The sequence below is a fragment of the Pinus tabuliformis genome, chromosome 6 (genome assembly GCF_031772625.1).
Source record: "Pinus tabuliformis cultivar Carrire ecotype Pingquan chromosome 6, CPIR1, whole genome shotgun sequence".
In the NCBI taxonomy this organism is placed as follows: domain Eukaryota; kingdom Viridiplantae; phylum Streptophyta; class Pinopsida; order Pinales; family Pinaceae; genus Pinus; species Pinus tabuliformis.
Genome location: NC_142292.1, coordinates 1,094,982,761 through 1,095,126,939, shown reverse-complemented (window position 1 = coordinate 1,095,126,939; position 144,179 = coordinate 1,094,982,761). Strand labels below are relative to the sequence as shown.

At 39.8% G+C, this 144,179-nt stretch overlaps 1 protein-coding gene across 1 annotated transcript; it reads left to right on the top strand.

Moving 5' to 3' along the window:
* Window positions 1–28,043: 28,043 nt before the first annotated feature.
* LOC149262733 (U-box domain-containing protein 24-like) lies at window positions 28,044–141,928 on the top strand. The gene is made up of 3 exons (XM_089425121.1): window positions 28,044–29,559; window positions 62,510–62,801; window positions 139,902–141,928. The coding sequence occupies exons 1-3, from the start codon at window positions 28,351–28,353 to the stop codon at window positions 141,425–141,427; spliced, it is 3,027 nt and encodes a 1,008-aa protein (XP_089281247.1). The 5' UTR covers window positions 28,044–28,350; the 3' UTR covers window positions 141,428–141,928.
* The last annotated feature ends 2,251 nt before the right edge of the window (window positions 141,929–144,179 follow it).

The window sequence follows — 144,179 nt, the reverse complement described above, 5'->3', positions numbered from 1 at the left end:
AGGGCCAGTGGGTTCTCTTCAATTGAAAAATCGATAAATTGCGAGCTATCCATATAGCCCAGCATATCAGTAAAGGGAGGTTTTTGGCTTTGCCAGAATGATCAGTGCACCAGGAAGACCATGCCTCCTGAAGGGATGCCCCGCGCCAAGGATTCAGATGAGGAATATGAGAGGTAATGTCTTGCCAGATATGTGAGGTCACGGTGCAAGAGAGGAAAAGGTGCTCCGTTGTTTCTTCAGCATTTAAACAGAGGTGACAACGATATGGCCCGTGGAAAGATCGCTTGATGAGGTTGGAACCAGTCGGGACTTTGTCAAAAATGATATTCCACATTAAGAGTCTAGTCCGTGGAGCAGCCTTTAACTTCCAGATCGACTTCCATGCACTGTGAATATCAGGTGGCATGAATGCCTCCATAAGTTTAAGATATCCTAACTTAGGAGTGTATGCACCATGTTTGGCATGTGCCCATATAATTTCATCCGGTCCGTCCAGGAGTCTGATATTGGCCTGACTGAGTGCAGAGGTAAAATCCTTCCAATCATCTATCCACTGGTGAGGCAAGTTCAATGCTCTGTCTGTAATCCATGCCTGCTGAAGAAATGTGGTGTTATCTTGGTCCCCGATATGTTTAATATATACTATTCCTCTGTCATTGAGATAGCGCACCAGTTCCGCCGGGAGTCTGTGTGCATTCCCACAGCCTACCCAGGGATCCACCCCTATCCTAACAGCATTCCCTTCTTTGATACGCCATGTAATGCCTTCTCTTAGTAGGGGGATAGAATCAATGACAGCTTTCCAAATATTTGAATATTGCGTGCTATGTCCTGGTCTGGTGCAAAGCCAATCAAGAGTAGATAATGGCTTTATATATTTAGAATGTGCCACCCTGGTCCAGAGACTGTCCGCAGTTAGAAGGATCCAACTTAGCTTGGCTGCCAGCGCTTTGGAGAATATGGCCAATCTCTTGATTCCCCATCCTCCCCATCTCTTAGGTTTAGTGATAGTTTCCCATTTGACCCATGCAAAAATACGACCTGTTTGGTGCCCTTTCCACAGGAAACGACAGCATATGTTCTGAAGACGGTTGAGGATACCTCTAGGTATCCAAGCCAAGGCCATCCAATACACCGGAGTTGCTTCTATGACTGCCTTTATGAGAACGAGTCTGCCAGCTCTCGAGAGGTATTTGTGGTACCAGACTTGTAGTCTTTTTTCCACCTTGGCGATGAGCCATAACCAATCTGCAATCTTGTATCCTGCTGGCTTCAGTCTGAAGCCCAGATACTTGATACCATCTGACAGCTCCAAACTAGCAAATGGGAAACGCTGTGAGGCATAGATTACTTCATGTGCCGAGCATCCAACAGTGGTGATAGAAGATTTGTTATTATTAATTTGCATACCCGTAGCCTGTTGGAAGAGTCGGAAGGAGTTATGTAGGGAGGTAGAGTCACCAATGTTTCCATTAAGAAAAATGAGGATGTCATCCACAAATAGAAGGTGTGTAAGGAAGAGATCATCCACAATTTTGATACCAGTGAGTAGTCGACGAGCTTTGGTGGATGAGATAATCCTGCTCAGCCCCTCCATGATCAGCAAGAACAGTAAAGGAGATAGGGGGCATCCCTGTCGTAGCCCTCTCTCAGCTGTGAAGAAAGGTGTCGCTTCTCCATTGAGGAGCACACTGTATGAGACATCCAGAATGCAGCTCATGATCCATTTGATAAAGTCAAAAGGGAAGCCGATATGTGTGAGCAGTAGCCTAAGGTACAACCAGTTGGCTCGGTCGAAAGCCTTAGAAAGGTCGACTTTGAGGATCATTCCCTTCTGTTTCTTGGTGTGCAGAGTATGCAAGAGCTCCTGGGCCGTAGCTATGGCCTCATGTATCTGCCTGTGATGTAAGAATGCAAACTGTTCAGAAGATATATGCTGTGAGAGTATGGGCTTGATACGATTGGCGATTATCTTAGCAATAATCTTGTAAAGGCAGTTGCATAATGATATTGGTCTGAACTCGTCAAATGTGGCAGGGTTATCCGTCTTAGGTATGAGAGCGATGAAGGTAGATTTAATGGCAGATGATATTCTACCTCTTTTCCTGCTATCCTCCACAATACCCAGCAAGTCCTGACCCAAAATGTCAAAAAAGGAGATATAAAATTCAATTGTCCACCCATCTGGCCCAGGACTTTTGTCCTTCTTGAACCATTTCAGAGTTGCCTCAAGTTTCTCCATGGTCACCTCCTTGAGAATCTCTTCCGAATCTTCCTGGTCCACAAATCTGGGGAAGAGCTCTGCAATGCGCATGATCTCCAGTATATTTGCATTCCTTGGAGCCTTGTAAATGCCCCGGAAATGATCAGATGCCAGTCTTGCCAAATCACGTTGTTCTGATATAGTGTGTCCCCGTTCATCTTTAAGTTCCCAGATTGTGTTGATAGCTTTGCGCCCATTTGCAAATTTATGATAGAATTTAGTGTTGTCATCACCCTCTGTGAGCCATATAGCCCTGCTTCTCAACCTCATACTTTCTTCTCTATCCTTCAGGATTCGTGTACGCTGGGCTATCAGAAGATTATACTGCTCCTTGTCCTCAAGCGTGTTAAAGTTCCCTGTAGTAGAGGTTTCATATTCAGTTATGATTCTCTCTGCCACCGATAGAGTATGGTTGTCTTGTAGCCTCTTCTGATGAGCCCATTTCTTAGTGACCAGCTTGAGCTCAGATAACTTCCGGACAAAACCCGTAGGTAGGTCTTCCTCCTCCCTAATAGGATTATTATGCCAGAAATCTTGTACCAGTTGAATATAAGCTGGGTCTCGAAGCCATGCTGCATTGAATTTGAAGGGGCTTTTTATCTTGTGAGTGAGACCATCTAGCTCAAGATAGATGGGCCTGTGATCTGATAGACCCCCTGTTCCAACCCATTGTCTGGTTCTGGGTAGATCACTATATAATTGTTCTTTAATAAGGAAGCGATCCAATCTCCTAGCCAGACTCTGATCTCCACTTCTATTATTTGTCCAGGTATACTGAAGTCTGGCTGACGGGATGTCGACCCAGTGGTGGTCTTCCAAGAGAGAGGAAAGTGATTCTGAGAGGGAGTCCACTTGTGCCATATGCCCCCAAGATTCACTGTGTCCCAGAGAGAAGTTAAGATCACCTCCCAGTACAATGTTGTTAGCTTGTAGCAGCTGCCTCTCAAATAAGGATCTCCAGAATGTAAGTCTATCAGTGCAGGGTCCATAGACGTTAATCAGACGGAGCTCCCGATCCAGAGTATGAATGTGAATGTCAATACCAATGTAACCCTTACCACCACAATAATTTCTGATATCTATGGATTTGTTGCAGACACCGACGGCAAGGCCCCCAGAACGGCCTACAACATCAAGAGCATGAAAAGTCCAATGCGGAAGCCATGAAGTTAGGGTACGAACAAGTATATCCATAGGGCAGAGGGTCTCTTGTAGGAAAATGATGTCCAGAGGATCCGAGGTAATAAGCCTCCTGAGCGCTAGTTTTTTGGAGGAACTAGCAAACCCCCTACAATTGAAGGAGAGGATTTTCATAAGGAAGGCGGGGAGGGCCATCCTTTGCTCTAAGGGCCCCAATAATAGTATGCTGACGCCCAAGGGCGACTTCTTCATCAGTCGTCTTCCTGGCTTTAGTAATACGGGATGGACGACCACAGCCTAATTTGTAATGCGAGGGAGGATTAATTGGATCAAGGTCGATCACATCAGGTCCCCTATCTTTGTTCCGGGGACGAAGGGCGTACCGAGGTGATAGCTTAGTAATAGAAGAGGTCGATGAGATCAGGGGTGGGGGAGCCAAGGGAGGGGGAGGAGGAATCGAGCAAGTGAGAGATGAATGAGTCAGCTGATGAGGGGAGTGTGAAACAAGTGGTTCAGCAAGTGAGATGTCAGATGAAGTGCAGGATGCTTGTAAATTCAAAGAGATAGGAGAAGTAAATAAACACATACCCGTAACCGCTGTGTCCTTTGGAGGGTTCAGTGAGTGCTCCTGAGCCTCTGTGGACGAAGGCGGTACCGGGGGCAGAGGATCCTGTGCTGTCTGAAAGTGACCATTTCCATCAGCCTTCTCAGCATCCCCTGAGTTGCATTGTGGGTCAGTAGGAGGCTGTTCAGGCTGCGTATTCGAAGGATTATCTATCTCCATGGCCTGTTCCTGTGCTTGCCTAGGGGATTTCCGAAGAAGTGGGCAGTCTCTGTAAAGGTGCCCCACTTTGTGGCATCTGCGACAACGATATGGAATGCCCTCGTAGTCAATGATCTGCCTTCGCGCAGTATCTCTCCATTGGATAGTAATGTATTCATATAGTCCTCCCCGAGTATCCATATAAATAAGAATCCTGGCATAGGCCATCATACCTGTCTGGAGGTATGAATTGTCATAACCCATATAGGATCCCAGAGCGTTGCCAATGCGCTTGAAAATCTCCTCTGACCAATATTGTAGGGGGAGACCTGGAAGCCGAATCCAAATAGGGCCAATCCCAATTTGCTCCGTCTCTGGATCAAATAGCGGAGTCCACCGCTTGAGTAACACAGGTGCATGGTCAAAATGCCAGTGAGAAGACAAAACCCAGTTTGTGTGGTCGGCACGCGCGAAACGAAGTGCAAACCATCCCCTCACAAATGTCTGTACAAACAGAAGCTCGACCAAGTGGTGACCCCAGACCTCAGTAACCCATGCCTTCAAGCGTGCCGCCGTGTAGTTCCGTCCCCTTATGCGACCAACTAAGACCCGGTCCGCAAAATCCATAGCTTCGCCCCACTTAATGTCCTCTTCCAGCCTGAGGAAGTAGTCAGCCTCCCGAGATTTAAAGCATTTAGTTTTCTTTCTAGGGCCACCAGATTGAGAAGGGGTCCTCTGCGAGCTTGGAGCCGATGGAGGCGTATGGGAAGGTATGGAAGAAGGTAAGGATGCAGGGATACCAGCGAAGGGGGCAAGAGAAATGCCAGAAAGGGGATCCGATAGGGAAGGTACGGATGAGAAACAACCAGATGAGGGACCAAAATAACCCGCAGAACCAGAGGTAGTCAAAACAAGGTTAGGGTTATGCGGCAGGTGTGAGCCAAAAGTCGGTGGAGTTAACCCGAGGGATGGGGTTATCGAACCAGTCACAAACCCTAGAGTCGCTGGTGAATGAGTAGGCGTCGAGAGGGCCGGCCAGGTGGGTGGGTCCTCCGGAAGAACCACGGGCAAAGTTCTGGAGGATTCTCCATGCACATACTGAGAGTAAATCCCAGATAAATCACCATACAAAATACCGTCTGAGCTGGCATTGGGCGTTCTCCAGATGGAGACCCCTTCCAAGGGATCCGCAGAGTAGTCCACACTCTCCAAGTCATCCATGGTAACGGCTTCTCGAAACGGTGAGCGAGTCAAGCGGTGGAGGAATCCCGGTAGAATGACACGGCACAGTAAAAAACCCCAAGGTATAATAATCAAAATGCTGGTGCAGTTAACGGCAGTAGGTTACCTGACTGCGAACAACCTCAAGGTAATCGGAAGCCCTGAAGGTAAGAACCAAACGGCAGCAAAACGACAGCATCGAACGGCGAATGTACAGGCAGTTGTAACGGAGAGAGACCAGCATCGTAATGTTGCAAAGGGAAAGTGTTGAATGAATACAGGGCCCGTAGGGTTCTGAAAACCCTACCCAAACCCTGACCGCACGGATGGTCTACACGCGAGCCGCTCCATTCTTCACTCGAATCTTTATATTCATAGTTTTAAACTCACTTAAGATTTATTTTTTATTTTATTTGAAGTCTCGATTTTTGTAAAATAGTACAATAAACAACCACGTGGTATTCATAAACATTTGTTCGAACAAATCATCTAGTTTCAAGATATTAAAAATATAACTTTATATATATATATATATAATAGAATTAATCTATATTTTTTTTAACCATGTTTTTCTTCGATTATATTTATAAAAAATTAACTATAAACTTTTTTTTTTTTGTAAGCTGGGGTGGGACTCTCCGATTTACATGTCCATTATGTACCCCTCTACGGGGGAAGGGTAGCCCAAGATTTGAACCCAAGACTTCCCGTTCGGTGAGACTTCATTTCCACGGCCCTTGCCGCTTGAGCTACCCCATGTGGACTAAATTAACTATAAACTTTATATATAATTAAAATTTTAAATATTTTACATAAAATTTAAAAAAAAAATCAAAAACCAATTTTAAATCAATTTATATTTGTAAATAAATTTATATTAAAAAAATTAATTAAAATTATAAATTAATTAAAATTTCATATATATTTAAAATTTCATATATGTATTTATATATTAAATTTAACAGCAATAAAACACCAATTTTGAATAATTTATATTTTAAAATTAATTTATATTAATAAAATTGGTTTAGAATTATAAATTAATGAAATTTATTATTTTTATTTTATAATAAAACACCAAAAAAATTATTATAAAATTAAATTATACTTTTCTTTATATTTTCTAGAAATTTATTAAATTATGATGTTGATGATGATGATTGACCTCCACTAAGACCAATGTGGTCTATCGGACCTCAAGAAAAAAGAGTCTAATTGTCATTCTTCAAAATCTTGTTTCTGTTATTAAGGAGTAGGGAAAGAAGCGTTCCAAGATTGCTATAGTTGGGCTGGCTTAATAAGTCAAGAAGATTGGAGGTGTGGCTGATGATGAGGAATTAAGATTGGAGGTGTGGCTGATGATAAGGAATTGAGAGTGGATGTGGGCGCACTCTAAAAGGAATTGATTTTCATCTTCCACCTTCTTAGTATCACAAATGTGACAAAGTCCCAGGGATTCTTGAGAGTAGACCACCGGGCGGTCTCACTCTAAAACTCATGAGAGTTAGTTCTATTCCTAGTTATATTCATTTTCTTCTTAGTGCTAGTCAACATAGAGAGATAGTTATGGTTATCAAGGGTGGGGTTGATCACCTCCTTATAGTACCTTAGCTTCCTTTTACCCTCCAGCTCCTTAGCATCCCACATCTTGTCCTTAAAACGAGAGGTAATAGTATCTTTGATAATGTCCTTGCTTCCCATGATGATCTCCTCCTTAATCCCTCAAAGGTTAAGCCAAGATTGAGTATATTACATAAGGTAATTTTTTTAATTTTGTAATAAAATGGTTCATAAGTTTGAAAAGTAAACTTTTACTTGAAGTTTTTTTAAAGTATAAAAATTATATTTATAAATTTAAAAAAAATATTAATTATGGTATACTTTAAATAAGTTTCATAATAATATTCGTAATCACAAAATTAATTTAAAAATGTTATATTATTTAAATTTAACTTAGTTATGTCTTGTAGAATTTTATATTTTATTTACAAAACAACTTCATTTACCACTATTGTTACCATTATAACAATAGTTTTATTCATATAATCAATATAAAAGTTCATTTGCTTCTCATTCTATTTACATAACATGTATACAAGTAACTTTGCTACTCAACATAGTAATCTATCTAGAAAAATATGTTAAAGGCAATTTCAAATTTTCACATAACAACAGTATTCTTTTTATGTCTATTAGAATAACTTCTCTATTAATTAATTACTTTTTGCATGACAAATTTTCACATAAGAGTTGTATTCTTTTTATCTTAGTTACAATAACTTCTACTATTAATTAATTACTTTTTGCATAAAAGGCAGGTACTAAGCAACAACACTGCATATCACACTTGTTAATGTTATATTTAATAATGTTTCATTGTAAAAAAGAATAAGATTTGATAATGTTCCATTGTAGGAAATAATTTGATATGAGCATTCTACGAGATATCTCCAAACATTTCTCATTAACAATATTTGTTGACTATCACATTAGTGTGTTATTTTAATTAATTATCACATAACATAGTTTTGAAAGTTATTCAAATGGATTAACATGTAAATTAAATTTAAGATAGTGAAATTTATCCTATTTATGGAGTACTTCTTCTACTTCTTCTTTTTTAAATTTTTAGTTATTTGTTAATTATTGCATTAGTGTGTTATTTTTATTAACTAGTATAGAACCGTTTTAGTTTCAGATTTATCAAGAGAGGGAATAAATCTCTGGACATGCAAACCTTTCCAAGTTTAGCAGTGAAAAAAAGGTTTGCACAGGGTTGCACCTTGAGAGATTTGATCCCTCTTCCTAGTTAAGATGGATTTAGATTGGTTATTTTTATTTTTTTATTTTTATGTAATTTGACAGATTCAAAATGTTTATGTAACATAACATAACCTTACAACATCTCTTCCATACTAGGCTGGACAACACCTCTTGGTGCAATAACACAGTTTTGAAATTAAGATTAAGATGTAAATCAAAATTAAGATGTTGAAATTTATTCTAATTTCTCTTTGAATTTTCCGTTTTTTTATATTATTATTAATTTTCAATTATGTAAATATGTGTAGCCTATTTTGGAATAAGATTTCTAGAATCAACCTAGTTCCATCTTAACTTTACATCTATCAAGCCGTGAGACAGATCAAATCTCTCGAAGGATAAACATTTTTTTGAATTCAAAACTTGAAGAAAGACTTAAGTTTGATCTCTTTCAACGCTTGATTAATTATACATCTAGGCTAGTTTAATTATTAATAATTATAATTGATAATTAATAATTTTTATTTATTATTATTATTATTTTAAGTTGGGTAGGACCTTTCTTTTCATTCTCATGTTACATCCATAAACTATGTGGTTAGGTGGCCTTAACCCGCCTAGAGGGAAACCAGATCTGTTGGCCACCTAACAACATGATAAGCCATCCAAAAACAAAATAGTATGAATCTATCTATCCAGGCTATATAAGCTTGTATGTCTTGAAACTTCCTAGATTCTAGATAACTATAAACATAAACATACAAAATATAATATTGTTGCATACAAAACTAAACAGTAAACATCCAACTATTCATCATTAGTTGAATCCACAGGAGCAGGATCCTTCGCACTAGAGCCTTGAAGCTTAGAGTGTGGGATACATAGGATATGTTGTTCAATGCGGCTAAGGCAACCATTCTGCCTTTGGAGCTGAAATTGGATATGTTGTAGATCTTTATTGTAATCTTGGGGCATGTGAGAAGACGAGGTCGAACCATAAGGAATATGTGCCAAAGCTTTCACTAATTTTTTTTTCATCATCAAATACAAGTGGACAATTGCTTATACTGAAAGCTTCTTCCCAGCGAGTGTCTCGGGTCTGACACAAGAGATTGCCAATCTTCTATATCACTATCCATAAGGCCGACTTGTTGGTTAAGCTTGACTCCCCAAGCTTCTATCAACTAGCGGACCTAGGCTGAATTACCCTCATGGTATGCAGAGGCAACTTCATTGATAATATGGGAGACAGATTTGCGGCTTCGAGGTTTTCCTTCAAGTTCATTAGTGAGACGAGATTCAGGCGCACCTCGAGATTTCTTGCCTCGGTTGCAAGAGCCTTGAGTGGCCTTTCCCTTTCCTACAACAACACGAGCCATAGTTCAAGGATTGCGGAGATGAAATGTGACAGAAGGCGAAGACCCTGTTAGCCAACCTGAGAATGGGTCGCAACGAACCAAGGTACCTACCACAGTAACCAGATGAAATAAGTTCATTTTAATCGAAACCCCTTGCCTCCTTTTGATGCAGGATTCCACCCACAAGTTTAAAGAGTTTTGGAACCAGAAAACAAGGGTCCCTCTATGCCTGGTGTAACTGAGGCCATTAGAAGAATCCGAGTCCCTCCCATGCTGAAAACCAAAAGTAGCAGAACCTATTCTACCAGCATTCGAAAGTAAACCACTGTCGTGGCTCCATGGATAGTGTAAGGACCTGCCGTCCTTGGCACGCCCACCCGATGTGCGACGGTTTGATTGGCAAACGAGCGAAGTGGAAAACATGCGAAGTGCGAGCTCATGGCCGAAATGTGTGAAGTGACAACACGTTATAATGTGCATTAGAGGACGAGCGAAGGAGGTTTATAGCGTGGGGAGCGATGGCTCAACCCACGGGCCGACCTCACATATTGTGGCGAATTGTGCGTAGAAGTGTTGGCCGACCAGCATAAAACAAAGCGATCAAACGGTATGTGAGGGCGTTGGAAAGTCAGCTTGGGCAGTTCGACTTGCCCAACGCACCATATATATACATGATGGAATTTAGAGCGAAAGGCATCATTCGAACTCGACCATTCATGGAGTAATGCGAGGGAGAAACACATGATAGCAAGGGAAAAGTGTGAAGGGTGGAGCAGGTCGTAGGAAGAGGCGCAGGTTGTAATGTGCCCGCTCTTAGGCAGGCATACACGGTGATTGTCGCACAAGTTCCGGTTATCGGTTGAGGGCACGGGTGAAGGCGCCGAGACTTGGCACGGGTTTATTGGGTGGCTCGGGTGAGCGCCCCCTGTCGTGCAAGCCTAAACGAGGAGCGCGGGTGGAGACTTAGTGAAGTCACCCAGCGCGTGCAAACATAAAACGGTGGAAGCTTTGGTGAAGCCATGCAAAGTTGAAACGAGGGTGTCTTGGTGACTTGGTGGAGTCGCCCGCCCATCGTGCACAAGGATCGGTTGTGAAGTGCGGAAGGCATCTCGTGTGAGGGCGCGCCCACCCGACTTGGGCAAAGGATCTTGGTTATCACACGAAGGTGTGAGAAGTTGTAATTTTGGCTAAGTATGAAACTTGGTGTTTCCCAAGTATACTTGTAAAGCTTTGTAACATTGAAAGATTGTATAATATATTATTCGAGCAGACTCATTGTTCAAGGAGTTGCCCCTCCCTTTATACTGTGCAATTGTGTTCTCTTGTATAATTGCTGATGATAATGAATGTGTATGGGTGTTCATTGGTATAAAGGAAACATAATAATTACTTGGTTGAGAACAACAAACTAAGTACGACATATGGTTAGGTGTAGTCCATGAACATAAGTATTGGTGAAAAGAAAGTGTTCGGTGGTGCCGCACCTCACCAAAAGCGGTTGAAAGACTACCGCCGGCCTGGGGGCGTGATAGTTGGTATCAGAGCTCGTGTTCAGGTTGATGATGAAGTGTTGATCCCACTGCACTAACGTGACAGTTGGTATCAGAGCTTGATGAAGAGCTTATCAGAGCAGGGTTGCTCGTGACAAAGTGTATGCACGCTTGGAAACTTGACAGTTGGTGACAGTGAAGCAGGTACTTGCAGGTGGAGGAAGTTGTTTCACATACAAGTGGAACAAGAGCTGGTTCATGGTTGCAGGCAACTTGGTGAAGCTGTTGAATGGTTGCAGGCAACTTGGTGAAGCTGTTGAATGGTTGAAACTAGATCGCAAAGAAGGAAACTGTTAGCAATGGCAGGTGAATCTTAGGTTGGATGTAGTCATGGTGTGAAGGATGCTACTATGGAATTCATTGAAAAAGTGTTGGAAAGGATGGAGGAGTTAGAGGCTTACTGGACTAAGAGGATGGACTTGGTCATGAAGGATCAAGAGGATAATTTAAAGATGAGGGAAGAGCTCGATGAACTCCGGACTCAACACGAGCACACTGATCTTATGTGTACACAAATTGAAGTGAAGGTCAAGGAGATTGAAGAGGCAAGAGATCGAGGCTTGGCAAAGATTGTGAACTTGCAGAAATCTCTTGATGAAGCCAGATATGAGATCGTGGTGTTGAAGAGGGCCATGAGGCATAACCTAGGTGGAGGAGTGCCTCATGTGAAAGTCAAGGAACTAGGATCTTATGATGGTGCAAGGAGTGCGAAAACTCTTGGCAACTTTCTCTGGGATATGGAGCAATATTTGGAATGCTTGGGTCTATCCGATGATGAGACAAAGGTGAAGGTAGCTGCTCAATTCTTGACGAAGGATGCTAAGATGTGGTGGCGAAGGAGGATGGATCAGATTGCCAATGGAAGTGCTAGTGACATAACTTCGTGGGATGAGATGAAGAAAGCTTTGCAGACCCATTTCAGTCCTCAAGATGAAACGTGGGAAGCAAGGATGAAGATTAAGTTCATAAAGCAGACAGGGAACCTACAGACACATCAACGGGAGTTTGAAAGTGCAGTTCTAAAACTTCCTGACATGGCAGAGAGGGACAAGGTGTTCAACTTCATTATTGGATTGAAGCCTTGGGCATGCAATGAAGTGAAGAGGTGGAAGATAAAGACACTTGAGGAAGCTTTTGCTGATGTGGACAGGTTGGTGGAGCATTATGATGAGACTTCTAATGATAGGAAGAAAAATTCCGATAAGCCGAAAGAGAAGAAGAAGGATGATGCTTTGAAATCGGATGATAAGTCGAAGACGAAGAAAACCTTGAAGTGTTGGATATGTGTTGAACCACATACGGTGAAGAATTGTCCTTCTAGACCGAAAGTGGTCGTTATTACACAGTCTAATACGAAGAATGAAGAAGCTTCTATGGGGATGATGCAGATTCTTGGAGCTGTTGCTGCTACAGAGGTGGTATCTCAGAGGGATCCTAAGAGGAATAGTTTGGAGTATGTTCCGATGAAGATTGAGAGTGCTAATATACTCACTATGGTGGATAGTGGGGCTACTCACAACTTCATGAGTGAAGATACTGCGAGAAGGATTGGGTTGAAATTTGTACCGGTGAAGGCACAAATGAAGACAATGAATTCTCCTCCTGATTGTGTTCTTGGTGTAGCTGAAAGAGTGGACACAACACTAGATGAGTGGACCAGGAAAGTCGACTTCACTATAGTGCGAATTGATGACTATGAAGCTGTGCTGGGGATGGAATTCTTAAAACAGTTTGATGCTATGATTGTTCCACATTTGAAGAAGCTGTACATTTACGATGGAAGGGAAGATGTACCCATTGGTGTCCCAACCATTGGTGTGACAAGACCTGATTGTAAACTGGCAGTGATGCAAATGGAGGACGAGAAGTGCATGGAAGACATGAGTAAGCGGTTGTCTATGGTTGAGACAAAGCTTATCGAGCAGTCATTGGTCATCAGGACACTGTCTGATAGTATCTTGGATTTGTCAAGAAGGCTAGAAGTGGTTGAGGATGATGATGATGATGAGGAGGCTTATGTGAGGCCGAATGTCCGAGAGGAGGATCAGGTTGCATATCTACAGAGGATGGAGATAGAGAATCCTGACAGATGGATTGAGCTTATTAGTGAGGGTGAGCCTTCAGGCTTGTTGAAGCCCCGAAAATCGGGTCTACAACAAGGGGGATACCCGCCTAGTCCGAACCTTGGTTGGCAGCTCCTTTTCCGTTTGGTATAGCGGGTCCGACTGGGGATATGGGACCAGTTTTCCAATTTCAGTGTGTGTGTGTGTGTGAGAAAGATTGATATTTATGTTTCTAACAGTTTCTAAATGGAATACTTCTACTCTAATTCTAATCTAATAATAAGGAAATTATATTCTAATAACAGGAATATGTAAATCTACACTAACCAGGGGTGTAATCTTTCTTCTATAAACAACAACTGGTAATAAAGATCATTCAGTTGTTATGAGAAAAGAATTCAGTACAGATGAACCACTTCGTATAAAAAGTTAGACGAAATAGTTGTGCAAAACATATCGCATAATGAGCTATTCATACACTAAGCATAAATAAATAGCTATCACCGTACAAAAGTGCCAAATGATAACTCAGGCATTCATACATTAATACATAAATAACTGAACTGGAAATCACTTTAACACAAGGCAGAAATAGTTAAGAGATAGAAATACCATTTATAACTAGTCCTACTCATGAGCTTCAAGTGATCACAATTTATCTCTCCTTGATCAAATATCCACTAAGAGTACAAAAGTGCAACATCAGTAGCAGACATTAAATGAAAACATCAATAAATCCTGTTCCATTCATTCATCAAAACCTCGTCAAAGGGTACAGAAGTGCATGTTCTGGGGATAAGTTTTTGATAAATTTCAGGACCTTTCTCTAAATGCATGAGAAGGGTTTAAATACTACTAACTAAATCTAAAAATAAATTATTACAAAAATGTAGGATGCGGTTTAAATGACCGTCCTCTTTTCAGGAAAGTAAAACAAAATTAGAACTAAAATTAAATCTAACATTAAACTACTTCTGTATTTGGTCCATGAAATCGCACGCATGCAGCATCTGTTTGAGAAGAGTCGGCTAGCTGACTTCCGCTTTTAGCTGAGCTGAGAAAACAGAATCGACAAGAGCTGGCGCCATTTTTTCGGCCGAATTGATGATACACTTAACAGTCATCCACTGGATATGTGGCTTTACCAAGTATGCCCAATAATAATCCCAGTTCAACTTGGTTAACCCTTGGATTGCTTTTTCCTTTTCTTGAGCTCTCTATTTCCAATCTGCCTGTAGTTGTTGTGCATTAGGTAAATATCCTAGAGTGGTCTCTGCGATCAAATTTTCCCTGTGCAAATTTTCATTTACACAATCAATAATACTGCTTGCTGCTGGTGTAAGAATGAGCAGGCTAGCTCTGAAAGGGATGCTTATGAAGAACCATTTGAGCCCACGGTAGAAGTAACTTCCATTACTCTAGGATTCTTCTCTTCAAGCAGATTATACATACCTTCCCACGTAGCTATTCCCGCACCTCTGTTACAGGCCGTGTCTGTATATAAGGGCGCCATTTCCTTTTCTTCTGAGCTCGGGGCTTTGCTTTTCTTTCCCATTTTAACCTGCGTATTGCTTTGTATCGGCCTCTGTTCTCCGTTCTTGCAATTCACAAGTGAAGCGAAAATGAATGACAGGGAAGGGTGATGGGAAAGTTTTAAATGCTGCAGACATATCAAGCATACCACCTTACGTGAAATGATTCTTTCGATAAGCATGAACCCATATTCCATTATAACTGGAAACTACCTCATTTATTAGCATTAAAGCGCATAACCAGGTGTTAGCTTAGGGAAAATACTTTTCTTGAATAACGTGCCCAAAAGATCTGCGATGAAGCGATTTTGTGATTTGCTTCGCAACATCGCAACATCGCAAAATCACAAAATCATAACATCGCAGAATTGATCACTCATGACATCGCATTATCGTTGTATCGCGAAATCGCAATATCGCAGATCGCAGGAATGTTATGTATGCCAATCTTTGTTAACCTATTTTCTGCGAAGTGCGATCGGCGTCATCGCATATCGGCAAATTTTATAGTGTTTCATGTAAGTTGTATTTGCTGGGTGCGATGCGATACTATCACGTATCACGATCTCGCAATATTGGAACTTCGGCTTGTAAGGAGGCATCCTGCTGTCTTCTTGCGATGCAATTTTCCTAAGGGAAGATTTTATCTTACCTTATCATAAAACTTAGATTTTTTAGGTTTTCAAAGGGAGGTTTCCTAAGCTTATGATGGTAAGTTTATTCAAAAAGGAAATTTATCCACTACTTTGATTTTTTAGATTTTTAACTAAGGGTCCCCACTTATTTAGTATTAGGAATAACACTCAATAAAAAGGGGGGTTGTTGCTGGCCACAACAATTGGCGATTCACTTGGAAGAACCAGTTATCTTTGCTGCTTTTTGAATTTTCAAAACTTCCAAAACAGAAATTTTTCCAGATTGTTAAACTTTATTATAGAAAGATAAAGTACATTATATTCTAACCTGTCAATGACATTTTGTTTCAACTATTTTCAACTTCGATTATTTACTGCCTCAAGCTAGTCCTTGTATTTACATAAGTCATTACTTGGTTTGTAAAGATAAAACAAAGTATTCTCTGTAAACCAGTTTTAAATATGCTCATTTGTCATAGGTAGAGCCTCTGCTGTCAACAAGCGTTTATAGCCTCGACAGGGTTACTTGTTATCCAGCAATGATCCTGTATCCTACTTAAAGAAACTCACAATTCCCAAAGAAGAATCCACATCCACACTTTCTACTTTCATTTTCTTTTTATTCTTAAAGAGCAATGTCTTGGTTTGATAGCCAATTTATGACACAGTCATTCACTGATTTATAACTTTGTTGAACAAGCTGGCTCGTGATGAGACCCCTTGCCTTTTGATTGCAACAATCTTGAGTCTTTGCCCTGTTGTGGTATGCAGTATTGGCAAAGTCAGCAAGTTATAATATCTGTGATTATGATAAGCCATATCATGATGAGACCTCTCACTCTTTAAGATAAAGTGTATCCTTGGATTGTTCCTCTTAAAGTTGTGATTCCCTTAGTAGGGAGGAAGTCATTGTTTCCTTAAGATAGCTCTGGACGACAATAATAGTGTTTTTGGAAATAGTTGTTCTACAGAGAATCTTTATTTTGTTATTGATACTTTTCATTGCACTGATATAAAACAATTTCTGACTAAAGGTTGTTTTCATCAAATCTTATGAAGTTGAAACTAGTATCATATCTAGGCTAGAGTTTTTTAACTGTATCTTTCAATAATAAAGATCAATTTTCCAAAAGATTTGCTATTTATACAAGCGAAAGATCAAAATTTGAAAGAGAATTGGTATCTTTTTTATAAATTCTTATCGTAACCATTCACAACTGGTTTTATTATGAAAAGCAAAAACAACTACTCTACAAAAATAGAAGAATATTCTTCTATGGAAAATATTTTTTTTTTCTGAATCTGACCATTAACAGGTCGAGAATCTCTTTTCCCTGCTAAATCTTGTAACATGAAGGTCGATGGACCTATGATTTCTACAATTTGAAAAGGACCAAGCCACATTCTTTGAAATTTTGTATGTTTTCCCTTTTCCTCATGAGCCTTGTCCCATTTTAAAACTAAATCTCCCATCTGAAAATCTTTTCTGGATATCATATTGGAATCAAAAGAGGCCTTCATCAATGCTTGATGATGAGCGTGATTTACCTTAGCCCATTCTCGTTGTTCTTCTAATTTAATTAATTCCACCTGCCTAAGTTGTAAAGAGGAAGTTGGTACTTTATCAATATATTGAACCAAGGCTAAAGAGGGAATTGCCAGATGTGTTGGAAGAACCACTTCTTTCCCATAAAATAAATTAAAGGGAGAAGTGCCGATAGAGGCTTTTTGTGTTATTCGGTGTGTCCATAAAGCATATATTAAAGACCTATGCCAATTTTTATGATTTTGGTCAATGGTTTGCTTAATGATTCTAATTAAGTTCTTATTTGTGGATTCAGCTAACCCATTCCCTTGCAGATAATAATTGGTCGAGTATTTAAGCTTGAAACCCCTTTTGAGTGCGAATTCAGTCATTGTATTACCAAAAAAGTATGATGCATTATCAAACATTAAAGCGGAAGGCAATCCAAACCTGGTGATTATGAACTGATCTATGAATTCAATGATATTTTCAGCATTAACCGTCTTGAGTGGAACTGCTTCTACCCATTTGGTAAAATAATCTGTTGTTGTGAGGATGTATCTATGCTGTTTAGAAGAGTGAGGAACGATCTCACCTATTATGTCTAATCCCCACTGATCGAAAGGTTGTTCGACGGTAACTGGTTGTAGTGGCAAGGATGGTTTCTTTTGTCTCCCAGCAACGGTTTGACAGACTTGGCATTTTCTTACGTAGTTATGTGCATCCTTGAATAATGTGGGCCAATAATAGCCTGCGCGTAAGATCTTATGAGCAGTTGCATCTCCAGCGTAGTGTCTGCCTGCTGGCCCATCATGGAGTTCCTGCAAGACTTTTTCAGCTTCAATTTTCTCAAGACATCTAAGTAGAAAAGAATCATAATTTATTCTAAAAAGAACGTTATTTGCAAGTTGATATTGTTTGGATTTTAGCCTTAGGGCTCTTTTCTTGGTATGATCGAGGTTTGAAGGAGCATATCCATTCTTTAAATAATAAATAATATCAACATATAATGACTCAGCATCGTTTAGGCTTACCTCGTACACTTGTACCTCTTCAGATGGATTTTCGGGCATTAGCGATGCTCCTGCCAGCAGTTTGCAAAAGCCTTGACCTTTTACAATGTTTGTTGGTTTGATTTCTTCGTCGTATTCTTGTAAGGCAGTAACCAAATTCTCCCTTTTCTCACCCACATCCTTCTGCACTAGAAGACTTCTTACCGCTGGAAATGGTCCTATGATATTGGTATGTGTTTTGAGTAAGAAAGGTTTGAAGTATTTAATTGCTTTAAAAACAACATAGGCTTGTTTCTCCACATCTGAATAATTCAATTCAGCACTTTGTAAATTGGAACTGAAAAAAGCAATTGGGGCTTCCGCCTTCTCTTGATTTGCTTGAGTGAGTATCGCAACATATGATCTATCTGAGGCAAAGGTATACAAAATAAAAGGATTGGAAAAAATTGGAATTGCTAACGATGGAGCATTAATAATGGCTTGTTTGATCAGATTGAATGCTTCATGTTCATCTTGGCCCCATTTAAATTTTGTGTTCTTTTTAATCATGGCTTGTAAAGGAGACACAATTCTTGAAAAATCTGGGACGAATCTCTTTACAAAGTTGATCTGGCCAAGGAAAGATTGCATGGCTTTCTTATTGTGAGGTAGGGGAACTGCGGAAATTTCTTTGATTCTGTCAGGATCAATGTGAATTCCAGATTTTGACACTATGAATCCTAGAAGCTTTCCTTCACTTAATGTGAAAAAGGATTTTTCGGGTTAAGCAAAATTCCATACCTTAAACAACATTGGAAGATTTGTTTTAAATCCCTGAGATGGTTGTTTCGTTTCTTGGAATAAACAGTAATATCATCCAAATAGATTACCACTGACTTATTAACTAACCCTTTGAATGCAATGTCCATGGCTCTCCGAAATGTGGCGCCCACATTAATCAAACCAAATGGCATCTTTTGATATGCGTATGTGCCCCATTTAGTTCTGAATGTAGTTTTCAATTGATCGTCGGGATGTACTAGCACTTGGTTGTATCCTGAGAATCCATCCAAGAATGACATTAGTTCTGAGCCCGCAACTGCCTGGAGTATTTGTTCCATGGGAGGTAAAGGAAAATTATCCTTTTGGCAGGCCTGGTAAGGTTTCGAAAGTTAATGCAGATTCTGATATCTCCGTTTTTCTTTCTAACATGTACCATATTGGAGACCCATTTAGAATGTCTAACGGGAAAGATTATTTTGGCTTTTAATAACTTGGTGAGTTCAGTTTTGATCTGATTTTCTAAATTAGGATGGATGTTTCTCAATTTTTGTTGGACAGGTTTTCCATTATCAATCATTGGGATAGTATGTTGGATGATGGAGGTGTCTTATGTTTTGAGTTCATCATAATTCCAAGCAAAGACACTTTTGTATTGCTTCAAGAGGCGAATATATGCTAACTTCTGTTCAAGGGCTAGGCCAAGGCCTAGGTTGATATTCTGTGGTTTGGCATCAGTTCCTAGATTTACTAATTCATAATTCAAAGTTGAACTTTGGAGCTTTCAATTGGTAGATCTTTTAAATCGATCTTTCAAATCATAATGGTCTTCTAATTTGACTACTGGTTTAGGTATAGCATTGTTAGTACTATCCTGTTGCAATTGTTGGTCATGTTGGTCTTCGTCAATTATTTGATTGGTGTAGGATCCTTCAGATGTGAGAAAACTCACGATATCAGGGTCGTCATTGAAAATCCTCCAATTGGTAATGTTATCAGGGATAGATGGTCCAAAGATTAACTCAATTGAAAATCGGTCAGGGCTAAAATCTTCTGAAGGAATGAGCTTGGAAGCTACGTTAGCTAAGAGGTCTGCGCTAGCATTCTGGATTCTGGGAATTGATGAAATATTGAATGCTATAAAATGTTCAGTCAAATCTTGAACTAAAGATTGGTAATGCTTTAAATGACCTGATAAACAGTGTATAGTATTGCGTACCTATCTAATTATTATTTCAGAATCTCCGAAAACTTGTAGGTATTTGACGTCTAATCCGATTGCCTTGTACAAGCCTTGGACTAGAGCTTCGTATTCTGCAGTATTGTTGGTGCACTCGAATTCGAGTTTGCAAGTTAACATGATTTTATCTCCCTCTGGGCTTACTAACAAACATCCTGCTCCTGCTCCTTCATTAGACTTAGAACCATCAAAAAATAGTTTCCAAAACAAAGATTTATTTACAGGACTATCTATAAAATTAATGCATTTAGAACTATCTGTTTGAGAAAAATTTTCTCTTGAGACAAAACATAATGTTCTAAGTAAGGTGATGTATGAGCATTAAAATTTCCTAAGAAAGAATCTACTGAATAGTTGCCAATGATGGTAGAATTATATACTACTGGTTCATTTTCTCCCTCGAGTTATGTTACTATGTATTTCTGATGTCGTTCACGTTCAACTTTTATTTGGTTTGGTTTACCATTATAAGGGAGCCACATATGTGACCAGTCAATTACAAAGTATTCATGAATTTTTTCTGACCAATCTCTGCTAAGAATTAAGCCATAAAATTTAGGAATATCAGCAACTAAAATGTCGATAACTTGACATACCTTTGGGTTGGATGACAACCTTATGGTAACCTGATTTAACTCGCCAATCACTTCAACTTGCGATCGATCTAGCTAAACTATGCGCACATCGGATTTCTGTGGTTGAACATTCAATTTTGCACAAATTGATCTTGGCAAAATATTTGATGAAGCTCGAGAATCCACTAAGTAATTATGCACATTTTTATTGAAGATTTCATAAGGAGAAATGGGGGAGTATGCGATCTCGATCTTCCTCCAATTAATGCGATATCGTTTGGATCAACTTTATTTATCGTATTAGTTGGAGGTCTTCCCATATCATGGGAAGCTTGAGAGATTACAGCAGCTGGTAAAGGTGCAACTGGCACAGCGTGTAATTCTTTCAAAAGTACTTTCTGCTGGTGTTTTAACTTGCTCAATTCAAAAAGAGTAATATTGGCCCTAGTCTTTTTCATGTCTTCAACGATGTTATACTCCATTTCATCCGAAACGATTAGCGTTTTAGATGGAGTAGATGTGTCTGTTTGGACTGGGCTGGTTTGAGTCGCTTTAGGTGATGTTTTCTTGGCTGCGACTTTATCCTTAGTCATCGAGCTTGTGCTCTTTGGCTTAGGTGAAGGCTGAGGAGGATCAAGCTGATTTCTGCTACGAGTACTAATCGGGAATACCTCTTGATCTTCTTCATTTGGGAGGATGAAATCCCACATACCTTGTAATTCTACAACTTCTTCTTCATTGGTATGCTCTTCAGTAGCGTTTTCCTCTTCTTCTTCTTTTGATTCAACATTTGAAATAGCGTTAGGGGGTTTGGAATCAGTTGAAGGATTTCTTTTAAAAGGCCTATATGGCTTTTTAGAAGAAGTTTCTACCACTTGTTTCTTAATGTCGACCATTTCGTTAGACATGGTCTTTAAAACTTTTTGTAATCCTTCTAAATCGAATGGATCTTTGGGTTGTTTTTTCTTGGGATCTTCTTTGAAAGAGACCTTCTTAGATTTTCGTTCTTCCATCGCATTTTTCTTTTCTAGGGTCGTAGTACGTTTCTCTACTGTTATTGCTTCTTTCATATTTTCAACTAAGATTGTTTTGTTAGCCCTATCAATAAAGATTGCTAAGTTTGATGGTAAAGATGTAATATACCATTCACTTCGCACTTCTTCACTAGGCTGAGAAGTAGTAGGTATTTTGTTTAGGATTTTATTGAAACGTAAATTGAAATCTTTGATAGGTTCTCTTGACTCGGCCCTAAGGTTAGACAAGTCATTGATCAGTGTCGCTGTAGACCTGTCATCACCAAACTTGGTCAAGAATTGTTCTTGGAAGATGTCCCAACTAGTAATAGATCCAGATGGTAACGAGAAATACCATGATCCGGCTGTTCCTTGCAGAGTATAAGGGAAAAGTCGAACAACAACATCTTCATTAACAACTCCATTGAGATTTATGGATAGCATAAAGTTATTTATATGTTCTTCTACTAGCATGCCTGCCTCAGGGTTAAACTTAGGCAGCCATTTTTCAGGATGGGCTGGTATCTGACTCAAGGGTGCAGGCATTAAGACTGCCCCTAGGTTATTCCATGGAGATTGGGCCATTGCTGAACTACTAACAGAAGAAAGTGCAGAAGATGATCCCTGCGGTTGAGAAGATGAGGATATTATAACTCTAGATGTTTGAGAAGGAGTTGAGGAAGTTGCAATAGGCTGATGGACGATGATCTGAAGTGGAGGAGTGGATGGTTGACTTCGCGGTGAAGAGGTTGAGATGGATGATGATGATGAAAGAGTCTCGCTATCAGATCCTTTAGGAGACTTCCTTGCTCTCTTCCTAGAAGGTAGAGGTAATTCGGTTGGCTGAACACCAAACTTTTCGCTCTTTAATCTGGTGAGAGGATGAGCAGGGTTGTATTGCAAAGTCACGCTGCCTTGAGATTTATCAGATTTCTGAGGAGATATAGAAAATCGTTGAAGTTTATGAATCAAAGATTCAACTTCAGGAGGTTCAATAGTAGATTGTTCTGAAATGTCAGGGTTTGTAGCAACGGCTGTTGCTCTAGCGACTTCTAAATCTGGATTTAAAGTTTCTGAATGCAATGGAGAAGTCGGAGGAGATGGTGAGGGCGATTTACTCTCAGAATGGTATTTAGATTTGGATTTTCTTTCCATTCACAGTTCGATTGCCCTCCTTCTAGCGCCAAATATGTTGAAGCCCCGAAAATCGGGTCTACAACAAGGGGGATACCCGCCCGGTCCGGACCTTGGTTGGCAGCTCCTTTTCCGTTTGGTATAGCGGGTCCGACTGGGGATATGGGACCAGTTTCCCAATTTCAGTGTGTGTGTGAGAAAGATTGATATTTATGTTTCTAAATGGAATACTTCTACTCTAATTCTAATCTAATAATAAGGAAATTATATTCTAATAACAGGAATATGTAAATCTACACTAACCCGGGGTGTAATCTTTCTTCTATGCGATCTAAAATGATTTCAAACAACAACTGGTAATAAATATCATTTAGCTGTTATTGTACAGATGAACCACTTCGTATAAAAAGTTAGACGAAACAGTTGTGCAAAACATATTGCATAATGAGCTATTCATACACTAAGTATAAATAAATAGCTATCATCGTACAAAAGTGCCAAATGATAACTCAGGCATTCATACATTAATATATAAATAACTAAACTAGAAATCACTTTAACACAAGGCAGAAATAGTTAAGAGATAGAAATACCATTTATAACTAGTCCTACTCATGAGCTTCAAGTGATCACGGTTTATCTCTCCTTGATCAAATATCCACTAAGAGTACAAAAGTGCAACATCAGTAGCAGACATTAAATGCAAACATCAATAAATCCTGTTCCATTCATTCATCAAAACCTCCTAAGAGGGTACAGAAGTGCATGTTCTGGGGATAAGTTTTTGATCAATTTCAGGACCTTTCTCTAAATGCATGAGAAGGGTTTAAATACTACTAACTAAATCTAAAAATAAATTATTATAAAAATGTAGGATGCGGTTTAAATGACCGTCCTCTTTTCAGGAAAGTAAAACAAAATTAAAACTAAAATTAAATCTAACATTAAACTACTTATGTATTTGGTCCTTGAAATCGCACGCATGCAGCATCTGTTTGAGAAGAGTCGGCTGGCTGACTTCCGCTTTAACTGAGCTGAGAAAACATAATCGACAAGAGTTGGCGCCATTTTTTTGGCCGAATTGATGATACACTTAACATTCATCCACTGGCTATGTGGCTTTACCAAGTATGCCCAGTAATAATCCCAGTTCAACTTGGTTAACCCTTGGATTGCTTTTGCCTTTTCTTGAGCTCTCTATTTCCAATCTGCTTGTAGTTGTTGTGCATTAGGTAAATATCCTGGAGTGGTCTCTGCGATCAAATTTGCCCTGTGCAAATTTTCATTTACACAATCAATAATACTGCTTGCTGCGGGTGTAAGAATGAGCAGGCTAGCTCTAAAAGGGATGCTTCTAAAGAACCATTTGAGCCCGCGGTAGCAGTAACTTCCATTACTCTGGGATTCTTCTCTTCGAGCAGATTATACATGCCTTCCCACGTAGCTATTCTCGCGTCTCTGTTACAGGCAGTGTCTGTATATAAGGGCGCCATTTCCTTTTCTTCTGAGCTCGGGGCTTTGCTTTTCTTTCCCATTTTAACCTGCGTATCGCTTTGTATTGGCCTCTGTTCTCCCTTCCTGTAATTCACAAGTGAAGTGAAAATGAATGACAGGGAAGGGTGATGGGAAAGTTTTAAATGCCGCAGACATATCAAGCATACCACCTTACGTGAAATGATTCTTTCGATAAGCACGAACCCATATTCCATTATAACTGGCAACTACTTCATTTATTAGCATTAAAGTGCATAACGAGGTGTCAGCTTAGGGAAAATACTTTTCTTGAATAACGTGCCGGAAAGATCTGCGATGAAGCAATTTTGTGATTTGCTTCGCAACATCGCAGATCGCAACATCGCAAAATCGCAAAATCATAACATCGCAAAATTGATCACTCGTGACATCGGATTATCGCTGTATCGCAAAATCGCAGATCGTAGGAATGTTATGTATGCCAATCTTTGTTAACCTATTTTCTGCGAAGTGCGATCTTGCGATCGACGTCATCGCATATCGACAAATTTTAAAGTGTTTCATGTAAGTTGTATTTGCTGTGTGCGATGCGATACTATCGCGAATCGTGATCTCGCATATTGGAACTTCGGCTTGTAAGGAGGCATCCTGCCATCTTTTTGCGATGCGATTTTCCTAAGGAAAGATTTTAACTTACCTTATCATAAAACTTAGATTTTTTAGGTTTTCAAAGGGAGGTTTCCTAAGCTTATGATGGTAAGTTTATTCAAAAAGGAAATTTAACCACTACTTTGATTTTTTAGATTTTTAACTAAGGGTCCCCACTTATTTAGTATTAGGAATAACACTCAATAAAAAGGGGGGTTGTTGCTGGCCACAACAAGGCTCTACTCCCTCCACATCTTCTTAGATGACATAGAAGATGGGGCTCATTGTTAGCTGCTCATGGCAGTGAGTCCTTGAAACAAGTTGAGCAGGTATGATAGATGGTGCAGGGATGGTTCGACATCAAGCATCATGACATGTTGCAGATGGGATGGAGTTTCCATGGACCTGAGCATGGGTGAGATTCTTGGTGAGTCCGGGATGTGGCAGAATCCGAGATAGACTGGTGAAGGCATAAGGATGTTCACTCTCATGGCTTGAGCGTGACTGTTGGATTAACTACCCAACTAGTTCAAACATGGGGTCCGGAAGTGCACAGAGAGATGTTGGCATCAGGCAGGCAAGAAGGATGACAGTTCACAGGATGGGATGACGCATGATGGAGATGGTAGTTCTACATATGTTGCAGAAATGTTTGCAGTGTTTGGAGGAGTCGATATCATGGACCGAGGATGAGACAGTTGTTGATGTTGATCTTGGTGGATGGCTACCAGGATGGGATGTTGTCGAGGATGACAATGATTTCAGGTGGAGGAGGATGTAAGGACCCGCGGTCCTTGGCACGCCCACCTAATGTGCGACGGTTTGATTGGCAGATGAGCGAAGTGGAAAACATGCGAAGTGCGAGCTCATGGCCGAAATGTGCGAAGTGACAACACGTTATAATGCGCATTAGAGGATGAGCAAAGGAGATTTATAGCGTGGGGAGCGATGGCTCAACCCACGGGCCGACCTCACATATTGTGGCGGATTGTGCGTAGAAGTGTTGGCTGACCAGCATAAAACAAAGCGATCAAATGATATGTGAGGGCGTTGGCAAGTCGACTTGGGTAGCTCGGCTTGCCCAACGCACCATATATATACACGATGGAATTTATAGCGAAAGGCATCATTCGAACTCGACCATTCATGGAGTAATGCGAGGGACAAACACATGATAGCAAGGGAAAAGTGCGAAGGGTGGAGCAGGTCGTAGGGAGAGGCGCAGGTTGTAATGCACCCGCTCTTGGGCAGGCATACATAGTGATTGTCGCACAGGTTCCGGTTATCGGTTGAGGGCGCGGGTGAAGGCGCCAAGACTTGGCACGGGTGTCTTGGGTGGCTCGGGTGAGCGCCCGCTCGTCGTGTAAGCCTAAACGAGGAGTGCGGGTGGAGACTTGGTGAAGTCGCCCGACGCGTGTAAACATAAAACGATGGAAGCTTTGGTGAAGCCGTGCGAGGTTGAAACGAGGGTGTCTTGGTGACTTGGTGGAGTCGCCCGCCCATTGTGCACAAGGATCGGTTGTGAAGTGTGGAAGGCAGCTCGTGTGAGGGTGTGCCCACTCGACTTGGGCAAAGGATCTTGGTTATCATACGGAGGTGTGAGAAGTTGTAATTTTGGCTAAGTATGAAACTTGGTGTTTCCCAAGTATACTTGTAAAGCTTTGTAACATTAAAAGATTGTATAATATATTATTCGAGCAGACTCATTGTTCAGGGAGTTGCCCCTCCCTTTATACTGTGCAATTGTGTTCTCTTGTATAATTGCTGATGATAATGAATGTGTATGGGTGTTCATTGGTATAAAGGAAACATAATAATTACTTGGTTGAGAAACACAAACTAAGTAGGACATATGGTTAGGCGTAGTCCATGAACATAAGTATTGGTGAAAAGAAAGTGTTCGGTGGTGTCGCACCTCGCCAAGAGCGGTTGAAAGACTACCACCGGCCTGTGGGTGTGACAGATAGGGTCAGGAGGACGGCCGAGAGCAAGACTTAGGCTCGATCCACCAAATACCCATACACAACAAGAGAATTCCAAATGAAAGAGACACATGCGTAAAGCAAACAGAGAAACCCTCATACCAAACTGCAATTTCTAGATATAATTTCCAGTGAACCTTCTTCCAAGCCATCCAATAAAACATAGTTACATTCGTCACACAAACCATCAAAACTAATGAATTACCCATGGCCACAAAGAGACAAAAAATAGGACCAAGAACATACCTATGAACGCTAGTCTGAGGCGACGGTGGATCGCTGACACCCAGTGAAGGATCGCGAAGTGCACCTTCCCTAGGCCGTGGAGCTACTCGGACCAAGGCGTAGTCGACCAAGGATTACCAACAGAGAAATTACCAAACTAACTAGAATCAAAACCCGGAACATTCCTTTCAAGGTTGTTGTTGCCATCTTCGTGAATGTAATTAATAAGAGGCACACCGCTCCATGTGCCTCATGCATGTGGAGGGTGGCAGAGTACCATGTCAACTTCATGAAGTTAATTAGCTGGTAAGGCGAGGCCTCCTCTATCTCGCTGACACCCCAATTAGAGATAATTTTATATAATTTAACATAATAAAAATGTTTTAATTAATAATTAAAATTATTAATATTTTTTAAATTTAATTTTGTTTTTATGTAATTTGAGTGAATTAAAATATTTATATAATATAGAGACATTTCATTTATTAGAAAATATTTTTAAATACAATTTCCATTCTTTAAAAAATGTATACCTAATTTAGATTTAATAATTTAAAAATATTCTTTACCATATATACAATTTAATTTAACATAAAATAATAAATTTTCAAAATATTATTTATTTAAAAATTCATACCGTGTGTTTGGGTTTTGACTCTATCTTAACTTGATAAATTAAATGACATAAAATTTTTCAAATTAGTATTTGTTTGAAAATTTATAAAGTCTCGTTAGACCTAAACGTTAAATTAAATAGTAACCTTAAATGACACATAAATATTTATTTTGATAACTATAACTATTTATCAATCATTTAAAACATTTAATTTATATAACTATTTATCAATCATTTAAAATATTTAATTTATATAGCTATTTATCAATCATCTAAAACATTCACATACAGCTATTTATCAATCATTTAATTTATGTTGCTCTCCTCACATATCTATTTATCAACCATTTAAAACATTTAATTTATATTGCTCTCCTCACATATAGCTATTTATGAATCATTTAAAACATTTAATTTATATTGCTCTCCTCATATAAATATATTATATTATGCTGTGTATTGCTATCTTAACATAAATATATTATGATGTGGGAACTACAATTGACTCAACACGCGACGAAACCTATGATATTACTTTGTTTGACCTGAAATGGAGGCCGGCCACTAACGTCAATTTTCCATGTGCGGATTCAAAAACGTTGATACCAGGATAGAATCCCGGTCAATTGACCTTAGTACTGCACAGTGCTGGGCATAAGAAGTTTCAAAGAGGACCCACTTCGGCCTCACGGTAAATGCTAGGCATTTTCTTTGCAGTTGCCTTGGCATTTGCAGTCATGCTATGGACATTCGTACAGCTATATTTAAGGGGAGCTATATTTAAGGGGAGCAGGCCTTTATCTACCTCCCTTTCAGAATATAATTCGAGGCAGAGAGACCCTCAAATCAATTCATCAAAATGACAGGCGCGGCGCTGGCTTCAATAGGCGTAAACATTGCCAGTGATCTGATAGGAAGGTTGTTGATGCAAATAAAAGACACAAGCATTGCAGCGCACAAGGTGCTGTTTGCAAAGAGGAGTTTCAGAGAGTTTTCAAGCCATTTAAACAAAATAGAGCCCATTCTATTAGAGCTGTGGCAGAGAAACATTCATGGGTCTTCAAACTCTCTAAGAGTTCCGCTGGAAGACCTGCAAACACAGCTGAACAATGCCTCCAAGCTCATAAACACATATACTTCAGGGAGCTGGATGTATTTGTTTCTCAAGTGCAGGATTCTGCCAGATGAAATGAAGGAAATCACTCAAGGAATAGAACGGTCTTTGAATGCTCTCAGGATTGTTACTCTGGACGTTTCACTGGAGATCAAGGAGAAAACAGTTGCTCTGTGTGAGACCATGAGGAACGCGGAGTTCCAGGGGGAGGTTGGAAGCGAGTCCCTTGCAAGTGAGATTGAGAGAGAAATGAAAGAGATGCACAGTGACAGCCAGCAAGTGTTGCAGTTAATTGTACAGGTGGCCAACGCCATGGGTGTGCCCACAGACCAGTGCTTTCTACAGTCTGAGATTGAAGTTGTAAGAAAGAAGAAGGAAGACCTCGAGAATGAGAAACAGAGGGCCGAGGCTTACATGCTTGATCAAATACAGGAATTTCTAGGTAGGTCTGGTATTGTTTCTGCTCCATTCTCTTCTCCTGATTACCAGTCTGTTGCGCCTTCGCATTTCTGTTGCCCACTGGAGGACACAATAATGGAGGATCCAGTGAATTTGGAGTCGGGGATTACTTATGAAAGATCTGCCATCGAAAAGTGGTTTGAGAGTGGCAACACTACATGCCCTGTCAAGAAATGCGAGCTCACGACTAAGCATTTGACTCCTAACCGCAGTCTGAGGGAGCTCATACAGGAGTGGAAGGAGAACAATGCCAAATTCAGATTAGAAAATGCAGCAGAGACATTGGTCTCGCCTAGAGGAGGCGGTGACGAAGAGATAGAGGCAGCCCTCGTAGAGCTCTGTAATTTATGCCAGGAAAGGAGCTCCTTCAGTCAGATAATTGAAGAGAAAAATTTGATCCCCAGACTATTAGCATTAACATCGTTTCAATGGGAGTCAATTCAACTCAAAGCAATGGAATGCTTATGTTATCTTGCAAGACAGGACAGCAGCAAGGTAAGAACTTTTCTTGTCCGTGCTAAAATTTCAGAACATTGTTAAGGCTGGTCCTGGGATTTAGCAGTTGGTTACGGTTTTCTATCGAAGTAAATCAGGTATACATAGGAGCAAGGCCCAATAAAAAACAGGAACCCGGGCCATCAAGCTTGTCTTGGTTACTTATTCCCCATTGCCCATGATTTTTTATTTTGTGTCATCTCTGAATTGCTTATTTTATTTATAAAATCATTGGAAGGTGTGGATTTTCAAACTTTACAGATTACATTGTTGGGTTTCTTGCGGCTTTGAATTTGGTTTCCAATAACATATATATTATATTCGGTAAAAGAGCAGATCACCCAGCCATCTCTGGTTCATGTCAGATGGGGAACAACGTCTTTAGCTAATAGGAAAAAGTGTCTTATCAGTCGATATGCTCCTGGCAATGGACGGGAATTTTACTTCTGCTCAGTACCCAGATTGTCTATTATCAGGGATGCCTGCATATGTCATCTTCAATAGACGTTGATTGTTATCTATTACAGAAAATTGTTTAAGTCTGTAACTCATGCAACTCTAAAGTTGTTTGTGAACCCTGGGTCCTGTCCATATTGTCTACTGCTTGTGATGCCAAGGCTTTCATAATAGTTCTGTCGAAATCGTGTCTCTAAGGTGATTGAAGTGTTATTAAGGGTTGGATTTCTAAGAGGTAATTTTTTTAAAGGAACGTGATTTTTCATTATTATCTATAAATTTACTGCACTCCAGCTATACCTGTTATCTGTCAGAAGATAAAGCTGTTTCCAGAAAGAACAGACACTAACAAAATATACCAAATAACGGTATCAATTACCAACGTTTTTGAGGCATGGATCTGTAATTAGGTTCCCATTTTCCTGAAGCTGATTTGTGTACCAGGTTCCCGAAGCAAAATTTTCCAAAAATAAAAGCTGACGTCTACTACCCCAGAAAACATCAAGATTGCTAAAAAAACTCAGAAGGGAAAAGGGTAACCGCTTCGGTATCCTGGCCCAAAAAACCAGGGACCGTTCCATTCTTTTGCAGGAGTGAGTGTTCTGCTCTGAAATAGCTTCTGCAACCTGATTGGAACTGTTAACCCTTCAAAAGAAGTCAAAATCCACTGGCATTGGAGATAATCCGGGTTGGTTGACCTGAAGCAGAAGATTGACATTGCTTAGCTCCCCCTTTCCTGAGATGGAAGGCTACGGCTTCTACTCTAAAATATCTTCAGTGACCTGATTGGAACCACTAATATTTCGGAGGGAACCAGAATCCACTGTCATTGGAGAGAATCTGGGGCTGGGAGTCGTAGACCAGGAACAGGAGTGTCTGCTGTAAATGCTAGCATACGAGCCTGTGGCCGAGTAGGAAAGGAGTCGGCATCTTCACAGAAAACAGTAAACTTGACTAAATGAGCAAAGCCATTTCTTGCCTAAAAGATCTCAATTCGCCTAAGCTAAGAGGGATGGTTCCTCATGAATGTTAGACCACATGAATAACCTTACGCTGTTATTTCCATTGAAAGTCAATTCAATCAACCGAACTGTGTGCCATAAAGGTTTGCAGCTACCCCGAATCATCCAAGTGCCCTCTAGCAGAGGAGCTTACCAAGAAAGTTGGGTAGTGAAAAAACCTGAAATCATACCTTTCAAATGCTGCATGCATACTTTGTGGTAGGCATGTCTTTTGGAACACAATACAGATTTCAAGGTGTGGTACCCAGAATTTGTGGACAGCGTACATATAACTCAAAAAGCCATGAATCCTGAGGCAGGTTCTCGGCAAACATTCTGAGATAGCTTCTAGGCACAGCAGAATTTGGGAGTGCATCTTGAGGCAAATTTTGAGCACAATGGAATTTTTCTGTGCATCGTGAGGCAGATTCTGGGCACAACGGAATTCAGCCACACAATGTTGAGACAGAATTTGGGCACAACAAAATCTTGGCATGCATATTGAAGTAACAGGTTATAAACATCAAAATCTGGGCATGCATATTGAAGTAACAGGTTATAAACATCAAAATCTGGGCATGATTTTTAAGGAACAAATCACTGACACATGTGCTGATAGGTGCACAGATCTCAAGGCAACAGAGTTTGGCATGAATCCCAAAGATAACATGTGCAAAGTGGACAGAATACCTGCAACTTGCATGAAACCTTACTGGGTTGTAAATTCTGATTTAATTTTCTGGAGTAATTTTTCAGAATTCTCCAATAGAATTTTCTGCCATAAATTTTCTAGAGGGTTGATGCGGCACTGATACAATAGTGTTTTATCACAACAAAATATTTTTTGGAGGTAATTCTGAGGTTTTTAGAGGTTGTTTGACTCTATCATTGGTTCTTGGTGTTTTCCTCTCGAAAGAAATGGCAATTTTTTATATATTTGACTCCAGTCAGGAGTTCAGTGGTCACAACTTCAATGTCTACAAACAACGCATGATTGCCATCTTCTAGGACAAGCAAATAAAATAGAGATCCCGGTGATGAAGATCAGTAAAAGAATTTTATACTAAGAATAGAAACCAATGATGCTAACAAAATTGTCTATGATAGACGCCATTCTTCCACAAGTGCAGATTTGGAGGATGCCTTTAGTTTGGTTGAGGTTGTATGGGATCCATGCGACTTTTGATAAAAGTAGGGATTTTTACCTTAAAAGTTTGTTTTCAATGAAGATGGAGGAGGGTGATTCAATGTCAGAAAACTTACTGAAATTGAAAGCCATTCAGGATTAACTGCGTTCAATAGGCAGGGAAGTAATTAAGAAAGTTCTTGTTGTGATTACTTTGAAGAGCATGGCTCCTTCTTAGAATTTGGTTGAAACCTTAAATGCCACTTTGGAATCAACTGGTGTCATATTTGAGCAGCCGTGTAGTCAGTTATTGTAGGACATACGGGAAAAACAATTCAGAAGCAACAATCGAGCATTCAAGAGTGGATCTGCAGTAAGATTAAGGGCAAAGGGAAGTAAAAGCATTGGGGAAATGATAGCAGCAATGACAAGTCTTCTGGTTTAGGTAAATCAACAAAGAATGTGAAAATGTTATTATTGTGCTAAATTTTGTTATATTAAAAGTAATTGTAGAAAAAGGTTGTGGGATGAGTAGCACGACCATGGCAGTCAGGAAAGAATCAGGCCAATGTTGTAGAACATGAATAAGAAGAGTTCTATGGTTTTGTCTCATCTCAGGCGGTAGATAAGTCAACAAATTGGTTCTTTGATTCCAAAGCTTCAAAGCATATGTGTAATGAGAGTGACTAGTTTATTGAGTTTGTGGAAGACAAAACCAATTTAGAGATGATGATTTTGGGTGATGGAAGGGAACACTTTGTAAAAGGTTGTTGTAATGTGCAAATCAAAATGAGAGATAAGACCACATGTATGAGAGCATTTTACATTCTTGGTTTGAGTGAAAATATGTTACTAGTTAAATTAGAAAGCACAGTCCATTCTTGGATGTGATCTTTTGGGGAAATATATGCTTTTTAATTGATAAAATTAGCAGTAAGAAGATCTGTTAAGATCAAAGGTGAAGGGGTTTGTACATGCTCGTGGATTATGAAGTGGCAAAGTTATATGCCTTGATGACCGACAATAGACTTAGCAACAGCAATTTATGGCATCAAAGGTGTGGGCATTTGAATTTCAATACCTTTCTCTATTGACAAAGGGTAAAATGGTTGTTCGAATGCCAAATATTTGTGAGAAGAAGGAAGAAGTTTGCGAAGCATGCCTAATAGACAAACATCACAGATCACCCTTTGATGAAGGAAATGTATGGAGAGCCAAAGGTGTTTTGGATCTTGTCCATGGTGATCTGTGAGGGCCTATGTGGACAACTTTAGCGGCTGTTGCAGGGTATTTGCTATTGCTTTTTGATGGTTTTTTATAGGAAGATGTGGGGGTTTATTTTCTCAAAAAGAAATTTTATGCTTTTTGTGAATTCAAAATCTTTAGGGCAACTATAGAGAGAATCTAGTAGAAATATTAAGGTCCTTTAGAGAGATAATCGAGGAGAATTCAGCTCTGATGAGATTGCTGAATTTTTTAAGGAAGAAAGCATTAAGAGGAAATCATTAGCTCTAAATAATCCCCAACATAATGGAGTTGTGGAGAGAAGATATTGCACAGTTGTTGAGATAGCCCAGTGTATGTAGGGGTTTAAGGTGGTGCCACATAAGTATTGGATAGAAGCAATATAGATGGTCATATATTTTGCTCGATATGTGCCTTACAAAAGTAGTGCAGGAGGTCATCTAGAGGAGGCTTGGTTAAGCAGAAAGCCTCAATTTAGTCATAAGCACAAATGATAATTCGGTAATTATTAAATGTGAAGCCATTACATAGAATGTCATCTGTCTCTTTTATAGAGTTCATAGTTTGTTGTAAGATCTAACTTATTCTTATTAGAGAGAAAGTGGTTGGGTGATTACCTCAACCATCATGCAACAATCTCTATTAATAACTTAATGCCTAATAACTAGTCACAACTTGACATTATTACATAAGTAAGCCTTATAATTTGATACCCCCTCTTAAGGCTTGTACCACTGAAAAGCAAAACTCATTGACTGAAGGCAACTAAAAGTAGAACCAACCATTCTTCATAAGCTTCACCTTTGAAAACGATGGTTGGACTGGTAAGACTTCTTCAGGCTGCTCCCTATTCCAGTGAAAGGTATAGCCTCCTAGCTGTTATTCAAGTTTCCCAGCATCTCCCTATTATCTTCAGCTGATTTGTTACAATTGTTTCTTGAGTACAATGGCATCTTAGGTTGAGTATCACCTTCTGTATCTCCTACGATGGCTCTCTTATTTTCAACTAAGAGTGTAACAATCATATCTTTTAGACTTTGAGAAATTAGCTGGCTCAGGGTAAAAATAACATTGTTGTATTTAGGTGGTAGACTGTTTAACAGGATTGTTTTGGTGTCCTCTTGATCTACCATAGCCTTGACTTCTACTAGCTGTTTGAGAATAGATCTCAAATTGTTTATGCGGCTAGAAATAGTGACTTTAGCTGACATCTTAAAATTGAATAACCTTAACTTTAGGGAAAACTTTGCATTCACTGCTTGTGCGCCAAACAAGGCATTCAATGCATCCCAAATTTACTTGGATGATTTCTCCATATCTATATGTTGTAACTTTGAATATGAGAGCAAGGCCAATGATGGATTTGGCTTTATCATCTTTTGTCTGCCATTCCAGCAATTTATTTAGATCTGTCGGTTATCAATTAGTCCCTTTACTATTCCCCTCAAGCTTTTATGCATTAGCCTCATTTGGACTTTTACTTTTCAAGCGTGGAAATTTCCATGCTTAATTTCTTGAGAAAAAAGTAAAAGAACATTTGCCAAACTACTCTACTGTTTGGTAAATAATTTCTGCCGAAATGTAAATGTTGAAAATAAACTAACTATTATAAACCTCAATATTTAGATCTGCCCCTTTAAATCTTGCAGACTCTGAGCAGATTGCTGAGGGCTGTAATTGACTGCCAATCAAGTAATGTTAGGCTGTTGAAATTGATTGAGAGAACTTAGAAAAGAGCTGGAGAGAGGTGGTGCCAACAGAAGAGAGCAATGCTTTGTGCTGCAATGTGAACACACGCTAAATTGTTGAGAAAATAATGAGTCACCGTCAACAGAAATTCACCAGATGTATGGATGTGATCTGTGCCATATATTTGGAGATCAACATGAGGTGGAGTGCATGATATCTGAGGGAGTCAACATCCTGTCTATGCATTTGTAGCCCACAGATTTCTACCAATTAATTGATAGCAAGTCGATTGGCCATTAGGAATTAGACATCGATTTTCCACTTGCACCATTGATGTGAAACAGTCTCACACAGCCCATTCTCCAAGACATCATCATTTTGATGACAGAACACAATTTGACAAAAAATACAGCTTCAAGGATCATGCCTGTGGTTCTTTGCACATATCATGGCTCAGATCAAAAACTTCCGAATAGTTCAAATATGAACACTGGAGGACAATGATTATACTCCCAAACAATTCCATGGTGATTGCTCCATTGAAAAACTGTCTAGACTAAAATAATCTATGCTCCCAACAAGCTCCGTCAGACGCTCATGACTTGTCTATGTTTGCACTATGAGGTAATGGCTTGAACAACTCAGTTGTACGAAGGCTATAGAGATGGATTGGTGTTAGATGCTCCAATGGCAGCTTGAACAAATAGATGGTATTATATGCTCTAATGACATCTTGGACGAACAGCCACGGATGACTGTAGCCTCTGATACCATATAGCAAATATGTATTATGAAACACAATGACAATATGATAATTACTAAATGTGAAATAATTACATACAATTGCATCGGTCTTTATTATAGAGTTTGTAGTTTGTCGTAAGATCTAACCTATGCGTTGATCTCTACCATAGAGTTACCCATTCTTATTAGTGGGGAAGTGGGGAAAGGTAAGCAACTGGAGCATGTTTAGTTTTGCTTATTTCTTGTTGTAGCAAACTCATTAGTAGATTGTGTTGCTAGAAAAAATGAGTGGAAGAAAGCCAAATGATTGGGTGGTTGTGTTCATGACAAACACAATGAAGATGAGGTTGGAAATGCTCCAAGGTAGACTGATATTAGTTTTGATATTAAGGGCGTAATAGAACATACCATAATTTAACAGAAACTAATACACTGCAGCCTTCACCAATTAAATTAAATGCGGAAACAAGAAACTGAGCAAGAAGGAAATACACAACACATGATACCGTTATTTTTGGACAAATGTCCCCGGAAAACTCAATGCGGAAAACCGGTGCAACAGCTGAGGGTTTGTATTATTAAGCAATAGTTTTATGAATACAATCTTTGGATGCCTTACTGGCTATCCAATATAGAGAATATGACTGATAGAGAGATAAGTGAGATATACCTCACACTATCACTGGTGATCCAAGACTGACCTAGTCTCTAAATGGCCAACCCCTAGCTACCTCTGCATAGTTTCTGTGCAATCACTGCGTTGCTTTGCATCACAGCTTTTGGGAACTACGTCACTCTTCCCGGCTGATCGATTTGCCTCTGAGATTTCGACTTCTGCCCTCCCGGTCTCACACCCCGACTTCTGGCTCTGGAAATCGATTCTACAACAAATTGTGGATTCCCTCTGAGACTTTGCACTGCCTCTGCGTGGCTCTACGCTACCCAATGATGCCAGCCTAAGCTGCATATGCCCCAATGATGTAGCCTAAGCCGCATATGCCCACAATATGCAAATTCTATTGCATGTCACACTATGTGTGTCCCAGGAATTCTAAATTTTCCATATTTAGTAAAACCTTCACTTAATCAAGGTTTAAGGTTCCTTAATAAACTCTATGCGGAAACGTTTCATTTGACTTAACTATCCAATGTCTAAACTTTAATAACCCTTTAAGCGGAACCTTATACGACCCTTCATAACCTTTAGTTAATTCTTATTACTCGCGCATATCAACCATACCATGGTCTTTAGACTTTGGTTAAAACTCAACTTAACCCATAATCATTAATCCGGCTTATTTCTATTATAATTCTCATATAATAGAAATATTTCATAAACCACACTTAAACCTTTCCTTTTTTCCATTCCACAAACCTTTGCAAATATATCGAGGCTCTCCTCGGCGCGTTAAATCTCCGCCGTCGATCTCGTTCCCCAATCCGACGATTATCGCGTCACTCGATCATCAACTAAGCCAGACGATCTTTACTGTTGATTTGCTCCGCCCAATCCAATGGGTGTCGCGTCACCCGATTGCCAACCAGCTTGGTTGATCACCACCGTTGATCAATCTCGCTTGATCCAACGGCTATTGCGCAATATCGCGTAAAATCGTGCACGAGCGATATCAAATCGAGAGCACGCGAGAAAAGTGGTTTTCTCTTTCCACCGTATGCTACATGTCAGCTGCTAAGGCTAATCGTGTAGAATTCAGAAATACCATTTACTACCTTTAGGGCGCGCGAGAAACTGCTTACCCCTTGCGAGACCGCTTCATCCTTCTTCTAACACGTGGTGTTAATCTCCGCCATTCATCTTCTTGACTTTATTTCGCGCGACTTAATCTTATTCGTCTATCACACACAATCTCATCCGTTGATCTGATGGATCCAACGGTTCCTGAACACTGTTACGTTCTTTTGGTTCTTAATGTGTAATCGCCCATTCGGCTTTCTGCCTGTGTATTTGTCTTCACCTCACGATCTTCACTTGTTTTGATCTCGATCTCCGCTCGCGCCTTTATGCTTCCTTCACCTTCGCTGTAACATTAAAGGCTTTCTCCAATACTGTCTGTGTGTAAAACCATAACACTCCTCTCTGCACTTCTTCTCTGATTCTACACACCTGCAACCTACGTTATGCAGAATTACTCAAGTTCACACACAACTTATAATTCAAATACACATCACACAAACTCAGAATCGAGTTATCTGTATTAATAAACAACCATTTACACAGGAATTTCTTCCTCGGCCTGATTTTCAATATCAATGGCCTTTCCTTTCCTGCCCGTAGGCCTAAATGACTGACTCTCTGACTCCTGACTGACTGACTGACTCTCTACCTTACTACTATGCCTTTTAGGCTTACATTTATACAAAAGGTTCTGTTTAACCAATTCTGGTTCAGATCCTTAATTTGCTGAACTAAATCCTGAATATCCTCTAAGTCCACTTTTAACTCCAGTAATCCCTAAGAATCCTCTCTAGTTCCACGAATCATGACACCACTTTCTAGTCTAAGACTTATAATTGATTTCCAACTCTCTCGTCATCACTCATGTTCTCCTACATTCGAGAGCATTTACAAATATCCTCACAATATCTAATTAATTCCTATTCTAATCACTCAAAACATTAATAATTACATACATAGGAATCCAACTTCCTTGAAAACACAAGACCCCCTAAGTTAACTAGAACATAATGAAATTGCTGAGCTGTATGCTCCTGCATCAGACTCCCAAGGTTAAAATAATCATGATCTCCTGATCATGTGCTTCTGACCTTTGTCTTCCTGGATCCCATACTTTGTTCTGCAATTTGTCTTTGGTTGCTGCTGTTGTTTGTTGCTGTTCTCCAGGTTTCCACACTTTATGTTGCTTTGTTCCACTAGCTATGCTTTCACAGTTTGCTGCTGTCTTTCTCTTTCTGCTGCTCCTTGACCTTCTTACTGCTGTTTTCTTCTGAGGCACCTTCATTATCAATCTTATTATCTTCCAATCTCTATGTCCAATTTATCTTTTGACTGTTAATTACTTTGCCATCTGTTGTTGTACTTTGTCCACTCATCTTCAAACTGCTGTTTACTGTCTTCTCTTTGAAGTTGTTGGATTCTTACTACCGCCCTTTCATCCTTACCCTCTTGTTGCTGTCCAAACAACCTCTGTTCAATATCTGTAAATTTACTTTCAAAAAGTAAATTGTCCTCCAATTTCCTTTGTACTTGATTTCCCTCAAATACATTACTATGTTGTTCATCAATTCCAACATATTTTCCTTCCTCTTCTTTGACAACCCTCAGTAATTGTCCTTCACTTCCTTGACTGATTTTGACAATCAATTTAACTTCTTCAAGCACAGTATCTTCATGCTTTTCTTTTTCCTCATCAGCATGACTGATCTGGCAACTTCCAGTCTTCTTCAGTTCTGAAACTGACTCTTCAACTTGAAACATGTCTGTCTCATTTTCATCAAATCCTGTAATCATAAAACAATTATCAGAATTAAAAATATAAGGCCTCATTACCTTTTCCTTCTCTGACAACATCTCAGTATGCTACTCTAATTTTTCCTCTTTTATTAGCACATCAGTATGCTGATTCAACCTCTTTAAAGAATTCTCTAAAGGACTCTCGAGACTGTTAGCAAGTCTCTCTTCCACACCATCTGTTTCAATGATGTCTTTCTGCTCTTGTCCATTGTAGTGAACTCCTTCCTCTGCAATCACACTGTCATACTCTGAGTTTTCCAGCAAATATTCCAGCAATTCAATTTCTCTTTGACACTTCATAAGTACTTCATCATCACTTATAATTCCTGCATTTGTACACAATTTATCAGTTTGAAAATTACAAGGTTCAACAGTCTCAACTGTTGCTTCACATATCAGCTCTTTAGACTGATTCTCATCTCCTTCTTTCACAAGAAATTGTTCCTAGATTATAACAGCTTCAAACATCAATGTATTACTAAATTCTTTCTGCTGTAATAATTCACTGCCTTTCCCATTTAAGAGACATTCTTCATCCTCCTTTACTTCAGAGTGTTCATCTTCTAAAAGATACTCTTCCATACTTTTGACAGCTTCAAAAGACTGCTCATCCTCTGCAAAACCTTCCTTTGTTAGTGACCAATCATTAGATGTCCTTTCTCCCTTTGCTAAATCTTTAGCATAGACTTCTTCTTTCTTAACATCTTCCAGTAGATGTTCTTCTTCTTCAATACATTTTGCCTTGTTGTCCCTCTGTAACCCTCCTTCCAGAGCTATCTTTGTCTCATCATCTGAATTAATATTCTCGTGCATTTGTTCTTCATCAATAACATTAATCAAATTCATCAGATTACCTCTCTGAGACAATATTCCTTCGTTTTTAATCAGAATAAGATCTTGATCTTCCATCTCTATGACAACTTTAAATGACTGTCTTCTCTCATTGAGTAACTCATCCATAGATTCTTTCTGCTGTAACCAATCAAATTCTTCATCCTCCGAGAAATATTCTTTGTCACCTTTTACTTCAAGATCTTCATCTATTCTGAAGTCATCTTCACAAAGTTTCTTTTCTCCTGCAATACCTGCAATCATACACAAACTATCAATTTTAAAAACATAAGACTTGTGGTCTCACTTGATGCTTCAGTCATCATATCTCCTTGCTGTTCTGAATTCTCGCAATAATTCATAAGATCTTCCACAGATCTCTAGTCTTTATCTTCTCCTAGAACTTCAACCTGTTTCGCTTCACAAATGGAAACTTCCATTTCCAACTCAGCTTCTCTGAGTTTTTCTACCAGCCACTTTACTTGCTTTTGTTGTAGCCTTCTTTGTAACTTAGACCACTTCACTGCCTTTTTCCTCAAGACCCAACCTCATCTTTGGTTTTCCTCTAGTATCATCCTTAATACATTGAATTGTTCTTTTAACTCTGCAATCTCCTTGTTATGCTCTTCTTGACTCATTCTCTTGCCATTTACCTTGGCATCCTCCTTCTTCACTTTTCTTCTGCTGTGGTCTTCCTCAGAACCTCTGTTACCTCTGTTATGACTATCAGTAGTCATCTTCTTCTCTATCTTCATGAGTTCCTCACTTACTTACTATGAGCTGCATTAAAGCCTCTGCAACAGCAAGTCCTCCCTGCTGCCACTTACCTCACCAAGCTTTCCTCTGTACTTGGTCTTTTGGCAAGCACTTGGTTCTCTATTCTCTCGAACCTCTTTGAGCACTTCCCTCTGCTCCTTCTAGGCTTCAATTCATCTGCACCTTTTAAGAACACAATTGTCCTCTTGTATTTCAATCACAAAAGAAATATTAGGTTTTGACCACCTCTTCTTTCGCTCAGAAATTCTTACCAGCTTTCTTCATCCCTTAGCAATTCTACCCACCTCCTTTGTGGAATTGCCTTCATGATCTTCCCGTGAGCTGCAACAAAACCTCTGCAGTAATAAGTCTCCTTCTTGCTACACATGCCTCACTATGCTTCTCTCCTTTGAGCTCAGTATTTTGGCATCTCTCTGGTTCTCTCCTATGGAACCAATTGAGCACTCCTTGCTCTAGGTTGCTGCAATCTTCTCACCTTCTTATACCGCTACCTTCAAGACCTCTGCATAATCTTGTTCTACCATTTACCTGCACTTTGAATGGATTGTTCTCTATTTCCTTTGCATCTACAAATTCTGCTACACTTTATCTCTGTGTGCCTACTGTTTGTCAGATTTAAATTCTGATCTCCTCTTGCCTGCATACACACCTTCACAACATAACTCTGTTCTAAAATTCTTCAAAGATTTTTTCATGCAAAATTTCCTTGTTCTGCTCTGATACCAAAATGATGCCAGCCTAAGCTGCATATGCCCTAATGATGCAGCCTAAGCCGCATATGCCCACAATATGCAAATTCTATTGCATGTCACAGTATGTGTGTCCCAGGAATTCTAAATTTTCCATATTTAGTAAAACATTCACTTAATCAAGGTTTAAGGTTCCTTAATAAACTCTATGCGGAAACATTTCATTTGACTTAACTATCCAAAGTCTAAACTTTAATAACCCTTTAAGCGGAACCTTATACGACCCTTCATAACCTTTAGTTATTCTTATTACCCGCGCATATCAACCATACCATGGTCTTTAGACTTTGGTTAAAACTCAACTTAACCCATAATCATTAATCCGACTTATTTCTATTATAATTCTCATATAATAGAAATATTTCATAAACCACACTTAACCTTTCCTTTTTGCCATTCCACAAACCTTTGCACATATATCGAGGCTCTCCTTGGCGCGTTAAATCTCCGCCGTCGATCTTGTTTCCCAATCCGACGGTTATCGCGTCACTCGATCATCAACTAACCCGGACGATCTCTACTGTTGATCTGCTCCGCCCAATCCAATGGCTGTCGCGTCACCCGATCGCCAACCAGCTTGGCTGATCACCACTGTTGATCAATCCCGCTTGATCCAACGACTATCGCGCAATCTCGCGTAAAATCGTGCACGAGCAATATCAAATCGAGAGCACGTGAGAAAAGTGGTTTTCTCTTTCCACCGTATGCTATGTGTCAGCCACCAAGGCTAATCATGTAGAATTCAGAAATACCATTTACTACCTTTAGGGTGCGTGAGAAACTGCTTACCCCTTGCGAGACTGCTTCATCCTTCTTCTAACACGTGGTGTTAATCTTCGCCATTCATCTTCTTCACTTGTATTCTGCGCGACTTAATCTTATCTGTCTATCGCACACAATCTTGTCCGTTGATCTGATGGATCCAACAGTTCCTGAAAACTGTTACGTTCTTTTGGTTCTTAATGTGTAGTCACCCATTTGTCTTTCTGCCTGTGTATTTGTCTTCTCCTCTCGATCTTCACTTGTTCTGATTTCGATCTCCACTCGCGCATTTATGCTTCCTTCACCTTGGCTGTAACATTAAAGGCTTTCTCCAATACTGTCTGTGTGTAAAACCATAACTCCTATCTGCACTTCTTCTCTGATTCTGCACACCTGCAACCTACATTATGCAAAATTACTCAAGTTCACACACAACTTATAATTCAAATACACATCACACAAACTCAGAATTGAGTTATCCATATTAATAAACAACCATTTACACAGGAATTTCTTCCTCGACCTGATTTTCAATATCAGTGGCGTTTCCTTTCCTACCTGTAGGCCTAAATGACTGACTCTCTGACTCCTTACTGACTGACTGACTCTCTACCTTACTACTATGTCTTTTAGGCTTACATTTATAAAAAAGGTTCTGTTTAACCGATTCTAGTTCAGATCCTTAATCTGCTGAACTAAACCCTGAATATCCTCTAAGTCCAATTATAACTCCAGCAATCCTTAAGAATCCTCTCTAGTTCCACGAATCATGACACCACTTTCTAGTCTAAGACTTATAATTGATTTCCAACTCTCTCGTCATCACTCATGTTCTCCTACATTTGAGAGCATTTACAAATATACTGACAATATCTAATTAATTCCTATTCTAATCACTTAAAACATTAATAATTACATACATAGGAATCCAACTTCCTTGAAAACACAAGACCCCCTAAGTTAACTAGAACATAATGAAATTGCTGAGTTGTATGCTCCTGCATCATCCAACGTGGCCTGCGTTGCCTCTTCTGGATCCCTCTCTGCCTCCTCTGCGTTGTATTCCTGGATCAGGAAACTCTCCAACCTGAACTATCCCTGCCCCTCACTGCAAGAAATCTCTTCGATCTTCCCTCTAGCAACTGTTGTGCTGCCCTCTCTAAGAAATTCGATCTCTTGATCTCTCTCCGATGTGTTTTCCAAATGCTCATTGAAGTCCTTATAATCTTCTAGTTGAGTAATCAACGACCCATATTAGATTCTAATCAATGGCTTAGATCATTTAGACTCGTTCTTCATCTTCTTCTAGAAGTTTCACCCTTAGTTTGATTAATATACCCTTTAATTATTTTAATTTCCTAAGTTTAGACTTAGGCACCCTTTAAAAATAATTAATTATTTTAATAAAATTGTCTCTGGGCGAAATTTCCCAAAACGATTTCTGGGTATTGTGAAGTACATGTGTCCTAGCCTCCTTGCAAATTTTGAGGCTTACAACACATCCAATGCTACCATAAATCAACAGTCCTGAGGTGGAATTTGGCCCTAGTTGCCAATTTTAATAAGAAGCTACTGCACAGACCCTGCGTCAGCTTCTCTGTGGCTCTTCTGCCTCTCTGCAAATGCACTCATTGGATCTAGAATACTTCCTCCAGCCTCAATGTCTGCCCCTCACACTCTCCTTCGATCTCTAGCTCTCTTCGATAACTGACTACTGCTACTCTGGAAATCGATCTGCCAAGAAATTGAACTGCTCAAGTGTATTCTCCATCACCACATCGACCTCCTCTTATAATCCTTTGTTGGAGCACCAACGACCAAGATTAAAACATAATCGATGGCTAGGATCATCTCTGGATTGATCCTGTGAGTTTCTAGATGATTCTTGCCTTTACTTAATTAATACTGATTAATTAACCATATTCCCTAAGTTTAGACTTAGGAAATATTTAAAAACTGGTTAATAATCTAATTAAGTCATTTCTAGGCGGAATTTCCAGAATCAATTTTTGGGTTTTGGAGATCTCATGTATTCTAGTTTCTCCATCAAATTTCGTGGCTAGAACACATCCAATGCTACAAAAGCTAACAGATAATTTGTTTTTCATCATCAAACAGTTGCCCATGCTCAACATTATCAGGAACTGGGGGCCTGAAAATGACTTCTATCGTGGCCTTATCCTTTATTAGATTGTCAGGTATCTGGAAGGTAGAAGCGGCTACAACCAACTCATCATCTTGACTATTGTCTTCTCTAGGAATGATTTGCAGGCCAAATGCATCAAATAATTCAATAGCATCCCATGCTGCGTTTCTGTACTTCTTAAGTCTATCACTTTTACATGAGAAAATATCCTTAACCTACTTGACAACTAGATGAGAATCTCCTTTCACACTTAATGACTTTATTTTAAGATCTCTGGCTATTTCTAGGCCCATTAACAAAGCTTCATACTCAGCTACATTGTTAGTTGCCTCGAACTCTAACCGGAAAGCAAACTTAAAAATATGCCCTGAAGGTGAAGTCAAAACAATCCCAGCCCCTTTTCCTGGTTTGGACCAAGCACCATCATAACTCGTGGCCTATCTGTTCCTTAGACTCCTCTTCACTATTAGGCAAGACCATAGGATCAGAAAAGACAACATAATTTCCCATGCCAGATTGCATTATAATAGGTTCTTCCATAATTTTTTTAGGTGCAGAGACCTTTTTTGGGATCTTTTTAGTTTTATCAAGATTATTACATGGAAAACATGATGAAGGAGCCTGATGCTCCTATGTAAGCAATCTTTCTCGAGGGGGCTTGATAGTTTCTTTGAATTCACTCCCTTGAATTGGACTTTTGATCATTTCTTTGATAGGCACAAATATTTTTACTTGGCTGATCTATTCCCCTAAATTGAAATTTGGATTAATTTTTAGAATATCAGGAATCGATTCTTCTATGTCTTGTGCAGATTGCTCTTCAAGCCAATCCTCATTCTTATTTTCGATATTGCTTAAATTAAGAGTTTCAACATTATGACTATTCTTCATAACTTCCTTCCAATCCTTTAAAGGCAAGTGGAACTCTCTTCCAAACATATTGATTTGAGGCCTTTGCTCAACAAGAGGATTTCGTCTCGGCCACGAATCGTTATTTTTAGGTTGTATCTCTTGCATTTGAATCATTCTAGCATGTATATCGTTTATCTGTCTAGTATGCTCAATTTTCATTTCTCTGATTACTTGAGTCAATTCTTTAACTGATTTCGATTCTTCTTCTTTAATTTCTTTTCCCTTAGATTTGACTGGACCTCTTTCAAAACTTGGGATTTCTGATTTACCTGAAGCTTTCCTATCCTTTTCCAACTCTTCAACTGTACTCTGGGCAACGACTAAAGTAGTAGGCTTGGCACGTTTAATATCATATTGAGTATCACCATTGAAAGCCCCAAGATATTACCCTAATATTGTCTTTTCAGGAGGTTTGCAATCTTGAGTCATATCCTTTAAAATATCGTTAAATCTTTGGTTTAATGCTTCCACTGTTTCATTCTCTCTTTTCTTTATAGTATTGAGCTCTTTGACTAAGTATTTTCCTTCTCTCTTATCCCCATATTTATCTTTGAATGCATGAGTGAGGGCTCTTAAAGAGTCAAAGGCATTATTTGCTTTATCATGAAACCAGTTGAGAACACAATCTTCTAATGATAAAACAAACAATCTCATTTTGACATCTTCATGATTGTAGGCAATAACGTAAGCGAATCTTTGCATGAATGTGTTGAATTTCTTTATATGAGCCTCGACATTGATGGAATAGTTTCCTTGGAAAGTCGGGAGCTTGCTCATGGTAGACTCTTTTGGAAGATTGTGATAATATGCTTGGATATTGGTGAAGTTTCAAGGCGCGAAATAATCTGCCATGGAGTCTTGATTGATGGGATTAAGAAAAAGCAAGTGGAGATCAGGGAGGGATTCTTGTCTGAGAAAATTTAAATGCTCTCTAGAATGTACTTTGTTTAACCAGGATCTTAGAACCTTTTCAGGATTGGGAGCGGGATTAACCAAGCTACTAGGATTCCTTTTCGAGTAAGCTCGAGTGAATGGTTGAACAAGTGGAGTCGCCACCCAAATAGGAAACCAACATAATGTCCAGGTGCTAAAAGTGTGAATGAACAAGATGAAAGGATTAGTGAGAGGAAGAAAGATAAGGTGATAAAAAGATGAATGATTGAAGAAGAAAGATTGAGAAGATGTCGTTGAGGCACCGAGAATAAGATATCCCCGACAATGACACCAAAAATGTTGTCGCTCAGATTGTATAGGCACCACGACAATGGCTCAGGGTGGGGGTTGTGACTCTGATCCCCACCCAGTTCGTTCTAGCTATCTCCCAACAACAGGCTATGGGGGGTAGTCCCTATGGAAATGTGAAAGTGGAAGGAAAGTTGGTAGCCAACAAGCCTGAGAGACACGATTGAGTGGCGTGGCTACCTGGTAAAATTTAGCAAGACTCAAAGATTAGATTAGATTCGAAGATGAGACTAGTGCCTTATGGAGTGAAATTTCTTTCTTATTGTAATTTAAGACCAAGTAACCAGACGGACAACTGCTGCTTAGATGCTTCACTGACCTATATGCGATGCAAGTGTTAAGATCTAGATGAGATGCAAGGATCTTGGTCACTTTTAAGTTAAATGCCTAGTCTAAATGGAACCTTCCTCTCAACTGTTTTGAGACTCGTCTTTAGAGTAGGTTGTGGGGTGGAACCCAACGGGAAGTAAGCAGAGGCTTGATTAACGATACCTCCCCCTATGTTCCACCCAGCTAGTGCCTCCGACACTACAGAGATTGTGGCTTTGACGACTGCAAGGTCATTGTGTTAACCACTAGAAAGGTGCTGAATCCCTCAAGCTAGGTGAGAAAGGGTGGCACTAGAGGTTTATCAACCAAGCTTATGCTTAGAGGTAAATTATTAGTGCAGGCTAAGCCTAGAATGCTTATGCGATGGAATGGCTGTGCCTTGGATTAAGATTGTTTGATTTTTTAAGTACTTAAGTTATGATTAATCTTCAAGAGTATTTATCAATAAATGAAAAGACAATCTTATTATCAAGAGTGCTAAATTATCCAGTGCCAATAACGAAAAGATGAACTTCTCTAATGATAGCAAGAGTACAATGCTTAACCCGCAATCACAATTTAAGATTCTTAAGAGATTGAAACAAAGTAAATGCCAATGATCTTATAAGAGATGTCAATGTGTTTAAGTAATGATCCAATAATTTCCTTAGCAATGTTCAAAACACAATAATGCCAATAAAAAATATTCCAATAGTGATTAGTGATCTTATTACTTGATGCTAACTAAGAGATAAGATGCCCAAAGAAGACTTGAGATATTCAACAAGATCATGAGTGATTTTCGTGCCAATTTAACAATTTTTATATCTAACACAAGACAAGTAGTTGTTAGACTTCAATAGCATAAACCACAATGAGCCTATTCGATTATGAAAAAGTCACTTATGTGATAGATAGGACAACAACAATTATATCATTTCAAACCAAGAAATTATCAGGCATATATAACTGAAAATGATCAATAAGTTCAAGTTGATAAAACAACTTTGCCAATGTAAAATGCTGAACTTTTAGCTTTCTTAAGATGTATTATTCAGAAAATATCAAATTTGATCATACATTTATGTAGAGATATCAATCAATATAAATTAATGATTATTTATGCGAAAAGATTGATGCCCAAGATTTTTAGTTGTTGAGAGTCGAGACAATATGCTAGATATCACATCAATCAATTTTATGCCTCTTAAAGTGTTTTTTCCAGCTTACATTAGATCTGATCTATCTGGTTATGCAAAGATATTCCAGCAAGCTAACAAGTAGATCTAAGCTCAAAATTTAACGCCCAACTAGCCAAAACACTAGCAAATTTTTACTATGAAATTGTTAGTGTGTTTAGACTATTTAGAAGTGATATTTAGGGCATTTAATCATGAATTTCACCATTGTTATGAATGATTCAGAGAGCTATAGCAAAACAGTAGCAAAATAAGGGTTTAAAGAGCAAACCCTAGGCCAAAGGCCTTGAAGCACACTTGTCCAAGTTTCCAAGGATTCTTGAAAGCACTTGGCACTTGAAAACATCAACTTTGATCAAATTTCTCCCTGCAAAACCGATTAATCTTCAGTCCAGAAATTTCAGAGATGGGAAAAGGGCAAATTAGGGCAAATAAGGGCCAACGATAGGTGAAATAGGGCCAATGTTGGGGAGAGAGAGGGCTAGAATGGCTAGCGGCTAGGGAAGAGGGCTAGAGAAGTCAACATAGGGGATGAAGAGAGGAGGATAGTGCCCAAAAAGGAGGCCGATAGGAGTACGGAGGAGGCCAAGGCTAGGAAAGGGCTTGGAAAGCCCACGACAAGCCTCAAAGGCTACTGTCTAGGGTCCAGGAGGAGGGCCGAGTGGCCTAAAGGCCATGGCCAAGCCTGAAAAGGCCTCTAAGGCTTGACAGAGGGCCAAAAGAAGGAGGCCGAGAGGCTTATAAGGGTGATGCAGGGCCCTAAAGGGTTGACACAGGGGATGAGGAGGATGACGCAGGGCTTGAAGAGGGTAGATCTGGGCCCGAGAGCCCTAAAACTTGAAACCCTTGCTTTAAAAATATATTTGTTTCATATCTTCAATTTTGCTGTAAAATCTTCAATGGTTGGCCTTGCAAAAAATTTTGGACACTAGATATTACCCTCAAGGGCCTAGATCTAGCTCTAATCCAACTCTTTTCACTTGATCTCACTTGCACAAATGAAAATAAAAATACCCAAAACCCTTATATATACAAAAATTCAAAAATAATTCAAACCCCAAAAACCCCAGCTGCAAAATCAAGATTAGAAAAAATAAAATAATTTACAAGAGTATTATACAAATTATATTTACAAAATATACATGTAAAATGCTTGAAAAAAGTTTGAAATTTTATAAGTCTTTAGTAGTGGATATAAATGTATTTCGAAAGATAAATAATAAACTACAACCTTAGCGAAGTTAGAACATTATACAAATAATTAGAGTCCAGACATAGTTGGCCTCTATCCAAAGTTCGCGAACTTGGAGTCTTAGGGTTGGGGAACATGCAAACACTATATGTTTCTGAAGAATAATTCGTTAGAACACCTAGTGAATTAGATCACCTAAGATAAGCCCACAACTTACCAATAGAATGTTTCTATCACCTACAACGAAATAACGATCAAATATTTATAAAGCACAATATAGGAATGCCTGTACCCAACACGTACGACAAATAATTAGATCAAAGACACCATGAATTGCACCCAAAAATCTTTATTATGATTATTCCAACGTTCTCAGTGGTACAATAATTTACATCAGCATTTCAGAGTTACATAAGCCAAAACTAGATGGCTTGAGACACAATTGACTCTCTATTTATAGATAAATCCTCCAAGTGGAAAAATAATGGCTAGCTGGCTTGATCCCTGTCAAAATAATCTTGGTCGTCAATTTTTTTTTTATCATCTTCTAATCTCCACCTTTGAAAATATCTATTTTCGAGGAATTTTCGAATTTCTCGTTTAACCCATTTTTTATTAGCTCAAAATTAACTATTTTGAGCTAATTTCCTCAAAAAATTGACTTTGACTTAACAACCAAGGCCCAAGGGTCCAATTTTTTTTGAAATTTTCAATATTCCCTTGGTGGTGGACCTCTAAACATTAATTTCTTTGATACACACGAATTTTTCCACTTGGAGAATTTAATTTCTCTAAGACTCTAAATTTGATTCCAATTAATTAATTTTCCGATGTAGGATTAATTTAATTTTTGCTAGAAAATTTAATTAATTGACACTTGAAGGGATTAAATATTTTTTGCACCTTCTAATATTTTAGCCATGGTGTCTAAGTATAAGTATGAGGGACTTGTTACCCACCATTTTGTGGGTGATATCCCTAGGAGAATTTTTTTTCTCCATGATGGTCTTCAGCAGGCAACCAACAACCCCTTGCAGCCCCAACTAGCTCGTTGTGCCATTTCTCCACCACCTGAGCCAACCATGTGGTCCCTCACCCATTTGTCATGATTGTATGTTTGAAGGTAGGCGTCTCAAACCTAAAGGTATGTCTTGTCATTTGGTAATTGAGTACTTTAGTTTGCTTATTGTGGAAATTATTGGGCATGAATTAATGGGGGGATTTGGCGGAAAGAGTGGACTAGGTCTGTGCCCTTGTCCCCTAGGTCTCTTTGGGGTGTTAACCTTGAAACCTAGTTCCGTGGGATCTCTTTTACTAACCTTTGGGCTTCTAGGATAGTATTTCATGGGAAATTCCGATTTTGGATGTATGGTCTTGCTCCCCGATTCATGCATATCATTCCCCTTCCGCTTATTATACTCCCTTTCATAACTTCTCCCACCTGGGTCCACATATGGTCAACCACCCCCTCCCCTTGCCCCACATCTTGGGTCGGCCCTGGAATGATGCCCCGAAGGTTGATGCAGTTGAAAAGAAAAAGAGTATAATTGGTCACATTCAACAGGAAATTGTACCACAAAATGCAAAAGATGGTCGAGACAAACACATTTAGCACGTGGGCCAAAGCCATTACATGTGCTCTTCCCCTTTCATGGCCATCACCCTGGTTCTTAGAGGCCCTTGATGAGTCTCCTTTATCATTCAGGAACCCATGATTGTCCCAACCCTAGGTAAGCAAGGAATTTCCCCGCCTTGAAAAGGGTAATTGACTGCTATACTTTGCACATCATGATCTAATCCCTTTGAGCCCTGAGCAGTTAACCAAGGAAAATCACAAAAGACAAAAGACATTTGAAGAAAGGTGGAAAAATCACGGTCGGGACATCTCATGTACCACAATTGGTCCCTCTTATACATTATATACCCAAGTGTGGGCTTACCTTGTATTGGCTACCCTTGTACCCCACCATATGACCCAGGACTGCCCCTTTCATTCCCTAGTCCATTCATCTCTCCATCACATGCCACCACCCCTTTAAAGGATGTACCATGAACATATCACCCCCTTTAGAAGTAGTAACCACCTAATAGGATGATTGGTTAACCTCTTTTGGAGCTTGGAGACATTGGCACATGCCAAATCCCACTATGGAAGGGCATGCCATTATGAAGTGCCCACTTATTGTCCATGATTTGTAAACTCTTTTACTTGATTATTGTAATGACTTGATATGTGGAAGATATGGGGACGCATTGTATCTTATGCAGGATTACAAATGGTTTCCATTTTGGGTTTGGTCTTCCTATACGGGGTCCTAACCCTCTAGAGGGCTAAATTGGCACATGTAGGGTCTGTGTAGAGAGCCACGGGCCTCCACAACAGTAGACAACAGTCCATGGATCCCCAAAGATGCTCAGAGATTGTTCGAGATTCACCTATTGGACAAGGAAGATGCACCTGGTTTACCATGCCCAGTTGGCCCCACAATTGTACCTTGCACTTGGCAGATGACACAGGGCTTGTATACTGATGTGGCATCACTTACACCATCATTTGAGCCCTTACAGATGGTTTACATACATCTTTGATCTACTTGGAGACCCATGAGGTTACTTGTGTGCCCCCACATCCATTGGGAGCACCACAGGTTTATTATTTGGAGAACAAGGGGCCAACCCCTTGTCCCCTACTTTTGGAAGTCCTATTCATCATTATGGCACTTATGGACTTCATTAGGCTTCTTAGAGAGCCCAACGATATGTATTATTGAGCACTCAACCGCTTGAGAGGCTTGTTATTTTGTTTATGAGCTAGTTTGGTGGGCTTGTCACCAAAAGTTAGTTTTTTGCACATTATTTCTATTAGGGGCTAATGTAGACTTAAATAGCTAAATCGAACTCCTTAGAGATGTATAAATACAAATGATGAGAGTCCATTTCTCATCATCACTGGGTTTGGACTTGTATCTCTCTTGAGATTTTCACTATTTCTTCTTGGTGGACAAAATTTTGGAGCATGGATGAATTTTGATGTATGGATTGTCTTTTCTTATCATGGAGCTTCTTGATTCGGAAGTTTATTGGTGATTGGATATATTCTCTTACGTGTAAGTACAAATTTAATGCTATTTATTCTTTTACTTTGTCACATACATTGATAATGAGATTTTCGCTATACTAGGGTTAGTTGTTGCATGCATTTAGTCCGAAATTGTGGAATTATGTTTCTATATATCATATGTCTATGTATGGGCCATGTATGTTGAAAGAATTCTCTTAGGGATAATTCTATTATTGAATTATCTTGATAAGCCACTTCACCTTGCAAAACGAAGTATAAAAGCTTGTAAGGTCACTGCCCTTTGCCCTAATGACAAGTGAAGTTGTTCTTAGAGCCTCCTTGACCTAGAAATGAAGTCTATCTTCATATCCTTCTTGATTCCAATCTCCCCAAAGGATTACACACTGGTCTACCATAAGGTGATCACTTAAAGAAACGTTTTTCTTCACCTCTCTTTCTTTATTTTAGGTCTAGCCACATTAGGGCTCCTAGGGCATCATTTTCCCGACAAACCACCCATAGAAAAACTTCGATCTCTTGGCCTCAACTACATTGGTGTTTCTCTTAGCCCTCCTCCAAATTTGAGGAAATTTTGACAGTGGGTTGTGAGATATCCCAAGCCCTAGCCTCGAGATTGGTTTTTTCCCTAAGTTTCCCTAGGGTAGTTCCTCGTAGGGATCATTTTGCACCTACAACTAAAAATCAATTCTTTGATCCCCTTCTCCTTCTTGTTTAGGTCAAGTTCATCATTGGTTGCTAAACTCCTTCCTCTTGGCCTAACTTGGGTCCACTTGCTACTGTGTGGTCCCATACCTTTGAAAAGTCAACTTTTTGAAAACCTCTTGGGAACCAAGTTCATCAAGGATTTTAGGATTTTGGAAGCTCCTTTACAATTCACACTCCTTAAACCTAACCCTTGAATCCTCATCCCCTTCTCTAGAGAGGCTTGTACCTTGCTTAAGAAGCAAGCAAGTCCCATTCTTGAGCTTCCCCTAGGAAAGGGTCCCCGAGATCACTTCACACACATCTTAGTTGACCTATCTTTCATAAGTGATTCTCTATATATCGGGTCTCCTCCCATTGGTGAAAGTCCGTAAGGAGTAGGAAGCTTTAACTGTGGTGACAGTGGGCTTTAGCTTCATTGTTGCTCTTGGCCTAGCATTTGCCCCTCCAAGACCCCCTGCTAGTTTGAGCGGGTAACATTTTGGCGCCATTGCCGGGGACATGGGACATTTTGTTCCCCATACGACATATTGACATATCATTATTGGTGACTCCATTGGAAGAACGAAGCCCTAGTTCTTCATTGAAGTTTAAGGTCGATGCTTGTAGGGTGAAGCAAGCATTTTTCTAGGCATCTTTAAATTCACCTTGACGACTCCTACAAAATTTACATGTATACCTGAAGTAGGGTGCCTTTCTTTGATGACTTTCCCGCTTTGGACATCACTAGCACCCCTAGGCACCCTAATCATGTCATAGGAAAGATGGTACGTGGGGTGCCTGTGTTTGATGGTGATCCACTCTCTGTATTTGACCATGTAGAAATATTTAATGCACATACTTCAAAAGAGAAAGTGTTTTCCATGATGTCCTTATGTTGTTGTTCATGAGATCTCTTTGGTCATAACTCATGGTTGCATAATCACAAACCTAGGAGCATCTCATCTATTGAAGAGTTTGTTGATGGCTTTCTTAGACATTTTCAAGTACACCTTGCATTAAGCATCCAAGACGAAGTCTTCATTGAGCATAATCAAGACAATGAGAATCTAAGTAATGAGCAGGAAGACGATTCCTCCTTGGGTCCACATGATGAAAAGGATGATTTTGAGGACACGTGTTGGGAAGGATGAGTTTATGGAAGGTGAAGTTGAGACTAACCTTACCTCTCTCAAGGAAACTACTCTTGACGACTCTCCCTTTGAGAACCTTGAGGAAGGTGATCGCATTAGCCCCTTGGAAGATGACATTGAAGACTACTTCCACATTGTAAAGGAGAAATGGGAAATTGTTGGCCCTCAATTTGATCATGCTCGCATTTATGACACTGACAAGGAGGATGAGGTTGAGATTTGTTCTCCCTTTCTCGTAGGCATCATTTATGATAACATATCCATAGAGACCCTTGGGGAGGAGAATTATTACTTTCCCTTGAATGAAGAGGTGCAGTTGGAAGTGATCGATTCTCCTTTTAGGAAAGACCAAATCTTTGATACTAAGGAAATCGATAAGGCTCCCACCTATCCTCAGAATGATCCTATATTCAAATCTCTTGAGCTTTGAATTATGATTTTGGTGAAGAGAAACCCGTTGAATACAACACTTCACCCTCCCTTTTGCCTTCTCCTATTGTTCATCATCTTGAGTCTTCATCAAGTCATTCCCTCACCCCTTGTCATATGATCTCAAGTGACCGTGAGCCCTTTCCCCCTTCCGAGTAATAGTGTCAAGGAAGAGCCTGTCAATGATTATACTTTACCTCCTTGGACGCACCCTTAGGGTTTTGATCACGCCAAGACCTCCCCTCTCCGATGTGACCATCACCTTGTGCAACCTAGTTGTTGCACTCCTTCTTTCCCTCACCCTTCGTTACCCTCTCATCACAATCTTGTGGCATCTACAAAGCATAATATTATGAGAAATGATTGTGATAAGAAATTCTTAAGGATAATCATTCATTCCACCATTGTGTAGTTTGAGGGAAGGCCCGACATTTCTAAATTGAGTCATGTTCCTTCTCTTAGGGATTCCTCTTACCTCACATGGAAACTATATTTCCTACCTACCGCCTGCATCATCCTCCATGTGTTTGGGTTTGCATTCGCTTGGGGATTTTCTACATGAGTAATCATATAGGCAAGCACATTTATATTGATTTGATGATATGTTAGTTGCATTAGCTTTTTAATTACACTTGATATTGGCTTCGTCGTATGCATGTTAGGGTAGGATGCATTACATGCTCATTTTCTCATTAGAAATAATATCCTATGATATTTCTCATGGTAGAGTAGTTGTATTTATATTAAATTTGCATACCATTTACTTTTCTGTTTTATGGCCTAACACTAAGCATGGGTGATCATTGACACCATAGAAACATGCTGCCCCGTGGGTTTAGTCTTTGATATGTGCAGGTAACAGGTCTACGGTGACCAAGAGATTGCTTGTGTTCCCATGAGCTCCTGTTCGAGTAGCTTCGCCCACTCCTCCGAGAGATCATGTCCTAGTTGGAGCCAGATGTTAACCACCATTTTGTGGGTGATATCCCTAGGACATTTTTTTTTCTCCGTGATGGTCCTCAGCAGGCAGCCAACAACCCCTTGCAACCCCAATTAGCTCGTTGTGCCATTTTTTTGCCACTTGAGTCAACCATGTGGTCTCTCACCCATCTATCATGATCGTATGTTTAAAGGTGGGCCTCCCAAACCTAAAGGTATGTCTTGTCATTTGGTAATTGAGTACTTTAGTTTGCTTATTGTGGAAATTATTGTGCATGAATTAATGGGGGGGTTTGGCAGAAAGAGTGGACTAGGTTTGTGCACTTGTCTCCTAGATCTCTGTGTTGTTAACCTTGAATGCTAGTCCCGTGGGATCTCTTTTACTAACCTTTGGGCTTCTGGGATGGTATTTCATGGGAAACCCTGATTTTGGATGTGTGGTCCCACTTTCGAGTTCATACATATCATTCCCCTTCTGCTTATTATACTCCCTTACATCACTTCTCCCACCTGGGTCCTCATACGGTCAACCACTCCCTCTCCTTGCCCCACATCTTGTGTTGGTCTTGGAACGATGCCCCAGAGGTTGATGCAGCTGAAAATAAAAGAGAAAGTATAATTGGCCACATTCAACAGGAAATTGTACCACAAAATGCAAAAGGTGGCCGGGCAAAGGCCATTACATGAGCTTTTCCCCTTTCATGGCCATCACCCTGGTTCCTGGAGGCCCTTGATGAATCTCCTTTATCATTCAGGAATCCATGATTGTCCCAACCCCTGGTGGGTGATGAATTGCCCCACCTTAAAAGGGGGTATCCACTGCTATACTTTGCACATCATGATCTCATCCCTCTGAGGCTGAAGCAGTTAACCAAAGAGAATCACAAAAGGAAAAAGGCCTTTGAAGAAGGGTGGAAAAATAAAGGTCGGGGCACCTCATGTACCACGATTGCTCGCTCTTATACATTATATACCCAAGTGTGGGCTTCCCTTGTACCTCAGCATGTGACCTAGGATTGCTCCTTTCATTCCCTATTCCATTCATATCTTCATCACATGCCACCACCCTTTTAAAGGATGTACCATGAACATATCACCCTCTTTAGAAGTAGAAACCACCTAATAGGATGATTGGTTAACCCCTTTTGGAGCTTGGAGACATTGACACATGTCAGATCCCACTGTGGAAAGGCATGTCATTATGAAGTGCCCACTTATTGTCCATGATTTGTAAACTCTTTTACTTGATTACTGTAATGACTTGATATGCCGGAAGGTACGGGGACGCATTGGATCTTATGCAGGAGTACAAATGGTTTCCATTTTGGGTTTGGTCTCCCTATAGGGGTTCTTAACCCTCCAGAGGGCTACATTGGCACATGTAGGGTGTGTGTAGAGAGCCATGGGCCTCCACAACAGTAGACAACACTCCATGGATCCCCAAATATGTTCAGAGAGTGCTCGAGATTCACCTATTGGATGGGAAAAATGCAACTGGTTCACCATGCCCATCCGACCCCATAGTTGTACCACGCACTTGGCAGATGACCGAGGACTTGTATGCTGATGTGGTATCACTTACACCATCATCTAAGCCCTTACAAATGGTCTACAAGCATCTTCGATCTACTTGGAGACCCATGAGGTTACTTGTGTGGCCCCACACCCATTGGGAGCACCACAGGTTTATTATTTGGAGAACAACGGGCCAACCCCTTGTCCACTACTTTTGGAAGTCTTATTCAACATTATGGAACTTATGGACTTCATCAGGCTTCTTAGAGAGCACATCGATATGTATTATTGATCACTCGACCTCTTGAGAGGCTTGTTATTTTGTTTATGAGCTAGTTTGGTGGGCTTATCAGCAAAAGTTAGTTATTTGCACTTTTTTCTATTTTAGGGGCTAATGTAGGCTCAAATAGCTAAACCAAACTCCTTAGAGGTGTATAAATACAAATGATGAGAGTTCATTTCTCATCATCACTGGGTTTGTACTTGTATCTCTCTTGAGATTTTCACTATTCCTTCCTGGTGGACAAAATTTTGGAGCATGGATGAATTTTGATGTATGGATTGCCTTTTCTTATCTTGGAGCTTCTTGATTGGCAATTGATTGGCAAGTTTATTGGTGGTTTGATATATTCTCTTACATGTAAGTACACATTAAATGTTATTTATTCTCTTACTTGGTCACATACATTGATAATGAGATTTTCGCTATACTAGGGCTAGTTCCTACATGCATTTACTGCGAAATTGTGGAATTATGTTTTTATATAGCATATCTCTATGTATGGGACATGTATGTTGAACATATTCTCCTAAGGATAATTCTATGGTTGAATTTTTCTTGATAAGCCACTTCACCTTGCAAAACGAAGTATAAAAGCTCTTAAGGTCACTCTCCTTTGTCCTAATGACAAGCAAAGTTGATCTTAGAGCCTCCTTGACCTACAAACGAAGTCTATCTTCATATTCTTCTTGACTCCAATCTCCCCAAAGGATTAGGCATTGGTCTACCATAAAGTGATCACTTAAAGAAACATTTTTCTTCACCTCTCCCTTTTTCTAGGTCTAGCCACATTAGGGCTCCTATGGCATCATTTTCCCGAAAAACTACCCATAGAAAAACTTCAATCCCTTGGCCTTAACCGTGTTGGTGTCTGTACTAGGCCTCCTCCAAATTTGAGGAAATTTCGATGGTGGGGTTGTGAGATATCCCAAGCCCTAGCCTTGAGATTTGTTTTTACCCAAAGTATCCCTAGGCTAGTTCATCATAGGGATCATTTTGCACCTTCAACTGAAAATCAATTCTTTGATCCCCTTCTCCTCCTTGTTTAGATCAAGTCTATCATTGGTTGCTTAGGTGCTTCCTCTTGGCCTAACCTGGGTCCACTTGGTCTTGTGTGGTCCCATACCTTTGAAAAGTCAACTCTTCAAAAATCACTTGGGAATCCAAGTTCATCAAGGATTTTAGGGTTTTGGAAGCTCCTTTACAATTCACACTACTTAAACCTAGCCCTTAAATCCTCATCCCCTTCTCTAGAGAGCCTTATACCTGCGTAAGAAGCAAGCAAGTCCCATTCTTGAGCCTCCCCTAGGAAAGGGTCCCTGAGATCACTTCACACACATCTTTGTTGACCTATTCTTCGTAAGTGATTCTCTATATATGGGGTCTCCTCCCATTGGGGAAAGTCCGTAAAGAGTAGGAAGCTTTAGCTATGGTGACAGTGGGCTTTAGCTTCATTGTTGCTCTTGGTCTAGCAAGTGCCCCTCTAGGATCCCTTGCTAGTTTGAGCGGTAACAAGACCATGCACTAAAATATTTTTTACAAATATGATTACATTTTCAACCCTCAAAGGGAGAATGCTTGTTTGGTATAGACCCTCAAATTACACACCCAATTTTGCGACACAACATGATCTAGTAGACAAAGTGATTTGTAATAAAATAATTTAGCCAGTTAGCTTAAATTATTCCCAAATCACTTTTACATAAGATCTGACTAAAACACTAGGACTCACCTAAGACTTTGATGATAAATTCCACCCTAGCTTTGGGGTGAGGTTGGAGGGAAAAACTCTGCCGACCATCCATGTTTAGAAACATAGATGAATTAGTGAGACGAAAAACCTCCTAGGATGAAATTTTCGCCAAAATAATAGGCTTACCTAGGTTGTTACATACATACACAGTCTTACTAGCATCATTTACATTACAAATTTGTAGAATGGGTTTACAATGACTCAATAAACCGATGTCTTGATGATCTCTATCCTTTGAAAAAATTGGTACATCTGCTTCCTCGGAACTTTGACAAAAATGAGTGCACCACAGTCCAATATGATTTCCGAATTCAATAGAGCGACAATATCCTAACCAAAAATATGAGTTGCCCTAGAGCTATTCCAATCTTCAATTTAGTCTGGGAAATCAGGGCCTGTTGAGCCCTAAATGTACCCTCCGCACTACTTCAAATGATCCCTCAAGCTTGGTTACTAGAGTGCGAACCTTTCTCACAAATTTCGAGTCTGCCAGGGTAGAGGTAGCCTCAAAATACTTTTCCGCACTTGCCTCAGAGTAATATAGGTGTCTTCGGGTCTGCTACAAATCATGATTAACTTCAGGATGAACTAGAAGAGGTGACATCCAGCCTCAGAGGTACCTCAACCCACCTCGGATTATGAATTTAGCGTCAGAGGACATCAACCTACTCTAGATTTTGGATTTCGTTCGCTTCAAATACTTCGTCCATAATGGTTGTTGATGCCTTGCCCTGCGGATGCCACAAAATTCAACCTGCTGGCTACAGGTGACCTCGACTGGCTTAGGAAGTTTGGGTTCTATTTGTATAACCTCAAACCTACTACAAACTTTAACCAGATCTTCAACTAGTCTCAGGGTACTCAACTTTTGGTAGTATAACCGCTATAGGTTCTCAGAACAACTCAGACGATTGGAGAAGGGTTACCACTGGTTTGCCCAAGGGTGATCTGACACAATTCTAGTCTCAAAAATCTCATTTGCCTCAAAAAACTTGATATTTGGGCCTAAGATAGATTTGTAGATTTTCAAGAAGTAGGTTGATCTGCCTTAACCTTGCCCACAAAGAATTCTCTTCTTCCTCAGATAGTTGCTTTCTTAGCATTCCCACAAAGTCCTCATTGCTTTTTCATATAGTTAAATTTCTGTGGCCAAAACAAAAGAAAAAGTGACTAGGTAGGGAGGTATCACCTCCACCGAAACTAGTCCAAGGAGAAAATGGGTTCTTAAACCCTCAAAGCCTCAGGCTCAAACAAAACGGAGACAATAATCCAATCCAATGATGCCTCCAAATGAATCTAACCCTCTTGTATTTATAGATTTCCTTGAGGGGATTTCTCTCCTTAACTAATTGAGTGGGCTTCACAACAAACCCCAACGTTGGGCTTTTTTGCCCCAGTTGCCCCAAAACTTGCCCTCTGCTGCCCAAACATTGGGTATTTTGGGGTTTTCCCCTTTATCAAGGACTATAGCCTATGGGGATTGATAGGCTATTTGTCCCCCGGGCCAATTAATCCCTTAGGGACATTACAAAAAGCTTAACATGTCAAGGCAAAACTTTGTTTGAGTGTTCGGTATATTTTTACTGGGGTCATGATAGAGGAGTTCAATAATCAATTGCACTAACATCAAGGTACATAGAGGGATTGGTGCTCTTTGATTAAATGCTAGTTCCACCCCCTCATACATGACAAAATCCAATGGAAACATTGCAATCCCCTCATTCTTGAAATCCTAAAAACTGTTAAGTCTACTGGATTATGAATGGGATGTAAAATTCTACTTTCTCCATATGAAGTCCAATGAGGTTGGAACCACTCTCAAAAATATTGGCATCTCATTCATTTTTCTTGCAAGATAATATATATATATATATATGACGTTTTGCCCAATGTTTCCATTTTGAGGGGTCATGTTTCCAGCCGTACTTGTTTCAGAAACTTCTAGATGTTTCCATGTTTTGTGCAACTTAGTTGGATATATGTTTTGCAGTTAGTTTTATTTATTGTGTTGCAGCAACATCAAAGAGAGGTACATGTTGCATAGAGAAGTGTTAGAATGGGAAGTTGTGAACCTTACTCTATTGTTGTTGGGTTGCACTACTTAGAAGTAGGTTGCAAATAGTTTTTACAACTTGTTTGGTTCATATAAGTTGGTTATGTTTTGACACAAACAATTGTGTTTAATATGACCATTAAGTGGGGGTGTCAAAATATATGTTATAATGGTCATATGATATAAGGTTTAAATTATTATATTATTATTGTTTTCCATGTAACCATGCGCCCCATCCTTGATCCCATAGTCAAGAGAAAGATATTTTTTAGGGCTCAAGGCCATTTAACAACAAGGCTCGAAGCTGTTACAACAGTATAATATGAGTTCAACATGTCAATTGCGGGAATTGAACCTGGGCAGTGTTGCAGGAATCATACCCCCCACTTCGACACTAGAAGCACGCTCTGAGTAGGAGTGCTCAGGGAGCACACTGTAGAAATGCAGCTTTTGCCTGAGAGAAAGGGGGAGGGGCAGGGGCATAGGAGGGGAGAGGTGAGCTGGTGCTCTGCCTAGCTGGTGCCTTTTCAGGGACAGAAAGGCAGGAGCAGCAGAAAACCTGGCTAAAATGTTTGTTAATTGTATATTCTGTTACTGTAGATATAACGCATTAGGATTCCCTTCTGAGAAGCTATTAGTTCTAAAAATATACATAATTCTCTAGATGAATTGAAAGATTTCACTGATCTTTAAAGGCAAATATTATTCTATCATAGACAAGCTACAGTGTATTTTGCTTCAAACTAATAGAAAGAACAGAGTTCTGCTTGTCAAAATAAGTGCATTATCTTTACTATTCAATTTTGTATCTTTCTTGTTTAGTTCCATTTTATGTTGACTAAAAGCTTTTTTCTCTGTCTTGCATATGATGGTTAATATCAAGGAGCTCTTCATAGTGAATAAGTATCCTGCTTATCAAATTTGATCCCTGCATTCTTCATCTTATATATTAAATTTCAGTATCTGCTGCTCACTTAAGTAAGCAATGGAAGATGCAGTTATCTCTCTAGAGTGATTTCCTTAAACATCTCCTTAACTTTTGTGTAAAGGTATCATAATTATCGGTCTGATTTCAGGGGGTAGTGGGTAATAGTTTGAATGAGTATCATCTATATATTGAAATAAGGACCACTAAGTGAATCTCCTTTATGAGATAAAATCGATATGATGTGAAGAATTTCAATGCTGCAGGAGAAGATTGCAAATTCTGGAGGAATAGAAGTTGCAGTGAACCATCTCACAGATGAAACTGAGATGAAGAACCTAGCAGTTTCATTGCTATCAGAGCTTTCAAAGGCTCCTCAGCTATGTCAACTTATAGGGGAGACTCAAAATTCTATCCCTTTGTTGATTTCCATGCTCAACAGTCCACATGCAGAAAAGTCAAAAGAAGTATTGATGAACTTATCGGGGGTGGATGCCAATATCATAGAAATGGCAGAAAATCATTATTATGACCCCTTGGTCCACCAGCTTGTCCAAGGTACACTCTTTATGAACAGATATAATAGATATACAACTTACAATATGCATGCACATGCACCTCTTATGTTGACATATTTAAAGCTTTTCTGATGAATAGCAGAAGTGCATAGAAATCTGAATTTTAATTGAAGTTTCTTTTGGATGGAGAAGCAAGAATATCAGCTGTCCGAGTGATTCTGTGCATCTTGATGGCCTGGTTATAAATGTGTCTCCTTAACTATTCAAAAGTCATCATCAAACCAATGCATCCTCCATCCAACTGTAGATGCAAGGTAATTAAATTATGGCCTTTGGAAAACATACTATCTGCATTCCATCTTGTTTCTACAATCACATATTTATTAGTTGGTATTATTATATTATCCAGTCAAGGATTGGATTTGATGTTGTAAATCAATATTGATGGTTTACCATCACCAGTGTCCCAGTCAAACGATGATGACAAATTCGGGCTTGAAACAAACTTGGAACATGAACTTCCATTTAAGCTTTGGTACCTCTTCTTGTAAACCAAGATTCGGAATAGATGAAATTCAACAGATCTGTATGTAGTTCTAAGATCACCAAGATAAAAGATAGGCTCATACAGAGCAGTGTAGCATGACTCTTATAAGACCTGCGAGCTCCCACGGTTTCTACCCGTACCTGCCAAAACCCGCGTTGAACCTGTGAGGAACCGCATATGATCCGCATAAGATCCGCGGAGACCCTCAAAATTTGATTTTTATTTGATTTGATTTTTTTGTGCTTAAAATTGACCATATTTTAAGTTTTTTTTTGTATTTTGCTGAGTCTTATACGGGTTGCCGAGACAATAGCTAGACGAGTCTTATATGAGTCACGCAACATTGATACAGAGGCACTCTACTGTAGAAAAAGTGCAGTGATGAAGTGTGCACAATAATATTATGGACTGAAAATCCAAGAGTAGAAGTATAGAAGCTCTGCATATATATATCAAGTCTTTCCAAGATCAGCCACTTCTTCAGACATCAGCGTGGCTGAATTGACCTAACCTATACTGGGAAGACCTTACCATATATTTTGATGTGTTGAAATTCTAGTTGACTTCTGAAAACTATAACTGACTATAGAACTTTGCCACAAGGACATCCTTTTTCATGAAACACTAAGAGTAGAGTGTAGGAAAGGCTGACAGACTATAGGCTCGTAGTGAAATCCTCCCTTCCTGACAAGTATTCCTGTTGAAACGTTTTCAAGTGAAGCATTCTTGTGGAGAATTAGTAGAGTATCAAGTGGTCTTCCTAATATGATCTTCCCCTCTGATGGATTTTGACTTCATTTTGAGGCCTTTACTATTAAGTATATAGTCAAGAGTTCATACTTTGCTATTTGCAAAGTTATTTTATATCAGACTCATGCCTTCAAAATCATCTCCTTCATTGCAAGTGATGTTGTTGTCTTTGCAGTGATGTTTTGTGGTATGCCATTTTAAAGCTATCCCGTGGCAGAAATAAATCCGGTACAATGTACTATGTGTAACAATATGTATAGACTACAAAATATATCATTAGATATCAAGCTATGAATGGCACATAGATAAATGGCGCTATCTCATAACCGGGCTCTATATTAGGAATTCTCTGTTATAGTCTAAGAATTTTTACCTTTATTATAAAATTTACCTCTAGGAGTGAGGTGGGGTGATATGGAGCTATAGTCCCAGAGTTGCAGATTTGGGTAGGGTTCAGTGAGGTGTCCTCTTCATGGATCATTACCTTGCTATGGGGGCTCACAATATTCAGTAGCAGGATGGATCAGTGTCAGTGATGTAGTCAGATTCCAGATTGACAGTTGCAGACTAGTTGTAGTCAGGCACTGAGGAGCGCAGTGTAGTGTTGGCAGTAAAGCAGGGGGTTCAGTGGTAGAGTCAGCAGCAACGCGGATTCCCGGTGGACAGTGCAGAGGCTAGTAGCAGTCAAGACTTAGGGGGCAAATGCATCATACTGAACACGATTGATTTAGTATTTAGGATGCTTCTCAGTTGTAGTGGTTGCAGTTGCAACAACAACAGATGAGAGGGAGTTGTAGTGCAGATGCAAAGTTGGCAGCAGTATAGCAGTGTCAACAACAGCACAAATGCAACATCAGAGTTGCACAGTAGTTGGTGGGCAGGGCAAGTAGTCACAGTGGCCAGACATGAACATCGTGACAGAGGGTGGTACAGAGACAAGGTGTTGTGAAAGAATGTGCAGCACTAGAGAGAACACCTTCCTCGCCAAGAGGGAGTGTTATTTTTTGTAGCATCAGAGGTGTACTAGTCTCGAAACTTTGTGGAGATGCTACAATACAAGAGTTCTCCATAACCCATAAATCGTTTCTGGAAATTCCACTTAGAAATGTCTCAATTAGATTATTAGCCTATTTTAATTGAAAAATGGCTAATTAATCAGAATTAATTGAGATAAGGTGTGAATCATTTAGAAACTCACACAGATCGACAGGGAAATAATCTGGGCCCTTGATTAAGTTTTCATCTTGGTTGTTGGAGGTCCAACAAAAGATTATAAGAAGTCAATGGGTAGATGGAGAATACACCAACAACAAATATCAATAGCTCAGAAAAATTGATTTCCCAGTAGCAGAGATTCAACAGTGGAGATCGAGTCAGTGAGTGAGTAGCAAGTGTTAGAGTGGCAGAGTAGTAGATTTACGGAGGAGGATTCCAGATCCGGAAGAGTCATATAAGGAGGTCGAGTTTCAGTTTCAGGAGGTTGCACAAGGGCTGCGCAAAACCTCAAGAAAGGCAATTCGATTCAGCTAGGGAGGAAGACGTTCTCAATTCCAGAGGGCCGGAGAAGCGTTTTCCCAGTTAGTAGCAGGCGGGACGACCAGAAGAGAAGTTGATTTAGACAAAGCGTTTGAGGGACCGCGCTAGGGTGATGTAGGGCTTGCGCAGAGCTAGTTGGATGACTAGCTTTTCAGGGGCAGTCAAGTGTTGGGATTGCCTGGAGCGAGGGTGAATTTTCTTCATAAATTTTTTCCAGTATTTCTCTTGGGTAGAATCGCTAGTTTGGCGACATTTTATTGTACTCATAAATTCTACTATTGCTTAATAATAAAAACCTTCACTGCTGCATCGATTTTCCCAAGTTGGGTTTTTCCGGGGACATTTGTCCAAAAATAACTGTGTTAATTTTGATGTGTGTGTGCTAGTATATTTCTCAGTTTCCAGTGCTATTATTTTTTCCGCGGTTTTATTTGTGAATGTCATTGTGTGATTTATTTAGTATTTGCCGTAAAAAAAAATTGTTAAATAAATTAACAATTAGAAGAGTAATTTCAAATTGGTGCAATAGGATTTCAGTAGTGAAATTTTCACATACACCAGTGATATATTCTTCCCAGTGATTTCCTTAATACCGGGACTCCTCCCATCAATGAAAGTCTGTAAAGAGCAGGGAGATTTAGCTAAGGTGATAGTGGGCTCTTACGCCATTGTTGCCACTTGACCTAGTAGTTTCTCCATAGGTACCCCTCCTAAGATCCCTGTTAGTTTGAGTGGTAACAAGACCCAATTGACAAATGTGTACCTAGATGGGTAAAATGTGAAAAGGGCTTGTAATGAGTGGAGGGGGGTGAGATATATGGTATCGTGAAGTAGGACCACACAACCAAAATCAGGGTTTCCTATGTAGTGCCACTCCTAAAGCTAATAGCTAGTAAAGGAGATCCTAGGTGGCAGGGACTAGTTTACGAAATTAACCCCCAAGTTGAGGTAAGGGAACAAGAGTATAGTCAATGCCCATTCTTTCTGCCAAATCCCCCCACTAATCCATGCCCAAATGTGACCAAGAAAAGCAAGCATAGGCACCCAATTACATAATGAAAATCATACCTTTGGGGTTGGATGGCCCACCTTCAAACGTACGATCATAATAGATGAGCGAGGGCACACAATGATTGGCTCAGGTGGCAAAGAATAGTAGCACATCGAGCTATCAGGTGGTTGTAAGGGATTGTTGGCTACCGACTAAAGGCAAATCTAGGAGGAAAATTTTCCTATAGGGGTCACCCACTAGTGGTGGGAAACATGGCCCAAAGGCTCAAGTATGGACTTTGCTAGAGTATTTGGAATTTGCGAAGGATGGTTGTATAGACTCTTGAAACAACTAGTGCAAGAATTAGTACATAATGATATCAACCCATGTGAATTATGGCATAGAAGATATGCTCACCTTCACTATAGAGCTTGGCCAACTCTAAATCAAATGGTTTCAGCTGTTCTAGAATTGCAAATGGAGCATGAAGGAGTATGTAAAAGCTGTGCACTTGAAAAGAATGTCAAGAAGTCTTTTCCAAGCAACAAAAGTAGGTCTAAGGAAATCTGGGTTCTAGTTCATTTTGATGTATGTGGTCCAATGCCAGTGAAATCTCTTGGAGGCTCTTTGTATGTTGTAACCTTTATTAATGACTTCTCTCGCAAGACGTGGATTTTCTTCATGAAGACCAAGGACGGAGTCTCCAACAAATTTCAAAAGTTCAAGGCTAAAGTAGAGAACTTGACAGGAAATAAAATCAAGATTCTGAGATCAGATAATGAAGGAGAATACATCTCCAAGGAACTATTTGCCTTTTGTAAGAAGTTGGGATTAAGAGAGAGTTGGTAGTCCCTTACAATCCACAAAAAATGGAGTTGTTGAAAGAAAGAACAGGTCCATTGAAGAATTTGTTAAGGCAATGATGCATGATCAAGACTTACATATGTTCTTAAGGAGTGAAGCATAGATGACAACAATCTATTTTCAAAATAGAAGTCCTAATCGAATCTTGGAAGATAAGACTCTTGAAGAAGCTTCTTCGCACAGAAACCAAGGGTTGGACATTTGAGAATCTTTGGTTGTCCAGTTTATATTCATGTACCCAAATATAAGAGGAAGAAACTAGAACCTTTAGGAAAGAAAAGAATATTTGTTTGATACAGCGAATCATCAAAGGCATATAGAATCTATATTTCAAGACAACGACAAGTTGAAGTCAACAAAGATGTTACCTTTGATGAGAATGTTGCGTATTGGAAGTCTAAAGAAGTTCCTATGGATTCAGATGATTATAAAGAACATGAAGCTCCCAAGGAAGAAGGCTCAGGTCTGTCCAATCCTTCAAAACATCCCTTAGATCATCAAGAAGAGCCAGAAGGGCCTAGCCAATGTTAGTTTTTGTACCATCGGATGGTGTTCTAGTCTTGACAATTGTCAGAGAGGCTAAGAAACACTAGGACTCCATAACCTAGAAAAGGTTTAAGGAAAATCCACCTAGAAATGCCTTAACTAAGTTAAGTAATCAATAATTAAGTTTTTCCTAAGTCTAATTTAGGGAAAATGATTAATTAACAGTAATTAATTGAGGAAGGTGAGATTTCTCTAGAAATTCACACAGATCAACTAGGAAATAATATCAGCCATTGATTATAGTTTTAATCTTTGTTGTTGGAGTCCCACAGTGAGATTATAAGAAGAAGTCAATGGGTAGATAGAAAATAACGCACTTGAGATTGATTTCCTTAGGTAGTTTGATTTTTTCAGAGAGCACTAGTAGTTGCCAGAAGAGTTCAAGCTAGAGAGGGGAAGACTGCACAATTGCTTCAGAAGAGCTGTTTGATCTAGCTGAAGAGAAGCTCATTCTTAGTTCCAGAGGCCGGGACTATTTTCCAGAGTGTCGGAGAGAGCTTCCCAGTCAGCAGTAGGCAGGACGACTAGATTGGCAGTCGATTTAGGCAGTGCGTGTGGCAAGCATCGCTAGGGCGACGCAGGGCTTGCACAGACCACTTGGACGACTAGCTATTTAGAGGTCAGACGATGCCTAGATTGCTTAGAGAGAGGGTAAAATCCCTTAGGAAATTTTTGCCAGTAGTTCTCTTGGATAGATTTGCTAGTTTGGCGATATTTATTGTACTCAGAATTTTCTCACTACTGCTTAATAATAAAAGCCCTCAATTGCTGCACCGGTTTTCCCAAGTTGGGCTTTTCCGGGGACTTTTGTCCAAAAAATAACAGTGTTATATTTTTGTGTATATGTGCCAGTGTTTTATGTTGGAATTTCTAAGTCTATCTGTTAGAAATCCTTCATGTACTTTTTGATTTATTTCTACCTACTTGTTCTGTTTAATTAACAAGTTATTTACCATGTAAATATTGAAAATAAATACAAGTACATGCTCAACATAGTATAGATCATCAATTGAAGGAAAAACAAGCACACAAGTGACACTGTTGTTTTTGGACTAATGTCCCCGGAAAAACCCAATGCGGGAAAACTGGTGCAACTGTCTGAGGGTTTTATTATTAAAAAGTTTCAGAATACAATCTAGGTGCCAAACTGGCTCACCCAACAGAGAATGATCTCGACAGTAGTACCTCTCAGTCGGAGACAGATATTCCGGCTAAAACCCCATATGAATAATCCCACAACTCCTAGCTCCAATCTGCCCCACGAAATCTCTAACGTCTGCCTCTAGGGACTGCGTCAGCCTCTCTGGCCCAGAGTCAGCCAAACATCACCCCAACTCACCCTATGTCAGCCTCTAGAGCCTCTGCGTCACCCACACTAACTCTCTCTAGCACTGTGCAGCTCCTGGCTGTCTCTGCGTGGGCCTTGACTGGCTTTGCGTGGCCTCTAGCTAGCTCTGCGTCCCTCTCTCTCGGCTTCTGCGCTGATGCTCCTGGTACCCTCTCCGCCTCTCTGCTTTTGTATTCACTGCCCCTCAGCTGCAACTCTGATCACTCCTTCAATTTCCTCAGCAAACCCTGCCCCAGAAAATCGAATTCTTGATCAACTCGGTGTGTTCTCCAAGTGACCCTGAAGCCTCCTCTTATACTTTTCTCGTTGACAATTCAACGGCTCAGATTAAGTCCCTAATCAACAACTAAGATTAACTCTGGCTTGATCCATGACTTTTGGACCCTTCTAATACAGTTTTACATTAATTCACATTAATATTTTATTCTCCATTAAAAATATTATTTATTTTAGTATCTCCCAAACTGTTTAGAATCTGCCCAAACCATTTCTGGGTATTGGAGATCTCATGTGCTTTAGCCTCTCCACCAATTTTCGTGGCTAGAGCACATCCGATGCTACCCCAAAACAACACTCCCTCTTAGCGAGGACTGTGCTCTAGTAATACTCTTCATTGAGCATCACCCTAATCATCCGGCATTGGTCCTGGGGTTGATACTAGGCCTGCTGCCCAACATCTTCTGTACTGCTGCTTCATGTACTGCTACCCATGGTCTTGCCACTGCCACAGCTGCATCCGTACAACAACCCCTCTCATCATGCTGCATCATGTTGCCCATAGCACTGCCACTGCTAACTGCTGCACTGCAACTCAGTTACAGAGAAGTAACTGATCTCCCAACTCTGACATCTCTGTCAGGCTAGAGACACCCTTGATGCTGAAACTCCCTCTAACAACTCCATGCATCTCGCATTGCTGCCTCACGCTGTCTTGGGAATCCTACACTGTAGCTCCCTTTGTCGCTCCATTTGCATCAATCTCTACTGACATTAGCCAATATTGCTACTCCTCTTCGGGGCTCCCGTAGCAAGGTATAATCCAAGAGGCTGGGTACCTCGAGGATCCTGCCCCTCATTGCTGTAGTCCATCTGACTACAACTTGATGTCTCCCCACTTCCTCTCAAGTGGCGTGTGAGCACTCATGGCACAGTGATCATCTGTCTCCACTTCCTTCTCCACCCTTGCTGCCGCAGCCTTGGTCTCAGAGGCCTCTCCCTTTGCTTTTCTTCCTTGGACACTAGCTCACATAGTGACCTAGTTCCCCACAATGGAAGCATTTGACCTTGGAGAGGTCCTTCTTCTTCTGTTTCTCTTGCTTTCCCTTAGATGCTAGGGCAACATCCTCCTCTTCCTCCTTGATTCTGACCCCCTTGCTGCTGCTTCCTGCCTTAGTCAGCCTTCTAATCTCTTCTTGGTGAAGTGCAGCCCACAGTTCCTCTCAATCTGGAAGGGTCGACCTGCCCAATATGCTCTGGACAAACACCTCCTAGTCTTCTGAGACTGCGTTCAGGGTTGTCCTCACCATCAATTCTTGATTCGGCGTGGCCCTTATGGAAGTCAGCTGATCCCAGATTTCCTTCAATCGACCAAGGAAGGTGTCAATTTGTTCTCACTTCTGCATCTGGTATGACCGCAACTGATTTTCTAGTAGCATCTTCCTCTGCACGGAAGTATGCTGATACAATTTTGTCAGGGCCTCCCACATCGCATTTCCCATTTCTTTTCAGCAATATGTGGTACTACATGATCCTTGACCTCTTCAAGGATGATGCTCTTGGTCATTGCCATTGCTTCCTCGTACTTATCGTTCTCAACCCGATCAACTAGGATCACTATCGTTTTCAAGGCGAAGTCCTTGAGACGATTCCTGTCTAGAACGGACAAGATTATGGCCTTCCAGACTACGAAGTTTGAGGCTCCGTCTAGTCTGTCCTGGTCTCTTACCCCATTCACTGCCATTTCGCTGCTCCTCTACTTCCCTCTTGGAAGTTCTCGGTGTGACTCCCTTTGAGCCTTGATTTCCCTCCTGGAAACCCCTCTGCCAATGTCAAGATGCCCCCACTCCGATCATTGGTGCAACTGCACCACTTATCCAGATTTCTTGGCTAGAAATGCTCGGCAACAAATCCCTCCTCCTTGGTCTTGCCCTGTTAGGTACTGTTCTGACAACAGTACCCCACCAGCTTCACTCTGCAACTTACCCACAACCTCCTATGCCTCAGCAAACTGAAGGTTAGAGCTTCTAGGCTCTACGCAATCTCTGCACCAGCAAAATCCGCACCTCCTGGCCATGGGTGTCAATCCTTCTTGACTGAGAAAGATAACCGGGCACTGCGTAGGTTAGGTCTGATCCATTCTACCACTGCGCTGATCCTCCTTCTGGCTCAAACTTGATGACGCATGTACTACGCCACCCCTTCCTTGCTGCTTCTACGCTAGGAACAACTTCTGTCACTCGAGACAACTGTTTGTGCTGCTGCTGCTCTGCTCGATTGATGCCCTTAGTTCTCCTATGATCTGTAACCACGCTCTGATACCATGTTGGAATATCTTAAGTCTAACTGTTAGAAATCCTTCATGTACTTTCTGATTTATTTCTGCCTACTTGTTTTGTTTCATTAACAAGTTATTTACCATGTAAATACTGAAAATAAATACAAGTACATGCTCAACATAGTACAGATTATCAACTGAAGGAAAAACAAGCACACAAGTGACACTGTTGTTTTTGGACTAATGTCCCCGTAAAAACCCAATGTGGGAAAACCGGTGTAGCTATCTAAAGGTTTTATTATTAAGCAATTTCAGAATACAATTTGGGTGCCAAACCAGCTCACCCAACAGAGAATGATCTCGGTAGTAGTACCTCTCAGTCGGAGATAGATATTCCAGCTACAACCCCAAATGAACAATCCCACAACTCTCAGCGCCAATTTGCCCCACGAAATCTCTAGCGTCTGCCTCTAGGGATTGCGTCTGCCTCTTTGGCCCAGCATCACCCCAACTTGCCCCGTGTCAGCCTCTGGAGGCACTGCATTAGCCTCTAGAGCCTCTGCGTCACCCACACTAGCTCTCTCTGGCACTGCGCAACTCCTGGCTGCCTCTGCGTGGGCCCTGATTGGCTTTGCGTAGCCTCTAGCTGGCTCTGCGTCCCTCTCTCTCGGCGTTGATGCTCTCAGTACCCTCTCTGCCTCTTTGCTTCTGTATTCACTGCCCCTCAGCTGCAACTCTAATCACTCCTTCGATTTCTTCAGCAAGCCTTGCCCCAGAAAATCAAATTCGTGATGAACTCGGTGTGTTCTCCAAGTGACCCTTAAGCTGACTCTTATACTTTTTTCGTTGACAGTTCAACGCTCGAGATTAAGTCCCTAATCAACGACTAAGATTAACTCTGGCTTGATCCATGACTTTTGGACCCTTCTAACACAGTTTTATATTAATTCACATTAATATTTTATTTTCCCTAAGTGTAGACTTAGGGACTCCATAAAAAATATTAATTATTTTAATATCTCCCAAACTGTTTAGAATTTTCCCAAACCATTTCTGGGTATTGGAGATCTCATGTGCTTTAACCTCTCCACCAATTTTCGTGGCTAGAGCACATCTGATGCTACCACAAATCAACATTTTCTCAGTTTCCAGTTTATCTTCCATAGTAATTTTATTTGTGAAGATTGTAGTGTGACTAATTCATTGTTGTCGTAGCAATAAACTGCATAAATTAATTTATAGTTAGAAGAATTAATTCTAGTTGCCACAATAAAAATTTCAGTAGTGAAATTTTCACATGGTATCAGAGTGATTTTGATCAGACAGGGAAGCTAACAAGCGAAGAAGGAAATTCTCTGTTCAAAGGGAACAACATGATGAATTTTCTGGAGGCTACACAATGCCCAACGAGGTAGTGCAAATTGTTGGGCAATTCGATTTTTCAACACAGGGTTGCAGAAAAATCCGGCTGCTAGACTAAGTAATTCCAGCAGGCAGAAGGAGCAACAATCCAATTTCTTCGCTGGGCAGATTCCTTGTTTGGGTGCAGAAGGGTTTTGCAGCGATTGCTAGAGAAGAATCAATGCCAGGTGGAAGAGAAAGTGCACAAACAGAGGGAAATTTCTCTCAGAGCGTTTCTAGCTTAGAAATCCAAATTTCCAGTTGCAGTCAGCAGTAGCTGCAAGCAGATTTTCTCACTCCAAAAGGGAGAGCGAATAGCAGATTCATCAGTCGAGCAGGTGAAAGAGGAAGTTGTCTATTCCAGTTTCACAGATGGCCATAGTTGGGCTTAGAGATTAGGATAGGTTAGAGGGAGTCTCCAACTATGTCATCTGGAAGGCTAAGATGTCCTTCTGAATTTAGCTTGAAGACCTATGCAAAGAATGTTGTGGCAGTATCGACCGATGCAAATCAGCTCCGAGAGTACAGAAAAGAGATGGCAAAGGCGAAGCAGAAGATCTTGGGTGGAGTACGGGACCATATAGTTTCACATATATCTGGCAAAAACACTGCCAAGGAGATGTGGGATGCTCTCACTTAGCTATATCAGAATCCTTTCGAGCAACGAAAGATGTTCTTGAAGGAGAAGTTGAGAATCATCAAGATGTATAAGGGTGAAGGCATTGATCCCTTTCTCACCATAATTCAGGAAATCTGGGATCAGTTTGCAATAGTTGGGGAGTTGCCTCAAGATACTGAGCTGGTACGTTTGGCACCGAAAAATGTCTCAGAGGATTGGGAGATCTTCGTCCAAGGCATTTTGGGACGAGATACTCTGCCTAGGTGGGACAATATGTGGTCAGACTTGTAGCACGAGAAAATGAGGTGAGCACTTGGGAAGACCTCCATCAGCCGAAGCAGCAGTAAGGGTTAGAAAGGTGAGAAGGAAGAAGAAAATGTGGCCCTTGCATCAAAAGGTCCCAGTTAGGGACAGAGGGAGAAGAAGAAGAAGAAGGACGTATCTTAGGTCAAATGCTTCAGGTGTGTCGAGTTTGGCCATGACAATGGTTAGTGTCTTCAAAGAAAGAAGGACAAGCAGGAGAAGTAGGACCAAGCGACAACATCCACAGAGATATACAAACTGTCCTCCAGGTTGGAGGAAGATTTTGCCATGTTTGCAGCTATGCCTCTAGGAGTGAGGTGGAGTGATATGGAGTTATAGTCCTAGAGTTGCGTAGATTTGGGCAGGGTTCATTGTGGTGTCTTCCTCATGGATCATTACCTTGCTACAGGGGCCCACAATATTGAGTAGCAAGATGGATCAATGTCAGTGATTTAGTCAGATTCCAGAGTGACAGTTGCAGACTAATTGCAATTAGGTGTTGAGGAGCGCAGATCAATGTTGATAGCAGAGTAGGAGGCTCAGTAGCAGAGTCAGCAGCAACGCAGATTCCCCAATGGACAATGCAGTGGCTAGTAGCAGTCATATGCTTAGGAGATAGATGCAACACAAAGACACAATTGATTCAGTATTTCAGATGCTTCTCAGTTGTAGTAGTTTCAGTAGCAACAACAACAACAATTGAGAGGGAGTATTAGTTGCGTTGCAGTGCAGATGTAGAGTTGGCAACAGTACAGGTTGTATGGAGCAGTGTCAAAAGTAGCATAGATGCAACATCAAAGTTGTGTAGTGGTTGGTGGGCAGGGGTAGGTAGTCACAGTGGCCAAACATCAACAACTTGTATGGGAGGATGATGCAAAGACAAGGTGTTGGAGCAGTTTCGCACTAGAACACCTTCCTCTCTAAGAGGGAGTGTTAGTTTTTGTAGCATTAGATGGTGTTCTAGTCTCGACAATTATTAGAGAGGTTAAGAAACACTAGGACTCCATAACACAGAAAAGGTTTCAGGAAAATCCACCTAGAGTTGCCTTAATTAAGTTAATTAATCAGTAATTAAATTTTTCCTAAGTCTAACTTAGGGAAAATGATTAATTAACAGTGATTAATTGAGGAAGGTAAGATTTCTCCAAAAACTCACACGGACCGACGAGGAAATAATCTCAGTCATTGATTAAAGTTTTAATCTTGGCCATTGGAGTCACACAGTGAGACTATAAGAAGAAGTCAATGGGTAGTTGGAAAAAAAATACACTTGAGATTGATTTCCTTAGTCAGTTTGATTTTTCCAGAGAGTAGCAACAATTGTTGGAAGAGTTCGAGCCAAAGAGGGGAAGCAGAGATAGAGAGGGGTAGAGACAATGAGTTAGAGGAAGTTTTCTAGTTCTGAAGAGTCAGAAAGAGGAGGTCGAGATTTTATTTAGGAAGTAGCATAGGGATTGCGCATTTGCTTCAGGAGAGCAGTTCGATTCAGTTGAAGAGAAGCTTGTTCTTTGTTCCAGAGGCCGGGAATATTTTCCAGAGTGCTAGAGAGAGTTTCCCAGTCAGCAATAGACAAGACGACTATATTGGTAGTCGATTCAGGCAGTGCGTGTGGCAGGCAGCACTAGGGCGACGCAGGGCTTGCACAGACCACTTGGATGAGTCGCTATTCAGAGGTTAGAGAGTGTCGAGATTGCTCGGAGAGAGGGTAAAATCCCTCAATTTTTGGCAGTATTTCTCTTGGATAGATTCGCCAGTTTGACAATATTTATTGTACTCAGAATTTTCTCACTGTTGTTTAATAATAAAAGCCCTCAGTTGTTGCACCGGTTTTCCCAAGTTGGGTTTTTCTAGGTACTCTTGTCCAAAAATAATAGTGTTATATTTTTGTGTGTACATGCCAGTGTTTTCTCAGTTTCCAGTTTATCTTCCGCAATAATTTTATTTGTGAAGTATGCGGTGTGATTAATTCGTTGTTGCCGTAGTAATAAACTGCTTAAATTAATTTACAAAATTAGAAGAATTAATTCCAGTTGCAGCAATACAAATTTCAATAGTGAACCGTTGGATCCAGTGTTTGTTCCAAAAATCAAGAAGAGGCCAGCTTGGCTTAGATCTACCTTGCAGGAAGAAAGACATGCAGTAGCACATGGCACCTTCAGGGAAAGCAAGAGACTGAAGAGGTATTATGGATATGCAACATTGATGACTAATCTCATTGATTTTAAACCTTCCACCTGTGAAGAAGCAGCTAGCCAACAAGTTTGGAAAGATGAGATGATGGAAGAATACCAATCTATTATGAAGAATGATGTATGGGAAATTGTGCCTAGACCTGAAGGGAAGTCAGTGGCATCATCCAAATGGATGTACAAGATTAAGCATGCAGTGGATGACAATATTGACAAGTACAAGGCAAGATTTGTGGCTAGAGGATTCTCCCAGAAAGAGGGAGAGGATTATGATAGGACTTTTGCTCTAGTTTCCAAGTACACTACTATTATTTCTATGGGTTGGAATTTACATCAAATGGATGTAAATATTTCTTTCCCCAATGGTGTGATTGAGGAAGAAGTGTACATAGAACAACCTCAAGGTTTTGAGGTTCATGGGAGAGAGTCTCACGTTTGCAGATTGATGAAATCCTTGTATGGACTTAGGCAGGCACCTAGAGCCTGAGATTCTCAAATTGATGGCTACCTTCAGGGAAAGAAAGAGACTGAAGAGGTATTATGGATATGCAACATTGATGACTAATCTCATTGATTTTAAGCCTTCCACCTATGGAGCAGCTAGCCAACAAGTTTGGAAAAATGTGATGATGGAAGAATACCAATCTATTATGAAGAATGATGTATGGGAAATTGTGCCTAGACCTGAAGGGAAGTCAGTGGTGACCTCCAAATGGATATACAAGATTAAGCATGCAGTGGATGGCAGTATTGACAAGTACAAGGCAAGATTTGTGGCTAGAGGATTCTCCCAGAAAGAGGGAGAGGATTATGATAGGACTTTCTCTCTAGTTTCCAAGTACACTACTATTATTTCTATGGTTTGGAATTTACATCAAATGGATGTAAGTATTGCTTTCCCCAATGGTGTGATTGAGGAAGAAGTGTACATAGAACAACCTCAAGGTTTTGAGGTTCATGGGAGAGAGTCTCACGTTTGCAGATTGATGAAATCCTTGCATGGACTTAGGCAGGCACCTAGAGCCTGATATTCTCAAACTGATGGCTACCTGACAAGATTTTGTTTCTCCAAAAGTGATGCAGATCCAAACCTATATATTTAGGTTGCGAAGAAATAACTTGTGGTTTTATTATTGTATGTTGATGACTTATTTCTAACATGTATAGAGCATCTCATTATTCAGTGTAAGAGGGAGTTGGTTGTTGAATTTGATACAAAGGATTTTGGCTTGATGCACTACTATTTGGGGCTAGAATTATGGCAGAAGCTTGGTGAAATCTTCCTTGGTCAAGGAAAATATATTATCAAGATCATGTAGAAGTTTGGAATAATGGACTGTAAATCGATGGCAACTCCTATGTTTACTAATCTAAGGAAATTGAAATACCTTGAGTTAGATTTGGCAGATCCATCCATGTACCGGAAGTTGATTGGCCCTTTGATGTATTGGTTAATACTAGGCCAGCCATTTGCATTGCAGTGAACACTCTCAGCCAATTGCAGGGGGAACCAAGACATGATCATTAGATTGCAACAAAGCATATATTGAGATATTTATGTGGTAAAGTTGATTATGGTTTGAGATATGTTTCAAACGGTGATGTACAACTACATGGATATACAGTTCCAGATTGGGCAGGGAGTGCAGAAGACAAAAAGAGTACATCCGAAGGTTGCTTCCCTTTAGGCTCCGCTATGATTTCTTGGATGCGCAGGAAGCAAACATCTGTTGCACTTAGCACTGTCAAAGCAGAGTATATTGCAACTAGTTCAGCGAGTTGTGAAGCAGTGTGGCTTCAGAAGTTACTTGCAGGACTATTTGATCAGGTGCTGGAACCGACCATGATATATTGTGACAATCAAAGTTGTGTGAAGCTCACATAGAATCCAGTACTCCATGACAAGTCGAAGCACATCAATATCAAGTACCACTTCATTCGTGACATGGCGCAAAAGGGAGTAGTGAGGCTCCAGTACGTCTCTACCAATGAGCAGATAGATGATATTCTTACAAAGCTTCTGTCTAGAGTGAAGTTTGTATACTTTAGGGACAACCTTGGACTTGTTGAGAATGCCTCCCTCAGTGAGGGAGTGCTGATGAAATAACATTAGGGACAAACATTCTCCCGATGTCAACTATGTTGACCGGATTAGGGAGAATGGTCTAGCAGAGGACAATCATTCTTCCTATATCAAGTATATTAACCAAATTAGGAAGAATGGTCCTAGAGGCCCAGGATCACTCAGTTGAGTGGGTTCCTTTTAGCATGAGGCTCAAATTACTCTCGAGATAGGTAGAGTGAGCTCATTTAACATCATTGCCTTGAGTGAGGCCTTTGGATTTGGGACCAGATTACTCAAATGGGTAGAGCGTGTCACTAGGTTTTCACCACGAGTCAAAGAGATTGACCAAGATGATGGTGAACTAGAACTAGACTGTATACCATGGGTCAGAAGCGCTGACCATAATCATGGTGACTAGTTGATTCTATTGACGATTTACCATGTGTCACAATTGTTGACCAGATTATGGTAATTGAATGATGATGACGCTGATGATTTACCATGTGTCACAGTGGTTGACTAGATTATTATAGTTAGATGATGTTGATGCTGATGATGAAGTGTTATAACCTTTTCTTACAGAAATTTGTCAACATGACAACATCTAGATAGTCATTATGAATACCTCCCTAACTAAGAGGAAGTGTTGAATTTTGTAGCTATGGTCAGTGTTCATAATTTATATTTTAGCCCTTGAAATATATAATGAAAATGTAGGACATGTTCTTCATGTCGGTTTCAAAAGAGAAAATTTTGAATTTTGAATTTTTGAATTTTTGGCTCCAAACTCGTCAAGTCGACCCTCCTTCAAGTCAATTGGCCCCAGTGAAGAGACACCCATTCAGACAGGAAAAACACTATGTATAAGGCACTTGACCTCCTCCAAAAGACACCATGCTATCTCTCAGACAACACGATATATTCTTGGCATCCAAGCGAAGAAGGATGAAGTAGGACGAAGAAGGACGAATTCATCTCTAGCATCTCTCTCTCCTTGACTTCACACATGTGACTTTTTGGGCATATTTTGGGCAACATGGCAAACTTCTGGGCAGTAGGGTCGAAATTCTAGGCAGTAGGGCCGCGTTTTTGGGTAGATTTTGGGAAGTCGAATTTCAGTCAAGGTAGATCAGAGAGGGATGAGGTTGATGGATAGAAGATTGACTTGAGAAGAGGGTTGGTTGACCAGGTTTGACCAATAGCGTTGTAGGTCAATTTGACCATCATATTGACTAGCACAATTAGGTGTATCTCTTGTTGATATAAAGAATTTCTCCAAGGAAAAGGTTGTTGGGTTTTTCCCCCAAGTGGGTTTTCCCAGGGTAAATCTTGTGTTCTCTTCGTGCATTGTGATCTCTATTATTCTTGTACATTTATGGTTGAATTTATCAAGTGTAATCACTTAATCATAAATTGAAAATGCTAAAATAAGATCTGCATCATTAGAATTAATTATCAGTATTTTAGAAATTAGTGCTTGTATCCATTGTACTTGAAAATTCAACACTCCTGAGACATCAAGATAACATACACTCATAAGTTGGTAGGAAAACCCTCGCTCTGATACCAGCGTAAAATCCCCTCTTTATAGACAAGCAACTCAACTAATATACCTAAAACAAAATATCGCAAGAACTAAATTCAACTGATATAATAGATATGTTTATTAATAACATTATAAAATCCCTTCTTGCTAAACAAATAACTCAACCATCATATAACAAGCAAAAATACCATAATGAACAAACTCAACCAATATATTTTAACTGTTTATTAACCTGACTTGGAATTACACGTTGGAGCAATCGTTTGAGTTACAAAAATAGATTTTTGGAAGCCCATAAACAACGTTGGCTAATGGCACAACTTGTTGGGCAAGTAGGAGATGATGACAACACTGAAATATCCCCTTACATTGCTTCAAATTATTGTATTGGAACAAATTTTATGGCTCCCTTTTGATGCCAGGACCCAACAAATGATGGCTTGAATTGTTGAGAAAAAAATGGCACTGAATAGGATAGTTAAAATCTGGGCTGAAACTACCCACAGAAAAATACCCTCAACTCGCTGATAATAATTGGTACGACCTCCTCAAGTGATCCCATGGTCTGGCAATGAGTGAATCAACCTTGTTGCCTCAAAATCTAGTAGGTCTTGGGAGGGGAACTCACAATATGAAAGCTAGACTAAGTGACAACACTATGAGGTGTGGCCCACCATCACCACAACCACTACTTGCTTTTTAGTGGATTTTCACTACGAGGGAGGCTTCCCTATGTTAGGTCATCTAAAGGATATATCAAGTCCAAGGGTTAGAGATGACAAGGATAGGCCAAGGAGAGATACTCTTCTTAAAAACAAGGCTCAACTAGTTCAAACAACGTAATGCATTTCCTCCAAGAGGCCTAATTAGGGCACAAAGTGATCTAGGGTTTTAGAATAGGCAAGGTCAACAGGCTTACCTAGGATCACAAGAGCAAGAAAAGGCTTGAAATAGATTAGAATGATCAATTTGTGGCACAACAAGCCTTCAACAAGCCCCAAGTTGAAGCCTAGGGTAAGACTAGAGTTTAGCTAAGGCAAAAATTACCTAGGGCAAAGGACGTTAGCCCTAAAATGGAAGAATTAGCCACAAGAAGAGGTTGATTTTGGGGCAATGACTTCATAACCAGGTGTTGGATCCCTCCATAATGTGATGCATGAACCCTAGTTGAATTCTAATCGTAACCCTAGCTTAGTGGCTTTCGTTAAGAGGTAAAAAATTAGAATTGCGGGAGAAAAATGTGATTTGAAAGATGATTTTAGGTGTGATCAACAATGTGAATAAGGCCAATGCCTTGACCTTGGGTGATGGAGTCTAAGGGAGATCTACTTAGGAAAAAATGACTAAACCCTAGAAAGGAGTAAGGAATAAGAAACCCTAGTTTCAAACCCTAGCTATCATTTTATGAGGGAGCAAAGTCAATGAGGAGAGCTTATCATGAAGAATCACTCATGGGATTGTCACACAAATTCTACAAGGGTAATGCATACAATACCATTGCTAAGATTCCATAGGAAAAAATCAAAATAACTAGCACATAGAAATCCTAAACAATATCCATTCCATGCAATAGCCATAAAATATATTCCAATACAAAGAACACTTACAAGATAGATGCATGAACCAATCCTTTATTGCTCCAAAATGACATCTCCAAAACAAGAGAATAGCTCCATAAGCAAAAACTCCACAATAGATCACATCTCCACAAGATACAAGACAAATTTCAGCTAGGCCGAAATCTCTAAGAGGGCTGAATTGATCCACAAGTGATGATCAAAATGAAATGAAGGTGACCTCTACTTATATGAGGTCTACCTCAAGTATTTTAGCCTAATGAAGCCCCTAATAACAAGTTTGACATAAAATGAACTTGGGTTACAAGCCAACCCACTAGCTAATGACAAAATAGACCATAATTTCCCACATATGTGAGTTGTAGCCTCTCTAAATGTTGTTTTCATGCCATTTTAGGGTTGCAAATTCCATGCCAAGGTGTGTTGAGGTGTCCAAATGTGTAAGTGTGCCGTATCAACCAAAATTTGAGGGAATACCCCCCAAATCCACCTCATATCCTCCTCTGGGGTACCAAGTGCAGTTGGGGTGCCCTCAAGTGGTCTCCATGGGTCTCCAACTGTCAAATAAGGCCTCCCTTGTTAGAAAATCAGAAAGGCAGAAATATTTTCTTATGTTGATAATTACTTGTGATGTCTTAGTGTTCTTATTAACTTTATTATGTTCTTCTTTTATCTTTCTTTCATCAAGCAATCATCAAAACAAAACACGAAGATCAAAAACACCAGATGTAGGCACTCAGCCAGGGCTAAAACCCCTCTATAGGGGAAAACCCAGTCAAACTCTTCCACTAGCAAATTCAAGTTGAGATAGACCAAGACCCTAGACCCAAAGACCTTCCTCCTCCACCAAGTCAGCCTTCCAATACGATTTAGCAAACTTCAGTTGTCTCTTTTTGTCCAGCAGCTTCAACCCAACAATAACCCAAAATTTCGGCCCCTAGCAAATCCAAAATTTCGGCCCAACTATATTACTGTAACTTCGACCCTTCCAGCAGCTCAATAGCTTCACACATGAGAGAGAGAGAGAATTTCGACTTCTTGTGCTTGATAGAGACCTCCTTCTCCTTCGCTAGCTCTTTCCACCTTCTTCCTTGAATTTCCCACTTTTTGTTGCCCCAGCAACTGCAGATTGAAGTTGGTGAGTGAGTGCTCCAAATGAGGTCGAGTTGTTGCCTTTATACAGGAGATTTTGCCCCTTAATTAGGCCAACTTGTTAAGTTTGAGGCTGACTTGGTGGAGGAGGCCTAATTGACCTATTTTACATTAAAAAAAAATTATTTCTTGACAAATGAAGCCCAAGAAGGGTCTTTTATATTATGACATGGTCAAGGACACTTGACATAAACCCTAGAACCTACAATGGAGGCTTTGACCTATAAAACATTGACCCAAGCATGAAACCCATGCTTTAATAAGTCAATTTATTTTATATTAAAAATTCTTTTTCTTTATTTTGACAAATATATTACATCATAACTCAAATACAATTATGAAGATCGACACTAGTTACATTTTTCAACATCCCTCTCTCCAACGTTAAGGTTTCTTCTGGTGCAACAAGCTCTCCCCAGTGTCTCAATGGGAGACCGTCCCCATCTAGGCTATGAATCAGGTCTTGCCTATCAAGTTGTGTCAAGGCCAGCCTAGGGCATATTGGGTCTAGTGATGTCATCATGAAGAATCCTTAAAGCTAGGTCAAATTTGACCAATGTCCTAGGTCTTGAAGGTGCTCTAGGACATGTAACATTTACTCATGTTGTCAGGAGGCTCCAGTCTCTCAATGCTGCATTGCTAAGGCCATATACTTCTTTGAAAGGCTGAGTACCTGTGGAGTGGGTGCTGTCAAGGCCTTGGTCACTATGGACCACCTGACAAGAACAACATGAACTCAAGTGAAAGCAACCGTCCATCAAAGACTAAAGTCCATAATGCATCTAAGTGGACCAAACTTGAGTGTTAAGGGCATATTAATACTTCAAGCAAGGATCACCTTCCGATATCTAAGTAGACCAAGTCTCGTAAAGGTTTTCCCTACCTTGATTGAGGTGGCTTATGGTCAACTCTATTAGGTGCTTCCAACCCTCAAGGGGAAGTGACAGTTGTAAGTTCAACCCCTCAATTAATAGGTGTTATTGTAAATAATGTGGTAATGAAGTGGAAGAGGCTTCATGGCCAAGTGCCATGGTCAAAAGGACCAGTTGATGGGGTGTCCACATCTTGAGTGTATGAATGTAAAGGGGAGAGTAATTGTGGAGGCATGAGTTACCTACTCAGCTTGATTTTTCCACCCCTCTTATGCACCTTTTACTTCTTCTTGATTATTCTTTGTATTACCACATATAGCTCAAGTGTTAGAGCTTGCTTTTTATGATGTAGTAGTTTTATTATCCCCTTAGATGAGTCAGTTCATTGATCATGAGGGTTGGAACACGCAAGGGTTCCTTTTGATGTAATGGAGCATCATGTGCTCAGGAACTGGGCAATGGCCATATGAGGAGGGTAGAGCTCACACTAGGCTTTTGCCCACATGCTAATCTTATGTCTCGGCCATCTTTTGCATTTTGATTTTCTTCTTTTTCTTTCATTGTGGCCATGATATGTTTTTTCATTCATTTCGCTGCATCAACCTCTAGGGCAATGGTTTTCCGACTCTACTCAAGGAATGCGAACATATGGGTGCCAAATCCCAAAGAACTAATGTAATATCCCCTTTTTTTGGTTTCCATTATGATGTAGTTAGGGTGGATTTCCAGGGTTGGTGTCAGCCAGGTCATAGGAGCGAGATTACGTCATTGGTGGGCTCGAAGGGTTTTGGAGGAGTTTTATGGGGTTTGATGGGGTTTGCTTGCTATATTTCATCATCAGGTTCAGTTCCACACAATTCGTTCTTGGTTTTGTTGCATTGCGGCGATTCTGTAAAACAACGTTATTATCAAGCGTATTTTAATTAAATACGCTAAAGGTGTTATTTGGAGCAGATTATTTGGAGAAACACCTTAGTGTAATAGCTCATTGGAACCGGGATGAAGATATCTACAAGATCAGATGATGAAAAGTGACTTTCAATGGTTGGAGAAATTGTAGAGGTAGATTAATCATTTTCTAGGAATAAAAGTGACTTAAATAAAATAAAATAAAGAGTCACTTAAATAAAACAAAGGGAGAAGCTTCTAGAATGGAAATAAATCAATAAAATAAAAGTGCTTCTCGAAGGTTGAAGAGACATCCATCAATTCTTTAAAAGGGCAGGACCCATTTGGGATATCTTGGATTCATAATATTTTCTCTTGGAGAGTTTTGAGAACTTGGTTTTCGGGTTCAGAGAGCTCTAGGATGAAAACCCTTGGGTTTCTTGGTGTGTTGGACGAAATCCCAACTCACTATTGTGGAGATTTCATTCAAAAATCTCATAGAGTTTTATCGACATTAGTTGGTGAGCAGATCTGTAGCAGTTTTTGAGAAGATTTGTGGATTGGAAGTGGGGATCACCCAGATCCTCCAATTTGGGCTTCATCTCAACTATTTTCTAGCTATTTTGTATTGGCATGTAATCTGATTCAGTAAATAAAATATCGCTGAGTTTGATATTATTTATTGTGTGTAATTTTGAGTTACAACACTTGCGGGTTTTATATCTGCAATTTCTTTTTTGTCGGTACTTCTTGTACAAAATTGTGCTATTTCCTTTTAAGAAATTTTGCGGCAAGTTTTCAGAAGCATTTTCTCGATAATCTTAATTAAAAATATAAAGGAATATTATAGTGGTACCAGAGTTGGGTCTCCTCCCAGCCTGAGGATTTTCTTGTCAAATTTGTTGGTGGCATGTTTATAAGTTGCAGAGACTGGGGCCGAGCTAGCTTCCTTGCTTGGGCTGAAATTAATTTTTTGTTTTGGCCGAAACAAGGTGAATCTCCATCAAAATTCCTGAAGCTAAGCTATCACCTCGCTTAGGGTTTTCCACCTGGACCAAGTTCACCAATTTTTCAGGAGGGAAGGCTATCCTTAAGCTGAAAGCGACTTCACCAAGATTAGATCATGATACCATTAACCTTGTTGGGGTCACATGCATTAAGAATTTTCATCTGCATGGAGGTCGAGTGAGCGTTTTCATTTCTAGGCTGCGTTACTAGTTCAGTTCATGGTTGCATCTATATGGCAACAACCTAGATCATTTATGCTTCTTAGGGCCGAATTTTTCAAATTGTTGTGTGAGTGTCTTAAGGGGTGGCATCATATTATTTGCCGAACTTCGTTGCCATACTAGAGGGATGAATTAAAGACAATGGTGAATCTTTCCTGTAGCAGTGAATTGGGAGACAAATTAGCAAAGTTATTTTTTCTAAGGCTGAACTTTCATTGCAAACAAATTCGTGAGGGTAGCCACTTCGAGTATTATAGGGTCGACTTAGTTATTCAGGGCCCAAGTTGCATATTGAGTTGAAGCCAAGTTTGTGTATAGATTTGTAGTTAGGCCAAATTGGTTATCTTCTAGAGCCATATCAACTTGAAGTCATTGTAATGAAATCATGTGTGTGTTGATTCCATCGTGAGACAAAGAGATGGAGTTGAATGCGGCATAAGATGAAGCCTCCATTGCTGAAGCTGGGCGTGATTAATCTGAGTGGGTTCTTTCTCGTAGAGGACTGAGTTCATATCTCATTAAAAGGGGGTTGAGCTTTGCAAAACCACGGTGTTTGTAGGTGGTCCGAAGTTTTGACAAAGTAGAACACAATGGTTAATCAATTGGATCTAGTCATGATGGTTGGATCGATTTGATTTCGTCACAGTTAGCGAATTGATCTAGTCTTAAGGTTGATTTAGTCTCCAAATGGTATGAACGCGGTAAATGTTGATGTGATTGTTGATTTGGTCTTGGTGTGCTTCTTGGCTTGATTTGTTGTTTGTTGATGTGTTTAAATTGTCATGGTTGTGGATTGAAAGAAAAGTTTAGAGAGTATGCGATCTAACTTCCTGTGGATAAGAGCCATTGGAAGCCGAACATGAAAAATCAAATGCTTGATGCGTATGCACTAATGTGGTGAATTGTCATTGGAAGCATAGGGCGTAGCAATCAAAAGTGTGATTGGTACCTGAATGAAGTGCGCACAAGTAATGTTGGGTCAATACGAATGGTTACTAATGCATATGGACAAAGGGAGCAAAGGATCTCATTGAAAATACTGTAGTGTAATCAAGGAAGTTAGTGTTCACTGGTGCATTGAAAGAATTGGTGTGATGAGCCTCATATGGAATGTGATGGGTATGGTTTGGCAGCGTTAGTGGATCTGTGTAAAATTGGTTGTGGTTTGAACAAGTGTATTTGCAAAACATGAGCACTGACAACCTATTGTGTAGTTCCTATTATATGGAGTCTAGTGACAAAGTTTTGAGGTTGTGGTTGTCTTGAATAGAGTCTTGTTTGTTTGGTTGTGTTGTAGGGATTATGTCGCTACATATGTTGTTGTAGTTTTTATGTAATGGCTACCTGCGTTGGATTAGAAGGGATGATCATATAAATGTATATACACCTGTGCAGTGAGAGTATGAGCAGAGTTTGTGATTGGAGGCAGGGCGCTGCCAGGACATTGTTGTAGTTGTGGTGTATTATCTCGATCCTAGCTATTGTAGGGTTAAGCGTGTTGACTTGTATGTTGTTTCTATGTTGTTGAGAGTATGAGTGAGTTTATTGTTGTTGGTCAGAATGAGGTGAGTCAGAGTATTGGATAGTCTTTATTCCATGCATATCTGCCATTGATGTATTGATTGAAGATGAGAGTGGGTTGTGTGGCTGAGTAAATATTGTATACGCTGCTGCTCTGTGTTGTTGGTGATTTTGTATGGATGATGTGAGTATGGATGCTAGGTTTGATGTATATGTTGTGGGAGATCAAAGTATAGGCCGAGCTTGTTTGCTTGCTTGGCCAAGTTTATTACCAAGACTTTTTAGTGGTTGTTAGCATAAGAGGAAACTCAAATTGTGCAAAATTATTGGCTCATGGATGATATATCAAGGATCTGGAGTGACTTGGCCAAAGGCCAACAAAGTTTGGATGAATCATTAAGATAGCTCGGAACTATCAGTGCCAACCCTCATCTCAGAAGAAATTTGTGAGAAGAATTTTGGAAGGGTTCAGATCTAGAAAGGATGAGGAGCCAAAGCAAAAGTAGCCTCATTAACTTCCAAGAAAGAGAAAAAATCAAATGAGAACAGAGCAGATTTGTTTCACATGTCAGGCAGCTTGGACACCAGATCACATGTGTGGAGTTAAAAGGGACAAAGAAACATATGAGGTTGCAAAATTTGGAGAGCGAGAAATAGGAAAGAATTCGGGTCAGCAAATTGAAGAAATGGTTGATGTAGCTCAGACAGGTGTTCTAGCCACAGGTGGTGCCAGTGAGACTAGGAACACAAGAGGAGAAAATATCTCCGAGTCCAAGTTACTCTTTTGAATGGAAATGTCTTAATTAAAACTAATCAATTTTTAATTATTTTCCTAAGTTTTAACTTAGGGAAATAGATTAATTAATTAGTAATAAGTGATACATGGTCAATTTTCCTCTAGAGACTTCTAGAAACGTTTCTAAGTAATCTTATCCATCGATTAGATCATTTTAGATCTAGATCTTGGGCGTTGATTTCTCTACGAGAGATTATGAAGGAAATCAATGGGTTTTATAAAGGAAATTAATGGGTTTTTCGGGGTTTTCTTTCATCGATGTTCTTCAAGTTTTTGAGATCCGGAGGAGGAATTCTTCCATAGTTTTTTTGCAGGCAGAGAGGTTGTGAGGGTTGCTGGAGGGTCGTGTTTTCTCTAGGAGAGATCGCGATTCCTTGTGGAAGTCATATTAGCTAGGAGGAGGTCGTACGAGTTGCCAGAAGGGTCGAGAGGCTGATTTTGTCCAGGCCGTGAGCATCAGAGGGTCTAAGAGCCACGCGTGTAGAGCCATACAAACCATATTTGCGAGTGTGAGGCCGTGTTGGGTTGTAGAGGGAGGTTGTGAGCCTTACAAGGGTTAGATCGACTTGTGGAGGTGAAGAAATATTTTGTTGGAGCTTTGTTGGGGTTTGGCAAGGAGGGTTATAAGATTTATCAATTGCAGAATTTGCTGAAGATAATAATAAAATCCTCAGATTTGAAGTACTAGTTTTCCCTTCGGGGTTTTTCTGGGAGGGTTTGTCCAAAAATATTAGTGTCCATTTTGTGATTGCCTTTTCTCAAGTTTCCATAGTTTATTTTTGGTGAATATTGCAATTGTGTTTTTATTCAGTGTTTGTAGTAAAACAAATTTTCTCAGAATTAAATACATTTGATAATTGTCGCTTGATTGCAATAAGTGATATTTTTATTGATTTCTCACATGGTATCAAAGCAGATATAAAGCATCGAGGTTTATCAGAATAGATCAACGCAAGGGTTTGGAGGAGGAAGCTATAAGGGTTTAATACCCAGATCAATTTCTTCAGTTTGTTCCAAATTTACTTGGAGGAATTTTACTAGCCTTATTTTCTGCAGGATAGGCCGAGATTTTCAGTCAGGCCGTGAGGATTTCTGGAGGGCTGTATTACCCAGATCTAGTCACACATGTGGGGTGTTGAGGGCTGAAATACTTGAGGGGGTTGAGAGGGTGAGGCCAAGTCTTTTTGAGGAGGCTGAGACTTCTAGAGGCAAGGCTATGAGGCTAGTTTGCTAGCCAAAGGCCACATGCGTGGGTCGTATTGTTTTCCTAGAGCACTGAAAATACTCAGAGAAGCTAAGATCACTTGCAGAGGGAGACGTGAGGTTTTCTAGGTACCTTTGTTAGCTGGTAGAAGAGATATTTATTTTTATTTTCTCTCGAGGGCTTCTGTAATGGCTTCAACAAGATTGAGGGACCAAGATAGGTTGGATCATCTAACTTTGGTGTCTGGAGAATCCAATGCCTTCTTGTTTTGTAAGAGCATGGGCTGAGGGAGTTTGCTATGACATATATTGTTGTACCAACAGATCCTATCATGTTGTATGAGTGCTGGAAAGATGATGACAAGGCTAGTGTATTATTCTAGATGGGGTCAAGGACCACATTGTTCCACATTTGGCAGAAGAAGATATAGTCAAGAAGATGTGGGATGTCATCAACAAACTTTTCCAAGATAAAAATATGAATCGGAAACTGGTCCTAAGAGAGAAGCTCAGAAGCACCAGACAAAATAGGGAGAGAACATTGCAAGTTATCTCACCCACATCAGGACAGTCAAAGATGAGCTAGCAGCCATTGGAGAGAAGGTTGATGATGAACAACTTGTGAGAACAACCTTGAATGGGTTTCAGAAGCAATGGGATTTTTCTATGCAAGTGTTTGGTGGAAGATCTGATTTTCCTACTTGGGACTGCTTGTGGAACAACTACTTGGGACCGCTTGTGCTATAGTTGTCACGAGTTTGGCCATTACTACAACAATTGCCCGCACGAGAAGAAAGGTGACAACAAGGGTGAGAAGCAAATAGTGACAATTGTAGATGAGCTTTCTAGATGGATGGAGAATGAGTTAGCATTCATTGCTTGTAGCAGTACTCCCGGAGAGGCCACATGGTACTTAAGGTGATAGGTGTTCCAGATGTGAGCAAGGAGCACAATGGTGTACAATGTAAAACACCTTCCTCGCTAAGAGGGAGTGTTGGTTGATGTGGCATGAATAGGTGCCCTAGCCATAGGTGGTGTCAATGAGGCTAGAAACATAAGAGTAGAAAATATTTCCAAGCCCAAGTTACTCTTTTAAATGGAAATGTCTTAATTAAATTAGTTAATCAATTTTTAATTATTTTTTGAAGCTTTAACTTAGGGAAATAGATTATTTAATTAGTAATAATTGAGACATGGCCGATTTTCCTCTAGAGACTTCTAGAAAGTTTATAACCAATCTTAGCCATCAATCAGATAGTTTCAAATCTAGATCTTGAGCGTTGATTTCTCAACGAGAGATTATAAAGGAAATCGAAGGGCAACCTTGGAGATTATGATCATGGTTATTGTGGCTTGACACCAGCAAGGGTTTCAACAACAGTTGAAGTAGTGAATATTTTCCGGGGTTTTCTTTCATCAATATTCTTCTAGTTTCCGAGATTTGGAGGAGGAATTCTTCCATAGTGTTTTTGTAGATAGAGAGGTCGTGAGGGTTCTAGGAGGGCTGCATTTTCTCTGAGAGAGGTTGAGATTCCTTGTGGAGGTCGTATTAGGCAGGAGGAGGTCATACAAAATTGCTAGGAGGGTCGTACGAGTTGCCATAAGGGTGGAGAGGCTGATTTCTTCTAGGTTGTGAGCATCGGAGGGTCCATGTGCTGCATGTGTGGGGCAATACAAGTTGTATTTGCCAATGTGAGGCCATGTCATGTTGCAGAGGGAGGCTGCGAGCCTTCTAGGGGTTAAATTGACTTGTGCAGGTGAAGAAATATTTTGTTGGAGCTTTGTCGAGGTTTGGTAAGCAGTATTGTAATATTCATCAATTGCAAAATTTGTTGAAGATAATAATAAAACCCTCAGATTTGAAGAACTGATTTGAGTTTATTTTAGCGACATTTTGTCCAAAAATATTGGTGTCCATTTTGTGATTGGATTTTCTCAAGTTATCGTAGTTTATTTTTGGTGAATATTGCAATCATGTTTTTATCAGTATTTGCAGTAAAATAATTTTGCTCAGAATGAAATACATTGGATAATTACTGGTTGATTTATGTGATATTTTTATCGGTTTCTCATAGTTGAAGGGTCCAGGTTGGCAAGGAGACACATGAGGAGCACTCTGACTTGCATGATCATGAGGAGAAGCATGACTCAGATTTGCATCATGAGGATCACGAGTTTTCTCTTTTGGAGAGCCCTTTGAAGGCTCAAGTGATATTGATGGATGAGATGGTTAAACATTCATCCTTGGGACCAACAATCGATGAAGTGCAAGTAAGTGTTGAGACATCCAATAGGGCTACATGACTTCCAAATGATAGCCACCAGGAGAAGATTGAGCGTTTCAAGACAAATCTTATGGCGATGAAAAAGAAGACCTAGACACTCTGAGGCACCATCTTGCAATAGATTAGTAAACTTGAGGAGCTTGAAGTTGTGTGTGCCAAGTCAGCGACCAAGTTGTCTAGCGTTGGGGAACAACTAACGTCCCTAACTAGGCAGCTAGAGGAGCATATTTTGGAGTTTCAGAGCAGCCTTGTTCAGGAGTACATAGACAGAGCTTACAATACTACCAACCCACTTTTATACATTGGAGAGAGAGGGTTAGAGTTTTCTAGATGGACCTTATGGGTTGACTAGGCGAAGCAACATGAGTTGAGCATGGTGCAACATTGGCATAGTGGATTTGTTCCATGTACAAGTGTTCATTCATTCGATCCTTCCCACGGGATTGAATGGCGAGAGATCTTTAGTTGGTCCCCTATTGAGTGGGTTAGACTTATAGAGATAGTTTTAGTTAGGGGAACAACTCAACATAGGTCTTTAGACATTGGGGTTATTAGATGCTCTAGTTGGCAATGGAATATGGACTGACAATTCATCAACATTCTAGTTTCACTATCCCAGCATCGACATGGTGAGGTTGACTCTTGCATGGGCACTTATGCACAAGGTCCATGCCAGGGGATGGATTGAAGGGAACTGATGAGTTGGTATCCTACTAAGTGGATAATTTATGGAGCAACATCCATGGAAAGGGACAAAGTACAGTTGGAACTATGGGACATGAGCGATGACGAATGGCAAAGGTGCCATTGGGATCTAGGTGGATATATTGATGGTAGGATGAGTCAAAGATTTGTTTGGGATTCAAGTATCAAAGGATCCATTCATGATTGGGTGGTACAGAGGCATGATGTGAAACAATGGTTCATATGGGACCTTGGTATTGGTGTACAGATGCCTTTATAGTTGACAGATGTGGATTGCCTAAGGGCAAGCAATCTCGAGGCGAGAGGAATTGTAATGTCCCCATTTCTTGGTTTCTTTATGATACGGTTAGGGTGGATTTCCAAGGTTGGTTTCAACCAGGTCACATGAGCGAAATTACGTCATCGGTGGCCCCAAAGGGTTTTGGAGGAGTTTTATGGGGTACGACGGGTTCACTTTCTATATTTCATCATTAGGGTTAGTTTTGCACAATTTGTTCTTGGTTTCGTTGCATTTTGATGATTCCCGTAAAATGGGTTATTAGCAAGCATATTTTAAAATACACTAAAGGTGTTATTTGAAGCAGATTATTTAGAGAAACGCCTTAGTGTAATAGCTCGTTGGAACTGTGATGAATAGATCTAAAGGATGGAATGATGAGGAGTGGTTTTCAGTGGCCTGAGAAATCGTAGAGGTAGATTAATCATTTTCCAGGAATAAAAGTGACTTAAATAAAATAAAATAAAAAGAGTCACTGAAATAAAATAAAAAGGAGAAACTTCTAGAATGGAAATAAAATAATAAAATAAAAGTGCTTTTAGAAGGTTGAAGAGAGATCCATCAATTCTTTAAAAGGGGGGAGGCAAGCCATTTGGGATATCTTGGATTTGGAATATTTTCTCTTGGAGAGTTTTGAAAACTTGGTTTTTAGGTTCAGAGAGCCCTAGGACAAAAACCCTTGGCTCTTTTGGTGTGTTAGATGAAACCCTAGCTCACAATTGTAGAGTTTTCGTTCAAAAATTTCATAGAGATTTATCGGCATCAGTTGGTGAGCAGATTTGGAGTAGACATGTGGATTGGAAGTGGGGATCACCCAGATTTCTAATTTGGGCTTCATCTCAGCTATTTTCTAGCTATTTTATATTGGCATGTAATTGGGTTCAGTAAATAAAATAAAGTTGAGTTTGCTATTATTTCTCGTGTGTAATTTTGAGTTGCAACATTTTTGGTTTTTATATTTGCGATTTCATTTGTGTTGGTATTTCTGGTACGAAATTGTGCTATTTTCTTTTAAGAAATTATGTGGCACATTTTTTGAAGCATTTTCTTGAAAATCTTAATTAAAAAATATAAAGGAATATTACAACGAATGACAAGTTAGAACCGAAGAATGGAGGTGAGATATGGGCTTGTAATGTGTCATTGAAATTGTTAAGCATTGTATAGGGGTCAATGAACACACTATCTCAATTATGGTCTTCCAAGTAGTGCCCCTCCTATAACTCTAAGGGGTCTTAAAGGAGGCCCCACTAGACTAGGGCTAAAGATTAACCCTCCTGGTAAGGTGAGAGAAGAAAATTGCAGTCAAGATCGGTCAATCTTCCAGATCATCCCTTTATCCATACTAAATGCCCCAACAAAACAAGTATAAGCACCCCATTGCAAAATGATCAAAGTACCTTTTGAACAAAAGCCCACCTTCATCCAAGTGTAAATGCCAAATGGTGAGAGGCACATGGCTGATGCAAATGGCAGAGGCATGTGGCATATCATCGTCAAAAAAGTGGTTGTCAAGGGCTGCTGGCTGGCTGTCAAATGGAGGAGAAAAACTCTCCTTGGGGTTACCCATTTTGGTGGGTAACAGACCCCCTTTTTCCCACACGAACTGCTGATGGAAAATACAACCTCCAAAAATCCCACGATCTTTGGCTGTACCCATGGCTTGGCAATGAGATGAATTTTCAACGATAAATACCAATGAAATATTTTAGCGATTGTACCTTCTGATCAGCTAGGGTGGATTTGTTTCACCACCAAAACCAATTCGCTGAAGGTTTTCATTTGAAAATTTGGATGCCCAAATTTCTACTGCAACAGCTGATTAAGTTTCTCCTACTTGTTAATTTTTGAATCAAGTTACTTACTATTTCCTACAGTAAATATTGAAACTAATACACTGCAGTCTACACCATTTAAATTATAAGTGGAAACAAGAAACTGAACAGGAAAGAAATACAACACATCTACACAGTTATTTTTGGACAAATGTCCCTGGAAAAACCCAATGCGGGAAAACCGGTGTAGTAGCTCTGAGGGTTTTATTATTATGCAGTAGTAATTTCTGAATACAATCTCTGGATGCCTTCCCGACAATCCAGTTACAGAGAATATCACTAACAGAGAGATTTGTGAGATTACCTCACACTATCACTGGAAGTCCTGGCTGATCCAGCCCTTGAATGACCCCTGGCTGCCTCTGCACAGTGTCTGCGTCAACCCAACGTCACACTGTCTAGGACCTGCGTCACTCTTCCTGACTGATCGATTTGCCTCTGAGATTCTGACTTCTGCTCTCCCGGTCTCACACCTCAGCTTCCAGCTACAGAAATCGAACCCTCCAGCAAATTTCGGACTCCCTCAAGGCTTCTGCGCTGCCTCTGCGTCAACCTATGCTGCCTCTACATGGCTCTGCGCTGCCTCTATTGGATCTCTCTCTCTCTTCTCTGCTGAGTATTCTTCGACCAGGAAAGATTTCCCCTCGAATACTATCCCTGCCCCTCTCTGCATGCGATCACTATCAAAAATCTCTCCGGTAGCTGCTTTGCTTCAGAAAATCGAACATCTAATATCCTCTCTGTGTGTTCTCCAAGTGCCCCTCAAGCCTCTTCTTATATCTTTATGTTGGACAACCAACGACCCAGACTAACTTCTAATCAGTGGCTTAGATCATTTTTGGCTTGATCCTCGTATTCTTCTAGAAGTTACACCCACAATTTAGATTAATACCAATTAAGTATTTTAATTTCCTAAGTTTAGTGGTCCAGGAGGATCTTGTCAGTCCAGTGTATCTGGAGAGTTCAAGTTGTCTTCAGCTTCGTCAACTTTGCCAGTGTTCTTCAGTTCTTCCGGTGTTGGTTTCATCGTCAATTCTTCATGGTGGCAGGTGGTCCATATTGATGTCATATTGTGACAAAGATGTTTTGTAATGGGTTTATTTATGGTAGAACTAAAACCTAAGTCTAAGTCCTAACTTATTGTAACCTATGCTAAGGACATGACCTAGCACTAAACCTATGGTACAAGACTATATTAATAAACCTAATGCTAAACCTAAAAAATAAACCATTGGGAAAAACCCACTTTCAGACTTTATTACAAAACAAATTCAAATGAAAAGCATACCACACAGTCCCTAACAGTAGCAGCTAAGCCGCGTCGGAACTGTGAGGAGTTGTGTTAACATCGGGGTCGGAGTTGCAGCGGAGTATTAACCGTAGTCCTAACCGCGGGCCCTAACCGCAACGGGACCGCGGTATGAGACCAGTGAACAAACCACAATAGTCATAGACCGCCGCGGAATTGCCCGGTTATACTATTGGAGGTTGTGTTATGTGAATGGTGAAAGCTGCCAGGTGTAACTGCACTGTCGGCCGGAACCGCGGGGGTAAACAATGCAGGTGGCCGCCAAGGGTTAGACCGCCTGGTCACATGCCAACGGTCCACCCAATTCACGCCGTCAGTTGACAGTTAAAGGGTTTGGGGTTATCCTAAGGCCTATTTTGGGTTTTTGTTTGTTTTTTTGGCATAAATATTATTCCACCACCATGTAACCTCCCTAAGGTGTCAACTAATCACAAGACTGAGCTCTAAACCATTAATGAAACAACATACATGCCTATCTGAGCCTAAGAGACCTCGAATGCACTTGCAAGGTTATAAATCCATCATTTTTCCCAGGTAAAAGCATTAGAGTGATTTTGAAGTCTTGTAAGCAGATTTTGAGCCAGAGAGGCAGTTATTGATTTGAGTGTCTCTTGGCCGTTCGGAGGTGGAATTGGGAACTGAGACAGACGTTGAAGGCTAGGAGAGAGAGCTTTCTATTGACAGAGACCATAAGTGCTTGCATGCACATTCAGTGTGGTTCATTTTCTGTGTTATCGACCTTCTCAGATTCAATCCTAATAACGCAGACACCCATCTTGAAAGCGGACCAGAGACGTAGTTCATCAGGGACGAACTCCATAATCAATGTTTGTTGTCTTCTTTCTCTGTTTTATTCTACAAATTCAAGCTTAATTATGTTTCTTAAGTTATTAATTCAATCTTAAAACAACTGCTTTCCTTCAGTCTTCCACATTCAATACTTAAGGTTAACAATCAATTCACTGTTGGCAATTAATCAATTTTACTTCAGTTTTAGTTTATGATCGATTTTAGATCATATAATTTGGTATCAGAGCAGGTTGCGTTTGTAGAATTTTTTGTCAGTGAATGTTAACCAGGTCAAAGTCGCAACGTGGAGAAGAAACACTTGAGGAGTTTGATCTAGAGATTGGAAAGTGAAAAGTCAATCATAAATTGACCATGACAGGATCTGATGCAGGTGAAACTCTTGAAGAGAAGATGAGCGAGGAACAGTGTCAGAAAGTGTTTTTGAGCATGCAACAGATTTTGGGAGAACTCTATGAAGATAAGAAGGCGAGAGATGTAGCTTCTTCTTTAAAGACATCGAAGAAGGACAAGGGTAAAGGGAAGGCTGATAAACCTCCTTCTCCTCCATCATCTCCATCATCATCATCATCTTCTTCTTCTTTCAGTTCAGATTTTGAAACAGAAAATAAACCTAAGAAAACATCTCTTTTGAAACTTGATGTAAAATTTGAGTTACCTGTTTATGACGGCGAAATGAATCCTAAAATGTTAGATACTTGGATTAAGCAGTTAGAAGTGTATTGTTGTATTCAGAACATTTCTGATGATAAAACGGAAATACGGTTAGCTACACTTAGAATGGGGGGAACAACTTTAATCTGGTGGGAAAGTAAAACTCAAATAGATGTAAAGCGGAAAGGTAAAGTCATATCTTCATGGTCTAAGTTTTTAAAAGCTCTCAGGAAACAATTCTATCCTTTGGGACACATGCAACAAGCTGTATTTGATTGGCAGCATTTGAGGCAAGGTAAGGGGCAGAATGTTCAAGAGTTTACTCAGGAATTCAGGAAGAAAGCTTTGGCGCTTGGTATTCCATTGGATACACGTGAAACTTTATTAAAGTACATTGGCAGTTTACATTCATATTTACAACATACATTATTGATGTTTAATCCTGATGACTTTGATGAAGTGTGTGTTCAAGCCATACATATTGAATCAGGTGGCAGACCATTCAAGTTTTCACAGAAACCATCCAGATAGTTGGAAATCAAGGATTCCAAAGACAACAAGAGGAAGGGCAATTTGAAGGGAAAGAGATCAGTGACAGCTCAGAAGGAAGGTGAGAGGCCTACTTGTACTCATTGCCAAAGGATCGGATATGATGAGTCTAAATGTTGGAAACTTCACCCAAAACTCAGACCAAAAAAGTTCTAGAAGAAGAAAGGTGAAAAGAAGGCTAATGCAGTGATCCAACAAGATTTGGGCTTCGACTCAGGGGATGAAGGTAAAATAACTGCAATGGTTTCAACAGGTAAAACTTCTGACACTGGTTCAAGTTCTAGTACTTCTGCATCTTCTTCAAACATAAATCACCTAAATGAGGATAAAAGGGTTGAATTATTTCATATAAGGATAACTTCTAAGCACAAGAAAATAGATACATTATTTGATAGTGGATCACAAGCAAATTTAATCTCTGAATATTTAGTTAAGAAATTTGGGTTTGGAGACACAGAATCATCCAAGACCATACCCACTAGGTTGGCTAAATCAAGAGACTCAGATTAATGTCACAAAGCAGTGTCGGTTAAAATTTGCCATAACAAATAATTACATTGATGAAGTGGATTTAGATGTGGTTCCAGTAGACATATGTGGAGTAGTGCTAGGAAGTCCTTATCTCTATGATTGTGATGCAGTGTTTTATAGGAAAGAGCATAAATATCACCTTAAGAAAGATGGGGTTGAATTTATTGTCAGGGCACATAAAACTAAAACTCACTTGGATTCAGTTATTGCTAATCAGATGAAGTGATTAATAAGTTCAAGTAAGAGATTTGTACTCATGTTTGTAAAAGAACAACATAAGAATCGACATGATGCTTGTTCAGGTTGTGAGTCTTAGTTTAAAGATAGTTTGGTTGAAGTGGTAGAATCTTTTCCAGGTCTATTTAAAGAACCAAAACATCTTGCTCATAAATGGGAAATACAACATAAGGTACAGTTGATGTCCAATGCTCCTCTTCCTAATGTCAGAATGTATCATTTCAGTCCAAGTTGGGAAGTTATAAGTTTCAAGGGTGTAGATCAGTATTGGGGAAAGTCAGTTTTTCATTTCTCTTGTAATGCATCACCATTTCATGTTTTAAACAGTTTTAAAGCCTCATCTCAGTGGAGAGGTAAACAACTAAAAGCATGTGAAACTTCAAAGTCAAAAATGGTAACAGTTCCACTAGACCTTCAGCAAATAGAATCTGATGCTAGTAAGTATGCAATAAGTACAGTTTTGTTTCAGAAAGAGAAGCCTATTTGTTTTCATATCGAAGCATTTTCTAAAGCAATGTCAAAGTATCCAACACATGATAGGGAAATTTATGCTTTAATGAAAAGTGTTAAACAATGGAGACATCAGTTAATGGGCGAAGAAACAGTGATTCAAACAAGTCAACAACCACTTCAATACCTTCAAATTCAAACTAAGTTGCAACAGTCTTCACATTACAGTTTGATGGGTCTATCGCAGCCCTGCAGAGACTGTTTTCAAAGATATTCATGAATCACTAACTAATGATGCACAGATGGAAGAAACAAATTATCATGTTTATGATAGGTTGTTTAACCATCTTGGCAAGTTGTGCATACTGCAGATGGATGGAACAGTTCATAGGTTCAAAATGCACCATGGTAAGCATCATCAGGGTCATCACTTTCAGTGTGGTGGTCGAATGTGGTCTTACATCAACAAGGCAAAGTGGATAAAGATCGGGAGAGTGAGGGAGCTCTACCCTCACCTGGTCTCTGCTTAAAATCAAACTTTTGTGGTCCAAAAGCTTTCAAGTGGAGAGGATTGATCTAGGAGGATCTTGTTAGTCCAGTGTATCCAGAGAGTTCCGATCGTCTTCAGCTTCGTCAACTTCGCCAGTGTTTTTCAGTTCTTCCAGTGTTGGTTTCATAGTCAATTATTCATGGTGGTAGGTGGTCCAAATTGATGTCATATTGTGACAAAGATGTTTTGTAATGGGTTTATTTATGGTGGAACTAAAAACCTAAGTCTAAGTCCTATCTCATTGTAACCTATGCTAAGGACATGATCTAGCACTAAACCTATGGTACAAAACTATATTAGTAAACCTAATGCTAAACCTAAAAAATAAACCATTGGGAAAAACCCACTTTCGGACTTTATTACAAAACAAATACAAATGCAAAGCATACCACAGTCCCCAACCGTAGCAGCTAAGCCGCGTCAGAACTGCAAGGAGTTGAGGGCATGTGAGCAGTGGTGTTAACATCGGGGTTAGAGTTGTAGCGGAGTATTAACTGCAGTCCTAACCGTGGGCCCTAACCACAATGGGACTGCGGTATGAGACCAGTTAACAAATCACAACAGTCATAGACCGCCGCGGAACTGCCCGATTATACCGTTGGAGGTTGTGTTATGTGAACGGTGGAAAGCCGCCAGGTGTAACCACACTGTCAGCCGGAACCGTGGGGGTAAACAACGCAGGTTGCCGCCAAGGGTTATACCACCTAGTCACATGCCAACGGTCCACCCAATTCGTGCCGTCAGTTGATAGTTAACGGGTTCAGTGTTATCCTAAGGTCTATTTTGGGTTTTTGTTTGTTTTTTTGGCATAAATATTATTCCACCACCATGTAACCTCCCTAAGGTGTCAACTAATCACAAGACCAAGCTCTAAACCATTAATGCAACAACATACATGCCTATCTGAGCCTAAGAGGCCTCGAATACACCTGCAGGGTTATAAATCCATCATTTTGCTCATGTAAAAACATTAGAATGATTTTGAAGTCTTGTAAGCAGATGTTGAGCTAGAGAGGCAGTTATTGATTTGAGTGTATCTTGGCCGTCCGGAGGCGGAATTGGGAACAAAGATAGGCATTGGAAAGCTAGGAGAGAGAGCTTTCTATTGATAGAGACTAGAAGTGCCTGTGTGCACATTCAGTCTGGTTCATTTGCTGTGTAATCGACCTTCTCGGATTCAATCCTAATAAAGCGGACGCCCATCTTGAAAGCGGACCCGAAGACGTAGTCCATTAGGGACGAACTCCGTAATCAATGTTTCCCAGTCTTCTATCTTTGTTTTATTCTACAAATTCAAGCTTAATTATGTTTCTTAAGTTATTAATTCAGTCTTAAAACAACTGCTTTCCTTTAGTCTTCCACATTCAACACTTAAGGTTAACAATCAATTCACTGTTGGCAATTAATCAATTCTACTTCAGTTTTAGTTTATGATCAATTTCAGATCATTTAGACTTAGGCACCCATTAAAAATAATTAATTATTTTAATAAAACTGTCTCTAGGTGGAATTTCCCAAAACGATTTCTGGGTATTGGAGAACGCATGCGTCTAAGCGTCCCTGCAAAATTTGAGACTTAGAGCACATCCGATGCTACCAGAAATCAACACTCCCTCTTAGTGAGGAATGTGCTCTAGGAATGCAACCTGCTGAAGCATCACTCTGTTCTGTAACATCTCCTTTTGCGATGCTGATGTCTGACATCCTGTCCACCAACTACTGTGCAAATGCTGCATCTGTATTGTTGCTGACCCTGCTACTGTCAACACTGCAGCTGTACTGCAACTCCCATAAATTTTGCATCCATGCTGCTGTTAGCACTGCCACTGCCAACTGCATTTGCACTGCAACGTTCTCCAACTACTGCTGCTACTGCATCAACAACGAAAAAGCATCACAAAACACTGAACTGGTGTTCAGTATGATGCATGTCGTTGCTAGACTTTGATTGCTGCTCGTCTCTACGCTGACCCTCTGAAGCCTCTGCGCTGCTACTGACCTCTGCTCTGTGCCATTTGCACTGCTGCCAACTCTGCTCTGCGTTGCTCAGTCTCTAGTGCCACTAGCCACTGCTACTGTCACTCCGGAACTCCTCTGCACCGACACTGGTCCATCCTGCTACTTCCGATCTGGGCTCTCGTAGCAAGGAATTGATCCAAGAGGTGGGCTCCTCAAGGATCTTGCCTGTTGTCACACAAAGTGTCTAGGCACCGCGACAACACTCAGAGTAAGGGCTGTCACTCTAATCCTTATTCACTCTATTTAGAATCTCTCCTAAGCAAGTCAAGCGGGGTAGTCCCTAAGGTGAATGGATGAGGGTAGCCTGTGGAACACGAGCTCTAGGAGATTTTAATGATGAACATCTGGATGAATTGTAAATGAATCTCGATTAACTCAGATGAATAGAATAAACGCTAATGTAACGACCACAAGATAGAATTGATTACAGACCAATGCCGTTAATTTGAACAAGTCATCTAGAGAAAACTTATAAATGTGGCAAAGTGACGATCATGAACAATTAATATAAATGCCCAAAACTGCAATATGCAAGATATTCTAGATTTAAAATAATTTTCAATTAATGGCACAACTCTAGAATTAATTAACTTTCTCCAACAGTTGATATGATTTAAAACGTTTATCGCACTCGATAATAGAGAAATATCAAAAATGCATTCAATCACCAAATAACACTAAGGAACTTCAAATTTTAATTATAATTATTCCTTAGGCAATAACTTCAATGTGATAAATAAAGAAGTCGAACTGAATGAAAGGGTTAAAATTTCCAATTTTTAATGGGCCACAGGCCACATTAAATTTTTTAATGTTCAAGCACAAATTCCTTAATTTATTTCATTCTTAATTCTCACGTCACCAAGAATTTAATTTTTTATTTTTTTCTTTCGATTTTTTAAATCTTTAAGATTTTTTTTTTTTAGGATTTTTTAGTATTTTTTTATGATTTTTAATTTTTCAAATTTTTATGATTTTTTATGATATTTTTATATGAAAACAAAAAATAAAAATTTTAAATCATAAATCAAAAGATGAAAAGTGAGAAAGTCAAACCAAATCACAAAATTAAAAAATAAAAGGCAAAATAGAGAATCACAAATGATGAAAAATAAAAAAAAGGAAAGAAATTCGAATGTGTTAAAATCTAAACTAACCTCAACTATATACGAACATATAAAAGTCGAATAAAAAAACAAAAAAAGGGTCACATGAAATCAGGTGAAATAAAACTAAACCTAAGTATTCATAAAAAGCAAATGAAATATAAAAAAAAATATATACAATTGATCCTAATCGTGAAAAAAAAAGTAAACAAAACAAATGGCAGCGTTGAGGGAGGACGAGGAGGCTCGGGCTTGCAGCTGCGGGTTGACTGAGCGGAAAGCGATGGAGATAGCCATGTGAAATGCTTGCAGGTTGGATGGGGAAGAGTTGGACAGTAATGAGGAGGGTGGAGCTCGAAGGTTTAGGCCAGAGGATTTGATGGACGTGGAGCTGTAGCAATGGACAGCAGATTGAACCTGAAGAGCAGCAAGGAGAATGGAAAATTTTCTAAGGGTTTAAAAAAAACGCAGGTAGACAAAGCTTTCCTTAAAAAAAAATTCGAAATTTCTTCAGCAAAACTGCAAAACAAAAACCCTAGGTAGTAGACACAATGGAAAATGGTGGCCCTATAAAACCCAGAAATTTCTGAGTAAGATCTACCAGTGAAACCCTTAAAAAATTAAATTATTTCCAAATTTAAAAATATTTTGAAAACCTTGGACTGCAAAATCTATCCCTGCAAAATTATGCAAATAAAACCCCAGAGATCTAGATCTTACCTTCTAGGGCCTAGATTTGGACTCTACACGGATTCTTTCCTTAGATCTGTAGCTGCAAGACAACAAGAAACACCCAAACGATATATACAATGATAAAACTAAAACCCCGGAAACCCAAGTCAGAAAACCAAAATAATTTACAGATCTATGCACAAGAATGACAGATCTATCAGATTTGAGGAGTGGGAGTCCAACTCTGCTCCCAGATATGATAATCTAAGGCTCTCAATAGCCAGATTCATCAATTTCGCACATAATTTTTATTTTTTATTTATTTATCTATTTTATTTTATTTTATTTTATAAATTTTAAATGAGGTGCTTAGCTCAAAACCCTTCATGCATCACCACTAAAATCTTATGATAAGCCTGGGATCAAACCAAGCTGGGCTATTCAGAAAACACGGATCGGGAGTTGGCTGGTCCAACTAAAAACTTCCTCGAACGCTTGATGATCTAAAATTCAAGATTTTCCTGTAAAACTTAATCCAGCCATCAAAATATAGTGAGAAAATGATAATAAAGTTCAGATAAATAGAGATGCTTGTTGTTATATTAAAAACTTAAATTACCATTTAAACCCTAGCGACTGAGCAAGATACCTGTACTCAAATCACTTTTGAGAAGCTATTATCAATGGCTAAAAAAAAATTACACATGAAAAATGACACATCTTATAGTATTTCCATGAAGAGTAACACCGATGAAGATTAATCCCAAAGTCTTTCTTTATTATCCAAAAAAAATTACACGAGAGCTTTTAGCTTAGCACATGACTCAAAGGTCGGATGGATCAACTGACAAATGACGTCCTATTTAAAGATAAATCTTCCAACGGCTAGTTTGAGTGATTCTCGTCAAAACAATCTCGACCGTTGATGAGGATTCAAATTTCTTTTAATCTCATCCGTCGAAATCTTAAATTCTTTAGGAAATTCGAATTTTTCAATTAAATGCATCTTAATTAACTCAAAAATAAAAATTTTGAGTTAATTTCCTAAAAAATTTTACTTTGACTTAAGCCCCAGGGACCAAAGGCTTAAAATTTAGCAAAATAATTAATTTACCTCAGTCCCGGGACCTTTTAAAATTTGAATTTTAAAGGACCGACAAATTTTTCCTTTGGAGAATTTAAATTTACCTAGGACCTAGAATTTATTAAATTTTTGGCTTAGGATATTAATTAATTTTGGGCCAGAAAATTTTATTAATTAACCTATGAGGGGATAAATTATTTTCCAACCCTCAAGGCATTTTACGTCATGATTTTCACATTTTTTACATCTCAAGGGGGAAAGCCCATTTGCAAAGGATCCTCACAGACTACCCAATTCTGCGACACAAATATAATCCAGCAGACCAAACAATTTGTAATAAATTAACCTAACCAAATAGTTAGGATTATTCCCAAATCACTTTTACATAGACTCGATCTAGAACACTAGGACTTCCCTAAGATTCCAATGGCAAAATCCATTCCGGCTTTGAGGTAAGGCTGAAGGAAAACTTTTCCAACCATCCGAGAATGGATTGGTGAGACAAAAAACCTTCCGGAATGTAGATCGTCACTAGAAAAGTAGGTTTACCTAGGTAATTACAACACGACATGGATCTGCTGAGATTATTTACATTATACACATGCATAATGGGTTTCATTATAAGATGATGATCAAGTTGATGATGATAGTTGGACGACATGAACACATCGATTAGGCGCTATCTCTTTTGTGAAAAAAGGGGGTGTACTCATAGTTTTAAAAACCGGCCACAAAAACCGGTAACTAGTCTAACCGGCCGGTTGGATGCCTGGCCGGTCCGAACCGGCCTATAAAACCCGGTTAGCCACCTCATTTACCCAAAAAACTGCCCTAACCGGTCAAAACCGGCCGGTTTAGGGCGGAACCGGCCGGTTTGTAGCAAACCGGCCGGTTCCGTCCTAAACAGGCCGGTTTATGGACAGCCCGCCGGTTTATGGTCTCCTGTGGATGCGAGTTTCTTTTTGTCTTTGGCTCTGAGATTTGGTTAGGGCTTAGCTGAAGTTAATCCACAAAGTCTCCTCAGCCTCACTTCAAAAGAACGTTAACCTTACCATAAAACAAGATTGCTCACTGTAATAATTTTTGGACGTTACCTCAATTCATCTATCTTGTGAAGACCTGTGACGTATTCAAAACTAAACTGTGACTGTAGTTAGGGTTTCCAATAACCATACATCTCAACAAACCTTGATCTCGTCTATCTTCTTGGAGATTGTATTTTGCATTGGGCTATTTTCTTTTAAAATGGTTGACAAGGGTATCGCAGGTGGCTTGAAGAAGCACATATTACAGTCTATTCCCTTGTCATACCTTCGAAAATTTTGCTTGTTGAAAGACAATTTTTGTGACATGTGTTTGGCGTCTTGAGGAAATGTCTTGAGCTCGGATTTCTTGCAATGATAGTGTCAGTTGAAGATTTTTAATGTAAATCAGAAGGGGATTCGTTGACTCTGTTTTATTGTTTTTGTGACATATCTATGAGTCTTTTGATTGCTAGATTCTTTGAAGCTTAATTGTTGTGGCATTGGTCTTGAATAATCCTGAGAACGACTCGCAGTCATTGATAAGGCAATATATAAGTCAATTCAAAGCCTAACAAACCTAGAAGCAACAATGTTGAGCACTATCTAGAGGTTAAGGTTCATCAATACTTGGCATCGTTGAAAAAGCTCACTTATGTAGCTATTTGATCCTTGACAAAAAGTTATGTGTGGTATAGTTAACCTTTTCTCAGATCTACACAAAACCTGAAGCAATTATCTACACCCTTGTGATAATTCATGAACTAACATCAAGTTGATCATTGAGTCTTTTGTGTAGCAAGGTGTAAAACACGTATGGCACAATACTGCCATATTCTCATATGTTACTGTGCTAGCATCATTTGAAGCTTTTCACTTCGGTCGATGATATGTATTGCACTCGGTGCCATTTTGATATATTCACCTTTGCATGGTATATAAATGAGCAAACTTTGCATATTTTGTCTCTATTGGCTTGGAATCATGGTTTTACATCTTAAAAATAGTTTTGTTTCATTAAAAATTTATTATTTAATGTATTTTTTAAAAACCGGTTCGTTTAGACCAAACCAGTCCCGGTTAGACCGGTTCCAGTCGGTAAACCGGTTCATTAGGTGGACCGGTCCGGTCACCGGTTCCGGTTTTAAAAACACTGGGTGTACTACTATGGGTCATTGACACGTAGTGGTCAACATTTGGCTCTACTTGGGGACACGTTGCTGCACTGGAGGAATGTGAGAATCCAGAATCTGCATCCACGCAACACAATATAACATAAGTAGTGCCCATTCAAAACATCATCATATAACGTTAAGCATAGGAAAGATATAAGCTCTTCATTTATTAACTATCCTAATAACATGGAAAACATAAATCTAACTACAAAATGAAATACTGGAATAACATGGCATAAGGTTAGAAATACAATACAAAGATGCCCCATGGCATCAGATGCGTTCAGTATAGTGCATACTGAGCATTTGCTTGCTTTTAAGCAAATTTGTCGGCTGTTTCTCAGATGTGCCATGTCCAATCCTGCACACGATAGGATTTTTTTCTTATCCGAAAATCAAGCTGCTCGAGGCCATCTGATGCATCAAATTGCTTTCTCATTCTCTTTCTCTTACATTTTTTCTTTGTGGCACGCTGTATCACTGATGATGTGGAACATTCTGCTTCAAAACTCTTAGATGAAGTATGTAAGATATGCATGACATATCTTTCTCCATTTTACATTTGATTCTTATCAATTTCTGTTTTATCCGGGTCACCTTCAATTAGCCACTTTTCAATGGAACAAATGACCTTCTCATAATAAGATGGAACTTGCTGCAGCAGACAAGGAGGCTTATGATTTGTCGACGTTTTCTTGTTTCTTTCATCTTCTGATTGATGCTGAAATTTCTGTACCTGTACTGTTATGGCCTCCACTTGGTTAGAGTGTTCAATCTTCATAGCACTGACTTCCTTGGCATGTTTTTCCTCCATGGTCAATAACTTATTTTGAAGACATATCTGACCAGCTTCCATATTTTTTATTACTTTGTCATTATCTGCTTTTATGGACATCAAGCAATGTTGCATAGAGCTTATCTCTTTCTCATGATTTGCTTGTATGATAGCTAACTGATTATTATAATCGAATCTCATGATGGTCATTTCTTCATCCATAGTTGACAATCTGTTCTGAATCGAACTTATTTCTTCTTGATAACTTGTTTCCATGGTAGTCACGTGATTTGAATGATTAAATTCCATGATTGTCATATTTTCCTCTAGGGCTAATAACTTGCTTTGCATAGAATTAATTTCCTTGTCATGGTTAGCTTTCATGGTTTCTATTTCCTTAGCACGCTGACTCTGCATGTCGGTCCTCATATCCTCCATATTCTGAGCACACTTTTCTACTACGGTGGCTACGTGATCGGAGTGTTTAATTTTCATGATTTCCATCTCCTCATTATGCTTTTCCAGTTGAGTGTACAAAGTTCTCATATCCTTGACATAATGAGTTATAAATTTTTCTTGATTAAACTCCATATTTTTTACCAGCTGTGTTTGACTAAACTCATGTCTTTAACCAACTGCTTTAGTTCTTCTATAAGATGCTTATCATTCTCCCTTTCATTGTCGACACTAATTTGATAACTTGTTCCTGCTTTTCCACTATCATAGATTCGTCCTACAACAGTACAAGTGGATGGTACATTCTGATATGGAGAATTGTCTTCAGTTGGATCCTTTACAAGATCACTTTCATCCTGTTGCATAATGTTAGGGGCACAAGGCGAGCTACCTTGATCACCATATCTATCTGTAAAAGCATTGACGATGTCTTGTAAAGAAGGGAAAGAATCTTCAGGACAATTATGAAACCAATTCAAAGCATCACCCTCTAAAGAAAAGGCAAATAGACGCATTTTGACATCTTAATGTTTATATGGGGGAGAACTACAATATTTGATTATTGTATGAGCAACCCTGCGTAGATGCTTTCTAACAACCACTGAATCACCACCCAAGAATAAAGACAATTTATGAATGGCCTCTTCCGGCATGTCATGGAGAAAATCAGTAAAATGACATGGGTAAACAAATCATCCATGATGACTTGCTTAAAGGGATAAGGAGGGACCAAATGGATGCTAGAGAGAGACCCCTGCTCAAGAAAATCAAAAGATCCACAAGAAGCAAGCTTCTAGTAGAAATTCTTGTAAGAAATGAAAGAAGTGGAGTTGCCACTTGAACATGAATCTAGCTCTAGGATCCAAAAGGCAAAAACAACTGGATATAAGGGAGGGCTTCTTGTTTGAGAAATAATAAATGAAAGAAGTGGAGTCGCCACCCAAACAAGAAACGAACCGAAATGTCCAGGTGCTAAAAGTGCAGATGAAACGATTAATGAGATGATGAAAAATGAAGCGATGAAAAGATCAAATGACGCCAAAAAATGTTGTGCCGCTTGACAGGCTAATGAACGGCGGAAAAGATGAGACGATTAAAATGATGTCGAGGAAACCAAGGGCAAAAAAACTCTGTCCCCACCAACGACGCCAAAAAATGTTGGCGTTTTCGGCTAAAATGAATCATAGAAAGATGAAAGATGAATGTCGTAAAGCCAAGGCCCAATAAATCAGTCTCCAGCGACGGTGCCAAAAAATGTTGTCGTTGCCAGCTCAAATGAAGAGATAAGAAATGAGAAGAATGATGAGGAAATGTCGTTGAAATGCCGAGAATAAAATATCCCCGTCAATGATGCCAAAAAATGTTGTCGTTGCTGGCTAAAATGAATGATAGAAAGATGAAAGAGGAATGTCGTAAAGCCAAAGACCAACAAATCGGTCCTCGACAACGACGCCAAAAAATGTTGTTGCACGAAGTGTCTAGGCACCGCGACAACGCTCAGAGTAAGGGCTGTCACTATAATCCTTACCCACTCCGTTTAGACTCTCTCCTAGGTAAGTCAAGGGGGGTAGTCCCTAAGGTGAATGGATGAGGGTAGCCTGTGGAACTCGGACTCTAGGAGATTTTAATGATGAACAACTGGATGAATTGTAAATGAATTTTGATTAACTTAGATGAATAGATTAAACGCTAATGTGACGACCACAAGATAGAGTTGATTACAGACCAGTGCTTTTAAATTGAACAAGTAATCCAGAGAAAACTTATAGATGTGGCAAAGTGACGATCATGAACAATTAATATAAATGCCCAAAACTGCAATATGCAAGAGATTCTAGATTTAAAATAATTTTCAATTAATGGCCCAACTCTAGAATTAATTAACTTTCTCCAACAGTCAATATGATTTAAAACATTTATCGCAACAATTAACAATGATGAACAATTGTAACACAGACTCTAGGAGATTTTAATGATGAACAACTAGATGAATTGTAAATGAATCTCGATTACCTTAGATGAATAGATTAAACGCTAATGTAACGACCACAAGATAGAGTTGATTACAGACCAATGCCTTTAAATTGAACAAGTAATCCAGAGAAAACTTGTAAATGCCCAAAACTGCAATATGCAAGAGATTCTAGATAAAAAGTAATTTTCAATTAATGGCCCAGCTCTAGAATTAATTAACTTTCTCCAACAGTCAATATGATTTAAAACATTTATCGCACTCGACAATAGAGAAATATCAAAAAATGCATTCAATCACCAAATAACAGTATGGAACCTCAAATTTAAATTTTAATTATTCCTTAGGCAATAACTTCAATGTAATAAATAAAGAAGTCGAACAGAATGAAAGGGTTAAAATTTCAAATTTTTAATGGGCCACAGGGCACATTAAAATTTTTTAATGTTCAAGCACAAATCCATTAATTTATTTCATTCTTAATTCTCACGTCACCAAGAATTTAAATTTTTTTTTTAGATTTTTTAGAATTTTTTTAGATTTTTAATTTTTTTAGATTTTTAATAAATTTTTTAAATAAAAAAAAATAAACAGTTTAAATCATAAATCAAAAGATCAAAAGTGAGAAAGTCAAACCAAATCACAAAATTAAAAAATAAGAGGCAAAACAGAGAATCACAAATGATGAAAAATAAAAAAAGGAAAGGAATTCAAATGTGTTAAAATCTAAACTAAACTTAACTATATACAAACATATAAAAGTCGAATAAAAAAACAAAAAAGGGTCACATGAAATCAGGTGAAATAAAACTAAACCTAAGTATTCATAAAAAGCAAATGAAATATAAAAAAAAAGTATATACAACCTAATCCTAATTGTGAAAAAAAGAAGTAAACAAATGAAACTTAAAAAAAAAATCGTAAGTGTTTGTTTGCAGTTGATGCAGGTCGGAGCTTGGAAGATGGAGACAAGGTTTTTACGCACAAGCAACTGATGGACGGACAACGAGGAAGAGAATGCGGGTAGCAGAAGAGGATTGCAGATAGGTATGAGGGCCGAGGGAGCAGTGTAGCAAGAAAGGAGAAGGGTTCTGCAAGGAATGCGGCGTTTGTTTGCAGATTTGAAACCGGAAAGGAGTTGCGGCGGACAGTGAAGAAGGCAAAGCAAATGGCAGCGTTGAGGGAGGACGAGGAGGCTCGGGCTTGCAGCTGCGGTTTGACTAAGCGGAAAGCGATGGAGAGAGCCACGTGAAATGCTTGCAGGTTGGATGGGGAAGAGCTGGACGATAGTAAGAAGGGTGGAGCTCGAAGGTTTAGGCCTGTGGATTTGATGAACGTGGAGCTGTAGCAATGGATAGCGGATCAAACCTGAAGAGCAGCAAGGAGAATGGAAAATTTTCGAAGGGTTTAAAAAAAACGCAGGTAGACAAAGCTTTCCTTAAAAAAAATTGAAATTTCTTCAGCAAAACTGCAAAACAAAAGCCTCAGGCAGCGGACAAAATGGAAAATGGTGGCCCTATAAAACCTAGAAATTTCTGATTAAGATCTACCAGTGAAACCCTTAAAAAATTAAATTATTTCCAGATTTAAAAATCTTTTGAAAACCTTGGACTGCAAAATCTATCCCTGCAAAATTATGCAAATAAAACCCAGAGATCCATATCTTACCTTCCAGGGCCTAGATCTGGACTCTACACGGATTCTTTCCTCGGATCTGTAGCTGTAAGACAACAGGAAACACCCAAACGATATATACAATGATAAAGCTAAAAACCCAGAAACTCAAGTCTAAAAACCAAAATAATTTACATATCTATGCACAAGAATCACAGGTCTATCAGAGTTGAGGAGTGCGAGTCCAACTCCGCTCCTAGATCTGATAATCTAAGGCTCTCAACAACCAGATTCATCAATTTCGCACAAAAAAAATTAAAGTTTTTAAATTTTAAATGAGGTGCTTAGCTCAAAACCCTTCATGCATCACCATTAAAATCTTATGATAAGCCCGGGATCAAATTACGTTGGGCTCTTTAGAAAACACGGATCGAGAGTTGGCTGGTCCAACTGAAAACTTCCCTAAACGCATGATGATCTAAAAATCAAGATTTTCCCGCAAAACCCAATCCAGCCATTAAAATAGAGTGAGAAAATGATAATAAAATTAAGATAAATAGAGATACCTGCTATTATATTCAAAACTTAAATTATCATTTAAACCCTAACGACTGAGCAAGATACCTATACTCAAATCACTCTTCAGAAGCTATTATCAATGGCTAAAAAAAATTTACACATGAAAACGACACATCTTACAGTATTTCCATGAAGAGTAACACCGGTGAAGATTAACCCCAAAGTCTTTCTTTATTATCCAAAAAAAATTACACGAGAGCTTTTAGCTTAGCACATGACTCAAAGGTCGGATGGATCAACTGACAAATGACCTCTTATTTAAAGATAAATCTTCCAACGGCTAGTTCGAGTGATCCTCGTCAAAACAATCTCGACCGTTGATGAGGATTAAATTTTCTTTTAATCTCATCCATCGAAATTTTAAATTCTTGAGGAAATTCGAAATTTTCAATTAAATGCATTTTAATTAACTCAAAAATAACAATTTTGAATTAATTTCCTAAAAAATTTGACTTTGACTTAGACCCCAGGGACCAAAGGCTCAAAATTTAGCAAAATAATTAATTTACCTTAGTCCGGGACTTTTTAAAATTTGAATTTTACAAGACCGACGAATTTTTCCTTTGGAGAATTTAAATTTACCTAGGACCTAGAATTAATTAAATTTCCGGCTTAAGATTTTAATTAATTTTGGGCCAGAAAATTTAATTAATTAACCTATGAGGGGATAAATTATTTTCCCACCTTCAAAACACTTTATATCATGATTTTCACATTTTTTACATCTCAAGGGAGAAAACCCATTTGCAAAAGACTCTCATAGACTACCCAATTCTGCGACACAAATATAATCCAACGGACCAAGCAATTTGTAATAAAATAACCTAACCAAATAGTTAGGATTATTTCTAAATCACTTTTACATAGACTCGATCTAGAACACTAGGACTCCCCTAAGATCCCAGTGACCAAATCCATTCCGGCTTTTTGGTGTAAGGCTGAAGGAAAACTCTGCCAATTATCCGAGAATGGATCGGTGAGACAAAAAACCTCCCGAAATGTAGATCGTCACCAGAAAAGTAGGTTTACCTAGGTAATTACATACATGACACAGATCTGCTGAGATTATTTACATTATACACATGCAGAATGGGTTTACATTATAAGATGATGATCAAGCTGATGATGATAGCTGGATGATACGAACACATCGATCGGGCGCTATCCCTTTTGCGAAAAAAGGGGGTGTACTTCTATGGGTTGTTGACACGTAGTGGTCAACATTGCCTATTTGCAGTCCTTTCGAACTACAACTCTAAATCACCCCACCTCCCTCCTGGAGGTATTTCGGCTATCATGGCAAACTCCTCTTCCTCGATCTTTGCGGGTGTAGCCTTCGGATCATGCTTCTCATCTTTGTCCTTCTTTCTGAGAGGACACTGTGTTGTTTAGTGACCGAATTCACCACACCTAAAGCATTTAATCTTCGAAACGTCCTTCTTCTTCTTCTGCTGCTCCTGTTGCCCCTTGGATGCGGGGGCTGCATTCTCTTCCTCCTCCTTGGGCTTCGACCCACTGCTGCTGCTGCTTCCGTCAAGTTTACACTTGATCAAGTCTCTCCTCAGCTCCCTTTGCTTAAGCGCTGCCCACATTTCATTTGAGTTTGGCAAAGTCGCTCTGCCCAGGATGCTCTGGACAAAGACTTGCCACTCCTCCGATATTGAATTTAGGGCCAGTCTTGTGATCTCAGAACCTTGAGGTGTTGACCCCACAACTACCAACTCATCTCGGGTCTCCTGAAGCTTAGAGAGGAACAGATCAATGCGTTCCCCCTTCTGCATCTGCATAGATCTCATCACTTGCCCCAAGTACATCTTCCGCTGCTCGGAAGATCCTTGATACAACGTCGACAATGCATCCCAGATCTCCTTGGTAGTGTTTCTGCCACTATATGATCCTTCACTCCGTCGAGGATCATTCATTTCGTCTTTGCCATTTCTCCCTTGTACTTTTTGAGCGGATCTGGATTTGCGTGTTGGCATTATGGCTAAAGTATTGTCCTTGATGGCAACTCATACAGGTGATGGATCACTGTACAACAGGTCAGTAGCAGAGATTGATGATTAGCTCACAATAATGAAGAAAATAAGAAGTACGCAGGTACACAGTACAAAAGGCGCGGACCCGCAGGAATATCATAGATAAAGTGCGTACATACCCGCAGGTACACCATGTAAAAGGTGCGGACCCTAGTTCATGCACTTTCATGCAGTGAAAAAGTATTCTCACGTGGGAATCCAATGGTGAACCATAGTATTTAGCCCGACGTATTTGATCCTATGGTTTGGTCAGTGGTATTGTTTTATATTATTATTATTATTATTGAGCCCCGTGTTTTTGGGCCCCTTGTATTGGTTATCTATGGTATTGACTCATGGTTTTAGCAAGAGCTTGCCTATATAAAGCAAAGGAGATCATTTGGCTAGACACTTGTGAAATTAGAAGATCTTAAGAGAAGCTAGATTTGAAATTCTTGTAATCAGTTTGTGAGAGAGAGTTGAACCAATATCAAGGAGAAACATGAGAATTACAAGTCGGATCTACTAATGGGCTGATATCTCCTCGGCGCATGATCAGATCTGTGGATCTGATAGTCTGGGTTATCCTTGAAGTCTGAAAATTGTCTATACCCGCAGGACCGCAAGTGCAGTGAAAGAAAAGTGCGGAGATACGCAGGAGCAGAAGCGTTGCAGGTGCGCAGATACGCAGGCGCAGAAGCGTTGCAGGTGCGCAGGCTCAGAATTGCAGAAGGTGTGGAGGGGCGCAGGCATCCCATTGGACACAGAGCGGAGGTGCGTAGGAAGTCCGTGAGACAGTGCGTGGGTGCGCAGGAAAGCAGTTGTAAACAGTGCGGATGTACGCAGGTGTTCTATGGGTGAAGCTGCAGACTTTTCATGAAATCTATTTAGCTGCCCCTGTTTATTATTGTTGCGTTCTGGGTTTTGAAGTGATGTCTGGTATTATGTTCTGATAACAGCAGTGATTGATTGAATGATTATGATTAGCTTCAGTATTGATAGATGAATGGATCAGGTTCATAATGACTTATCCTTATATGATCTGGTGGACTAGATCTGGTTGATAACTCTCATTGTATATGTATTGATCTGGTGATTGGGTGATTCAGAAGGTTGTTTGATTATGAGCTTCAATGTTGTTGTTGGGTCCAGTATGAAAATTGGATGAAATGTGGCCTTTCAGATTATGTGTTGTGCTTCAGTGTATCCAGTCTGAAAATTGATGAAACGTAGTACCTGGAGGAGAGAAGATTGTAGGCCAGCATCTACGTACTAGTATCTAAGCTAGTACAAGAGCTAAGGGAAATCTATGGAGCATTGTAGTAGGTAGCAGCCTGCGTACTAGTAAATGAATCGGCTAGTACAAGAGCAAAGGGGGTTGTAGCTCCCGTACTGGTATAAGACTGCACCAGTACAAAATATTGTAAAAGAATTTTCTTATTAAGAAGAAGATTGAGATGACTTGCAGCAGGTGGTTTTCTCCCACATTGGGTTTCCACCTTATATCATGGTGTTCATGTGTGTGACTTATGTGTGATGATCTGTTCTATTTTACTGCACCAGTTTACTGTTAATATGATTGATAATGTTATAATGCACTCAACTAACTGAATCATAAGAAGTTGTGGAAGTAGCATATGGAAATGAAAAAGTTTTATTAATGTGATAATACTGATTCACCCCCCCCTCTCAGTATTATTTCCAACAATTGGTATCAGAGCAGGTCCTTTGGTAGAAGCTTGATTGCTTGAAGGAGATCTGTGGAACTATGGGAAAGAAGCTTAAGAAGAAAGCTCATAAGAAGAAGAAGACATCTCAGAAGAACTATGACAGTGGGAGAATCGATTGGGGATTAGGTATAAGAAGCTCTTCAGATTCAGAATCAGATTCAGAATCATTTCAGAATGAAGATGAACTATCAGGTATGAATTTGCTATCCTCTGATGTTCCAGCTATCTATCCATTTGGAAAAGATGGAAGTGATAACGAAACAACTGAATGTGCTCTTATGGGTGAGGAAGAAGGATATCAAATAGAGGCAGAATTTAACAGGCTGACAAACAAAATTAATGAACAAGAAAGACTTCTGAACATAAAGAGTGGTGCCCTCAAAGAAGCTGTTACTAGACAAAAAGCTCATCGAGAGTTATTCAAGGAAAAGTATCAAAAGTTGCAGGTTGAAGCAACATCTCTAAGAAATGAAGTCATTGAAAAGAACACAACAATCAAGGAGCTCAGAGATCGATCCAGTTATTATGAAAGTCTTGAAGCCACGATCCTCTCACTAAAGGAAGATCTTGAAGAATCAAAGAAGCAGAATGAAGATCTACACCAAGCAATTGAAAAGCAAGACAACGAAGTCATCAGCTTAAAATCCCAGCTGGAATGTGCCTTTAGAGTTCGTCAAATGCAGCAGGATCTGAATGAAGAACAAGAAAAGGAGATACTCAAACTAAGGCAACAAATGGAAGAAGGAAGAAAAGCTGAAGAAGACATGAAGAAGCAATGTCTAGAAAAGGAAGAACAACTTCAAGTTGAGGTAAATATCTTGAAAGGTAAATTAGAAGAAAAGGATAAGCTCTTACGATTTCAAGATAGTACTAAAGTCTTGGATGATATTCTTAATAGTCAAAGGTCTCCTGCTATCAAAACTGGTCTTGGCTTCCATGAAAATGTTGAAGGTGAATCGAGTTCACAAGGTGAGGCAAGGAACTCTAAAGAGAAATCTAAAGTGATCAAAGAAGAAATGAAAGGTCAATCTCATCATCTACCAAGGAAAGAGATTCTTCAAAGAAAATATTTTACTCCTCCTATGAATAATGTTGAATGTTATGTATGTCATAATCTTGGACATGTTGCAGCTAGATGTAGAAGAAGAAGGGTTCAAGACCATTATGCAGAAAGATCATCACATTCAAGGTACTTTAATGGATATTGCTTTGCTTGTGTATGGTCACAAAGCTGCTGACTGTTACAGGAGGAATATGAAACATGTAAGATGTTATGCATGTAACAAGCTTGGACATATAGCTAAGGAATGCAGGAACAAAGTGTGGGCACCATATCAAAAGGAGAAAATGTCATCATCACGCTTGAAGATATGGAAGAAAAAGGAAGTACAGTCAGAAAAAGGCAGCACAACACAACATACAGACATACCAGAATCAGAGGGAGCTGAAAGTACAAAACTTCAGTGTCCTGAATCTCATATGCAAACTCCATAAAGGGAAGTCGCGTATATACGCGAGCTGGATACTGCACAATCGCGTATATGATTGTTTGAAGAAAGGCAGTAGGGAAAGTGAAGTTGGAAGTGAATCTATGAAGTGTGATCTCTCGAGCACAAGATCAGATCTGGGAATCTGACTGTCAGTAGCACAGAGGAGGACTGTTAATTGGGTTCTAATCAGAGGTACGCAGACCATTCACTGTGAAAGTGCGAGGGTACGCAGCGCAGCAATGGTCCTGGTGCGTAGGTACGCGGCGACATAGGAGGTCGAGCTGCGAAGGTACAGTATAAGTGCGCGGCGTAACAAAAGGGCACATGCGGACGGACGCGGCGAGACAGAAGAAGCGGTGCGGAGCAAGATCGGAGGTACGCGGCGCGATAGAAGGAAAACCTGCGGAGGTACATAGAAGTACGCGGCGCGATAGAAGGAAAACCTATGGAGGTACATAGAAGTACGCGGCGCGATAGAAGCAAAGAATGCGTGGCCACAGTAGAGGTACGCGGCGCAATTGATGGCACAGGTGCGTGGGTACGCGCTGTAGTAGAAGGCTGTCTGCGTGAATACGCAAAAACACAGAAAGTGAAGTGCGGGGATACGCAGAGGCGCGGAAGGTGACGTGCGGAGCCACGCAGGCCATATAATGAGAAACTGCGGATCTGTCTTGAGGCATTTATTGGCTGACTTTTCTTACTGATAAGATCTGACAGATGGCACAAGTTTAGGGGGAGCATATGCTCTTAATGCATTGTTGGCATTATGGTTAATAGTCCTTGGTGATGATGCTTATATAGATAAATGATTCATCTTGCTATGAGTTGTTCACATGGTTCTTGGATCAGATTTGTGGTTGATTCTCTAATGGTGCTTACATGGTAACTTTCATGAGGATAAGGAGAAGCACTTAGCTTAAATTCACATCTTCTTGATGATGAGTCACTCATATGCTGTTGTTGACATATGCATAAAGATCATATATTACAGTTATGATGCATGATTCCTTTCATTCTTGGCACAAATGGATGAGGATTGTTGGCTGGATACAGGGATGATTATTCAAAGTTGCATTGTTGGAGACATGATGATGATGAGCTCTTACCTATATGATGATAGGTTGTTTCGTACATATGTTGATTGATGCAGATATTCCCAAATGATGATCATGATGGCTATGGTGTTTCTCACATAGAATGTGAAATTCTGTTGATGCGGACATACCTTGATGATTCATGCACTAATTGCTGTTGACAGATACTATGAAGCAGATCATACAATGTTGTTGCTGATGTTTATCATGATCTTATTTAGGTGTTTGATCTCTGTAAAGGTCATATCAAGACTCATGATGTAATAGTGTGTCTCTATCTATTGTAGTCATTTGATGAGATCTCTTCAGGTCATGTAATGGCCTATGTTGGTTTCCCCACTATGCCTGGGATGAAGATGTAATATTTCTGATGTATCCCCACTTGGTTGGGTGGATGATCCTCACTTGGTTGGGTGATGGATATATGTATTGAGTCTTTTGGTGATAGGAAGGTCATTTATGATGTATAGAGTCATGTTCTTCTTGTAGAACATCTTTTTGCAGACCTTGCTTACTGTCAGGGGGAGCTTGAGCATGAACAACACTATATAACAGAGCAGACATTTCAGCATGATCAGATTGGTGCACCATGGCATATACAAAGGGGGAGCTCATCTGATTTATAGTCAGGGGGAGCATGTTCTTAGGGGGAGCATAACCCTTTGCCCTTGATGTCAAAGGGGGAGAGTAATGTGGTGTTGTTGCCATCAAGTCCAAAGGGGAGATTGTTGGCATTATGATGCATGTGTTGTACTTGATGGCAACCCACTCATAGAAGAACATCTCACTTATATACATTCAGATGAATCTACAGAAGAGATATCAGATGTAACATAATTCATGGATGCAGGACAGTTCAAAGGAATCAAATGACAAGTTCTTAGTATGACAAGTAAGCTTTGCCATCAAGTCCAAAGGGGGAGATTGTTGGCATTATGGCTAAAGTATTGTCCTTGATGGCAACTCATACAGGTGATGGATCACTGTACAACAAGTCAGTAGCAGAGATTGATGATTAGCTCACAATAATGAAGAAAATAAGAAGTACACAGGTACACAGTACAAAAGGCGCGGACCCGCAGGAATATCATAGATAAAGTGCATACATACCCGCAGGTACACCATGTAAAAGGTGCGGACCCTAGTTCACGCACTTTCATGCAGTGAAAAAGTATTCTCACGCGGGAATCCAATGGTGAACCATAGTATTTAGCCCGACGTATTTGATCCTATGGTTTGGTCAGTGGTATTGTTTTATATTATTATTATTATTATTGAGCCCCATGTTTTTGGGCCCCTTGTATTGGTTATCTATGATATTGACTCATGGTTTTAGCAAGAGCTTGCCTATATAAAGCAAAGGAGATCATTTGGCTAGACACTTGTGAAATTAGAAGATCTTAAGAGAAGCTAGATCTGAAATTCTTGTAATCAGTTTGTGAGAGAGAGTTGAACCAATATCAAGGAGAAACATGAGAATTACAAGTTGGATCTACTAATGGGCTGATATCTCCTCGGCGCATGATCAGATCTGTAGATCTGATAGTCTGGGTTATCCTTGAAGTCTGAAAATTGTCTATACCCGCAGGACCGCAAGTGCAGTGAAAGAAAAGTGCGGAGATACGCAGGCGCAGAAGCGTTGCAGGTGCGCAGATACGCAGGCGCAGAAGCGCTGCAGGTGCGCAGGTTCGCAGGCCCAGAATTGCAGAAGGTGCGGAGGGGCGCAGGCATCCCATTGGACACAGAGCGGAGGTGCGCAGGAAGTCCGTGAGACACAGTGCGTGGGTGCGCAGGAAAGCAGTTGGAAACAGTGCGGATGTACGCAGGTGTTCTATGGGTGAAGCTGCAGACTTTTCATGAAATCTATTTAGCTGCCCCTGTTTATTATTGTTGTGTTCTGGGTTTTGAAGTGATGTCTGGTATTATGTTCTGATAACAGCAGTGATTGATTGAATGATTATGATTAGCTTCAGTATTGATAGATGAATGGATCAGGTTCATAATGACTTATCCTTATATGATCTGGTGGACTAGATCTGGTTGATAACTCTCATTGTATATGTATTGATCTGGTGATTGGGTGATTCAGAAGGTTGTTTGATTATGAGCTTCAATGTTGTTGTTGGGTCCAGTATGAAAATTGGATGAAATGTGGCCTTTCAGATTATGTGTTGTGCTTCAGTGTATCCAGTCTGAAAATTGATGAAACGTAGTACCTGGAGGAGAGAAGATTGTAGGCCAGCATCTACGTACTAGTATCTAAGCTAGTACAAGAGCTAAGGGAAATCTATGGAGCATTGTAGTAGGTAGCAGCCTGCGTACTAGTAAATGAATCGGCTAGTACAAGAGCAAAGGGGGTTGTAGCTCCCGTACTGGTATAAGACTGCACCAGTGCAAAATATTGTAAAAGAATTTTCTTATTAAGAAGAAGATTGAGATGACTTGCAGCAGGTGGTTTTCTCCCACATTGGGTTTCCACCTTATATCATGGTGTTCATGTGTGTGACTTATGTGTGATGATCTGCTCTATTTTACTGCACCAGTTTACTGTTAATATGATTGATAATGTTATAATGCACTCAACTAACTGAATCATAAGAAGTTGTGGAAGTAGCATATGGAAATGAAAAAGTTTTATTAATGTGATAACACTGATTCACCCCCTCCTCTCAGTATTATTTCCAACAATTGGTATCAGAGCAGGTCCTTTGGTAGAAGCTTGATTGCTTGAAGGAGATCTGTGGAACTATGGGAAAAAAGCTTAAGAAGAAAGCTCATAAGAAGAAGAAGACATCTCAGAAGAACTATGACAGTGGGAGAATCGATTGGGGATTAGGTATAAGAAGCTCTTCAGATTCAGCATCAGATTCAGAATCATTTCAGAATGAAGATGAACTATCAAGTATGAATTTGCTATCCTCTGATGTTCCAGCTATCTATCCATTTGAAAAAGATGGAAGTGATAACGAAACAACTGAATGTGCTCTTATGGGTGAGGAAGAAGGATATCAAATAGAGGCAGAATTTAACAGGCTGACAAACAAAATTAATGAACAAGAAAGACTTCTGAACATAAAGAGTGGCGCCCTCAAAGAAGCTGTTACTAGACAAAAAGCTCATCGAGAGTTATTCAAGGAAAAGTATCAAAAGTTGCAGGTTGAAGCAACATCTCTAAGAAATGAAGTCATTGAAAAGAACACAACAATCAAGGAGCTCAGAGATCGATCCAGTTATTATGAAAGTCTTGAAGCCACGATCCTCTCACTAAAGGAAGATCTTGAAGAATCAGAGAAGCAGAATGAAGATCTACACCAAGCAATTGAAAAGCAAGACAACGAAGTCATCAGCTTAAAATCCCAGCTGGAATGTGCCTTTAGAGTTCGTCAAATGCAGCAGGATCTGAATGAAGAACAAGAAAAGGAGATACTCAAACTAAGGCAACAAATGGAAGAAGGAAGAAAAGCTGAAGAAGACATGAAGAAGCAATGTCTAGAAAAGGAAGAACAACTTCAAGTTGAGGTAAATATCTTGAAAGGTAAATTAGAAGAAAAGGATAAGCTCTTACGATTTCAAGATAGTACTAAAGTCTTGGATGATATTCTTAATAGTCAAAGGTCTCCTGCTATCAAAACTGGTCTTGGCTTCCATGAAAATGTTGAAGGTGAATCGAGTTCACAAGGTGAGGCAAGGAACTCTAAAGAGAAATCTAAAGTGATCAAAGAAGAAATGAAAGGTCAATCTCATCATCTACCAAGGAAAGAGATTCTTCAAAGAAAATATTTTACTCCTCCTATGAATAATGTTGAATGTTATGTATGTCATAATCTTGGACATGTTGCAGCTAGATGTAGAAGAAGAAGGGTTCAAGACCATTATGCAGAAAGATCATCACATTCAAGGTACTTTAATGGATATTGCTTTGCTTGTGTATGGTCACAAAGCTGCTGACTGTTACAGGAGGAATATGAAACATGTAAGATGTTATGCATGTAACAAGCTTGGACATATAGCTAAGGAATGCAGGAACAAAGTGTGGGCACCATATCAAAAGGAGAAAATGTCATCATCACGCTTGAAGATATGGAAGAAAAAGGAAGTACAGTCAGAAAAAGGCAGCACAACACAACATACAGACATACCAGAATCAGAGGGAGCTGAAAGTACAAAACTTCAGTGTCCTGAATCTCATATGCAAACTCCATAAAGGGAAGTCGCGTATATACGCGAGCTGGATACTGCACAATCGCGTATATGATTGTTTGAAGAAAGGCAGTAGGGAAAGTGAAGTTGGAAGTGAATCTATGAAGTGTGATCTCTCGAGCACAAGATCAGATCTGGGAATCTGACTGTCAGTAGCACAGAGGAGGACTGTTAATTGGGTTCTAATCAGAGGTACGCAGACCATTCACTGTGAAAGTGCGAGGGTACGCAGCGCAGCAATGGTCCTGGTGCGTAGGTACGCGGCGACATAGGAGGTCGAGCTGCGAAGGTACAGTATAAGTGCGCGGCGTAACAAAAGGGCACATGCGGACGGACGCGGCGAGACAGAAGAAGCGGTGCGGAGCAAGATCGGAGGTACGCGGCGCGATAGAAGGAAAACCTGCGGAGGTACATAGAAGTACGCGGCGCGATAGAAGGAAAACCTATGGAGGTACATAGAAGTACGCGGCGCGATAGAAGCAAAGAATGCGTGGCCACAGTAGAGGTACGCGGCGCAATTGATGGCACAGGTGCGTGGGTACGCGCTGTAGTAGAAGGCTGTCTGCGTGAATACGCAAAAACACAGAAAGTGAAGTGCGGGGATACGCAGAGGCGCGGAAGGTGACGTGCGGAGCCACGCAGGCCATATAATGAGAAACTGCGGATCTGTCTTGAGGCATTTATTGGCTGACTTTTCTTACTGATAAGATCTGACAGATGGCACAAGTTTAGGGGGAGCATATGCTCTTAATGCATTGTTGGCATTATGGTTAATAGTCCTTGGTGATGATGCTTATATAGATAAATGATTCATCTTGCTATGAGTTGTTCACATGGTTCTTGGATCAGATTTGTGGTTGATTCTCTAATGGTGCTTACATGGTAACTTTCATGAGGATAAGGAGAAGCACTTAGCTTAAATTCACATCTTCTTGATGATGAGTCACTCATATGCTGTTGTTGACATATGCATAAAGATCATATATTACAGTTATGATGCATGATTCCTTTCATTCTTGGCACAAATGGATGAGGATTGTTGGCTGGATACAGGGATGATTATTCAAAGTTGCATTGTTGGAGACATGATGATGATGAGCTCTTACCTATATGATGATAGGTTGTTTCGTACATATGTTGATTGATGCAGATATTCCCAAATGATGATCATGATGGCTATGGTGTTTCTCACATAGAATGTGAAATTCTGTTGATGCGGACATACCTTGATGATTCATGCACTAATTGCTGTTGACAGATACTATGAAGCAGATCATACAATGTTGTTGCTGATGTTTATCATGATCTTATTTAGGTGTTTGATCTCTGTAAAGGTCATATCAAGACTCATGATGTAATAGTGTGTCTCTATCTATTGTAGTCATTTGATGAGATCTCTTCAGGTCATGTAATGGCCTATGTTGGTTTCCCCACTATGCCTGGGATGAAGATGTAATATTTCTGATGTATCCCCACTTGGTTGGGTGGATGATCCTCACTTGGTTGGGTGATGGATATATGTATTGAGTCTTTTGGTGATAGGAAGGTCATTTATGATGTATAGAGTCATGTTCTTCTTGTAGAACATCTTTTTGCAGACCTTGCTTACTGTCAGGGGGAGCTTGAGCATGAACAACACTATATAACAGAGCAGACATTTCAGCATGATCAGATTGGTGCACCATGGCATATACAAAGGGGGAGCTCATCTGATTTATAGTCAGGGGGAGCATGTTCTTAGGGGGAGCATAACCCTTTGCCCTTGATGTCAAAGGGGGAGAGTAATGTGGTGTTGTTGCCATCAAGTCCAAAGGGGGAGATTGTTGGCATTATGATGCATGTGTTGTACTTGATGGCAACCCACTCATAGAAGAACATCTCACTTATATACATTCAGATGAATCTACAGAAGAGATATCAGATGTAACATAATTCATGGATGCAGGACAGTTCAAAGGAATCAAATGACAAGTTCTTAGTATGACAAGTAAGCTTTGCCATCAAGTCCAAAGGGGGAGATTGTTGGCATTATGGCTAAAGTATTGTCCTTGATGGCAACTCATACAGGTGATGGATCACTGTACAACAGGTCAGTAGCAGAGATTGATGATTAGCTCACAATAATGAAGAAAATAAGAAGTACACAGGTACACAGTACAAAAGGCGCGGACCCGCAGGAATATCATAGATAAAGTGCATACATACCCGCAGGTACACCATGTAAAAGGTGCGGACCCTAGTTCACGCACTTTCATGCAGTGAAAAAGTATTCTCACGCGGGAATCCAATGGTGAACCATAGTATTTAGCCCGACGTATTTGATCCTATGGTTTGGTCAGTGGTATTGTTTTATATTATTATTATTATTATTGAGCCCCATGTTTTTGGGCCCCTTGTATTGGTTATCTATGGTATTGACTCATGGTTTTAGCAAGAGCTTGCCTATATAAAGCAAAGGAGATCATTTGGCTAGACACTTGTGAAATTAGAAGATCTTAAGAGAAGCTAGATCTGAAATTCTTGTAATCAGTTTGTGAGAGAGAGTTGAACCAATATCAAGGAGAAACATGAGAATTACAAGTTGGATCTACTAATGGGCTGATATCTCCTCGGCGCATGATCAGATCTGCAGATCTGATAGTCTGGGTTATCCTTGAAGTCTGAAAATTGTCTATACCCGCAGGACCGCAAGTGCAGTGAAAGAAAAGTGCGGAGATACGCAGGAGCAGAAGCGTTGCAGGTGCGCAGATACGCAGGCGCAGAAGCGCTGCAGGTGCGCAGGTTCGCAGGCCCAGAATTGCAGAAGGTGCGGAGGGGCGCAGGCATCCCATTGGACACAGAGCGGAGGTGCGCAGGAAGTCCGTGAGACACAGTGCGTGGGTGCGTAGGAAAGCAGTTGGAAACAGTGCGGATGTACGCAGGTGTTCTATGGGTGAAGCTGCAGACTTTTCATGAAATCTATTTAGCTGCCCCTGTTTATTATTGTTGTGTTCTGGGTTTTGAAGTGATGTCTGGTATTATGTTCTGATAACAGCAGTGATTGATTGAATGATTATGATTAGCTTCAGTATTGATAGATGAATGGATCAGGTTCATAATGACTTATCCTTATATGATCTGGTGGACTAGATCTGGTTGATAACTCTCATTGTATATGTATTGATCTGGTGATTGGGTGATTCAGAAGGTTGTTTGATTATGAGCTTCAATGTTGTTGTTGGGTCCAGTATGAAAATTGGATGAAATGTGGCCTTTCAGATTATGTGTTGTGCTTCAGTGTATCCAGTCTGAAAATTGATGAAACGTGGTACCTGGAGGAGAGAAGATTGTAGGCCAGCACCTACGTACTAGTATCTAAGCTAGTACAAGAGCTAAGGGAAATCTATGGAGCATTGTAGTAGGTAGCAGCCTGCGTACTAGTAAATGAATCGGCTAGTACAAGAGCAAAGGGGGTTGTAGCTCCCGTACTGGTATAAGACTGCACCAGTGCAAAATATTGTAAAAGAATTTTCTTATTAAGAAGAAGATTGAGATGACTTGCAGCAGGTGGTTTTCTCCCACATTGGGTTTCCACCTTATATCATGGTGTTCATGTGTGTGACTTATGTGTGATGATCTGCTCTATTTTACTGCACCAGTTTACTGTTAATATGATTGATAATGTTATAATGCACTCAACTAACTGAATCATAAGAAGTTGTGGAAGTAGCATATGGAAATGAAAAAGTTTTATTAATGTGATAACACTGATTCACCCCCTCCTCTCAGTATTATTTCCAACAATTGGTATCAGAGCAGGTCCTTTGGTAGAAGCTTGATTGCTTGAAGGAGATCTGTGGAACTATGGGAAAAAAGCTTAAGAAGAAAGCTCATAAGAAGAAGAAGACATCTCAGAAGAACTATGACAGTGGGAGAATCGATTGGGGATTAGGTATAAGAAGCTCTTCAGATTCAGCATCAGATTCAGAATCATTTCAGAATGAAGATGAACTATCAAGTATGAATTTGCTATCCTCTGATGTTCCAGCTATCTATCCATTTGAAAAAGATGGAAGTGATAACGAAACAACTGAATGTGCTCTTATGGGTGAGGAAGAAGGATATCAAATAGAGGCAGAATTTAACAGGCTGACAAACAAAATTAATGAACAAGAAAGACTTCTGAACATAAAGAGTGGTGCCCTCAAAGAAGCTGTTACTAGACAAAAAGCTCATCGAGAGTTATTCAAGGAAAAGTATCAAAAGTTGCAGGTTGAAGCAACATCTCTAAGAAATGAAGTCATTGAAAAGAACACAACAATCAAGGAGCTCAGAGATCGATCCAGTTATTATGAAAGTCTTGAAGCCACGATCCTCTCACTAAAGGAAGATCTTGAAGAATCAAAGAAGCAGAATGAAGATCTACACCAAGCAATTGAAAAGCAAGACAACGAAGTCATCAGCTTAAAATCCCAGCTGGAATGTGCCTTTAGAGTTCGTCAAATGCAGCAGGATCTGAATGAAGAACAAGAAAAGGAGATACTCAAACTAAGGCAACAAATGGAAGAAGGAAGAAAAGCTGAAGAAGACATGAAGAAGCAATGTCTAGAAAAGGAAGAACAACTTCAAGTTGAGGTAAATATCTTGAAAGGTAAATTAGAAGAAAAGGATAAGCTCTTACGATTTCAAGATAGTACTAAAGTCTTGGATGATATTCTTAATAGTCAAAGGTCTCCTGCTATCAAAACTGGTCTTGGCTTCCATGAAAATGTTGAAGGTGAATCGAGTTCACAAGGTGAGGCAAGGAACTCTAAAGAGAAATCTAAAGTGATCAAAGAAGAAATGAAAGGTCAATCTCATCATCTACCAAGGAAAGAGATTCTTCAAAGAAAATATTTTACTCCTCCTATGAATAATGTTGAATGTTATGTATGTCATAATCTTGGACATGTTGCAGCTAGATGTAGAAGAAGAAGGGTTCAAGACCATTATGCAGAAAGATCATCACATTCAAGGTACTTTAATGGATATTGCTTTGCTTGTGTATGGTCACAAAGCTGCTGACTGTTACAGGAGGAATATGAAACATGTAAGATGTTATGCATGTAACAAGCTTGGACATATAGCTAAGGAATGCAGGAACAAAGTGTGGGCACCATATCAAAAGGAGAAAATGTCATCATCACGCTTGAAGATATGGAAGAAAAAGGAAGTACAGTCAGAAAAAGGCAGCACAACACAACATACAGACATACCAGAATCAGAGGGAGCTGAAAGTACAAAACTTCAGTGTCCTGAATCTCATATGCAAACTCCATAAAGGGAAGTCGCGTATATACGCGAGCTGGATACTGCACAATCGCGTATATGATTGTTTGAAGAAAGGCAGTAGGGAAAGTGAAGTTGGAAGTGAATCTATGAAGTGTGATCTCTCGAGCACAAGATCAGATCTGGGAATCTGACTGTCAGTAGCACAGAGGAGGACTGTTAATTGGGTTCTAATCAGAGGTACGCAGACCATTCACTGTGAAAGTGCGAGGGTACGCAGCGCAGCAATGGTCCTGGTGCGTAGGTACGCGGCGACATAGGAGGTCGAGCTGCGAAGGTACAGTATAAGTGCGCGGCGTAACAAAAGGGCACATGCGGACGGACGCGGCGAGACAGAAGAAGCGGTGCGGAGCAAGATCGGAGGTACGCGGCGCGATAGAAGGAAAACCTGCGGAGGTACATAGAAGTACGCGGCGCGATAGAAGGAAAACCTGCGGAGGTACATAGAAGTACGCGGCGCGATAGAAGCAAAGAATGCGTGGCCACAGTAGAGGTACGCGGCGCAATTGATGGCACAGGTGCGTGGGTACGCGCTGTAGTAGAAGGCTGTCTGCGTGAATACGCAAAAACACAGAAAGTGAAGTGCGGGGATACGCAGAGGCGCGGAAGGTGACGTGCGGAGCCACGCAGGCCATATAATGAGAAACTGCGGATCTGTCTTGAGGCATTTATTGGCTGACTTTTCTTACTGATAAGATCTGACAGATGGCACAAGTTTAGGGGGAGCATATGCTCTTAATGCATTGTTGGCATTATGGTTAATAGTCCTTGGTGATGATGCTTATATAGATAAATGATTCATCTTGCTATGAGTTGTTCACATGGTTCTTGGATCAGATTTGTGGTTGATTCTCTAATGGTGCTTACATGGTAACTTTCATGAGGATAAGGAGAAGCACTTAGCTTAAATTCACATCTTCTTGATGATGAGTCACTCATATGCTGTTGTTGACATATGCATAAAGATCATATATTACAGTTATGATGCATGATTCCTTTCATTCTTGGCACAAATGGATGAGGATTGTTGGCTGGATACAGGGATGATTATTCAAAGTTGCATTGTTGGAGACATGATGATGATGAGCTCTTACCTATATGATGATAGGTTGTTTCGTACATATGTTGATTGATGCAGATATTCCCAAATGATGATCATGATGGCTATGGTGTTTCTCACATAGAATGTGAAATTCTGTTGATGCGGACATACCTTGATGATTCATGCACTAATTGCTGTTGACAGATACTATGAAGCAGATCATACAATGTTGTTGCTGATGTTTATCATGATCTTATTTAGGTGTTTGATCTCTGTAAAGGTCATATCAAGACTCATGATGTAATAGTGTGTCTCTATCTATTGTAGTCATTTGATGAGATCTCTTCAGGTCATGTAATGGCCTATGTTGGTTTCCCCACTATGCCTGGGATGAAGATGTAATATTTCTGATGTATCCCCACTTGGTTGGGTGGATGATCCTCACTTGGTTGGGTGATGGATATATGTATTGAGTCTTTTGGTGATAGGAAGGTCATTTATGATGTATAGAGTCATGTTCTTCTTGTAGAACATCTTTTTGCAGACCTTGCTTACTGTCAGGGGGAGCTTGAGCATGAACAACACTATATAACAGAGCAGACATTTCAGCATGATCAGATTGGTGCACCATGGCATATACAAAGGGGGAGCTCATCTGATTTATAGTCAGGGGGAGCATGTTCTTAGGGGGAGCATAACCCTTTGCCCTTGATGTCAAAGGGGGAGAGTAATGTGGTGTTGTTGCCATCAAGTCCAAAGGGGGAGATTGTTGGCATTATGATGCATGTGTTGTACTTGATGGCAACCCACTCATAGAAGAACATCTCACTTATATACATTCAGATGAATCTACAGAAGAGATATCAGATGTAACATAATTCATGGATGCAGGACAGTTCAAAGGAATCAAATGACAAGTTCTTAGTATGACAAGTAAGCTTTGCCATCAAGTCCAAAGGGGGAGATTGTTGGCATTATGGCTAAAGTATTGTCCTTGATGGCAACTCATATAGGTGATGGATCACTGTACAACAAGTCAGTAGCAGAGATTGATGATTAGCTCACAATAATGAAGAAAATAAGAAGTACACAGGTACACAGTACAAAAGGCGCGGACCCGCAGGAATATCATAGATAAAGTGCATACATACCCGCAGGTACACCATGTAAAAGGTGCGGACCCTAGTTCACGCACTTTCATGCAGTGAAAAAGTATTCTCACGCGGGAATCCAATGGTGAACCATAGTATTTAGCCCGACGTATTTGATCCTATGGTTTGGTCAGTGGTATTGTTTTATATTATTATTATTATTATTGAGCCCCATGTTTTTGGGCCCCTTGTATTGGTTATCTATGATATTGACTCATGGTTTTAGCAAGAGCTTGCCTATATAAAGCAAAGGAGATCATTTGGCTAGACACTTGTGAAATTAGAAGATCTTAAGAGAAGCTAGATCTGAAATTCTTGTAATCAGTTTGTGAGAGAGAGTTGAACCAATATCAAGGAGAAACATGAGAATTACAAGTTGGATCTACTAATGGGCTGATATCTCCTCGGCGCATGATCAGATCTGTAGATCTGATAGTCTGGGTTATCCTTGAAGTCTGAAAATTGTCTATACCCGCAGGACCGCAAGTGCAGTGAAAGAAAAGTGCGGAGATACGCAGGAGCAGAAGCGTTGCAGGTGCGCAGATACGCAGGCGCAGAAGCGCTGCAGGTGCGCAGGTTCGCAGGCCCAGAATTGCAGAAGGTGCGGAGGGGCGCAGGCATCCCATTGGACACAGAGCGGAGGTGCGCAGGAAGTCCGTGAGACACAGTGCGTGGGTGCGCAGGAAAGCAGTTGGAAACAGTGCGGATGTACGCAGGTGTTCTATGGGTGAAGCTGCAGACTTTTCATGAAATCTATTTAGCTGCCCCTGTTTATTATTGTTGTGTTCTGGGTTTTGAAGTGATGTCTGGTATTATGTTCTGATAACAGCAGTGATTGATTGAATGATTATGATTAGCTTCAGTATTGATAGATGAATGGATCAGGTTCATAATGACTTATCCTTATATGATCTGGTGGACTAGATCTGGTTGATAACTCTCATTGTATATGTATTGATCTGGTGATTGGGTGATTCAGAAGGTTGTTTGATTATGAGCTTCAATGTTGTTGTTGGGTCCAGTATGAAAATTGGATGAAATGTGGCCTTTCAGATTATGTGTTGTGCTTCAGTGTATCCAGTCTGAAAATTGATGAAACGTGGTACCTGGAGGAGAGAAGATTGTAGGCCAGCACCTACGTACTAGTATCTAAGCTAGTACAAGAGCTAAGGGAAATCTATGGAGCATTGTAGTAGGTAGCAGCCTGCGTACTAGTAAATGAATCGGCTAGTACAAGAGCAAAGGGGGTTGTAGCTCCCGTACTGGTATAAGACTGCACCAGTGCAAAATATTGTAAAAGAATTTTCTTATTAAGAAGAAGATTGAGATGACTTGCAGCAGGTGGTTTTCTCCCACATTGGGTTTCCACCTTATATCATGGTGTTCATGTGTGTGACTTATGTGTGATGATCTGCTCTATTTTACTGCACCAGTTTACTGTTAATATGATTGATAATGTTATAATGCACTCAACTAACTGAATCATAAGAAGTTGTGGAAGTAGCATATGGAAATGAAAAAGTTTTATTAATGTGATAACACTGATTCACCCCCTCCTCTCAGTATTATTTCCAACAATTGGTATCAGAGCAGGTCCTTTGGTAGAAGCTTGATTGCTTGAAGGAGATCTGTGGAACTATGGGAAAAAAGCTTAAGAAGAAAGCTCATAAGAAGAAGAAGACATCTCAGAAGAACTATGACAGTGGGAGAATCGATTGGGGATTAGGTATAAGAAGCTCTTCAGATTCAGCATCAGATTCAGAATCATTTCAGAATGAAGATGAACTATCAAGTATGAATTTGCTATCCTCTGATGTTCCAGCTATCTATCCATTTGAAAAAGATGGAAGTGATAACGAAACAACTGAATGTGCTCTTATGGGTGAGGAAGAAGGATATCAAATAGAGGCAGAATTTAACAGGCTGACAAACAAAATTAATGAACAAGAAAGACTTCTGAACATAAAGAGTGGTGCCCTCAAAGAAGCTGTTACTAGACAAAAAGCTCATCGAGAGTTATTCAAGGAAAAGTATCAAAAGTTGCAGGTTGAAGCAACATCTCTAAGAAATGAAGTCATTGAAAAGAACACAACAATCAAGGAGCTCAGAGATCGATCCAGTTATTATGAAAGTCTTGAAGCCACGATCCTCTCACTAAAGGAAGATCTTGAAGAATCAAAGAAGCAGAATGAAGATCTACACCAAGCAATTGAAAAGCAAGACAACGAAGTCATCAGCTTAAAATCCCAGCTGGAATGTGCCTTTAGAGTTCGTCAAATGCAGCAGGATCTGAATGAAGAACAAGAAAAGGAGATACTCAAACTAAGGCAACAAATGGAAGAAGGAAGAAAAGCTGAAGAAGACATGAAGAAGCAATGTCTAGAAAAGGAAGAACAACTTCAAGTTGAGGTAAATATCTTGAAAGGTAAATTAGAAGAAAAGGATAAGCTCTTACGATTTCAAGATAGTACTAAAGTCTTGGATGATATTCTTAATAGTCAAAGGTCTCCTGCTATCAAAACTGGTCTTGGCTTCCATGAAAATGTTGAAGGTGAATCGAGTTCACAAGGTGAGGCAAGGAACTCTAAAGAGAAATCTAAAGTGATCAAAGAAGAAATGAAAGGTCAATCTCATCATCTACCAAGGAAAGAGATTCTTCAAAGAAAATATTTTACTCCTCCTATGAATAATGTTGAATGTTATGTATGTCATAATCTTGGACATGTTGCAGCTAGATGTAGAAGAAGAAGGGTTCAAGACCATTATGCAGAAAGATCATCACATTCAAGGTACTTTAATGGATATTGCTTTGCTTGTGTATGGTCACAAAGCTGCTGACTGTTACAGGAGGAATATGAAACATGTAAGATGTTATGCATGTAACAAGCTTGGACATATAGCTAAGGAATGCAGGAACAAAGTGTGGGCACCATATCAAAAGGAGAAAATGTCATCATCACGCTTGAAGATATGGAAGAAAAAGGAAGTACAGTCAGAAAAAGGCAGCACAACACAACATACAGACATACCAGAATCAGAGGGAGCTGAAAGTACAAAACTTCAGTGTCCTGAATCTCATATGCAAACTCCATAAAGGGAAGTCGCGTATATACGCGAGCTGGATACTGCACAATCGCGTATATGATTGTTTGAAGAAAGGCAGTAGGGAAAGTGAAGTTGGAAGTGAATCTATGAAGTGTGATCTCTCGAGCACAAGATCAGATCTGGGAATCTGACTGTCAGTAGCACAGAGGAGGACTGTTAATTGGGTTCTAATCAGAGGTACGCAGACCATTCACTGTGAAAGTGCGAGGGTACGCAGCGCAGCAATGGTCCTGGTGCGTAGGTACGCGGCGACATAGGAGGTCGAGCTGCGAAGGTACAGTATAAGTGCGCGGCGTAACAAAAGGGCACATGCGGACGGACGCGGCGAGACAGAAGAAGCGGTGCGGAGCAAGATCGGAGGTACGCGGCGCGATAGAAGGAAAACCTACGGAGGTACATAGAAGTACGCGGCGCGATAGAAGGAAAACCTATGGAGGTACATAGAAGTACGCGGCGCGATAGAAGCAAAGAATGCGTGGCCACAGTAGAGGTACGCGGCGCAATTGATGGCACAGGTGCGTGGGTACGCGCTGTAGTAGAAGGCTGTCTGCGTGAATACGCAAAAACACAGAAAGTGAAGTGCGGGGATACGCAGAGGCGCGGAAGGTGACGTGCGGAGCCACGCAGGCCATATAATGAGAAACTGCGGATCTGTCTTGAGGCATTTATTGGCTGACTTTTCTTACTGATAAGATCTGACAGATGGCACAAGTTTAGGGGGAGCATATGCTCTTAATGCATTGTTGGCATTATGGTTAATAGTCCTTGGTGATGATGCTTATATAGATAAATGATTCATCTTGCTATGAGTTGTTCACATGGTTCTTGGATCAGATTTGTGGTTGATTCTCTAATGGTGCTTACATGGTAACTTTCATGAGGATAAGGAGAAGCACTTAGCTTAAATTCACATCTTCTTGATGATGAGTCACTCATATGCTGTTGTTGACATATGCATAAAGATCATATATTACAGTTATGATGCATGATTCCTTTCATTCTTGGCACAAATGGATGAGGATTGTTGGCTGGATACAGGGATGATTATTCAAAGTTGCATTGTTGGAGACATGATGATGATGAGCTCTTACCTATATGATGATAGGTTGTTTCGTACATATGTTGATTGATGCAGATATTCCCAAATGATGATCATGATGGCTATGGTGTTTCTCACATAGAATGTGAAATTCTGTTGATGCGGACATACCTTGATGATTCATGCACTAATTGCTGTTGACAGATACTATGAAGCAGATCATACAATGTTGTTGCTGATGTTTATCATGATCTTATTTAGGTGTTTGATCTCTGTAAAGGTCATATCAAGACTCATGATGTAATAGTGTGTCTCTATCTATTGTAGTCATTTGATGAGATCTCTTCAGGTCATGTAATGGCCTATGTTGGTTTCCCCACTATGCCTGGGATGAAGATGTAATATTTCTGATGTATCCCCACTTGGTTGGGTGGATGATCCTCACTTGGTTGGGTGATGGATATATGTATTGAGTCTTTTGGTGATAGGAAGGTCATTTATGATGTATAGAGTCATGTTCTTCTTGTAGAACATCTTTTTGCAGACCTTGCTTACTGTCAGGGGGAGCTTGAGCATGAACAACACTATATAACAGAGCAGACATTTCAGCATGATCAGATTGGTGCACCATGGCATATACAAAGGGGGAGCTCATCTGATTTATAGTCAGGGGGAGCATGTTCTTAGGGGGAGCATAACCCTTTGCCCTTGATGTCAAAGGGGGAGAGTAATGTGGTGTTGTTGCCATCAAGTCCAAAGGGGGAGATTGTTGGCATTATGATGCATGTGTTGTACTTGATGGCAACCCACTCATAGAAGAACATCTCACTTATATACATTCAGATGAATCTACAGAAGAGATATCAGATGTAACATAATTCATGGATGCAGGACAGTTCAAAGGAATCAAATGACAAGTTCTTAGTATGACAAGTAAGCTTTGCCATCAAGTCCAAAGGGGGAGATTGTTGGCATTATGGCTAAAGTATTGTCCTTGATGGCAACTCATACAGGTGATGGATCACTGTACAACAAGTCAGTAGCAGAGATTGATGATTAGCTCACAATAATGAAGAAAATAAGAAGTACACAGGTACACAGTACAAAAGGCGCGGACCCGCAGGAATATCATAGATAAAGTGCATACATACCCGCAGGTACACCATGTAAAAGGTGCGGACCCTAGTTCACGCACTTTCATGCAGTGAAAAAGTATTCTCACGCGGGAATCCAATGGTGAACCATAGTATTTAGCCCGACGTATTTGATCCTATGGTTTGGTCAGTGGTATTGTTTTATATTATTATTATTATTATTGAGCCCCATGTTTTTGGGCCCCTTGTATTGGTTATCTATGGTATTGACTCATGGTTTTAGCAAGAGCTTGCCTATATAAAGCAAAGGAGATCATTTGGCTAGACACTTGTGAAATTAGAAGATCTTAAGAGAAGCTAGATCTGAAATTCTTGTAATCGGTTTGTGAGAGAGAGTTGAATCAATATCAAGGAGAAACATGAGAATTACAAGTTGGATCTACTAATGGGCTGATATCTCCTCGGCGCATGATCAGATCTGTAGATCTGATAGTCTGGGTTATCCTTGAAGTCTGAAAATTGTCTATACCCGCAGGACCGCAAGTGCAGTGAAAGAAAAGTGCGGAGATACGCAGGCGCAGAAGCGTTGCAGGTGCGCAGATACGCAGGCGCAGAAGCGCTGCAGGTGCGCAGGTTCGCAGGCCCAGAATTGCAGAAGGTGCGGAGGGGCGCAGGCATCCCATTGGACACAGAGCGGAGGTGCGCAGGAAGTCCGTGAGACACAGTGCGTGGGTGCGCAGGAAAGCAGTTGGAAACAGTGCGGATGTACGCAGGTGTTCTATGGGTGAAGCTGCAGACTTTTCATGAAATCTATTTAGCTGCCCCTGTTTATTATTGTTGTGTTCTGGGTTTTGAAGTGATGTCTGGTATTATGTTCTGATAACAGCAGTGATTGATTGAATGATTATGATTAGCTTCAGTATTGATAGATGAATGGATCAGGTTCATAATGACTTATCCTTATATGATCTGGTGGACTAGATCTGGTTGATAACTCTCATTGTATATGTATTGATCTGGTGATTGGGTGATTCAGAAGGTTGTTTGATTATGAGCTTCAATGTTGTTGTTGGGTCCAGTATGAAAATTGGATGAAATGTGGCCTTTCAGATTATGTGTTGTAACTTGTGCTTCAGTGTATCCAGTCTGAAAATTGATGAAACGTGGTACCTGGAGGAGAGAAGATTGTAGGCCAGCACTTACGTACTAGTATCTAAGCTAGTACAAGAGCTAAGGGAAATCTATGGAGCATTGTAGTAGGTAGCAGCCTGCGTACTAGTAAATGAATTGGCTAGTACAAGAGCAAAGGGGGTTGTAGCTCCCGTACTGGTATAAGACTGCACCAGTACAAAATATTGTAAAAGAATTTTCTTATTAAGAAGAAGATTGAGATGACTTGCAGCAGGTGGTTTTCTCCCACATTGGGTTTCCACCTTATATCATGGTGTTCATGTGTGTGACTTATGTGTGATGATCTGCTCTATTTTACTGCATCAGTTTACTGTTAATATGATTGATAATGTTCTAATTCACTCAACTAACTGAATCATAAGAAGTTGTGGAAGTAGCATATGGAAATGAAAAAGTTTTATTAATGTGATAATACTGATTCACCCCCCCCTCTCAGTATTATTTCCAACATTGCGGGCTCAGCTACCATGCTGTCGACGTAGACTTTGAGAAAATGCTCATCTAGAAGGCATGACATCCTTGCCTTCCAGATCGCATAGTTGGATTCCCCATCCAAACTATCCTAATCTCTCAGTCCACTGGCTGCCATCCTTGCCAAACGAAAAAGTCGAATAGCCTCCTCTCTCCTTTGCGCAACACTAGACTGGCCTACGCAATCCCTATAGGAGCTTGTAGATTTGCCCTTCCCCGCTACTGCTCAACAAGTGAGAATTCAGACTCCTTGGCTGGAAGTCCTCTGAGGAAGAATTCCCTCAGCCATGTCTCCCTCTTCCCTCTAATGTCTTTTTGCCCAGCAACTGCCTGCAAAAAACTTCATCCCACCAGAAACCCCTCTTCGCTGAAGCTTCTGCTGTACTGCTCCCTTTGCCACTGACAAATCTTGATTTGGAAATCCTACCTCTAGGTCGACTCACTCAGAGAGAGATTTACCACGAAAATCTTGCCTCCCTAGCCTAACTGCGCAAACCCTCTAGGGATTCGAATTGCTTCCTCTGTAGGAATTTTGAACTCCCTTCCTCCTTCAGCGCTAGGCTCTTTCGACACTGCTCTCTTGTTTCACCTGTAGCTCTGATACCATGTGAAAATTTGGATGCCCAAATTTCTACTGCAACAACTGATTAAGTTTCTCCTACTTGTTAATTTCTGAATCAAGTTACTTACTGTTTCCTACAGTAAATATCGAAACTAATACATTGCAGTCTACACCATTTAAATTATAAGCGGAAACAAGAAACTGAACAGGAAATAATTACAACACATATACATTAGTTATTTTTGGACAAATGCTCCTGGAAAAACCCAATGTAGGAAAACTGGTGCAACAAATTTGAGGGTTTTATTATTATGCAGTAGTAATTTCTGAATACAATCTCTGGATGTCTTCCTGGCAATCTAGTTATAGAGAATGTAACTGACAGAGAGATTTGTAAGATTACCTCACACTATCAATGGAAGTCCTGGCTAATTCAGCCTTTGAATGAAGAGCCCCTGGCTGCCTCTGCGCAGTGTCTGCGTTAGCCCAACGTCACACTGTCTAGGACTTACGTCACTCTTCTTGGCTGATTGATTTGCCTCTGAGATTCTGACTTCTTCTCTCCTAGTCTCACACCTCGACTTCCAGCTACAAAAATTGAACCCTCCAGCAAATTTCAGACTCCCTCAAGGCTTCTGTGCTGCCTCTACGTCAGCCTCTCTAGCTCTGTGCTGCCTCTACGTCAGCCTCTCTAGCTCTGCGCTGCCTCTACCAGATCTCTCTCTCTTCCTTGCTGAGTGTTCTTTGACCAGGAAAGATTTCCCTTCGGATACTATCCCTGCCCCTCTCTGCAAACGATCACTATCAAAAATCTCTCCGGAAGCTGCTCTGCTTCAAAAAATCGAACTTCTGATCTCCCCTCTGTGTGTTCTCCAAGTGCCCCTCAAGCCTCTTCTTATATCTTTTTGTTGGACAACCAATGGCCCAGATTAACTTCTAATCAGTGCCTTAGATCATTTTGGCTTGATCCTTGTCATCTTCTAGAAGTTACACCCACAGTTTAGATTAATACACATTAATTATTTTAATTTCCTAAGTTTAGACTTAGGCACCCATTAAAAATAATTAATTATTTTAATAAAATTGTCTCCAGGTGGACTTTCCCAAAATGATTTCTGGGTATTGGAGAATACTTGTGTCTAAGCCTCCCAGCAAAATTTGAGACTTAAAGCACAACCGATGCTACCAGAAATCAACATTTCACCCTTAGTACTCCAAAGCCACAAGATCTCTCCAAATTGATATGTTAAAATGATTATGCACGCTGAAAGAGTGAGCTCCAATCTCCCTTTTATCATCAGAATACCATGGGTCTCCCTTTTATAACTTTTTTTTAACCTTTTTGACTAAATCAATGTCACCTTTGACTAAATCAATGAGACATTACACACTGAGTGCAAAGGGAGAATGGACTTGGCCAAGCAACCCCACAGGCAGGGTGCTCAGATACAGCTTCTGGAATTTCTGAGGCATAATCATATCTTTTTGACTAGGTTGTGCTATCCTTTCCATGGAGTATACAGTCAGGTTTCACCTCTTTACTGCCTTGGATATAGTGCTTTTATTATCTTGATTCTGGAAGATGTTTTGCCTAAACAGTTTTCAGTTATTGTTATTATCTCAAGATAGCAGTGCTACTAATAACAACAGTCGATTTTTTTTGGTTAAGGCCAACGGACAAGCAGAGAAGCTCCTCCTGTGCTCTAAAAGATGTTAAATGATGTAAGGGTGTTGCTGTTTTTCTATGGAAAAGTATCATGTCATATAGACTGGCATATCTGGGCTTACAATAGGCTGATGTACTCAGAATCCTTCAAGTGTTGTGGGACCCCAGAACAAAGTTAAAGGTCCCGGATTATATGATTTTCACTGACACTGTAAAATATTTTTTCAGGACTGTAGTGTGTGTGTGTGTGTGTCTATATATATATATATATATATATATGTTCATTTACGAAAAAGTTTCACATTTATTTGTATGCTGCTTTGTATTTTACAAAAGAAATTTAGACTACAACCAAAGGATCATTAGATCTTTGAATGATGATGAAAAACATAACTATGACAAGTTAATCAGGAGATAATATTCGTTGTAATTAGCTATAAAGGATTTTGATAAATTATTATGCCTTTTGATTTTGGATGATTAATTACTGTTATTTATTTATTTATATAATTGAAGTTTTTTCTCTATCGAGGGGGAGAGTCCCCTATTTCAGCTACCGTGCTGTCCTTTGCTGTAACTGAAATTTTGGTTTTTTTTATAGCCATCCACAAAACTTATGCCCTCTCTTTCCCAATCCCCTAACCACTATGAAACACAGATTTGAAGATGGATTCTTTGATCTGCAGAAATTAAATTTGTTGTAAACATAGATTTGTATATGGGCTGGTAGCAGCATAAGAATTCTGGTCTCCTTATTGACAAGGGCATTTTACGTAGGCATAAAATCTTATCTGTTCTTTGAAAGAACACAACGCTGAATCAACATGAATTATCCTCTTGACATGGAAGCCATTTTTGACTACAACTCTGGATTTTGCAGGATCTGTGCAAACACAATCATTTCTTGCAAATGAACTCTCCAAAATAGAGCATATGGATTGTGGTAAAGCTGCTGAAACTGATGGAGGCATCATACCTCCTCTTCTCCGAATGATATCAGAGAATAATCCAGAATCAATGTCTATTCCTCTTTCTGCTCTTCAACATTTTTCAAGAATGGAAGAAAATTGTGTTTACATTCTTGATGAAAATGCAGCGTCTCTTCTATTCCGGCTAACGTTTTTGGCATCATTGCAAATTGACTTAAGAGAGCATGCGGCTGAGATCCTGGCTAATTTAGCCAGAGCATCATCTAGAGGGGTAAAAATCCATCGTGAGCTGAGGACATTGGCTTCTGAAGAGAATATCAATAAAATTTTAGAATCTTTAAGTTTGGCAAGGCCTTCTTTGAAAGTTCATCTTCTTCAGATACTTTTCAGCTTGGCCTCTAAGAGTTCGACTGTCATGTTTCGTGTGAGAAATGCACAAGTCATCCAAGTACTGCTAACACTTCTGTGTGATCCAAATTTTGATGTCCGTCTATTTGTGATGAAGATGCTCTCTTGTCTAGCAGAAGATGGGGGAGAATATGAACTTGCAAGAAATCTAAGAGAAAGCCACATCAAGGATTTGGTGGCCAGAATATCAAATGCAGATCACGAAGAAGAGAGGGCTCTCTCTGTAGGTATCCTATGCTATCTTCCAAAAACTGATGGTCGGATTAACAATGCGCTTTTGGAAGCAGGTGCTTTGGATGCAATAGTTGATTTGCTTTCTTCAGGAGAACCAAGCAATTACAAAGTCAGAGAAGGCACCCTAATAGAGAATGCTCTTGGAGTGTTATTACATTTCACCAGTCCTTCAAATTTGGATCTTGAGACAAAAGTATTAGAACTTGGTACAATGCCTTTGCTTGTTCGTTTTCTCTTAACAGGTTCCTCCCTTTCAAAGAAGAGGGTTGCAACTGCTCTCAGGGAAATTTCAGAAAATGCAATGAATACAGGCATCGTTATACAGCCTAAAAGTAGAATCCTTTGCTACGCTTGTAGTTGGTTGGCAAGTCCTGATCCTGAAGATATTTGTCCTGTACACAAGAGGATTTGTGACAAGGGAACGTCATCATTTTGCTTGGTCAATGCTGGAGCAGTAGAACCTCTTGTGAAGACACTACAAGAGAGAGAGTGGCAGGCGGATGAAGCTGCCTTAGATGCACTCAGTACTATTCTTCTGCATGATGACATCTGGGAAGCAGGGTTGATAGAAATTGAAAAGGCTAAAGGTGTAGAACCTATTGTGCAAATGCTCAAGTATGGCAGGTCCGAGGCTCAGGAGAAGGCCATGCTGGTATTGAACAAGATTTTCCAAAAGTTAGAGTACAGAAATCTTTATGGAACAGCTGCACGGTTCCCATTGATAGATCTAATGCAGCAAGGAACAGTATCTACCAGGAGAAGGGCTGTAGCAATTTTACAGCTCTTAGGTGAGATGCCAAAAGATGGAGATTCTGGCTGCATGCATAGCCAGTGAAACAGGCTGGATTAGGTATTAATATCAACAAATTTAATCAGATCAGATTGGATATCATCAAGCCAAGCCAGTTATTGCTATTTATAGGCAGCACTTTCAATATATTTTGTCAGATCAGATTGGATTCCATCAAGCGAAGCCAATCATTTCTTATATGTAGATATCAATATACATTTGGTTAGATCAGATTGGATTCTATCAAATCAATCCAGTCATTGCTTACATATCAGATTAGATTGGATTCCATATTGCGAAGCCAGTAGCCAATTGATTCTCTTCATATGTATATGTATGATCTGTTTGAACTTTGAAGAGTATTGTTTTATCTTGACAATGTCAGCAAATACATGTTGGCTCTCATCCTTCCCTCCATTTTATTTGGAGCTGGAGGTGGAATTAAGAGTCAAGACGTGAAAATTTCTACTACTATACTCGTATATTTGTATGAGGTGAAGATTTTGATTCTCCCTATACAATTGATTAAAAACGCCTTGTGTGCTCCCTCTCCCTCCCAACCTTGCTACATGTTGTGTCTAAAAGCATATCCTCACCCCTTTTATACATGTAGGTGATGTGGTTAGTCTACCTCCAAATTCAAGTAGAAAAATGAGTTAATGCAGGAGGGCATCCGAAACATACATTGTTATTGCATTTATATTTTGGCAACACATTGAGCAATCTCAACTTTACTTTTACCAAAAGTGAACCTTAATCCCTGTGGAACGAAAGCTTCTATATTGTAAGAAATTTTTGTTTTCTTATTACAGAGAATAAGTGTAGTGTTTTTTGGCCAAGCTTAAGCCTTTAGGGGTGGTTGATAAATAAGTGTATTTACAGTACAGCATCATATAAAGTAGATGGAAGCGTATTAGGCAGCTTTTAAGAACATGTGGAAGATTGACCTATTTATAGGATTCAGCTACTTTCCCCAGGCATAAAGTATAGTTTTAATGCAAGTTGCTTTGGTTTGTCTGCATTAGGGGTGATTAAAAACTTGTTGAGTGATCAAGAATAGATTCATTCCCAAAGGAAATGAAATGCCAAAATTCTAAGTTCCTGGCTTGCATTTTGGGGAACAGAATGAAGACAAGAGAAGACTAATATTATTACTATCTAATAAATGATCACAATATGTAGGTCAATGGGACTCAAAGTGTAAGTACAATTTAGCTCTATTCGCATGAAGATGAAGGGAAGACTCACAGTATGGAAGTCGACAACTATGGAGGAGAGCTTAGTCAACTATTTAATGTGATTCTAGAGTAAGTTGGAGTTCGCATTAATTAACTCAATGGTAGCAAGGCTAGGATTGAGATTGGAAGATGATGGAATTTCTAAGAACATGTGGAGGAGAATATGAAAATGTTTAGACTCGAGCTGCTTTGATGCCTTTCATTGTAAGCTTTGGAAAGTTATTTAGTTTTCAGTATGATTCATTCTTGACTGACTGGAGTCTAGAATTCGGAAGCTTGTTGCAAAGAATAGTGATATTGACGGATGCTTGAGACTTATTTGGGACTTTTAAAGTTTATACTTGCTTGCAATGGCATTATAGTTGAACCTAAAGTAGTTGTTTCCCTAACTAGAGGAATTAGATATGAACAAATGATAGGGGCTTTCATGGGTAAACTTAGTAGCTTTGAAGTTCAAGGGTTTTTTGCTTTCTGTTTATATATCATGCCTATTAGGCAGAAAACTAATTCATGATGCTTTCTATAATCATTGGCTTATCACAAAATTGGAAATTAAACGTTTTCTTGTTTTCATTAGACCATCATTCCCAAGACCTTCTCTTTAACTAGCTGACTAGATTGGTGAAGGTAAGTGGCATTATATTGTTTTATTCCTTAGTAATATAAATTTGATATTCATGGAAAGTATAAATATAGCCTCAGGATCGTTGCCAAAGTTTCTACAGAAGTAATTGTGCTAAGCTAAACTTTACGGAAACTAGAACTTTAAATGGCATAGAGTCAATTTGTTACCAAAAGTTTCAATGTCTTTTCAAGAACTAACTCATACTCAACTATGTGTGATCTCTCAGGTGAATTAACCTTTCCATCTTAATTTTTCATTACACAATTTTTTTTTTTTTTGTTTGGTAGTAGTAGTATAATATCCTTTTATATTTAAAATTTTCATAAATGTTAAAGTGGGCATAATTGCAATTCTGTTTTGACATTGCAGCTTTATTTTGAAGGACATCAATGAAGAGAACATGTTTGGTTGGCAAGGATATGATTGAACAAACATAGTCTTCTTAATATAAGATTCGAATATGTGACATATGGTCTCCTTGTTAGTGACTTTTTTTTTCAATGACCTTCTTGTTGACAACTTCTCTATCGACAACACCTTGTTGAGAAACACAAGATAGCAAAATGATGAAACATAGCTTGTTATTTTTTGTGGCATCGGATGTGTACTAGCCACAAAATTTGGCGGAGAGACTAGAATACATGAGATCTCCAAAACTCATAAATAGTTTTTAGAAATTCTGCCTAGAAATGACTTAATTAGATTATTAACCAGTTTTTAAACATTTCCTAAGTCTAAACTTAGGGAATATGGTTAGTTAATCAGTGTTAATTAAGTCAAGGCGAGAATCATTTAGAAACTCACATGGATTGATCCAGAGATGATCCTAGCCATTGATTAAGTTTTAATCTTGGTCATTGGTGCTCCAACAGAAAATTATAAGAGGAGATCGATGTAGTGATGGAGAAATCACGAGAGATGTTTGAGCAGTTCG

Coding starts and splice junctions, on each gene's coding strand:
- LOC149262733 (XM_089425121.1), top strand. CDS start 28,351: ATGACAGGCGCGGCGCTGGCTTCAATAGGCGTAAACATTGCCAGTGAT. Junction 29,560..62,509: donor CAAGACAGGACAGCAGCAAG/GTAAGAACTTTT, acceptor TCAATGCTGCAG/GAGAAGATTGCAAATTCTGG. Junction 62,802..139,901: donor GGTCCACCAGCTTGTCCAAG/GTACACTCTTTA, acceptor TGGATTTTGCAG/GATCTGTGCAAACACAATCA.